The 115,556-nt window shown below is 41.2% G+C and overlaps 1 protein-coding gene and 1 pseudogene across 1 annotated transcript; both read right to left on the reverse strand.

The window, feature by feature from the left end:
• Window positions 1–24,744: 24,744 nt before the first annotated feature.
• Window positions 24,745–85,699, reverse strand: RTKN2 (rhotekin 2). Its single transcript, XM_034777891.1, has 12 exons — window positions 85,601–85,699; window positions 72,470–72,669; window positions 68,279–68,337; window positions 60,591–60,644; window positions 59,414–59,531; window positions 57,686–57,886; window positions 47,273–47,367; window positions 43,587–43,693; window positions 41,633–41,764; window positions 31,518–31,683; window positions 28,915–29,022; window positions 24,745–25,966 (listed from the first exon to the last, which is right to left on the reverse strand). The coding sequence occupies exons 1-12, from the start codon at window positions 85,649–85,651 to the stop codon at window positions 25,401–25,403; spliced, it is 1,857 nt and encodes a 618-aa protein (XP_034633782.1). The 5' UTR covers window positions 85,652–85,699; the 3' UTR covers window positions 24,745–25,400.
• Window positions 85,700–92,667: 6,968 nt separating this feature from the next.
• Window positions 92,668–93,501, reverse strand: LOC117880567 (annotated as a pseudogene).
• Window positions 93,502–115,556: the final 22,055 nt, after the last annotated feature.

A 115,556-nucleotide genomic window follows, 5' to 3' on the forward strand; every position in this document is an offset into this window, starting at 1 on the left:
AGAAACCATCTCAGACAGAAATTAACTACCCTGCAAGATTTTGTGGTCCATAATGTTCTTCCCCAGGCTCCAAGACTTTAAAGTAAGATGAAAGTAATACTTTCCATAAAAAGTAGTTAAAGTAGCATACAAATTTTTCTAGTTGTAATTTTGAGTGTTGTACCAAAACAGAGTAGTTATATAAGCATTAAATTATACATTAAAGAAGGCTGATAGACACCAAATTACAGAGCTACAATATAAGAGTTCAGTTACATAGATAACAACAGCTATTAACATTTTTTGTTAAAGATTACCTGCAAAGCAGGAAAAATTCTGTGTGCCGTTTTTTCATTCCATCTGATGTATAGAGAGAACCTGAAATAAGTTAAACCTTCTCTTCCTTTCATCCCTTCGCCCCCTCCCCCCAAAAAAGCTATATATACATATATATATATATATATATATATATATATGGAGAACAGCTGGAGATGCGGCTTGGTTTTTACTTTAACTGCAAGTATCAAATCTTGTCTTCTCTGTTTTTGCTGCAGACCTTAGAAGGTCTTTCCTTAGAAGACCAGAAAAGTGGAGTGGAAGTTGTCAGTCCTCAGCTAAAAGGGTGGGGAGTTGAATCTTTCACTAGAAACGTTTTTCTCTCAACAGTTTGTTAGGTGTTTGAGTTAAGCCAGTAAAAAAAACCTAAACAAATACTAAGCATCCTGCATAAATATTGTTTCTCTTCTCAATTGCTCAGGTTTTATTCCCTTGTTGATTTCATAATCTTACTTATTTTCCAGACATCTACAGTCTTGGAGGAAAAGCAGCCTAGACAAGATTTGAATTTCTAATGTAAAAAACAATCACTACCGAGTGGCAAATGTTGATATTTTTAAATGGCACCTATGGTAGGTTTCCAAGAGTATATATTGCCAGTAGTTGCACAACTACCTTTAGGGATACATTACAAGCAAGGAAGTGAGAACAATACTATACAGCATGGCAGAATGTGAGTCATTTTAATCCTTAGAGCAATGAGAACAGCTATAGATGTCCCCATATTCTAGTCCTTCTGCTGCCCAGCAAGAGGGCGTCCTCTATGCCCACTCCTGCTCCCTCTCTCAGATCAGTGGAGATCTCCATCTAGAGAGTTTAAACCATTTCAGCTTCCAGCAGCAAAGGCATTGGAAAAGCTTTGGCGAGTCAGTCATGAATCCTTAGTTGGCTGCACTCTACTATCTCCTGCTTAGTTTTCATTCCCAGCAGTAGCCAGGAAAGTAACAGACTCTGATCCAGAGCCCACTGAAAGCAATGGGAGTCTCTCCACTGACTCTGATAGGCTTTGGATCAGACCTGCGATGAGGCTGTGCTGTCCACCCATAGTTGCAGAGTAGTTTGAAGAAGAAGAGATAGCACACGCCCATCCCAGCATGGGATGGAACAGGTGAAAGAAATCCTGAAAGATCTGCCGGAATTGAATGTTGAAGACTGGGGAATCACACCTTTGACTGACAGTTGTCAGTCAATGACACTCATGCTGTAGATCTGCAGCAGGCCCGTATGACTTAACACACACATTTAAAAAACACAACATTTTAAAAGCTGTACTGTAATATGTAAGAAGCTTCTGTTCTTTTTTTAGCTAAGTCAGTACGAACCCAATGCCACTGACTTCAATGGGTGCTACAGAAGGTCAGCACCTTGTGCTGGTGCTCATCACCAATAGGTTTTTAAAATGTGCTGCACAGATTTCTTGGGAAGCAAAGTGTATTTTGGTTTTAAATGCAGAATAGTAATTCCCAGAGATTCCAGATCTAAAACTGTATTTTGTTTTGGGGTTTTTTGTGTGTGTGTGTGTTTTTTTTTTTTTTTTGCTTCTCTAAGCATCTGTTCCACAGCAGTGTTACTTTTCACAGACTGAGATGTCATTAGTGCATGTTCGTCTGTACTGAAGTGTTTAGCCACAAGAGATGGCAGTAGAAATGCAGCGATGTGTTTTCTAACCCTTCTCAAACGTTTATATGACTTGCCAAGCGTCTGGTTGTTCTCCAATGTATAAAGCATGTCACTCTTTCAGCAATTATTTTCTTAAAAAGACATATTAACATTCCCAAATTTCAAGTGAAGAGATATGACCATATGTCTCAGCTCAGCTGATGGTGGACATGCACAGTTTCATTCCATCATCTGCACAGTAAAATGAACATGGCCAAAAGTTTCAGGTGCGCATCTCAACTTCTCCAAAATCCAGGGATAGCCGGATGCAGGATTTTTGTTTAGAGCACTACAGAGATGATTGCTTAGAATTAATTTGGTATCAAAACCTGAACTGGATTTAGAGGTTTTGTTCTAGCTGATCTCCACAGGCCTTTTGAGGTCTCATTTGTAGATTGGAGGCATCAATTTTTAAAAGTGGTTAATGATTTTGGATGCCTCTGTTTTTGGGAGCCCAATCTAAGACAGCTGAGAGGTTTCTGTTTTTCCACGAGTGGGTACACAGCAACTTCTGAAAATCAGGCTGCTTTAAGATACCTTAATGTTGGACGTTGCAAAAATGACGCAAGCGAGCATGGTTTGCATTTGTATTTCCCCCTTAATCTAGTCCTAAACTCACATCACTTTAAATTCTGAGAAATTAATCTAGAGGCTAGATAAAGCTACAGAAATGGCAGGGCTTTTGATTTTCAGGGGGTGGGGGAGGGGAGCTCATTCTGGTTTTGGATTTTCAAAGTCAATAGCTGGGGAGGTTTGTGCCTGAGATCTACAGTTCCAAATAGCCAAAGTTGAGGCCTGTTAATGGTGATAAAAGGTTCTAGGTTTGTCTAATTTTTGCATAATGATGAACATGAAATCTGTCCTCTTATGTACAGCGCTTCAAATATAAAGACTATAAACATTTGTTTCTAATCTTGTCTGGCACGCACTCACATTGTGCAGCGTTAAAGTATACATACTCCACTTCCATGGGAACAGCCTGAAATGTTTTCGCTCCCTTTCTGAACAGCAGACACACAGAACCATTTGGCCACAAGATGGCATTGTGTACATCGGCCTTCCTTGAACAAACAAAAAGCCTTTGGAAAAATATTTCATGAAGTGTTTTCTAAAACACTTCATATTTTAACTCTTTCAAGAAAGCATCACACAATAGCCAAATTTAAAGAGCAGGCACTGTTGAGTTCCACTATAACTAAGGGTCAGTCTGCTTTTCCATTATAAACCCTTGGTTGAAGGATTTTATAACTTGATTATAAAAATATGCTCTCAGTTGAATAATAAGTGGGGAGGAAAAAATTAGTGAATGCAGATCAGCCAATTTGCTTCAATTTACTTTTTAAGAAAGCAAGAAGTCAACAATATTAGATAGAGCAATGGATAGAAAGTTTTCCCACACAGTCCGGTATAGTGACTCAGTCAAGTGCTATCCCACAGGTGGGTCTCCCCAAAATAAGTTTTACCAATTATAAATTGTGAGATGTTTTTTCTTTAGCAAACACATTGAGATCAGCCAAATCCATTTAACTTGTCGACAAAATCAGACCAGATCTGATCTGCAAAGCCAGTCTAAAACGGCCACCACAACCACCCTCTTCACGTGTGGCTGTCTAAAAGTCCAAAGTCCCATCCACTTCAGTGGTAAAGGAATGGACCTCTAAGGTACGAGTGTGGGATCAGGGTGTTGTACAAACCTACTCAATAAAAGGATATTAAATGTTTCTCAGCAGTGGGCTTTGTTTTTGGAAACTAAGAATGATGGAGTGAGATGCACACAGATGATCACTTTTCATTTTACTACACCCACATATGCAAAAGCAGTTCAAGTTCTATATAGCATTCCTAGCACTTACTTGCACCCTATGGCCCCCATGTGCACCACCATAAAATGAATCTCAAAGTCACTGGACTGGCAATTCTTGCATTTTCCTCTGAAACTTCGGCTTCTGTTCACTGTAGGAGACAGAAGTTATTCAGATAAAACTGAACTATAGGTCCTACTTTCTGTGGCTTCATCTTGAGGTTTTGTTCTGTTTTGTTTTCTATTTATTGACGGTTGATAGTTCTACTCTGAAACAGCATCTGTTTTTCATTTAGAGCCAGCTTTTAACTACTTTTACAACTGGATTGGTTGAGATGTAATTTGAGGTCAAATAATTTTGAGTCCATACATTGTTTCCCTAAATAGCACTTACTGATTAAGACTGAGCTTACCCACAAATTCTATCACGTGCTCTGAAGCACTGAAATGCATGCACCCTGGGGAAAGTGAAGAGTACTCTTCCATAGGGTTTGGGGAGATGATCTTTAAGATATCTGTAAGAGTTTTGCCTAGAGACTGCAAGATTTGGTTCTACAAGTGGAAGTGGCTGAATAGATTTTGAACCTAAATCTCTATGTTTTATGTGTGTACGGCGTTCCACGATGCCAGTCACCATAGTATCAAAGCCTAAGTTTTATTTTCAGAAGTGATTTAAGCACCTACGTCACCTAGGCCTTGCAACACTCAGCAGAATGATGCCTAGATATCTTTAAAAATTTCGGCCCTATTTCCTGTTAAACTTTACTTTTTAATCTCATCTTATTTTGGAGCCTAATGCTAACTAAATGAGGCTACACAGAAAAAAGAATGAAGCAGCTTAGAATACTTCTAGATGCAGCCAAGTAATGTCCTGGATTTACATAAACGAAAATGTGTTTAAGTCATGGTAATTCTTTATGACTGTGTGGCAGCCAATAACCCTTTTTAAAGTTTTTTCCCCCCCTGTAACTCCCAAATGGAGAATTAAACTTCTATAGTTGGGGCAGCTAAAAAGTGTGGAGTTTCTTGAGAAATTATTCCTTGCCAGAAACGATACATTCTGATGTAAGTTTCCCTGCAATATTTTATAAGACTTCTCTCTGCAGGGATTTCAACTTTCAGCAGATGCCACTGCAGGATTGCTTGAGGTTTCTCAGAAACCACAAGGCCTGGTTGTACTATGAGGAAGATATGTTTATTATTTGATAAAAGAAACAAGCTAATTAACTCTTTGAACTATAATAAACATTCACACTAATTACATTTAGGCCTTGTTAGTATTTACTGGCCAAAAAAATTAGGCTTTTGGCAAATAAATATTTAACTGAAGAGCCCTATTTCTGTCCCTCAGCCCTGTCCTGTTTCTTAATATGAAATTGACTAAGAATGATATGGAGAATTACAAAGCTGATGGCTAGAAATATGGAGATAAAATTTCAGGCTTTTGGAGCTTAATACTTGCCAGTAAATCTTGACCTTAATTTTGACAGGCTTTTACCACTAAATATCAGTTTACATGGGAAGCCCTACTTATGGTTAAGGAACCGTGTGTTAACCTGATGCCCAGACGGATCTAAGTGTATCATATTAATAATCAATGCATCTTTAATTTAAAAAGCATGATTATTAATTGTGTTTTCTTTTAATTCATGATCTACAGCTAATCATACAAATTGTAAATAGCCCGTTTTCAGCATTAGTGAGATCTCTCCTGCCATGGGAATTTTTAAAGTGACATTTCAATTCCTCCCTTCCCTATGGCTTTTATTTAAATATATATTTTTCACTTAGTATTTACCAATTCCTTACCTTTATACTATTACATGATTATAGTCCATTAACTAATCACATTTGACAACTTGTTTATTGAGTAGAATTACTATTTTACATCTCTTGCATGGAAAAAAATATTGCAACAAACTCTGATGACATTCTAAGTTGTCGTTGTCTAATCACTCCCAGTTTGAGCAGACCCAAGCAATAGGACTTAACTGTGCCCTGATTTTTAAAAGCAGTCTCTGCTTCCAAAGACAAAATTTTGCACCCACTGTTCATAGTACATGCAACTGCCAGTACTTAAAAATCGAAATGCTAGAGGTCTGTGGTATCACTTGTGCCCACAATTAATTGTGAGAGCAAAATTAGACCTGTAAAAAGGGGACAATGAGGCCATTTTGAGAATTAGGGTCCATACCATTATTATCCATTAACCTCCAGTATAGGGGTGGGCAAATTTTTTAGCCAGAGGGCAACATCTGGGTATAGAAAGTGTATGGCGGGCCACGAATGCTCACAAAATTGGGGTTGGGGGGTGGGAGGGGGTGAGAGCTCTGGTTGGAGGTGCGGGCTCCGGGGCGGGGTCAGAACTGAGGAGTTCAGGGTGCGGGAGGGGGCTCTGGGCTGGGGCGAGGGAGTGGGGTGTGGTGGGGTGAGGGCTCCGGCTGGGAGTGCGGGCTATGGCATGGGGCTGAGGATGAGGTGTTTGCAGGGCCGGTGCAACCATTTAGGCAAACTAGGCAGCTGCCTAGTGGTTGGGGGCGCCTAAAAGCCCGCTCAGGCGAGGAGGTGGAGTGGAGGTGAGCTGAGCTGGGCCGGAGGGGGGGGTGGGGGGTGGAAGGGCCACCTGCAGTAAGGGGGGGTGCACAGGGGAACTGCTCCCCGCCCCAGATCACCTCCACTCTGCCTCCTCCGCTGAGCACACAGCCCCCGCTCTAGAGCGACGCTGGCATGCTCAGCGGAGCAGGCGGAGCAGAGGTGAGCTGGGGCGGGCTCCCCAGGCGGGGTGAGTCTCCCCAGGCGGGGTTAGCTGCCTCGGCGGGGGTCTCCCCAGGTGGGGTTAGCTGCTGCAGAGGGGGGGTAGCTGCTGCAGGGGGGGCGGGGGGTTGGGTTAGCTGCCGCTGGGGGGGCGCAAGGTGGAAGTTTTGCCTAGGGCGTGAAACTTCCTTGCACCAGCCTGGGTGTTTGGGGTGCAGGAGGGTGCTCTGGGCTGGGATCAAGGGGTTTGGAGGGCAGGAGGGGGATCAGGGCTGGGGCAGGGGGAGAGGCTCAGGAGTGCAGGCTCCGGGGGACACTTACTTAAAACGTCTCCTGGAAGCAGCGGCATGTCCCTTCTCCGGCTCCTACATGGAGGTGAGGCCAAGCGGCTTTGCACGCTGCCCTGTCCGCAGAAACCGCCCCTGCAGCTCCCATTGGCTGAAGTTGCCGGCCAATGGGGGCTGTAGGGGTGGCACTTGGGGTGGGGACAGCATGCAGAGCAGAGCCCCCGGCTGCCCCAACATGTAGGAACTGGAGGGGGGTCATGCCACTGCTTCCGGGAGCCGTGGGGAGTGGCCCCTGACCCTGCTCCCTGGCTGGAGCGCCGGAGCGGGGCAAGCCCCAGGCCCCACTCCCCAGTGGGAGCTCAAGGGCCAGATTAAAATGGCTGGCATGCTGGATCTGGCCCACAGGCCTGTTTGCCCACCCCTGTTCCAGCATGACGTGCACTCAGTCATGTTTCTCTTAAAGGTAAATGTTGTTGTCAGACAAATTGTGTGGCCTTTCAGAGACGGATGACTAGCACTGTCGGCTACAATGGGCCAAGTTAGACTTAACAGTAATGGCCAAAGTGTAAAGGGAATGGATCAAGGATAGATATGCTTGTCACAGAAGAGGGTGGTGAGGTTGATCGACAGTTATCTTCAGACTTTTGCCTCCACTTACTGTGTCCTACAGAGAAATAAGAGTTATTTCAAGTCCTCCTACCTACTAGAATTTTCAGCTTTCCAGAATTAAATTAGACATGCTGTCACTCAGTTCTTGGTGCTTAGATTTTGGAAGATCTTAAGTTTGTTAGGCGTTCTTCAATAATCATAATTTGCACTAATTTTACTGCAGAGCTTTTCTTAGGCTTCCTCCCCTCTCAATTGTGATTCTGTGTACTATCTTCTTTCCTGCTCACCATCACCTAACATCCTTGTGGCAACTCAACCAGTTATGGAAAAGTAATACCAATATATTTACCGCATTTTTAGTTGTCTTTTAAAGCACTTTAGCAGCTGGAAGTAAGGAGCAAATACCCTATGACTAGCTAGCTCTCTGCAGACCATCACAACACCAAGGATCAGAGTTTGGAAACCCCTTGTTATGGGACATTAATATGGCTTTTATTATGCTGATGAAGGAGCAATACCTGATCTAATGGCTAACCCACTTTATGTTATAAGAGATAAGGGAGTAGTGTGCATATATTTTAAATCCCTTCCTAATTTAGTTCATTATAGTAGATGGATCAAAATACTCGGTTGTCCAGTATTTTCACACCTTTTTATTCCCATTCTAATTAATCCTTATGCCACAGACTAGATTTGAATAGTTTTTAGGACCGACTTGTGGTGGATGCACAGAACTGTCATTACTGGTGCACAGGCAAATTTTGCAGCCATCAGGAACTCATGTTTTAATCCTGTACACCAATCCTACTTTAAATTAATTTGAGACCTGACTCCTGTGGTCAGGTTCCAGAACTAGGGGTCTTCAATTGCATGAAGTAATGCAAAGGTAAAGTGCCACAACACTGAGTCCAATATAGCAAGATGGGCAATGAGCTAGTTTCAAGACTGAAAGCAGATTCTGTGTTAAGTTTTTCAAGGCAGGGACTGTCTCTTGCTATGCATTTGTACAGCACGTACCACAATGATGCCCCGCTACAAAAAATAATCCTTGATGAGCTACTGGTTCAGACTTTATTTCCCCTCCCCCCCACACAAAGAGTTTGATCCTGTTACAAGAATCTAGAAGTCCTTCATGAATATTGTGTACAGTAGAACCTCAGAGTTACAAACACCTCGAGAATGGAGGTTATTCGGAACTCTGAACAAAAAGTTATGGTTGTTCTTTCAGAAGTTTACAACTGAATATTGACTTAATACAGCTTTGAAATTTATTATGCAGAAGAAAAATGCTGCTTTTAAACATCTTAATTTAAATGAAACAAGTACAGAAACAGTTTCCTTACCTTGTCAAATCTTTTTTTTTTTAACCTTCCCTGTATATTTTTTAGTAGTTTACGTTTAACCCAGTACTGTACTGAATTTGCTTTTTTTGCTGCCTGATTGCATGCTTCCAGTTCCAAATGAGGTGTGTGGTTGACCAGTCAGTTCGTGACTCTGGTGTTTAACTCTGAGGTTCTACTGTATTGCTTTTGCTTGATCATGAGAAGCTGGCTCTTCACTCATGCCCCAGATGAACTACACAGAGGAACAGATGCCCTATAACTCCAATTGGCTACTGTTGCCTTATGACTATCAAAGCACCAGTTGTTTACAGAGCCTACTGAGGCTAGTTCAAAGCTAAGAGTACTGATTTCCTCATCTTACTGGTTCTTCTCCACAGCTCCAAGACATTCCATGCCAATGAATCATACTTAATGGAAACCTCAAGTAAGGCCAGAAAAACAATTTCCCATGCTCACCAGGGACATAACTCCTTGTAGCAATATCTTAAAGCTAGCAGTCAGCAACAATTTAACCCTCTGAAGCAGCACACAAAAAAAATATAGTTTGCACAGAACTGATACTTTGCAATTTAAAAAGGAAACTCCTACAACGGCAGTGTTTAGCATCTCCAGATAAACAGAATTAACAAGCAAAGGAAAAGAAGATACCAGACCTCCACAAATAAGGGGGGGAAAAACAAACAGTTACTAATCTTTCCATTAGTTGTTGTTTTTCAAGATGTATTGCTCATGTCCATTCTGCATTAGGTGTGCACGCACTGCATGATCTGTTGCCCAGAATTTTTCCCTCACTGGTATCTGTCGGGCTGCTCTAGCACCCTCTGGTGCTGTGTGCTTATGTGCCGGTATAAGGGGCTCAGAGTTCATGGACACATGGTTTGCAACCCAGCTGTCTTAAAGCGGACATCATATCAAGCCTATTCAAAAATTCATGGCCTCGTGACCTGTCCATGACATACTCCTGACTAAATCTTGGGTGCTCTGGAGGGGGGCGGCCCAGAGGTGCCACGGGTGCTCAAGGGGGTGGGGTGGATGGTGGCACACAGCCCAGGACTCCCGCTGCTGCTTGGGGGGAGGGTTGGTGGGGCTGGCAGGCTCCCTACCTTGCTCCGCGTGGCTCCCTGGAAGTGGTAACATGTCCATCGCCTCCTAGGTGGAGGCACGTCCAGGAAGGCTCTGCACGCTGCCTCCGCCCTGAGTGCTGGCTCCACAGCTCCCATTGGCCACGAACCATGGCCAATGAGAGCTGCGGGGGTGGCGCCTGTAGGTGGAGGCAGTGTACAGGGCTACCTGGCCACACCTTCACCTAGGAGCCAAGGGAGGGACATGTCACCGCTCAGATCCCTCACCCCCTCCCGCACCCCAACCCCCTACCCCAGCCCTGAGCCCCCTCCCACACCCAAACTCTTGCTGCTGCTGGGGGTGGGAGGGTGGCAAGGTCGCCTGACACTGCCTCAGCAGTGGCCAGTGCAGCTGGCCCACGGGCTGCCCAAGCTGCTCAGGTGGCCCCTGGTCCAGCTCCACTGGTCACTGCAGAAGTCACGGAGGTCCCAGAAAGTCGCAGAATACGTGACCTCTGTGACAGACTCGTAGCCTTAGTGAAGGCATAGTGAGAGGAGAAGGAATGTACTGACGACCAGGTTGCGGCCCTGCAGATGTCTTGGATCCGGACCTGGGCCAGAAACGCTGCTGAAGAGAGACCTGGGCTCTTGTGGAATGAGTGGTCAAGATGGCCAGAGGTGGAATGTTTGCCTGCGCATAGCATGCCTGAATGCAGGAGATTATCCAGGATGAGCTTCTCTGGGCTGAAACCAGGAGGCCTTTCATCTTCTCTGCTATTGCCACAAAGAGTTGAGTGGACCTGCAGAACGGTTTAGTCCTCTCAATGTAGAAGGTGAGTGTGTGCCTAACATCCAATGAGTCAAACCACCGCTCTTCTGAATTCTTGTGTGGCTTCGGGAAGAAAACTGGCAGGAAAATGGCTTGGTTGCTATGGAACTGCAAGACCACCTTTGGCAGGAAGGCCAGATGGGGGCGCAGGTGAACCTTGTCATTGAAGAACACCGTGTACTGTGTTCTGACTTAAGGATGCTGATTTCAGAGACCCTTCTAGCTGAGGTAATCACTATCAGGAAGACGACCTTCCAGAAGAGAAGCAACAGAGGGCACAAAGCTAGCATCTCAAAGGGAGCGCTTGTGAGTTTCAGTAGGACTGAGTTTAAATCCCACGGTGGAATCAGTTTGCGAACCTGATGGTAAAGCCTCTCTAACCCTTTAAGAAAGCGAATTGTCATCTCATGAGAGAAAACTGACCTACAGCCCACTGTGGGGATGGAACGATGAAATTGCTGCTTCCCCACCTTTGAGATCCTATATTTAGAGGCCTGCATGGATTCAAAATGGTCTGCAAAAATGGTCCATGGATATCCATGGATTTGCAGGGCTCTACCTATATGACCCCAGCAGGGAGGCTGAGGTGAATGTAAGCAGTTGATGGTGTTTATAACCTCTGTTCCTTCTCTTGAATAGGTCCTCCTTGGTGGTGGAGCCAAGCAGCAGGCCAGCTGTTGAGGCCTGAAATGCTTCCTCAAAGGGACTGGAGGGTAGCCCTTGAGTCCTTCAGGCCATGAAGCTGTGTGTCCATTTTCTCCAAAAACAATGAGGAACCTTCAAAGGGGATGTCCTGAATCGACTGCTGGATCTCCTGAGGTAGTCCAGAGGACTGCAGCCAAGAGCATCGCCTCATGGCCAATGCAGAGGCCATCGTTCAGGCTCTGGCAATATTCTTTCCCTCCTCTAAAAGGGCAGAGAAGTCCTGAGGCAACAAGTCTTTAAATTTTGACAGGGAGTCCTACAAGTTGTAATCGTATCTCCCCAGAAGGGCTTGCTGGTTTGAGATATGCAGCTGTAGTCTACCCGTTGAATAATTTTTTCTCCCAAACAGATCAAGTTTATGTGTCCTTTTGTTTTGGGGTAGCACTTGCTTGGCCCTGGCTATCCCACTCACTGGCTGTCAATACAACTAGGGACCCAAGAGCAGGATGAGAGGATAGGTACCCTTTGGCTGGTACATAATATTTCTTTTCACCCCTCTTCAAAGTGGGAGGGAGAGAAGATGGGGTCTGCCACAGGGCTCTGACTGGACCCATTACAGCTTCATTAATGGGTAGGCCTACCTTAGATAGTGCTCCTGCAGCAAGAATGTCAATGATTCCTTGAGCTCCTCAACTTCTAGACCCAGGTTAGTTGCAATTCTCTTTAGAAGCGCTTGGTGGGATTTCCCACTAAGGGAAAAATCTTCGGCAATGGTGCATGCACATACTCACACCCAGCATAGAATGGACATGAGTAAGCACTTGAAGAACTTATGGGACAGATTCTCAACTAACAAAAATCAGTTTAGTTCTATTAATTTTGGTGGAGCTACACACTTTATACTAGCTGAGGGACTGGCCTTACAATTTTTTTTTTAAAGAGGGAAAGGAAAGAAATTGGTCTTACAGGGAAAAATGTCCAATGTCTTCATTGTTCAGTAAGAAAAAGAAACTGGCATTTGAGTACATTGGCAATCAAATCTCAAAGTTGATGGATTTGCATTATGCACATCTGGCAATTAAATTGCTTTCAAGTTTGTATTAATAAACTCCAAACTTAGGGCTTGTCTTCACTACCGGGGTAAGTCAACCTAAGTTACGCTACTCCAGCTATGTGAACAACGTAGCTGGAATTGACATAGCTTAGGCCGACTTATGACGGCATCTTCACTGTGCTGCGTCGACGGGAGACGCTCTCCTGTCAATTTACCTTACTCTTCTCGTGAAGCTGGAGTACTGGAGTCAATCAGAGAGTGCTCTGCCATCAATTTAGTGGGTCTTCACTAGACCCACTAAGTCGAAACCTGCTGCTTCTCTCTCACCAATAGAAGTTGGTCCAATAAAAGATATTTTCTCACCCACCTTGTCTCTCTAATATCCTCTAATACCAACACAGCTACAACTACACTGCATTTACAGTATAAAAGACATTTCACAAGTTACTATGGTGGTGTCTTCGGGATGTACATAAAGAACATGTAGAAAACTATCTATACATAAAAATATTGAAAGATGTTTTCTCCTTGAGAAGCAATTTATTTTGATGTCTTGCAGGCAGATTATGTGACTATATAATACACAGATGGGAGAACTCAATATAACAATTTTGGTAATGGTTATAGTAAGTGATCATCTTATTTTGATATGTTCCCTTAAGCAAACTGCAGCAACTTTAGTTGCAACATGATTCATTAAATCACTCAATTGTATTGCCTTACTTTGCAATTATTAATAATATTCTAGAGCAGAAGTTTGCATATGTAGAGGATTTGGCACTGGCAACTCAGGCCCATAGCTTTAAAGAACTTGAAGTGACCCTTACATCTGATCTTAAAATCATGGAGGAGTGCCTTCCAAAAGAGGCAGCTGAGACCAAATCTGAGCAAATAGGTAGTCTTCACTTTCTGCCTTGACAACAGAAATGATACAAAACACGCCGTCAAGTTTTGTGGTGAAACTGTGCATTATGACCCAAAGACAACATATCTCGGTCTCATTCTTGAAGGCACACTAATCTTTCATGACCGCCTCCAAAAAGTAGCCTCTAAAGCAGTGGTGGGCAACCTGCGGCCCATCAGGGTAATCTGATTGCGGGCCGCAAGAGGGAGGTGCAGGGCCACCTGGCGATGGGGCAGGAGTGCAGGACCACATAAGAACAGGGTGTGGCTGAGTGGGGGCACAGAGACATATGGATACAGTGGGAGGGGATGCAGGGCCACATGGGGATGGGGGAGTGGATGTCTGAGTGGGTGTAGAGGGACACATGTGGACTGGGGGTGCAAAGACACATGGTGACGGGGCAGATGTGCCTCACTGAATGAGAGAGGCTAGGGGCCAGCCAGGGTCTGCACGGGGAAAGCTCCCTATCAATCCCTCCCCACCCCTCAAAAAACATGTTCCATACTGTTCACACCCAGGCTTCTTCCCAGCAATTACTTCCCACTCCCTCAACTCCTCCATTACCCCTGACTCTCCTAAGCCTTTGCACTACTTCTGAGGGGTGCGGGAAATACGGTTCTTTAGTGTAGTTTAAATGAATTATTACTCAGAGTTATGTATTAATATGCCTAGTAAGGGATCTATTTGTAAAAAAAAATTCCGGAATCTTTTTTGTCGTCTGTATTGTTACAGACATATTTGCTGACAAGTACAGTAACTCCTCACTTAACGTTGTAGTTGTGTTCCTGAAAAATGCGACTAAGTGAAACGATGTAAGCGAATCCAATTTCCCTATAAGAATGAATGTAAATGGGGGGTGGGGGGAAGTTAGGTTCCAGGGACATTTTTTTTTGCCATACAGTACAGTACTATAGTTGGGAGGTGCCCCCGCCTTACCCCACACAGGCACAGCCCACTGGCACTGGAGACAATGAGGCAGGCAAGGAGGCTGAAGGTGCTATAGGCTAGGAAACGCACATTGTGCTGCAGCAGCGGCAGCTTCCCCTACGCTGTAAGCACCAGGCCTCAGCCCGCCAATCCTCAGCCCGCCCACTCCACCCCTTCCCCCAAACCCCCACCCTTAACCCGCCTCTTCTTCCTCCCCTCCTCATGCCATGTCCTCGCTCCTCCCCCCTCCCTGTGGCAATCAGCTGGCTTGCAGCATTCAGGAGGGGAGGGGGGGAAGACATGGTGCGCAGGCTCCCCCTGCCTCCTGAACACTGCAAGCCAGCTGATTGCCCCAGGCAGGAGGCAGGGGAGGGAGGGGGGAGGCATGCCAAGTCCTCCTTCCTCCCCCCTGAATGCCACAAGCCAACTGATTGCCGTGGGTCGAAGGTGCTGATCTGTGGGGTCTGCCGGCAGGCGGGAGCACTGTGTGTGTGTGTGGGGGGGGGCATAGGGGAGCTGATAGGGGGGGGGCTGCCAGCTGTGGACAAAGCAGGAAGCCAAATGTTATAATGAAGCATTGCACAACTTTAAATGGAGCATGTTCTGTAATTGAGCAGGGACATGAGATCGAAACAATGTTAAGTGAGAGGACGTTAAGGGGGGAGTTACTGTATTGTGAAATAAATGACCAATAATAATTGAAACTGCTGTGATTATATTGTATTATTTTGACAAATAAAATATGCAGAATTTGATAATATCGTGTGGAGAATATTCAATTTTTTGTTGCAGAATTTTTGATTTTTTTGGCGCAGAATTCCCCCAGGAGTACAACATTATTCAAAACTGAGCAGGAACAAGCTAGGGATCAACTGCTTTGGTGCTATGAACATCAGCCTTGGCCCTGGTGTATTCGGTACAGTGCACCAGTGTGGAGAAGAAGCTGCCGTACTCAACTGTGGATAGGCAGCTGCATCAGACCATATAAATCATCATGGGAACTTTAAAAATCAATACCTGTCCCATGGCTTTCTGGATTAGCAAACATCCAACCTCCAGCTACCCATCGAGATATAGCCATAGCATGAACTTAAACACGCTGAAGACTACTCAGAGCTTCTCAGCAGGTTATGGATAACATACCCCAATGCCACCTGAAATCACAAAAACCACTATGGACCACATGGGACCTCGTCATGTGTCTGGATCAGGCCAGGGAAACGCAAAGTGTCTGGACCACATCTACTATTCCAAATAAGCACATTGTTACTGACCCAGCAAGCCATCCATCCAGTTTTAGCCACTCAGACTTTGGACCACATTGAACTGCATCTGAACAAACCACGGAAGATGCAGCTACTTGCTGCGTAAATGGAAAATCAAAGACTCCCCTTTGTGCAACTGTGGTAAGAACGTCCAAACCATCAAAATGCAGAGCCCCAGCTCAACTAGATGATATCCACATCACAGAGGAGGCCTTGAAATGGCTTATGGACCTACAACTGCATCCATAGAATATGATGCCGATGCCATATGAATAGGGCCAGTGTTTTCCAGCAATGGAAACAGAGTAAAAAACGGTTATGCACCTTCTCATAACTGTTGTTCTTCGAGATGTGTTGTTCATGTCCATTCCGAGAAGGTGACTCCCAAGACGGAGTTCAGGCGGTGGGGTCAGAGTCCACTACAGATTGAAGCACTGCATGACCGAAGGCTGCGTCAACTCTGGCCTGGTGCGTGATGGCATAGTGCGACGTGAACGTATGAATTAAGCAGGACCGGTTCTAGGGTTTTTGCCACCCCAAGGGTGCAAAAAAAGCCGCAATCGCGATCTGCAGCGGCAATTGGATGGGAGGTCCTTCACTCCGAGCAGGACCGTCCGCTGAATTGCCGCCGAATAGTTGGACGTGCCGCCCTTCGCCGGAGAGGCTGCCCCAGGCACCTGCTTGGCAAGCTGGTGCCTGGAGCTGGCCCTGGAATTGAGGACCACCTGGCCGCCCTGCATATCTCTTGGGTCGGGATCTGAGCCAGGAATGCCATAGAAGAGGTCTGCGCCCTGGTGGAGTGGGCTGTAATCGGCAGGGCGGGCACCCTCGCCCGATCGTAGCACTCACGGATGTGATCCATGAGAAGATACGCTGAGACGAGACAGGGAGTCCCTTCATCCTGTCAGCCACAGCCACAAAGAATTGGACTGATTTCATTGGTCTACAATTTTTGAGAAGTCGTCTGCTTCAGAGATAAAATGTGCTATTTATTATGTATTTTGATGTGCTGAATTCAAATATGACAATTAAAACAACTGATTGGCTACTGTTTCTAAGATATTTAAGTTTTTACATTTTATGTCTATGTATATTGTGTAGATAGTAGAGTTTTAATCATAAATTGTAAACCTAGGTCTTTTCATGTGTTTATGGTTGCTTTACATGATAATATTTCACCTGTCCTGTTTATGTAACACTTGAAAAATCAGCAAAAGGGTTATATAAATCAAATTTATTATGAAACAAAAGGCAAAAAACTATTATGTACATAGTTTAGTCCTATTCAGTGTCTACTCGGCGCTTCTTGGCTTGTCTCTTGTATTCAATAAATGGAGCATCTCTTGTCACTGTCCAGCAATAGTCTGCAAGCATTGATGGGCTCCATTTGCCCTGATAGCGTTTCTCCATTGTTGCAATGTCCTGGTGAAATCGCTCGCCGTGCTCGTCGCTCACTGCTCCGCAGTTCGATGGAAAAAAAAATCTAGATGAGAGTGCAAAAAATGTATCTTTAGTGACATGTTGAAACCAAGGCTTTTGTATGCCTTGAGGAGGTTTTCCACTAACAACCTGTAGTTGTCTGCCTTGTTGTTTCCGAGACAATTTATTGCCACTAACTGGAAGGCTTTCCATGCCGTCTTTTTCTTGCCACACAGTGCATGGTCAAATGCATCATCTCGAAGAAGTTCACGAATCTGAGGAGCAACAAAGACACCTTCCTTTATCTTAGCTTCACTTAACCTTGGAAATTTTCCATGGAGGTACTTGAAAGCTGCTTGTGTTTTGTCAATGGCCTTGACAAAGTTCTTCATCAGACCCAGCTTGATGTGTAAGGGTGGTAACAAAATCTTCCTTGATTCAACAAGTGGTGGATGCTCAACACTTTTCCTCCCAAACTCCAATGACTGTTGGAGTGGCCAATCTTTCTTGATGTAGTGGGAATCTCTCGCACGACTATCCCATTCGCAGAGAAAACAGCAGTACTTTGTGTATCCAGTCTGCAGACCAAGCAAGAGAGCAACAACCTTCAAATCGCCACAAAGCTGCCACTGATGTTGGTCATAGTTTATGCACCTCAAAAGTTGTTTCATGTTGTCATAGGTTTCCTTCATATGGACTGCATGACCAACTGAAATTGATGGCAAAACATTGCCATTATGCAGTAAAACAGCTTTAAGACTCGTCTTGGATGAATCAACGAACAGTCTCCACTCATCTGGATCGTGAACGATGTTGAGGGCTGCCATCACACTGTCGATGTTGTTGCAGGCTACAAGATCACCTTCCATGAAGAAGAATGGGACAAGATCCTTTTGACGGTCACGGAACATGGAAACGCTAACATCACCTGCTAGGAGATTCCACTGCTGTAGTCTGGAGCCCAACAGCTCTGCCTTACTCTTGGGTAGTTCCAAATCCCTGACAAGGTCATTCAGTTCACCTTGTGTTATGAGGTGTGGTTCAGAGGAGGAGGATGGGAGAAAATGTGGGTCCTGTGACATCTGCGTGGCCAGTGCACATGGAAGGGGTGGCACCACGACCAGTACCGGGGTCGACGCCGAATGAGGCGTGCGGGGCGGTGCCTGCGGCATCGAAGACGTGGCCCCCATTGGTGCTGGCACCTGACGAGGCAGTGCCAGATCCTGTTGAATAGGTGGCACACCCCTCTCGGATGGCGGTGCCGCTGGTAGAGGCTATTGCGCCGGAGATACCGACGCGGACCTGGAGCGTGGACCGTGCACTTACTCTTGGGTCTCATGATATGCCCTGGGAGTCCAGAAAGACCACTGGGAAGGCGGCTGCCACTACTGCTGCTATGGTGCCGGGTAAGGTTGTTGACTTCTCTGTGAAGCTGACCGCCAGCTCCTTGATTTACTGGAGCGATAGGATTCCCCTTCCGACTCCAAGGTCTCTGAGTATGAAGACCAAGGGGGGGCAGTACCCATGGTCACCGGCGAGTGGTACCACGAGGCCGGGGAGGCACTTCCTTCTGCGCCAGCAGTGCTGGAACGGTGCGAGGCGGGGTCTGTGGTGCCATCATGGTCGGCTTGCCCCTTGATTGGATCGGGGGTCGGGAAGTTACTGGCGGCTCTTCCCTCCTACCCAGGGAGGCCGGCACCGGCAGGCTCATCAGGTCTGAAGCTGCCTCGAATGCCTCCAACGTCGATGGGAGGCGCACATCCTTGCAATGGTCCGGGGACCTGGATCGGTCCGGACTTGACTGGACCCCAACGGGGCAGGAGTCAGCGTGACCTTGGGAGGAGGTGCCAGTGGCACAACTTGTCCAACCACACTTGTGGACACCGCCAGCCTTTTAAGGTCCTGGCGGGGTGACCGGCCCCTTATCAGCCTCCTCTTTTTTGTGGGCACCGGGGATGGTGAGCGGTGCTGCATGGAGGCCGACTTCCTATGTCCCGAGTCTCTCCGATGCTGGGGCATGGAATCCTTAGATTGGGCCTTCTCTCTTACTAGCGGTGCTGGAGCACTGAGCACCAAAGATGAGGTGCTCAGTGCCGAGTCGGTGGGTTCAGGGTTCACGTGCGGCCGCAGGGCCACCTCCATCAAGAGAACTCTAAGTCTCTGCTCTCTATCTTTGAGAGTCCTGGGATGGAATCCCTTACAGATATGGCACCGGTCTCTCTGGTGGCTCTCTCTGAGGCACCTCAAGCAGGAAGAGTGTGGGTCACTCTTCGGCATAAACTTCCCGCAGACCGCACAGAGTTTAAACCCTGGGGACCCGGGCATGCCCTAGGAGGGGACAGGGATTGAGTTTGGAGGGGGAAGCCCCCCAACTGCTAACTAACTAACACTAACTATAAAACTGAGAATCAGAACTATATACACGAACTGAGACACGGCTAGGCTTGCTGCAAGAGCGCAGCAAAGTTCCAGCCAGCCATCACTGGCGGTAAGAAGGAACTGAGGGGTTGTGGGGTCGCCAGGCCCCTATATTGGGCGCCGAGGCGTCACTCTAGGGGGCGCCCAGGCCGACCCTACGGACGCTGCTAAGGGAAAATCTTCTGGCTGGCGTGTGCGCGGTGTGCACACATCTGCTTGGAATGGACATGAACAATCACTTGAAGAATTTTGGATTTTCAAAGCTGTATATTTTGGGTATTTCGGATATGTATTACATTAATACAAAAAATTCATGTATTGACAAACATGAGCAATATGAATCCTTTACAGCACGAAAATGCAGTAGCCTACATTACAATGTTTATAGACACTTAACATTTTCTTTTTACAATGGAAATTGTCAGTTTTAGAGCCAGCTGTGTGCAGGGGATGGGGGACAGATGCTAGGCCCTGAGGGCTAGAACCAGGACAGCTGTGTGCTGGGGGAGGGGGCAGGAGCCAGCTGTGCAGGGGAGGTGGAGGACAGATGCTGGGCACTGAGAGCCTAGAGCCAGCTGTGTGCTGGGGGAGGGGGCAGGAGGCAGCTGTGAGTAGGGGAGGTGAGCAGTGGAGAAGTGCTATGGATGCTGCGAGAACAGGCGTGAGTGTTGTCTGCTCTGCAGCGTGGCGAGGGAGCCTGGTGCCCCTCTGCCAAGTGCCCTATCTGCCCAAGGGAAGCTTGGTGGTGGTTTTGCTGAGCCAAGGTCTGTGTGAGGAGGGGAGAAGCTGGTGGCAAGTCTCAACAGCAGCGAGCCTCTGCCTTGCACCCTGGGGAGGAGTCAGGTGTCTCCAGACAGAGATCTGGGAGGTCATATAACCCTGCATGCCCCACCCATGCATCACCTCTGCCCTATGCTATGGGGAGTAGTCAGGTGTCTACAAGAGGAAATCTTAGAGGTGTGACCCTGTATGCCCCACCCACCCTCTGATCAGTGATTCTGGAAATGAAGTCATTTCGGGAAAAAATATTGCAATTTCTGGAAAACACTGCTTCTTCATATGAGAGAGAGAGAGAGAGAGAGAATGATGGGCTTTTTTCTCCATTAACTCAAATCACTCAGACATTTTAATTTTAAAATATTTAACTCCTTGTAACAGTTTTACATTTCTTTTATAATAGGAAAAAAGTACACCCTATTTGCATAGTGCACTTTGCTTTAAATTAGCAGAGCTACATGAAGGGTTTCATTTAGTGAACAGAACTGTAATTTTTTACTTTCCATCCAAGAAAACAATGTAACAGTTTTAATAAAGACAGTGGTTCACTAATAAAGTCAAACAAGTCTCGAAGGCCAGGTTCAGAAGCATACTTATTTTAAATCTTTGTTTGCTCAGTGTTATTTACAGGATACCCTCAGAATAAAGAAAGCAGTAGGACATCATGGGAAATATAGCACTAGCACATGCCTGTACAAACAAGATGAATGTCAGGTTATGATGTCCAACTTAGTTTATAAGTATCTACATAATGGATATACCAGGGTATTAGTACTGCAATTAACATTAGCTAGTGGATATTTTTATCATCTCTTCTGATTACTAGATTGAGGTCAAGATGTTTACTATTGTTAGTGCTAGCCTAGGTGGATGCACTCAGACTATACATTCTGTTCTGTCTAATAAGAGGTAGTTAAACATAAATTAGTTCTTTGATTTTACAGAAGCCATGAGCCACATTCTTTATAATCCTAAAACTACATATTATAGTCCAGTTTAAAGAAAATTAGAATACAGAATCCTTTTATTGCAGATGTGTTTTTATCTTTGATGTACAGTTCTAGTTGCAAACAATCCACATTTTAGCAGCAAACAATTAAGATCCTTCTCTAACATTTCACAATACATTAATTTTCAAATCTGTATTTTTCTATTAAAGCAGTTTACATTAGATTATAAATCAACTGAACACTAAAGCAGTAATTTTAAATATGTTCAATCAAAATAAAATACCTATTCAGTATTAAAACAATTAGTATAGATGAAATTAAATCACAATACATGTAAACATGTTAAGCTAACATCTAAGATACAATTGCAAAAATTAGCTCCACCTACATACAAAAACCACATAAAATAGTTAGGACATTCTGTACAGTACAAGAGATTACTACCGTATTAATCTTCTCATAGCCAGTGGTTCAAGCATCACAATAAAGAAACACTTTTACTAAATTTCTACAAAATGAAAGGTTGTGCCATCATTGACATCTAAATTGTAGATCACAGTATATAGGGCTTGTGGACTATTTCCAGCATCCGTCCTCAAGGTCTCAACCACACAATTTTTAAAAATTGCATTAACATAAAACTGTACCAGGTTGTTCTTTAACTCTAGATTGGGATGAAACTGATTAATTTTTAAGGCCTGGTCTACACCTTGCTATGTCACACAGGGCTATGAAAAATCTTAAGCCCTGAGCACCGTAATTAGGTTGAGCTAATCCCCTGGTGTAGACATGGCTAGGTGGATGGATGAATTCTTCTGTTGACCTAGGGTACTGCCTCTCGGAGAGGTGGATTACCTACAATGATGGAAAACCCCCTTCTGTTGATGTAGGAAATGTCTACTCTATCGTGCTGCAGCTGTGTCATAGCGTAGACATAGCCTAAGCATGAAGCTAAAGGTCCTGAAAAAAAATACTTAGTGCTGAGAATACAAATATGATTAAGTGACAAATGAGATGCATAAAACTCACCCATTTCTCTTTTCATTGCGCTACATTCAAAATGTTTTGGCAATACGTTAAAACACAAAGGTTCAAGTGTTTTCAAATGAGTTGTAACAGGCGCCCTGATAGATGGCACCCCTGCTCGACTGCCCAAAAATAAAGGATAATGAATTTCAATGACTGCGGATAAGCTGCATGCCTGGTGCTGTCTAGTAAACCTAGTCACAGAAATAAATGTGTGAATTTGTATTCGCTAAAAAATTTCCTCTTTTGTGGACCTTTATTTATTTTATGTTGCTTTACTGTTCAGTTATGGATGGGTTTTTTTAATGCTTTCTATACTGCTTATCTTTAGTTCAAGTCATGAAATAAAAGCAAATATCATTACAATGTATTATGAGTCTCATAACTGACAAGATAAATGAACTGGCGTAGTCTTCTGAGTACCAGGAAGTGCCAATTAAGAGAATTCCATTATATTCATTCAGGTATCAGACAACTTAAGTAATACTATCCCTCTGCTACATGCTTTACTCCTCAACAAACAACTTGGAAGATAGAGGTAAACAAGAAAGCAGATTACAATTTTTCCAACCCAGAATACTACTGTTATAAAAGCTTCAGCATGGATTTTGTACCATATATTCACATCTTGGGAAATAAACTGACGAAAAATCTTAAAAAGTACCTTACCAAACTTCAGTAAAATGCTGAAATTAAAAATACAATATAATTGCATTTTTAAAGGACCATTGGAGCGTTTGAGGTGTTGAACAACATATTAAAACCAAAAAGCAATAAAAGTAAACAAACATTCATGTTACAATTCTAACCAATCAAGACATTTAAAAGTGAAACTCAGAAAAAGCAAGGGGGGGAAGAAAGAGGAAGGTCAGATTTCTAGCAAGTGTATGTATGATAAAGAGAAATTTGCAGCTTTTTCGGTATTGGTAACCAAGTATGTAACCATGCATAATGTAGAACAGGGGTCAGCAACCTTTCAGAAGTGGTGTGCCGAGTCTTCATTTATTCACTCTAATTTAAGGTTTCGCATGCCAGTAATACCTTCTAAAAATGTTAAAATGTCTCTTTCTATAAGTCTATAATATATAACTAAACTATTGTTGTATGTAAAGTAAATAAGGTTTTTAAAATGTTTAAGAAGCTTCATTTAAAATTAAATTAAAATGCAGAGCCCCCCGGACCAGTGGCCAGGACCTGGGCAGTGAGAGTGCCACTGAAAATTAGTTCACGTGCCACCTTTGGCACACATGCCAGAGGTTGCCTACCCCTGATGTAGAAGAACAAATAAACATTTCCTTTCCTTATCTAGATTTTTAACTATAGTAATGTTGCAAAAACTTTGTTTCAGGTGTATTACTGAAATGTTTATTCTCTTTTATGGACAAAACTTAATAAGTAAGCCCCCGAAAACATTGTTTAAAGTTATTTTCCATCCCCTCCCCTCTGTTCTCCTGCACCAAAAAATTTTGTTTACAACTTTATTCCCTGGAAATAGCTTTATTTCTAAGGTCAAAGTGTGCCATCAAAATGAAGAAAAAAAAGCACCTGGAATGAAGCTACTGGATTTGGGACATTGGGCACACATGCCAGGACTTGACTCTTTAAAGAGACTATAAATTCCTCATATGGGGAAGAGGGAGAAACAACTTTGGGCATGCTTGGGGCACAGTCAAAGACCTGAAAACTTATGAGGAAAATGTGACTAAAGCCAACTGATGGTGAAATAAATACCTATGCATTTTTTTAAGAATCTCTCCATCTGTCTTCCTTTTTCCACCCCACTTCTATGATAAGCAGGTCATTCTGACCCACCATTGAGTCCTTGATAACAAGGAGATTCTGCCTCTCTAAGAATGAGGAAAAATCTTTGTTTGGTAAAAATAGTCTGAATAGGAGTAATGAGATTGCATAGTTGTTATTACTGAAACCTGATGGGAGGATTCACAGATTGGAAAGTTAGGGCAGGTCTATGCTACAGAGTGAAGTTGACTTAAGTTACGCAACTCCAGCTACATGAATAACGTAGCTGGAGTCGACGTAGCTTAGGTTGACTTATTGAGCTCTCTACACTAGACCTGCGAAATCGACCCCCGGTGGATCAATTGCCACAGCGTCAATCCACGGTAAGTGTAGACATACCCTTAGTCACTGGCTAAATCTATATTGGAAAGATGATGAGGGTTGGTGCTATACACCAAAGACAACATTCCCTGTTTTAGAATTGACAACATGGAAGCAGAGGCTCTTGAATGTTTATGCATCAATGTTTTCATTCATAAAGCACAAGATTAGCTTCCCTCATGATTATTTACAGGCCAAATCAGACTAGAAAACAGGATGTAAGCATTTACAACCTGAAGAGAAAAAAAATGACCTTACCATGGGGGATTACAGCCTGGGGGAATAAATCCTGGAGGACTCATCCTGCCAGTACTAAAGTGACCTTGGAGTTTACCAATTAGATGCAAATTTCTTTTAAAAAAATATTGGACCTTATTCTGACAGATAAAGATTGATCACTGAAATAAAAAGCAGTGTTTGCCTAAGTGCAAATGAACAAAATTGATTAAGAAGAATGTCAAAAGTAATGTGAAAAAAATACTAAATAGTTTACAAACACTTTACTAGATGCCCAAATTGCTACAATTCCTGTCTCTCTCTCTCTCACACACACACACACACACACACACACACACACACACACAGAGTTTACTTAATTAAAAAAACTGATTAAAAGGGGGATGTGAAAGCAGCAATAAAAAAGTCAATATATAATAGAAAGGAAATAGAAGTTGATGGCTATAAATATAAGTTAAATTGCAGGCAATTTACAAGACAAGCTAAAAGTATGAATAAAAAAAAAATCTAGGGCAATAGACTTAAGGGCAATGAAAATAATTAAAAAAAAAAAATTCTGACAGTACGAGCCAGAAAAAAATCTCGTAGATCTCCGACTGAGCTGGCAGAGTTGTTCAAAAACTTCTTAATTTATAAATTGAGCACATCTGATATGGAGACACTGAAACAAACCTTGGAATTACTTTTTAGAGCATGACCATGCTTTAAGGGTAGCACAGAAATTTCAGATATTGCATGTAGTGTGGAAAAGGACAAAGGTTTAAACATCTTGGAGATGTTCCCTTCTACCACCCACCCACCCACAGTACCCTTTATACTTCACTAGAGAAATTCTTTAGATCTTGACAGTGACAAGCTGGGCTGAGATTGCAATACAAAGTATGGGCTTAGAATTATATATATTAAAAATAGTTGTAATGGCCCAGTTCTTATCAAAGACTCAGGTCACTGTCAAATACTAGTAAACTTTATATGTTGGTCACTTTCATAAACTAAATGTTACACTTGTGACTGCAACCATGATCTAGGGTCTAGTATTTCTTTGATGGATTTCTGTCTAGGAGCTGGCACTGGTTTGGTTTCAGACTCTGTCTCAGTAACTGAAGAGAGGGGATTTTCACTGTCAATTGAGCTGCTTTTCCTGCAAGGAACCAGTTTGCGAGGAGCAGCAATGGGCCTCTGCAACTGATGCATCATGGAAGATAACTTGGCATCAAAAGAAGAAGAGGTCCTACGTGCAATGGCAGGCTTCTTCCACAAGTTTTCCTTGTCCAACTGATCTGTGTTCATCTGAGTTTTTGAGCTGTATGGTAGCTTATCAGACGGTGGAAGTGGAGCTCTTCTTTTCTTTCCTTTGCCATCATTAGGACTTACTATCTCACTATTTGCATCTGGAAACACAATATTTTTCTGGACAAGCATCTGGTGAGTACCATCAAATAATGGGGCCCATACAGAAGGTACAGACTCCTTCTGCTGGCCAATCAGGAACTCTCCATCAGTCTCCTCAATTTTCCTTTGTATGATATCTGTTAAACCTTCATGTTTCACTGGAGAATCAATACCTACAATTTTAGAAGAAATTAGATGAACTCTGATTAAAATGGTTCCTAAATATTTTACTCACCCTGAGTGTGGTTATTAATTGATTGAATACAAAACTGCAAAGTATGTGCCCCAAATCATAGACTAGCATTAAGACCTACAACAGTCTAGAAATGGAAAAGATCATATTTACAGAAAAAGGTCTAGAAGCTTTTCATGGTTTCTAGGACTCATGCGCTTAGTAGCTGGGTCACAGTTTAATTTTTATTTATTCTTGTGGAAAAATAAAAAATGCAATGCATTACTAGAAATAGATCTAGCTATAATAATGTTGTTGTACACTACTTGAAACATTTCATTTCAGCAAAGGTGTACAGAATCTATGCACAAAGATCAATGCAAAAAACCCTAAATCTCACATATTTAAGTGTGCAAAAGTCAAAACTATTAAATATTCTTGTCCCCCCCCCCCCCCCCTTTACCTCCAAAGGACACTTTTACACTCAAGGTTTTTTCTTCAGTAAATTCTTGAAGATAGCTCAGTCCAATTCCTCCTCCCCCCATAATGTAATTTACAGTGCATCAGCCAGAATATATGCATAGTTTGTTGATTTCCCTGTTTGTAGATCAGTATCACTTGTGCTACCTCTGTCTCTAAAACATCAATAAGAGCATAAAGATATCACAGTGTGACACTGCACCCTATATTTTTCATAGTGATATTATTATGATATGATTATGGCATAATTATGATGCATTTTGTACAAGACGGGACATGTAAGGTGTCATTGGAAAAGTTATGATTTGCTGAATAGGATTATCCTATTTGTATGCATGTATCTTTTTTTATCTGAAGTTATGAATATTGATTATGTATCTGTATGTCACATGTAGTCCCACCTGGGTGACACTCAATAGGCAAGATGCTTCCATCTAAATACCTGGTTGTGAAAAGCCCATTCAGGGTAATGGGCAATTAGGAAGAACAATAGCCCTTAGGAGAAACTTATCCCTCACCCAGTGAGCCTTCCTGTGAACGTTTCGGCCAATATGTAAGTAATGGCTGCTATGACTCTGCAAGGGCATGTGACCAGCTCACAAGACTCTGGACTCCATTTTGGGGGCCTGTATTTTTCCCACAAACTGGGCTGGGAACTCTTTTTGAACCAAAGGGTTCCAGCCATATGCTAAAGCTATGTAAGTCAGGGAGCGACATCATCTGTTGTTCTTCACTCCCCCACAACTCAACATCTGAGAGAAGCTCCTGAAGAAAAGGACTTGGAATGGGGCCGGAGATCCCAAGCTGTAAAGCAAATGCAGCTTGTTCCTTAAGAATCTGCAAGCCTGCTTATATCATCAGCCAGTCAGCCAGGGTGAGAATTTGCTAATTCATATCCTATCTTTCTAATATCTTAGGCTTAGTTTGCAGCTTTGTTTATTTATTAGGTAATCTGCTTTGATCTGTTTGCTATCACTTATAATCACATAAAATCTATCTTTTTGTAGTTAATAAACGCGCTTCTATTTTAATCTAAACCAGTGTGCTTTTTGTGTGAAGTGTCTGGGGAAAAATCTCAGCTTGGTTACCACCAGTGTGCATATTCCTCTCCACATTGAGGGAGGGGCAGACATATTAATGAGTTTACACTGTACAGATCCCTGTGCAGTGCAAGGCGATATAATTTTGGGTTTATACTCCCGGGGTGGGGGAGGGGAGCACGGTGTGTGCCTGGGGAGGTGGCTGGAGTCTGCTGTTTGTACTTGGGTGGCTTAGGTAAAGCACTCTCAGGTAGCTCAGTTTGGGTGTGTAACACCACCTGCTGTTGTGTTGGGTAATAACAGGGCCTGGGTGAGGCTGGCTGTGTCCCCAATCCGGGAAGCAATGTGGGCAGAGCCAGTACAACTGAACGGTCAGAGGGGTGCAAAGGTTTCTCACGGCTCCCAGACTGCACCCCAGGGTGACAACCCATCACACATAGATCCTACATAAATAACTTTAACAAATTCTTAGCATCTAGATTATGGATTTGTATTTATTTATGAATGCCATAATTGGTCAGGAAACACTTAAAATTCCTCAGTGATGTCTCTAAATATCTGCAGCACCATGCTACAAAACTTAATATATACCCTCATATGTCTTATGTGATTTAGTGTTTTTCTGCTCTGCATTCATAGTTCAAATATGACTCTTTAGACTGTTAAATTAATGCACGGATGCATTATTACTCAATGACCCACATGTCAATTTGAGCATTTTTGCAATTCAGACAGGAGATCAAGCAGCAGGCAATCAGACATTTAAACTTATCCCTATAAAATGTTTTTCAGCCAATACCACATCAGATCCATTAAAATAGAGTGACCTACTTCTAGTCTATAAAAAACTATTTATATAACATATTTTATTAAAATAATCCCTCTGCATTGTATTTCACTATGCAAAAATTGATGTCTGAACATTGGTACAGGTCAAATACATTTTAGAGAGATTTTTTACAAGTCTATTTTTCAAGGTTGTTGCCAGCAACCACACAATAAGTTCTAAGTAGATCTTACATAACTTGGAAAAAACAGGTAATTGAATGCAACTAGTTAAAGGCATGATTGGTCTATAGTCTGGACTATTTAAAACCATTACATTTTAATCCTCTGGATTTTGAACTATTTCTATGGTGAGTGTTTATTTCTAGCGACAGCTTTTTTGTCTAAATGTTTTCAGGGCTCCTTAATTACAGCTCATATTGAATTTTTTTGTTCAAGGTATGAAAATGTGTTCAATATTTTTGTCCTCTTATTAAGAAAAATATTTAATATGAACTCCTTGGTGTGCAATTATGGTGCTCCATTATATTATCTGAATTGCCTTTGAAAAATTCAGCATTTTAACACCAACAGCAGAAGCTATTTGAATAGAGACAACATTGTTTCTGTTACCCTGCAGCTTGAAAAGACAAATCCCACTTACTCATATCATGGTAGACGGAGGTTGCCTCTTTTGTCAAGAACAAAGGTGGTTTCCGTGGTGACATAATCTCAATTTTCATAAATTCTTCACAACAATGTTTCCACTGGCCTGAGAGGGAAGAGAACAATGATTAGAACTTAAACACTCCACCTTTTAAAGAGTTTGAAGTCATTAAGTTGCATTTGTGAACTACCTATAACAGGCAAATCTGGACAGTATCTATATTTAATGTTGCAACAGTCCTCACTAGATACTGTATTTTCAACTGAAATTTCATCCTAACCCTTAACACAAAGATTATAAACAGATATTAAGCTAAGAGCTCCAATTTAATCAACCCAGCAGTACTATCAGACAGCAAGGCTAAAACCCCATAATTCACACAAAAATCCTCAAAAACAAGCCTACAAGTGTTTACATGTCTTCAAATATAAGATAAAAGGGAAGAGTTTAAAGCAAGGAAGCTTCATGCAAGTTATTCATCTGAAAGTATAAGAATCCAGTATACAGCAAACCTACTGTTATACCATGGTTATTCTTGGTAGTTTTGACTTTAATAATTTTCTTGGCTATCAGAGCACGAAAAGCCTCTTAGCAGTTAACCAAAGCCAAGGAAACCTCTGTTTCTATTAATAGATTTTGACCTTAAGGAAAATAGGCCCTGCAAGTAAAATTGCTTTTTACAAACTAATCTCTCACTCCCATTTCTTTTCTGACCACGTTAGTTTTAAGAGAATTTTAGAACCACCAAGGAACAACAGGCATTTGAATGCCAAGTGACCTAGTTTTTCCCATACTACAAGAAATTGTCTCAGAAAATCCACTGGTATTCTAATGTTATCTATAATGGGGGGGAGGGGGGGCAAGGGAGAAATAGTCCTTTCACCCCTCCCATCTAACATAAGGAGGATATTCTAGTTTTTACATTGTGTTTTTTCTAATTGATAGAATATCTTATTGTAATCAAGACAGAGCTATAAAAGAAGAAATACAAACTACAGAACAATACCCAGTTTCTAAAACCCCAGTTCTTTGATTTTATTGATGTGGTTCCCAATTCAATACTGATACTCTGTATCTACCTGGCTCAGTTTCCCCATGATCTGATGAAGAATATGATTTTCAGACTCCAGCTAATTTTTTTTATTTAGTCCATCAAATGGTATCTATTCTTTATATACTTAGGCATTTAACTTGCTATATTTAAAGGTATAGCAGTGGGAAGACTATGGGCAGTTTTATACTAGAAGCACTACAGCATCAGTGCAGCTGCGCCACTGTAGCACGTCTGGTGAAGACGCTCTATGCTGATGGGAGAACGCTATTCCATCAGCATAATTACTCCACCTCCACGAGAGGCGGAAACTACATCAGCAGGAGATCGTCTCCCACCAACATAGCACCTGTGTGGGGCGCTTAGGTCGCTGTAACTTGCATCGCTCCGGGGAGGTGTCTTGACTTATGCGTAGACCTACCTTAAGATTAACCAATCCCTCTGCACTCTTCATCTTGTTAATATTTGGAGTTAAGTTTAAACAAGCAACACAATATATTACTTAAAGAGACTAAAAAGGCAAGTGAGATTTCACTGTCCTACACCTAGAGAGCATATATTTTATCTAGAGTAAGAACAGTGAAGTCACACTGTTTAGCCAATGTCAGTAAGTGATCTTCCTCTAGAAATCTAAAAGTGAACACACTGAAACATTTCACCACTGGAAAAACAAGACTAGGGAACAAGGCGGCAATTATCTCATTTGTCTCTTGAGCAGTAAGGCCCCACCTACTTTTTTATTAGCCCTAAGCAAACAGTCATGTGCCAGGTGGGAGTGGGAAATGCCAGGTATAAAACCTTATGGTCAGGAGGGGGTATCAAAACGGAGGAGGTACCACTGGAGTCAAATCATCCCTGACTGCTTAGTTCTGTAAGACTGACAACTCCTTCACCCAGAGTGCTATCTGAGCAAAAGCTGAATCATGGGTGCCATAATCCTACATAGTTGGGCCTAAGTCATTATGTACCTTTTCTCTTTGCAATAGTTAATCCAATTTTGATCCAAAACAAGTTTTCAATAAATTTCAAAGGTCAACCATCAGCTCAGCATCCTCAGGTTCCCTCTAATGTTTCATACCCAAAGGTTTCTATTTTTCTCAAATGATGTCAGGATTCTATAAAATAAGTAACTATATTTTACTACTACAGATGAGGGAAGAATGGTGAGACTCCAGCAGGCCTTTGAAAGATAACCTAGTTAAATTGCTAAACAGACCAATCGCTTCTGAAACATACACACAGAAAACACAAGAAGTCTACGTCTATTTTGATTTCCTGAGAAAATTCAGACTGTATGTTTCTGGGCTTATTGGCATTTATAGGATGATTTAAAAATCATAGAGCCCTGAGGAATTGACTATGGTTCAGTAAAATACCTCTATTTTTCAGTGGCAGAGAACACACTACCTACTGTGTTCATGGAGAACATTTTTGTTCTCATTACAGGTGACAGATTATTATGTAATTTCAGTTCACATTGTTCAACATTTCTTTTGATGTTACATAGCTACACCACTAAAAGGACATGCTGCCAAAACTGCATACTTACTAAGATCGTAGAAATGCTGCCAGAAAGCTTCCATCCACTTATGAAGTTCTTCCCTGCTGTCAGCTGCAAAAAGTTGAGTCACAGCCTCTCCATCCACAGGGTTGATAACAGTAAAGTTATTAATTCTTTTCTCGGTGCCCTTATCCACAGCACGGATTCTGGTTTCCTATGAGTCACAATATTGAGACTCTGGTAATCAGTTATTGCTCCACCCAATCATAAATCTTCAGTTCATCACAGGCAGATACAAATTAGGGTATTTATCCAGTGTAGGTTTAGTTTGTTTGGTGGTGGGGGTTTTTTTTTTTTTTTGGTTTTGTTTTTTTTTGGGGGTGGAGGGAGGACTTATGAAAAGGTAAACAGAATAACTGACAATACAAATTAATTTCTTACATAATTATTAAAAGAAAAGGTAACCAATATAAAAGATAAGACAATAAAGCTGAGTTGATGCAGTATATGTTAAGAGATACACCACAGAAACATATTATAAGTTATTTGTTCCTTAAACAGTTCATCCTGCTGTGGCTCACCCTTCCTCAGTACATTTCAGTTGATAACTTAATAGAGACAGTAAGTTATCGTGTTTCTCAATTATTATTCTGGTCATATTTCTATAGATGGTATTTAGTTTTCAGACAACAACAATGGAAGATGTTTCTTTTGGCTGCAGTTGTGCATTCTCAACTGGAACTATTTTAGTTTAGTTTCAGAAAATCAAGGCATTTGTCAAATACCATAGTTATAGGAATTTGGAAAAGGAAACTATCCAGTCCAAGTTGAAAGGGACATTTATAGAAAGTTACCCACACAGATCTAATGGAACAAATTTCCAATATTCAAAAATTCAAACTTCTGAGTACTATAAGTCTTACATTTTACCCTCATGCCAAAAATCCATCTGCTCCTTTAAATGAAATATTTGAGTATGTAACAGCCGTATTTAGTGAGTTCTGGCTAGATCCAATTAAAATATTATTGTCCCATAGCATAAACTAAAACAAGGGTCTAGCCAACAGTATGGAAAGAACTTTGCTGTTTTAATAGTGTTCTTGAACTATGCTGCAGCACTACTCAGCCCAAGGTTTTGCACTGTTCAGGACATGGTTAAAACAGTTTCAAAATATATACTGGACCTAATGGTATTTTAATCATATGTGGGTTCCCTGATATGATGTTACTACAGTGCAAAATAGCACTTGTTGCAATCTGATTAAAAATAGAGGTTAGGTCATCATAAGTATTTTTTCTAATGTAAGATACCAAAATATTTTAAGAGACTAAAAAACTTGTAAGGTACAGAGTAAAATATTCTAACACACACTTTGACAATAATGATGCTTTGCAGTACCCACACTCATTCCATGAAATAAAATATAGCCATTAACCATACTTCATTTACAAGCAAAAATCTAGATTACACTGAAATGAGACATTACTTTCTCCTTTAAACTTCTTTCACTTCAAACTGATTGAACTCCCCTCCCTGCAACACATTTCAAACTAATGCTAAACACCAGTTACAGATTTCAAATGTAGAACTATAGAAATTAAGTTATATATTTTGTCCTATAGGAATAATCCTAGTGCTGATAGTCTGAAAAACAAAGATTGTTCTGTAGAACATTCCCCAGATTTTTAAATGCATTACTGAGGTAACCATTTGAAATACTAACACAGCTGTTTGCAGCATATCTGATGGATTTGCTCATTTAAATTCTTCTGTCTAAAAATAGGAGATGAAGTAATTCATCCATAAGTGCTGAACATCCCATTAACTCAGGTAACCATAGATACTGGCAAAAAATTAAATAAAACAGATTAACATTTGACAGGCAAAAACTTCAAGCATACCCTATATAAGTTTATTATATGATGTTTGCTGCAAGGTTTATTCCACAAATATGTTGTTATTCTAAGGAGATAAATTCTCAAGCAACAATCTATACCTCACACTTGAGTATTTAAGTAGTGATACAAGATGCCACTAGAGTAATGAGCTGATCAGTTTACCTACCAGTGCTGCATTACACTACATGCACATCTTCACCAAAAACAAATACAAAAATGTACCATAAGGCACCATGTTATAATACAACAGTGTTCCTACCTTCCACAATGTTAAAATTATTGAACAAATTATGCTACAGCCCTTGTAAAGGCCAGGACCATCATGCTGGTTGAGTTCAGTGTTTCTCGTGTAGGCAGTCCTGAGGAGTTGGTATTGCTCCTGTTGGGGACAGTTTTGTGCTCCAAGTATGCATGATGCATTCTTGAAGGGGTGGAGAAATGTAAGGAAGAGAAACGGAAATTCCATGACATTGTATGATAAAGCTTAGAACTTCCCTTTCTCACTGTCCCAAAACCAAAGTTCCTTTGCCCGGCAGTACCCCTCTCCCAGGAAATTTCCATATGTGAAGGGTTGTTATAAAAGGGAGGGCTTTCCATTAAAGAAGCAGTGCCACTCCTCTCCAAAGTCAATAGTGAAAAAACTGAAGGACAATGAAGGTTAGCTCAGAAGGTTCATTTCAAAACACAAGAACTAATTAAGTTTCTGAAGTCAAGACAAATGCTAAATAGTTTAGAAACTTTGTATACTCTAAGATTAAACACAATTTATCATTTATGACACAGTTCATTTTTATTCAAGTTTTAATCCAGAAACAGATAAAGATAGCTTTAAAATCAAAAGAGTCTGTTTGTGCACTGTTTTTATCTGTCATGTCAAAAATAATCTACAATTTCCCCTAGTTTTGATTCAGGTTGGCAGAGAATTAGGATTAGCCTTAGAACAATGCTCTCAAACTTGTTAATAGTGAAGATCACATTTTACAGATTAGCTCATGGATATCTCCCCTCCCTTTCATCATTCTGAACCACCTCCCTCCCATTTGTAATTACATAATATCCATGTGACAACTACAGCAAATGCCTATGCAGAATAGTAACTTTAGGAAAGCACATGATGTATTTTTAGCAATGTAGCAGCCAGAAACAAGGAGAAGGAATCAGCACCACATGACAAGCCAGCCCTCAGTGGAGTACCAATTGGCCCTGAAACATAGTTGCAAAACCACACAATTTGAACATTTATGTTGCAAGATCCATCATGTGGGATCTGGATATGAGATCTGCTTCCCATGGTCAAATCCACAAATTCTTTCAAACAACCGTAAAACTGAATTGATTGATACCACTTGGATTATCATAAAGATCAGAGATTTGGAAGGATTTTACTAATGTTTGCATTCCCACTGTATCTTCATTTTTTTTTTTTTTTTTTTTTGCTGCTTACCCAAGGCTGTTAGCCAGGTAGCAAGACTGTAGATCTAACCACAGGGGAGATTGCCACAATCAGGACTGTGGAAGAGGAATCAGTCCCACAAAGGTGATTTAAGCTTCTTACTTCCAAGATCCCAAACTGTGGCGACGTCTGCCATAGAGACTTTATTGATCAGGTAGGAGATATTAGTCCACTTTAGGGGTCAAGAAATGTCAAGAGGTTGTGTCCTTTTCAACACACACTATTTTTGTGACAACATATTGGTACCCCTCACACAATCAATTTGGGTAGGGAGTCTGGCTTGAATAATCTACCCTGCCATCAACATAACCCTTTCTCTGATAACTGAAGAAAATGAACTTTGCCAGGAGGGTTTTGCACTCTTCTTCCACAAACCTTTCCCTCCTCTCCCCCCGCCCCCCAACTCTTGCTTTCTCAGTGAGGACTAGTTCAGAGTAAATGAAGGGGGAACAGACTGGAGGAATAAAAGATAGACAAAAAAGAAGGGTCCCCACCAGGACTAGCCATGACACAGGAGACAGAGTTAGGTGGTACAAAATGATGGCCTTGGGCTAAAAGCATCACTGAGATACATGACAACCCCAGGTCATAGGAAATACCTTTAGGTAAGAGGAAAATAGGAATGTGTTCAAGGCTGTGCCGATGGGCTGGAGGCACGTCACTAAAAATGTGAGGACAGGTGTGGGGAACCAGCAGGAGAGCAGTCATAGGATGCACTGGGGAAGAGGGTCCAGCAGGAGAAACAGGGTTAGTTGATGCCATTAGTCCGGCTTTTACATTTTAGAAGTCTCAGTTGAGCTGGGCCTGCAGAGCCTGAACAATCAGTAGTGCGGAAGGAAGCAGAGCTGGTGTGCATGAGATGAGGGAGTGAACTGGGGAAATCTGCTTTCATCAGGCCAGTGGTAGGGTCCCCCTCATGTGCATGTTGAGCTGAAAGTGGGGGGGGAAGCCACAGAGAAGAAAGTATGGATCAGATTCCTAGTAAGACCTAGAAGAGAAAGGGCCTGCCAACTGGCTGGAAGGACAGAGATGCTGCTGTGAAGTTGTGGAGCTATTGTACTGGAAGGTGCTCCTATGCCTATAGCTCCCAGGAATTAGGCTCCAACAAAATTAATTTTCCAGAGATTTTCCTTTGTGACAACAGTCCTGGGTAGAACTCCCCAGCAGACCTGGTACTGGACACAGTATGAAAATCTGGGCACCTTTGAGCATGAGCAACTCATGACGAACATGTCCAAGTTAGCACAACTGAAAAGCCTAGCCCCAAGCAAATGTTAGTTATCATGTCAAGTCAAAAGGAGACACTATCATATTTTCAAGTTATATTTTTAAAGGGTAAATTCAAAGGTCTTTACTCAGATTTGACTCCGGCAAACTTCCTTGGTTACAAGGAAAGATTGCTTCTTGCTCTAGTTGCTTATGCAACATAAAGTGCTTCAGTGGCATTTATTTGGCAACATAGTAGGTTCTATGACGCCTCTTTTGCAAGTGTTGAGACATTCCTGCTCAACAATGTTTGCACTGAAGTCATTTGAAGTTGAAGTGATGACTTTCAAGTTAAGGGCTACTTCAAGTTTGGATTCAGAGGGGGAAGGGAATAGTTCTGTTGATGTGAATATTTCTATGGCTGGTTTCTTGTAAGGCTATGTCAAGTTCATTCATTTTAAAGATAAACCATCTTTGAAAGAATAAGGGTAAGAGATCACATCCAGCACTAAGAATAAAAAACGCTATGTATCTTAGCAACTAGAGGAGATTTTAGCTTGAATGTCAACTTTAGAAGTTCTCTAAATCTTATTTTTTAAATTGCTATTTCCATACAACAGGGAGGGGAGGTAAAAATGAGTATTGTTAGATTAATTTTTGCGCATTTAAGGATCTGATATCCAGACATTTCTAGACAAAACTCAGTATACATCTATTGGCATTAAAAAAATATTTTCAGTAGACAGTTTAAGTAGAAAGGTACTCGTATGTGTTTTGAACTGTGAATTTATTTGGTTTTAATTTAACTGAAGATAGATTCCTTTTCTTCATTCTCTCTAGCAGCTTATATACAGCAGCCATAAATGTCTGGCATTTTCATAAAAAAGGCCATGGATTCATGTATCGCATACATATTATCTTCGACGAGAATCTGCATCAAACATGTGGACCAATTCCTGGCAAAACCATGAAAATGGATTTTAGGTTGTAAGTGTATTTATAACTTCAGGGGGAACAATCACCTTAATAGAATGCTGTAATTTTAAATGACAAAAAAATCTCTGACTTGCAAAAAATACAAAACTAGGCTATAGACTAAAATGGTGATCTACAAAGAAAAGCTACAAGGGTGGTCTGAAAAAGTCTAAAATATTTTTGCTGCTTTTTTAATGTTATTAATTCTATTAATATATTTTCCCCTGAATGGCATTATGAACAACTGGAGGGTGGTAGAACTACGACATTAGAGAAGCCATGCAATTAAATCTGATTGAAAGAGTAAGTGACTTTTAGTCAGGTTGTTTAAATCTGTATCACGTTTTAAAAAAAAAAAAAAAACCACCTATTTAACTCAAATACTCAAAACAGCTTTGTTAAAAATTCAACACTATTAGAAAGGGTGCCCTTTCTGTTAAGGATTCACCTCAACAAGTTAAAACAAAATCTTACAGCTTGCCCTGGCTACAGTAATGTGCTGGTGCTGGTTAAAGTTAACATTTTAAAAACATGTTTTATGCTAGACTGGACAAGGATTCAGAGTCAAGACCAACTTGTGTTGTAATACCATCTCCCAACACATTCAATTTGCTTACATAGACGTGCTCAGAATCTGCAACTAGGTCAAAAGGAAAAAATGTTAACTCGTTCTATTCATCTCTATGAGGTGTTAACTGCAATCTTTCAGCACTTATGAGTATTGTACCACAAACATCCTGTGAAAGCACAGATTCACTGTAGCATTCACTGGAAAGGCCTTCTGTGGAAATAACACGGCAAATATACTATACCTTTGATTACACCACTACCCCGATATAACGCGACCCTATACATCACTAATTCGGATATAACGCGGTAAAGCAGTGCTCCAGGGGAGTGGGGCTGCGCACTCTGGTAGATCAAAGCAAGTTCGATATAACGCGGTTTCACCTATAATGCGGTAAGATTTTTTGGCTCCTGAGGACAGCGTTATATCGAGGTAGAGGTGTATTCGGATAGAGCTATTTGTTAATTTTAAATATGATATCTTTAAATGATGGTAGAAATGGTGCCATCTTTAAAGTATTGAAGTCCTTTTGCATAGTTTGTAAGTTAAGACAGGTTTTATATAAAATTTTGGATCATTATTAGCAAAAGGAGTTTATTTTAAAAAGCTAAAATATTTCTGATTAATGCTCATTATGATTAAGAGTAAGGCCAAGTAACATAATGAACAATTAAAATAAAATTGCAGAAATTCCACAGATTTGGGGACAAAAGTCTAAGAGAACATTGCCTACATACCGTGCAGATCTGCATGATGCCTCACGTGTAACTTAAAAACTGTCATAATGTATCAGTTTTTCTAAAGGAAAAAGGCTTTTTTTTCCTCCTTGAGGATTTGTGTTGGTTTGACCCATCTCTAGTACAGCAGAAGGAGCCTATGTCCATTGCTAAGAACTTACATGCCACTCCTGAATCAGCTACAAGGGGTTGTTTAGGCCTGGTCTACACTACCAAGCTAGGTTGACGCAAGGCAGCGTACATCAACTTAACTCTGTAAGTGTCCACACTAAAATTTTGCTCCCACCAATGTAACTCACTGATTACGCTGACTTAAGTCCACCTCTGCAAGAGGCATAGCACTTAGGTCAATGGAGTGTCAGTGTAGACACTGAGTTACTTACATCTTTAGTGGCGTCCAGGAGCTATCCCACAATGCCCCACCATGACCACTCTGGTCACCATGTTGAACTCTGCTGCCCAGTGGCCAGGTACACGCCCCTCCCCTTTTAAAGCCCCACAAATATTTGAAATTCCGTTTCCAGTTTGCTCGAGATGGAGAGCCCACCTAGCAACTGCCCAGTTCACCATGCCGGCTCCATGTTGCAGAGGCACTGCTGCATGGAGTACACAGGAGATGTTGGATCTCCTGGTTCTGTGGGGAGAAGAGGCTTTGCAGGCACAGCTCTGATCCAGCAGTAGAAACATCAATATGTATGAGCAGATCGCTCCAGGTGCGGGGGAGAAGGGCTATAACAGGGATCTGCAGCTCTGTCACATGAAAGCCAAGGAGCTGTGGCAGGTGTACCAAAAGGCCAGGGAAGCTAACAGTCACTCTGGTGTGGAGCTGAACACATGCCACTTTTACAAAGAGCTGCATGCCAACCTCGGTGGAAACCCCACCACCACGATACTTTGGGGGAGCTGCAGTCACAGGCCCCAGAGTGAACAGTGGGGAGGTGGTGTTGCATGAGGAAGGAGGAGGAGGAGGCAGAGCATGGGGGACAGGCGATTGGGGGATCTAGTGGCATGAGGCAGGACGTGTTTTTGACTCCAGAGCAGTAAAGCCAGCCCCTATAGTCCAGCCTGGTGAGCCTGATGGAGGGGAAGTATGCAGTTTGTTTTGATATTGCAGGAACATATCTGTTCATTTACTTTTTTAATCATGCTAGAAGAGGTAGTGAAATAACCAATAGACTTAGATTCGCTTTCTGCTTTTCGCTCCCCTGTGCAGTTAAGGCAGAAGGGGCCCTGAAGAATAGTTTGTTTATGTGCACTGGGATAGAGATCTCGAGGAAACTTTCCTGGGGATAGTTTGCAATCCTCTTCTGAAGGTTTCTGGGGAGAGCTGCATTATTTCTTCCGCCGCAGTAAGACACTTTCCCACACCACTTAGTAATTACTTCACCAGGCACTATTGCAGCACACAGGCTAGCAGAATATGAACCCAGTCTGCAAGAGCTGTTCCCTTTCAGTTTCTGTTACCCTCAGGAGTGAGAGATCGGCTAAAATGATCTCCACCTGTGGAAAACTGTGCCTGTATTCAGTTCAATTGCCCTATCTGCATATATACATGCCCGTGAGCTACTCCTCCCCCCCTTATTGTCCCAACTCACCCCCTCCCTCCCAAGCCATACTCACCATGGCTGGGACTACTGCGGTGCTCTATGAATCCCAAGGAGAAATGAGAATGTAGTGCTTGTAACTTGCATGGATCAAGGGGAGTGAGTTCAGTGTACCAAGTTTCCATTTATCTTGTGAATACACTCACAGTAGTACTTCTGTGCATTGTCTCTCTCCATCCACACTAGTGGAGCGGCTCAGCCAGAGAAGGCTAAGGAAGAAGCATGATGACATGTTCCAATGGCCTTTCAAATGGCCAAAGATACATTCAACTGTCATTCTGCACATGCTGAGCCTGTAGTTGAAGCGCTTCTTGCTGCTGTCGAGGTGTGGCTTCATAAACCATGAGAGTAAGGGGTAGGCTGGGTCTCCCAGAATCACTATTGGCATTTCAACACCCCCCCAATGGTAAACTTCTCATCTGGAAAGAAAGTCCCTGCTTGCAGCATTCTGAACAGGCTTGTGTTCTTAAAGATGTGCACGTAATGCACCTTCCCTGACCATCCCGTGTTAATGTTGGTAAAACATCCCTGGTAATCCACCAGTGATTGCAATACTATAGAAAAGTAGCCCTTTTTGTTGATGTACTTGGTGGCAAGGTGGTCTGGTGCCAAAATAGGGATATGCGTGCCAGCTATTGTAGCCCACCGCAGTATGTACATCCCTTTGCTGCAAAACCATCCACTATGTCCTGCACATTGCCCAGAGTCACAGTACTTTGTAACAAGATGCGATTAATGGCCCTGCACACTTGCATCACAGCAACCCCTACAGTGGATTTCCCAACTCCAAATTGATTCCTGACTGATCAGTAGCAATCTGGCATTGCAAACTTCCACACAGCAATTGCCACTCATTTCTCCACTAGCAATGCAGCTCTCATTTTGGTGTCGCTGTGCTGGAGAGCTGGGATGAGCTCTGCACACAATTCCAAGAATGTGACCTTGCGCATCCGAAAGTTCTGCAGCCACTACTCATCATCCCATACCTGCATAAAGATGCGATCCCACCAGTCAGTGCTTGTTTCTCCGAACCAGAACTAGTGCTCCATGGTCTGCAACTACTCTGTGAATGCCAACAATAATCTTGAATTGTTTCTATGTCCCACAGCAAGCTAGCCTCTAAGGAATTGCATGTTCCCCGCAGCTCCTCTGGAGGCTTTGCAAATACTGCAGGATCAGGCGTGTTGTGCTCGTAATGCTCGTCACAATAATGCAGAGCTGTGCAGGATTCATGCTTCTCACATAGATGTCGGACACGCAGGTTTGGGGGGCTTTTGAAAAGAGGTGTGAAACATTATGGGATGCTGACAGAATTATGGGATGGAGAAAACTCCATCATGCGGTGTTGAAACCATGTTCCCAGTTACCCCTGCACAACTCGTTTGTCCCCATAAGGCATTGAAACCCTTCGCAAAACACCCTGCGCTATATGGTGGCAAGTTGCACAGCGGGATAGCTACCCACAGTGCACTGTTCTCTGCATCGATGCAAGCACTACTAGTGAGGATGCACACTGCCGAACCAAGGAGCGTAGTGTGGACATGCAAAAGTGATTTAATTACTGCGACAGCTGTAAATTGACATAACTTAGGTTGACTTAATTTTGTAGTGCCCTTAATAGTGAAACAAGGCATACCCCTCACACATGCTTCTTGCAGAGCACTTTGCAGCTTGTCAGCTTGGGACCCAAATTAGACTATGTGAAAAACTGTTAAATTTACCTTGTTGATGGAAACTGTCAAAGCTGGCTCCACGTTAGCTTCAATTTCTTCGGGTGTATAATAACAAAAGAGTTTACCACCTCTTAGTACACAGTACAGCCTCCTCCAGTTAGTCAGGCTTCCTACCATTTGCTAAAAGGGAGAAACATTCAGTAAGTTGCTAGTCATACATTAGCTTAACAACAACCTAATTTATGGATTACTCAAAGTTCTATTGAATTTCCATGGGTTACATCTAATGGAGTCCATCTTGTGAACTATTCAGACATCAGACTGTAAGATCAGAGCTGCTCACAACACATTGTCAGAAAGGAATGGCTCCTGCAGAATATTTTACTGTGTCACTCAAGGACTTAATTATTAGTAACATTCAGCCAAGCCAGATGTTTGTTTAACTGAATATCCTTCAGTGTTTTACAGTTTTGCCAATAATAGTGTCTCGTGGTACTCTTGGAATATGGAATGTGCTGGTTGGCCGATAAGGAAAAAAAGAGTAATTTTATTTCTAATGGAATCTACCATTAGAAGAAAACTTTAATGGCTACACTAACTTAGCTAGTTACAGGAAGGGAGCAAAGGAATGTCCTCTCATTTTAAAAATTATGACTTTAAAAATTAGACATGCAGCTATACATACCAATTTTCATACCAGCTAGACACTTACAATTAATTGGTCTTTATGCAGCAATCTAGGCTGTTTTACTAATAATCCCACTGAGGAAACATTTGATTATCTTACTCTTAGCCACACAGTGATTGCCATTAAAAGATCAGTGTTTAATAGCAGCCACCACAAGATAACAGCTTCCTGCATACTTAGAGTAAGAGATACCAGTCCTCAAGATACCACCAGAGGAAACTACTCACTTTTTAATACCACTGAAAGTCAATTGTTAATATGAGCAACATTCCCTGTAAATTGCACGCATGCATGGCTGCACAGCTGTCTTGAATATACAATACAGGTACACAAACTGAGCCACTCAGCTGCCCACAGCAAATGTGATGGCAGGTGGGCCAGACCAGGTGACTGCTGGGCTGTGGCAAGATAAGAGGCTGTGAGGTTTTGCTCCACTGGTGGCTGCAACGTGTCACTAGCTCCTTCCTCCGCTCTGCAGGTGGGTGGTGAGTTCCTCCTACCTCCCCTCCCCCCAAGCCCGTAGAATTGGTCATCTCCCTCCAGGTCCCAGAGACCCACACTCCTCTGGGAGCACATCCCTTCTGGGTATCCCATCACCTTCCCCAACCCCAAGGAACCCCCCACCCTCCAACTTACCAAATTGACTCTCCCCGATCTCCCCAAAATCCCCCGTCACAAATATTCCCAAGGCATTCCACTCCCTCCTTCCCCTGTCAAGAAACTCCAGGAAATAAGGGGGTGCAACCTCTCTAGTCCTGGTGGTGGGATTGATGTTGCCTCCAGGAGCCCTCTGACTCCATGGGGCTGAACAAGAAGGACTCGCCATCTCCACTTGTGAGCTCACCCTTCCCACCCCTGCCCCAGCAGTTTCTGCAACCTCCAGTGTCCCCCACAGGTATTCAGGCTCCTGTAGTCTGCATCATGAGATGCCAAAAATTCCTGATTTCCAAGATGGGCAAGGACTGGTTCTTCCTGATCCTGCTGGAGCTGCTAATAGCACTAGTGAGTTGGGACAGTGTCAGCCAAATAAACAGGCATCAGGGTATGTGTGGCTGGGTATGCTGTCAATCAGGGGAGCAGGACCCAGGGGGGCGGAGGGAGGTAGCTGCATTTGGAGTCAGCCAAAAAAAAAAAAGAGCAACTTAAAACATGGCACATATATAGTAGTAGCAGCAACACAGTGATTCACTAGTTCAGTGTAAGCAAAAGTGTAAACTTCTCCAACGACAAAAATGTACTGCTCAGTGGAGTTTGCAGAAAATTTAGAGGGAACTTTGGAGATTAGAGGATATAAATCAAGTAAACTCTTTTTACCTGCTGATTAAGAAATCCTGTCATCACATCCTTGGCCATGCAGAATGGCTGAGCAACTAAACGACAACACATGCTTCCATATAAGGGTAACCAGAACGACGACTCCTCTAAAAGAAAAAGTATAAAGTTATGACCATTGACCATAAACTCACAGATTAGGGATCTGCATACATTTTAACTTAAGAACATATTAAAGAAGTAAATCTTTTTATATAAGCAAAGACTGAAAATAGGAGTTTGTCCTATCTCTCTTTTCTATGACTGACAGGTCTACAAAAAGCAGTAGATCGGAGAGGCACCATTCTTGACAGTAGTCATGCTGGTTTGTTCTTATGTTCGGAAGTATTTTATGGGTATCTTTAATTATCTTTTCAAACAATTTAGCCAATATTTAAGTTAGGCTCACTGCACTAATTCTCCGGATCACCACTAGCACCTTCTTTGAAAATAAATACATTTGCTAGCCTCCACTCATTCAATATAGCAGCTGATTTTAACAAGAGATTGCATATTTTTTCTAGCAATTCAGGCACTTCATCCTTAAGTACTATCAGAACTCTTGGATGAATGCTGTCTCGTCCTGGTGACTAGTTGTGTTTAATGATTTGTTCCAGCACCTTTTCCTAACACCTTAATGGCTGACAGTGCATCACCTTTACTATCCAAGAGAAGTATCTCCCCAGTAGCCTCTGGGATGAAGAGTGATACAAAAATCATCTCCCTGTTCTCACTCCTTGGTAGCCACATGCAGCCAGACACAGACTCCCTCCTGATATACTGAAAAATTTTTCAGGGTGTATATTTGGCTATTTCATCATCAAATTCTCTTAATCTTTCTAATATTCACCTCACCTTTTATCTGACATGTGGATGCTCCTTTCTCTAGGCTTCACTTGGGTTGGATTTCCATTTTTTGAAGAAGATGCATATGACTTGATTAATCTTTTGAACATTACAATTTAATTATAATAGTTTTTCTTACCTTTCTGGTTCATTTTTTGTTAAGAAGTACACATGCCTTTTATGTCTATTATGGTATGTTTAAAATTCTTAGATCATTTAGACCTACTTCATTTCCTCACTTTTAACTCACTTTTTTAAAAAAATGCAAATTCCTAAAATATACTATAATAGGGCTAGCTATTGGTACAGCCCCTCTTGGAAGAATGAGGAGCTTAATTAAATTGTGGTCATTATTCTTTAGGGGCTCAGGTATAATTATTTCTTAAACGAACTCCTATGTTATTTTGGACTAAGTTTACAGTAATTTCTCATCTTGTGCTTTCCACAACAGGTTCCAAGAAGAAACCACTTAAGGTACCAAGAAACTGCTTTTCTATGCCTTTCTCATCATGTCATATGACCAATTTATGTATGGCTAGCTAGCCTCTCATTACTGTTGTACTGGATTTAGTTGCCTCTTCCTCAGTGCTGTGCACTTAACATCCTATTCCTGATTACAAGGGCAGAAGTATAATCATAGCTAACATTTGTATTCCTACAGTTTGTGATTTGTAATCCTATCAATTTCTACTGTATAGTCTTCTATAGTCAGAAATTTCATCGGATATTCTAAGGCATTTTTCAGGTATAGTAGTATTCCCCTCATCTCTGCAACATAATTGGTCCTTTCTTATTTAGTTTAGACCCAGATATTCTAGTGTTCCATTGACTGGCCATTCAGCACCATTTCAGAAATGCTTATTATAGATCAAAGAAATCCCTATTATGTCAAGTTGCAGTTCTTGACTCATGGACCAAGGTAGGTTGTGATACTAAGTTATGGTCAACATAAAATTGAATCTAAGGAAAGAAGAATCTAAAATATTGATCTTTGTTGGGCTGCAACTGCATGGTACAAGTGTGAAAAGACTCTCAGAGGACATGATATATATCTAGAGAAAATTTTGAATTATTAAATGTAATAAGCCTGGAAATACAAGATATCATCTTACCTCTTTTCAATAAAAAAGCTAAAAGAATGAAGTTTTCTTTGGGGGAAAAGCTGTAAACTTGTATCAGATAAAGATACTATGAGCTAAAACAAAATAAAGTAACAAGTCCAGGGTTTTATATATTACCTGCTGCCATGTTTGCAGCAGCCCCAGGTTAGCACGCTAGATCTGAGGCTGCTAGTAGTTACTTGTGCTGTCTCAATGCTGGGATCTACCTAGGGGCAAGAACTCTTGCTGAAAATAACTTTTAATTAGGACCCCCAGTACAATAAAGCACTTATGCATGTGCTTAACGGAGGTGTTGAATCGGTGCCTAAAAGACCTAATGGCGTTTGAGCCTCTACTCTGTTTACCGCCTCTCCTTCTGCCTACAGAGGAAGAAACAGCTCTCTTTCCTGTGACACTGTTCCTTTCTTGTGAGGAAAGGGGAGAATTTCTATACAGCTATAGGAATTGGAATGAAAATGGCAGAGAAAACTCTCAGCAGCTGTGCGAGACTTTTGTGAGGGGAGAGGGAGATGCAGCTCCTGGAACCAGTTCCTGGATACTCTATTCCCAGCCACTGCAAGACTGTATACTGGGGGAGATGATGCAGGAGTCATTGCAGTGAGGTAGCATTGTGGACAGAACAATTGCACTTGGGGCTGAGTGACTGGACAGTCAGTTAAGTGGATTTTGGGGTGGAGAGATATAGAGATTCTGACGAGATTCTGGAGACCGGGGACAGCAAGGGAAATCAAACTAAAGCTAAAAATCAAACTAAAGTGAGATTGAAGGGAAGAAGAAAGAAAACAAACCATAGAGTGGGTTTAAAAAGGAAGGAACAATCAGGTTTAGAAGAGCTCAAAACAACATGTGGAAATAAGCAAAAAGAAAAATATAACAAGATAAAAAGTTAAATGAAGGGTAGGAAATAGGAAAAATATGAATTATAACAAGTTAATTTTTTAAAGAGTTAAATGTTAAAATATTGTAATGAAGTAGACATGAGTAGCGTGTATGTATACACACTGAAGGCCAGGGTGCAGAAGTAGGGGATGCCCATCTCTGGTGCAGTTCATCTCCCTTCTCTGGATACTGTTTAACCATCTGCAATAGGAATTCTCTTTTGAGTTCGAATATACTTCTGAAGCACATCACTTGTTTTGGAATAAGCATTTCATCCAATAGCCAGACATTTTCCCATATACCCAGGCTTCCTCAGACCCCTAACATGGAAATTACTTGTATCTATTTAGGGGAAACACTCTTGCTACAGTCTGCCTGTATACACAGAGCATTTCTCCCTTGCATCCCTTCCACAACTGCTTTATTCACAGCAATACATGTTCCTACCTACCATTTATGACACTAAAAGCATTTCCACACCGACAGAATAAAGAGTATAGTATTCAGACCACAAAATCCACACGAGTATTGAATCTTTCCTTATAAGTGATCAGAAGATATTAATGTGGGTAAAAATGTTATCCATACATGTGATGCACTAAATTTGGATCTGAACTTTAAAAGAGAAGTTTTACAAGTCTTTTTTCAATTTAGTAAGTTACACGTAGATGTTTATTTTTAAACAGTTGAAAATATTTTATTTAAAGTTGCCACACATTAAGTATGAATAAAAATAATCTAAATCTTATAAGCCTTTTAGTTTACTAAAAATGGAAATACATGATTTTACTAGCTTTTTTTTTTTTAAACACACTTCCTTAAATCGGGACCCTGTGTACTTACCATTTCCTGTAATGGTAAGGTTGTGGGTCCTGAAATTGTCCTCAGCACTCTCCAACCCCAAAGTGGTATGTGCCAGCAAATTGTATTTTGCACCACTGATTGTGAAAAATAAGGCAAGGTTTAAATATTTCTACATGACTTTTCTCAGGCAGTTATTAAAAGGAGTCTAGACAGTCCTAGAGATAACCATCCCACCGTATCTAAATATGTTAACTGCCAGGCAGCACTTGTTAATAACCACAAAGTTTAGCTAATCACCAAGAGTCTGCATATGCCTGTTTTAGCTCTTTGTCCCCACAAAATAGTTTGTGTACCTTTTTGAGAATATTTCTGTTTATCATGTATTCACATTGCTTGGAAATAGCCACTCTGAATCACTGAGTGAAGGATTTTAATTGTATCACCCGTTGCCATTAAAGGAATATTTTGTGAGAGAGGCAGGGGTTTTATGACTGACATGTTCTGTTCTCCATTTACACTAAAACTAACTTGGGTATTCTCTTTTATTTCACATTTATTCCTTGGAACAAACATCTTGTTTGAAAAACTATTTTGTTGACTTTGTGACCCATATGCCATTATGTTTCATAATATATTTAGTACTTAGCCTGGTCGGTTTTCTTATGTTATTCTAATTGCATATCTCTTTAAAAAAAAAAAGTTGTATAGAGCTCTGTGTTCTATGCTTTGGTTTGCCTTTATAGCAGGGACCAAATCACACGTTCTAGCAGGACTGTAATATGGTTTTGTAATATTAGTATAACAGTTTGATTCTTTCTATATAGAAAGACCAGGCTATGCGGTAATGAAATAATTGACAGTAAGTTTTATAGCGTAGATGGATCATTTGACAAATTGCACTTACAAACCTCAGAACATTAAGTTTTTGTTCTGGCTTTTATCTAGTGGGGGGGAAAAATCATAATTAGAATTCAGCATAGTGCATGTGGAATGCTGCTCTTGAAATGACCTAGTACAAATTTTGTTCATGTTTAATCTTTTTTCAAATACACTTCAGACAGATTAACAGATTTATAGCCCAGCAATGTAATACTTATTCCCTTTGGCTAATGAGTTTAAACTAAGTGAAGTTCACAAGAAAACTGCTCAATATCACTCACTATTCACACTAATAGCTTTAGCATCATACCCTTAAAATATCTTCAGTACAAAGTAAGACTATTGAGTAATAGGGGAAAAGGACAGAAAGCAAAATTAGATTAAAAGATACTTAAAGTTTTGCTCTCCCATCACCTTATACTCTTACTAAAGTATATTAATATGTTTTTAATAATGTTTTTCCTAATGGCATTGCAGAAACAGGCGCCAAAGAGGAAGCACGAGCTGCCCTGCCCTATTCCTACCTGTAGGAGAGGAAGCCAAAAAAGGAAACATAGCTGGCAAAGAGGTAGTGCCTCCATTTTAATACTCAACTACCTCATGGCAGTGTTGAGAGGCTTGTGATACTGGCATTGTGTGTGTCAAGTATTATTGTTGTATAACCTATTAAGAGGTGGGGTGGGAGGGGGGGAATCCTTACATGCCTGAACACAAAAGTGTCAGCATACATGTATGCATCGTGATAAACTGTCCCCAAGCAAAAGATTCTCCATAACTAGGTACCAATATGGTATAAATATAATGTATAAATCAATCATCTGTGACTGTGCTATTTAAACTGTACACAGTTTAGTTTCTTCTCATAAATTTTTGTACTGATTTTCAAGTTACATCAAGCATGACTAATTATAGCAGTAACTTTGCCAAAGAAAACGACTTCATTTTTAAAATATGTTTTACAGTAATGTTTTCTAAAATTTAACAGTCATTCCTTTCAGCCAACTTCAATATCATTTCCAAAAGTTTTAATTTAAAAAATAAGTACTGATAATGGGCTAATCAGCATTGCTGACAGTGTTTTGACTATACATTTGAGATAATTAGCTGACTGTCTTGTATTTCAGTTTCTTTGTGGTCACATCTAACCATTCTTGGTCAAATGTCACTTATGGAATAGTATTCTGCAGTTGTATAGCAACCTTCCATCTAACAACCTCAAAAGTGCTTTATCAAGTCATATTCACAACATTTGTGAGGTAGAGGAACATACCTATATACTCATAAGGGAATAGAGACACAGAGGTTAGTATCCAGATGCTCTGACTCTTAGTCCTGTTCCTTAACCACATGACCACCTTTCCTATCAATGGACATTTGTTCATTTCAGATGCCTAAACTCTAAATAAATATCAAGCAAAGATTCTCTAAGTTATCCACAACCAGATGCTATAACACAGTTGTTCCCCAGAACCTCACAGGTAGCCACCTTGAAAAAAATATATTGACGGCTTTTCTATCAGGCCTGTTAAAGATGCAAGAGTCACTATTAAATGATATAGGTTGGAAGTGGCATCTCTCAAGGAAAGATGGGAAGCAAAATTTGATAAATTACCATTAGATAAAGAAGCTGTTAACTAAAATATTTAAGTGATAGTGTGTGCAACTGAAATTAAAACTGTTTTTTTGGGATGAATGGCTGTGATTTGTCAGTCCCCAAATGTTACTGTTAATAGCACGTAACACTTCAAATTGAGTTTTGCTAGTACCAACCGAGCTACAGTGACACTAATTTGGTCACATCTCATTTATAGCATAAGAAAAAAGTTAATAGTGGAAACAGTAATCCATATATGTGTATAATGTCAGTGTTACCTAAGAAGAAACTCTCATTTCATTATTTGAATATTTACATTTTTAACGTTAACATTCCATTTACTCCTCTCCTACCCCCACCCCCAATCCCCTTCCATTAACATGTTGAAGGGCATCTCTCCTCCCAAAAGAAAGATAGGAGAATCTATCTCAGGAGGCTCTTAGTCACCAGGAGTCAAGACAGAGAGCTCAGGAGAGAAGAGGGCTACTTTTAGATGGTTTGCTGTTACTTTTCTCTTTGAAAGCTGTAAACCATATGCAGGTAAATATGGCTAACAACTAATTTATCTGCTACACCTAAAAACAAAATAAAGCCATTGAAGGGATGTCTCTGCTTAACTTGGATACATGGCAAATGCATCTAGCTGAGCTAATCACCAGACCCTCTGCAACATATTTCTTTCTAAATTAACCCATTACTCCAACACAGGCCTACTCAAAACCATTGACTACAATAAAGTTGAAGCAACTAAATGAACATGCCTAAATCCTCTCATTGCCTTAGCCACTAGAGTTCTTTTTAAAACAAAAGTGTTGGATAAATGTTTGGTTGGTGTTTAGGGGTTTCAGATACTCAAGTAATTATTTAAATAAATTTGTGTCCCATTTCTGAGAACAATAGTTCAGGACCTGGAACAGAAGATAGGCTAGAACTAATGTGATTAAAATTGTTACCAACCAGATTTTTGTATTTGCTATCGATGTTGCCTCTTCAGACTTCTAATAACACTTTAAGAGGCTAGCCAATTCCTATGAAAAATGAGGGAGACTGGAGACTAGGTGAGGCCTCACTGGTGCACAGTATTACTCTTTAAAATTCAGATACTTTTAGGACTATTGCTTATTGATACATGGACCAAATTGTATACATTGTACTGAGTTGGAGCATGTTGGAATGAGCTTTCCAAGATTTTGTTTCGTCCTACTGGGTAAGATTTCTTGGAACAGGCCTGTTTTTGAGCTAAAGCCAATAAACAGTCTTGCTAGTTTGACAAAGAAAACTGGAATTTTTTTAACGTTTCCCTTTACAAAGCAGTAGAACAGATTTATGAACCATGACTCTGGCTTCACTTAATGTCTAACCTAGAATATGACACTAAAGAGTACCACTATTCTGTCTTACCTTTTTATCCACAGAAACAACATCCATTGAATAGTTTTTTAAAAGTTCCTAATAATTACCATTGAGGCACTTTGTTTAAATCACAGGCAAACTAAAAGTGTTGGAAAATGTTACTGGGCAAACTACAAAAGTTTAAAGATTATTTTAAAAATGACTATTTATTATGGGAACAGCACTTACAGATTATGTGACTGTGGAAAAACATGGAATCAAAAAGGGGAGATTACTTACCTGTAATTGGAGGTTCCTCGAGATGTGTGGTCCCTATCTGTATTCCACTGAGGGTTATGTGCAAGTGCCATGCACCCGGAGCTTTTGAAAATAGTATTGTTCAGTGGTCCGCACATGTGCCCCTGTATTGCTTTGTGGTTTCCCCCAAGACAATAAAGGGCCAGACGGACTGCCACCATCTCCAGTTCCTTCTCCACCACAGATTTATCAGATTCACAGTAGAGGGGAAGGAGGGTGGGATTGGAATACAGATAGGGACCGCACACCTCAAATAACCTCCAGATACAGGCAAGTAACCTCCCCTTCTTCTTCGAGTGATGGTCCTATGGTATTCCACTGAGGGTGATTGACAAGCAGCGTCTAGATAGGAGGAGAATGTGAGGAAGATGACGGAACTGTAGAACGGAGGCTCACTGTACCGAATGAGGCGTCTGTCGTGGAATCACATACTAGAGCGTAGTGGAGGAAAAGGTGTGTACCAAACTCCACGTGGCTACATTACATATATCTGCAAGGGGCATGTCGTGGAGTGCAGCTGCGGTTGATACTTGCGCTCTCATTGAATGGGCCTGTATCCAACCTGGAAGGAAGCATCCCAACAATTGACAGCAGTGCATAATACACCCGGAGACCCATTTAGAGATTCTCTGGATGGAAATGACCTGCTCTTTAATTCTCTCTGCTATGGTGACAAATAGCCTTGGAGACTTCTGGAATGGCTTGTCCTCTGGAGGCAAAAGACCAAAGCTTTACACACATCAAGGGAATGAAGTCGTCATTCCTCATTAGAGGCATGTGGTTTGGGGAAGACGACAGGTAGATATATGTGTTGGTTGAGGTGGAATCAGGAAACCACCTTTGGTAGGAACTTGGGATGCAATCAGAGTTAGACCTTGTCTTTATGGAATGTAGCGAAAGGGGGGTCTGCTATCAAGGCTCCCAGTTCAACCACCCCTCCCCCCGCTGAGGTAATGGCAACAAGGAAAGGGAAAAAAAAGAGCAGAAGGCCAATGGTTCAACTGGGGGCTCATTAATGAGGTAAGGACTAGGTTGAGGTCCCATTGGGCAGTGATAGGTTGAACAGGCAGGTATTTATATAAAATGCCCTTCCAGAATCGGGCAGTCAAGGGGTGGGTAAAAATCAAATGCCCATCCACTGGAGAGTGGAAGGCGCTAATGGGAGCTTCATGAACTTTGATAGTGCTGAGAGTGAGACCTGAGGTTTTCAGATAGAGGAAATAATCTAAGAGCTTTGGGATGCCCACAGCCTTGCCGGTGGGCCCAGGAAGTGAAACGGCCATTTGGCCTGATAGGAGCATCTCATGGAGTCCTTTCGGCCACTGGAGAGGACTTCTTGCACTGCTAATGAGCAGTCTCACGCTAATGGAGGTGTCCATCCAAAAACCAAGCTTTCAGGTGTAGCATCCGTGGATTTGAGTGCTTGAGTCTGCTATTGTGTTGTGTCAGCTTGGCGAAGAAGGGCATCCCAGTGGTAAGGAGATGACTTCCAGTGGGATGCCGAGTATAGTGTCCAAAGATTGGTGTATAGAAGAGTAGACCCTTTGCAGCCATAGCTGTAGTCCAGCCGAGGAGAAGACCTTTCGACCCATAAAGGTCTTACTTTCCCTGTCTGCCGGGATGGAGCATGGGTGCTGCTGTTTGGTTTGCTCCCACACAGCCTATATCACCAAGGAGTTTGGCGGAGGATGTGAAAATAGAAATTCTGACACCTTAGTGGGGACATAGTAACCTTTCTTAGCCACCTTGGTGGTGCACACGTGGCCAGGGTATGCCACATGGTGCGTGCTGGTTGAAGAATGGCCTCGTTGATTGCCAGAGCCACCCTTGCTGGTACCGATGCATGCAGAATGTCTAGTAACTGATGTTGACTGTTCTACAGCTCTCTTAGTGGGATCTCAAAACCATTGGCTATCCTCTGTAGCAGCTCTTGAAACTGTCGGCAGTCCTCTGGTGGGGAGGAAGTTGTCGATGACTGGCAGCATCTGGAGACGACAAAGGGAGTCTCTCCATATTCACCAGTACCATCTGAACCGGGCAAATCAGTGTGTCATCTAACCCCATTACTGAACGTCTGCCGGAAGAAGGTTGTGGGGATGAGATGGGGGAGTCCTTTTGAGGCAAACAGGACCGCTCTGAAGGCAAATACTGAGGCCGTGAGCTCCAATATGGCCAACGTGGTTGATCTTGCTGCTGATGAGCTCGTGCACAAGGAGCAGGGTATCAGCTCCATGGGTAAGGCAAACTGCCACGGTGCCGTCAGAACCCTTCCGTAGTTGTGCTCCGAGAGTGGGAGTGGCGGGCTGTGTCGAATGTTCATATCCTCCGAATTGGAGACCTCCACAAATGGCGTTGCCGATAGAACCATTGGAATGGGGTGTGTCAGAGTAGCATGTGGCAGAAGTAGTGGGGGAGGAAGGGGCCCTCTCAGAAGGTGAGCACGTCAGAGCACGGGGAGACCTCAGTCCCTCCAAGGCGAATAGCTCATGGTGGCCCCAGGAACACTTCTGAGTCTCCCAGGCATCAGTGGTATCCGGTCTGTTGATGGGACCAGAACTGGTAAGGGCATCTGTCTCAGAACCGACGGTTCACGAGAAGCTGGGACTCATGACTGGGCCTCAGCACGGGGTCCGCAGCACTGATACCAGCAGAGCCGAATGGAGGTTCCGCGGTACAGGGAGGGCTTTTAGGTTGCTCAGGCTGATGTACAGGGGGGTTCGCTGGCTAGGATCCAATTTCGGCCCCATGGCAGCCTCCATTAAGTGCTTTTTGAGTCAAAGAACTTGGCTTTTCCACATATGGGCAAGGAAGGAGAGGCAGATACTACACCTGGACACAATGTGGGACTCCTCCAAACAGCACTGATGTTCATCACTGATGGAAAATGAGAGAGGGCAGAAAGCGTATGTTTTGAATCCTGGCATCTTTGGTCTAATCCAGTACCCAGGCATGGATGGGTGGGGAGGAGGGATTGTTTCGCAGGAAAACCGCTGAAGCTGCATTCCAAGTCCTTAATCCTATCAGCTACTATGAAACTAGAAAGTACTTATAAAAAAAAAAAATCCTAAAACAATAAAACCATAACTATGAATGAGGCCAAAATCATTTTTTCTAAAATCTGTTGACAATGTGTCACTAAGGACAAGAAAGCAACAAAAGCTCTGACTTGGACCATGCAGCAGTGAGAAGGAACTGGAGTCGCTGGTGGTCCATCCCACCCTTTATCACCTCAGGCAAAACCATGAGGCAATAGAAGGGCACATGCTGAACAACACTACTTTCAAAAGTTCTGGCTCCGGGCACATGTGCATAACCTTCAGTGGAATACAATAGAGACCATCGCTTGAAGAAAATACTGTTCTGTGTCAAATTCAATTAAGTAAGCTCCTGCCAAGTGGCTAGTAAGCATTTAATGCCTTAGATATTGCACACACTTGTGTTTTACAGCAAGTGGGCAGAAAAGCTGCTATAAGCATATACTATGGAAACAACAACAAATGAGAAACTTTGGACACTGGTGCATGAATGCAGAGTGGAGATAATAATGCAGAGAGGATAAAAGAGCAATCTTTCTAATAAAAAAATCTAGTACATTTTACTTTGTTTCTTCCAACATACAACAGAGTAGAACAGAACGTTGGGAAAATAGGGAGGTAATATTCCCTAAGTCACTGTAGCATAAACATATATGATAGTGAACTGTGTACAGTGCTGGCTGCCTCAGTATAAAATATTAAAGATATGAAATATTTAGAGTACAGCTATCAAGGTGTTAAAATGCTTGAGGAGTTCTGTATAAGAAAAAAAACAGAGCTGCAGGTGTATGGCTTAGGGGAAAAGGAGCTTACATAATTAGAGTTTACACATCTGAAAGAACAAGTACTGTGATACAGAGAACGATAATTAGGAGTACCAGAAAAAAGGGTTTTAAAAAGTATAAAGGTATTTCTATTAGAAAGAATAGTTCAAATATGGAACAGGAACCAAGGTAAGATGCAGAAGCTCCATCACTGAATACACTATTCACAATTAGGGCTTTCAAGTGATTAAAAAAATTAATAGAAAACTATTTAAATATTTTTGGATGTTTTCTACATTTTCAAATATTTTGCTTCAATTACACAGAATATGAAGTGTACCATGCTCATTTTATATTTATTTTTATTACAAATATTTGCATGGTAAAAAAACAAAAGCAATAGTATTTTTCAATTCACCTAATACAAGGACTGTAGAGCAATCTCTTTATCATGAAAGATGAACTTACAAATGTAAAATTAGTTACAAAAAATAACTGCTTTCAAAAATAAAAACAAACAATGTAAAACTTTAGAGCCTAGAAAGTCCACCCAGTGTTTCTTCTTGTACAGCCAATTGCTCAGACAAACAAGTTTGTTTGCATTTGCAGGAGATAATGCTGCCTACTTCTTGTTTACAATGTCATCTGAAAGTGAGAACAGGTGTTCGTATGGCACTGTTATAGCTGCTGTCACGAGATATTTACATTCCAGATATGCTAAAGATTCTTATGTCCCATTATGTTTCAACCACCGTTCCAGAGGACATGCATCCATGCTGACAACAGGATCTGTTAGATAATGATCCAAAGCAGTGCAGAACTGCGCATGTTCATCATCTGAATCAGATGCCACCAGCAGAAGGCTGATTTTCCTTTTTGGTGATTCGGGTTCTGTAGTTTCCACGAGAGACTTCTGAAAGCATGCTCCACACTTCGTCCCTCTCAGATTTTGGAAGGCACTTCAGATTCTTAAACTTTGGGTAAAGTGCTCTATCTATCTTTAGAAATTTCACATTGGTACCTTTTTGCATTTTGTCAAATCTGCAGTGAAAGTGTTCTTAAAATGAACATGTGCTGGGTCATCATCTGAGACTGCTATAACAGGAAATATATGGCAGAATGTGGGTAAAACAGAGCCGGAGACATACAATTCTCCCTCAAGGAGTTCAGTCATAAATTTAATTAAATGCATTATTTTTTTAACGAGCGTCATCAGCATGTCCTCTGATATGGTGGCTGAAGAATGAAGAGGCATACGAATGTTTAGCATATATGTCACGTAAATACCTTGCAATGCCAGCTACAAAAGTGCCATACAAATGCCTGTTCTCACTTTCACATGACATTGTAAATAAGAAGCGGACAGCATTATCTCTCGTAAATGTAAACAAACTTATTTGTCTTGGCGATTGGCTGAACAAGAAGTACGACTGAGTGGACTTATAGGCTCTAAAGTTTTACATTGTTTTGTTTTTGAATACAGTTATATAACAAACAAAAAAATCTATGTTTGTAAGTTGCACTTTCACGATAAAGAGATTGCACTACAGTACTTGTATGAGGTGAATTGAAAAATATTTCTTCTGTTCATCATTTTTACAGTGCAAATATTAGTAATCAAAAATAATAATATAAAGTGAGCACTATACACTTTGTATTCTGTGTTGTAATGAAAATAAATACATTTGAAAATGTAGAAAAACATCCAAAAATATTTAATACATTTCAATTGGTATTCTATTGTTTAACAGTATGATTAAAACTGCTATTGACCACGATTAATTTTTTTAATCGCCATTAATTTTTTTTAGTTAATCACATGAGTTAACTGTGATTAATAGGCAGCCCTATTCACAATATGTTAGATATGGTATAGTCAGTAGGGACAGTACTGAGTACTGCACAAAACGTGGACTAGAGGGCCTCATAGATTTTTCCCACCTTAAAAAGTCTAATCATTACATTAACAGTTTTTTTCCATTTAATATTAAAGAATTAAGATTTCAAACAGCAGTATTAAAGGGTATCAAGTGTGCTTGGCACCCACAAATCCCACTACAGTCAAAGAGAGCAGAAGATACTGTGTACCTTTGAAAATCAGGCCACTTCTATTTATATAGATTAATGAGGCCTAACTTTAAGCACCCCAATTTGAAAACCTCAGTCAAAATATTTGTCAACTATTCCACACTGCACAGTGTGCAGTTGTGGTGTTCCACCTGCTGATTACTACCATGTATGTTTTCTCACGTCTGTTTAAAAAAGAAATTGATTATGTAGCTTGTAAACAATAGTAGATTTTTGTAGCAGTGTGGTGATGAGGTAATACCTGTTCATGTATTTAAGGTCAGAATCAGGACCCAAGGCTGATGTACATGATGTGAATTCACTCCTGCATTCTGATTTTCACTTGAAATGAAAATTGTGTTCCACATGGACATATATTGAAATACTCGTATCTTAGCAATTTCCTAAAGTTCTACAAGATATTTTAGCCTACAAGAAGAAACAATTAAAAAAAATAGCTTACGGTATGATTGGATCAGTGAATGAAAAGGATTCAGGGTTGTCTTCTTCTAGCAAAGAGTTGATTTTCTTTCCAGTAGCTTTACCAATGGATGTCTTAAGCTTCTTGGCTAGCTTCTTAGGAGTGTTTGTTATAGTTGGAGATTGGTCTGTACAGCAACTATACACTTCAAACTTTACTTGGAAGTCTGCCCCCACTTCATCACTGAAAACAATTTTTTTGGATAGTTTGTGAATTAACTGAGTACAAATTGAAGGTACAATAACATATACTGTTCATTAAGGTAAAGAATTCCATTAGATTGCCAGAACAAATTGTATGTTAAAATGGAATTAAGGACAAGAGTACGTATCAGCAATTTAAGGATAAAAATCATTATAGTGATGTTATAATTATCCCATAAACTAACATTATAAATACAGATTTCTAAGTGATGGTTATGAAAAGTCTAGATTTGTAGAAAATGAACTGCATAAATAGTAAAAAAAAGTGTATAATAAAAAAATAAATATTCTTAACACACTGAAATTGTTTGGTTTAAACTATGCCTTTGGATTAGTTTCTCCAAGAGCCCTGCATTCTCTAATGTGCCTTTGCTATATGTATCAACAACAGCTGCGTGGATTGAAACGTTCTCTCAAGTTGTTAGACAGAAACCTGGGCAATTAAGGGGTTGACTTAAGAAGATCTACAAATATTTTTTAAATAGTTTGTTGCCCTTTCTACTTTTTTATGCTTTAGAAAGAAAGATTTTATAAAAATTCTTTAAACTTAGAAACATCAGGAATATCAAAATAGTCTTCTGTGGTTTGCTGCGAGACTTACTGCGGGTCTATTGTTAGCTCTCCTACCCTTTAAGGGGTGGAGTTAAATCTTTGCCTTAAATATTCATTTGAATAGGGGTTAACAAAAAACATTCTTAAAGTCTGTTTAAAAATCCCTTTCCTTCTCAACGTCTCAGTTTTTAGTCTATCAACTTTTGTTTTAACTAGTTCTTGAGTTACCAGAGAGCTTCCAGGGTAGATATGACTCAAATTTCTAATTAAAAACGAGGAAAAAAAAACCTAAGTGCCTCACAACCTTTCTTTGTACTTTAAAAACACACAAAGGAATACAAGCCCAATTCCTCCTCCACCTTCAATGGGGAATTAATAACTTCCTGTCCAGTTTTCACAAGGAGAAGGATGGTGGATATGGCACAGGCTCATGAAGGTGCAGTGGACGATCAAGCAGGGAGTTTGTTTGTTTTTCAATACCTAGTGTCAATAAGGAGGTGAACTATGGGATCCTTAACATAAAAAAAAACAAAACACAAAAAACAAACAAACAAAAAAAAAACATAGCAGCCGTATGTGGTGTTTGCATCCAACATTTTAAATATTAATGTTTCTTGTTTACGTGAAGCTCTGTATACTTTCAGTTTCAATGCATTAATTTAATTTCTCACACACACACACACACACCAGCCCCACTCATTTAAATCACAATAAGACATTTCTGAATATGACACAATGGAAACAGCATATAGTGATGCAGCTAAATATAGCATCACTATACAGGAGCCCAAATTCCTTGGGTAAAGAGATGGATTCAACACCCATCCAAGTCATCAGAAGAACTTCCATTTATTTCAGTAGCTGTTGGATCAAGACCATATCACATCATGTCTTTTTTCATAAGAAAACACAAAAGTTAACACGTTTACTTCGTTCAACAAAAATTGATACTCACAATATGGTTACATTTTCAAAACAGATATCAGTTATTGCTTTATCCACAATAACCATGTCTGTATCAAAAACCTCAGCTCCCATTTTGAATAAGCAAAAAATTGCATAGCGCTGTGATCCTGGGAAGAACCAAAGAAACGTTTTAGCAGAGATGTTATGTAACACAACGTTAAAGGTTTCCTGTAAATGAAGACACTGAAATGAGTTTCAAATGAAATTTAACTTGAATCTATGATGCGTTATCAAAGAATTCTTGTAATAATAAATTATACATTCTAGAGTGTTATGCATTTTGTAGTTGAACCATCAAACCTGCTGCATCTGTAGAGCAACATTTCTAGAAAAAAAATTAATTTCAACCTCTACTCAAGCATCCCTTTCTACAGGCATTTATAATATTTGCTAATAATTTCAGAAACTTTAATAAAAAGTATTTGTGCTCAATAGGATTGATTTAAAACAAAACAAAAACAGCTGAACACCAGAGTGCATACTGTATTATGAATGCACTCATGGATTAGAGTATTTTGCCATACTAAGCCCCTTTGACCCTATTGAAAAATCAAAGTGAAATCAATGCCTGGTGACAGCTGGAACAGATTTAGGGTTAATCTCCATTACATAGCAAAGTATGTGTATTTGTGAAGACTACCAAATAATCCACTCAATGTCAACAGACAGAACTTTCATTTAAATTCTTCTCTGGCAAAGGCATCTCCCACCAAATACTCCTTCAAACTCAGGCAAAAAGATACAAGAAGTTTATTCTGAATTTTTTTAGCTATTAGTCAACTTAGTGGTGCCACTTTTCTATTTCTTCCTCTCAAGTTTCAATCTTTCTCTCTCAAAAGCATCTCCAATACCCACCTAACATACAGTATTAGAGTTTCATTCAGCTCATATATGCCCAAGCTTCTCCACAGCACCACTTTCTCAGTAGTAGCAATTTAAATGAATAGAAACTGCATCATTCTAACCTATTTAAAACGGCTACCACCACTACCTTCAGGGTAAGGGCTACTGTGCAGTAGTGCAGAGAGTACATAGCCCGGCAAAACTCTCTCTCAAAAAAAAAAAAAAAAAAAAAAAGGTGAAAAGGAGGGTCTCAACTCCATGTCCAGTTTAAACTTTGATTAACATTACCTGTTTATATAACAGTTCAATAAAATCTAACATACTTTCTTTGTTGTTGAAGTGATCAGAGCCTTTCCACATTAATGGTATGCGAATATCTAAAGAAGAAAAGGAAAAATTAAGTTATAAGCAACAGTGTAGACCTGCAGTCCAAATAAAACACAGAATATTTCTGGTCTGTTTTTCTACCGTTCTATTTCTGGCCATAGTAGGGCCTACTCTTTCTATCCAACAAATAGCATAACTAATTCTATCGCTACCACTAGTGCCAAAAGAAACTTCATAATTTAACTAGTTCAATATGAAGTGTCATTCTCCTTTAGAAATGTTCTTTATCCCAGCATAATTTATAAACTTATTTAAGAATCTGAAATAACATCTCCGGGTGGCTGCTGGAACGTGGCTCTGAGTGATATTTAAGTCCATTTTACAGTGAAGACATGTTAAGTGAAATACTCTTGCTATGTTTGTGCTCGGAACCACTCATTTTGCTACAAGAAAGAAAACCCCTCTATATTTAAGGCAAACTTGGAGAAGTTTGTGCGGCAAGTGCTTTTTCTTGCCTTCCCAGTCATTGAGCAAATACCACTTGCAATTACGTACCAAGTTTGGATCACCTTAGCTGACACAAAAATTTTAAAAAGCTTTTTAGAAGGGCTGTCAATTAATCGCAGTTAACTCACGCGATTAACTCAAAAAAATTAAGCATAATTTAAAAAATTATGCATGATTAGTCGCAGTTTTAATTGCGCTGTTAAATAATAGAATACCAATTGAAATTTATTAAATATTTTGGATGTTTTTCTACATTTTCATATATATTGTATTCTGTGTTGTAATTGAAATTAACGTGTATATTATTTTTGCTTACAAATGTTTGCACTGTAAAAATGATAAACAAAAGAAATAGTCTTTAAATTCACCTCATACAAGCACTTTCTTACAATCTCTTTGTTGTAAAAGTGAAACTTACAAATGTAGATTTTTTTTTTACATAACTGCACTCAAAAACAAAACAATGTAAAACTTCAGAGCCTACAAGTCCACTCAGTCCTACTTCTCATTCAGCCAATCGCTAAGACAAACAAGTTTGTTTACATTTAAGGGAGATATTGCTGCCCTCTTCTTTACAATGTCACCAGAAAGTGAGAACTGGCATTTGCATGGCACTTTTGTAGCTGGCATTGCAAGGTATTTACGTGGCAGATATGCTAAACAGTCGGATGCCCCTTCATGCTTCTGCCACCATTCCAGAGGAGCTCATGATGCTCACTAAAAAAAATAATGTGTTAATTAAATTTCTGACTGAACACCTTGGGGGAGAATTGTATGTCCCCTGTTCTGTTTTACCCACATTCTGCCACATATTGCCTGTTATAGCAGTCTCGGATGATGACCCAGCACATGTTCATTTTAAGAACACTTTCACCACAGATTACACAAAACGCAAAGAAGGTACCAATGTGAGATTTCTAAAGATAGCTACAGCATTTTACCCAAGGTTTAAGAATCTGAAGTGCCTTCCAAAATCTGAGAGGGATGAGGAATGGAGCATGCTTTCAGAAGTCTTAAAAGAGCAACACTCCGATGTGGAAACTACAGAACCTGAACTACCAAAAAATAAAATCCACCTTCTGCTGGTGGCATCTGACTCAGATAATGAAAATGAACATGCGTCGGTCCGCACTGCTTTGGATCGTTATCGAGCAGAATCCGTCATCAGCATGGACCCATGTCTTCTGGAATGGTGGTTGAAGTATGAAGGGACATGTGAATCTTTAGCGCATCTGGCACATAAATATCTAGCGATGCGGTTTACAACAGTGCCATGAGAACACCTGTTCTCACTTTCAGGTGACATTGTAAACAAGAAGTGGGTAGCATAATCTGCTGCTAATTTAAACAAACTTGTTTGTCTGAGCAATTGGCTGAACAAGAAGTAGGGCTGAGTGGACTTGTAGGCTCTAAAATTTTACATTGTTTTATTTTTGAATGCTAGTATTTTTGTACATAATTCCACATTTGTAAGTTCAACTTTCATGATAAAGAGATTGCACTACAGTTCTTCTATTAGGTGAATTGAAAAATACTATTTCTTTTGTTTTTTTACACTGCAAATACTTGTAATCAAACAAATATTAAGTGAGCACTGTACACTTTGTATTCTGTGTTGTAATTGAAATCAGTATATTTGAAAATGTAGAAAACACCCAAAAATATTTAAAGAAATGGTGCGATTAATCACGATTAATTTTTTTAATCACTTGATGACCCTACTTTTTAGTTAAAAGAAAAGGTTACCTTTTACTTTATAACCATATTAAAGGGCTAAAGGCAGAGCAGCTTAATTCTTCTAAGTCACTTGCTGTCAGTAACTAATAATGGAGTTGGTATTTCTTTAAACAAACATATTAGTTCATCTATCCTGTTAAGTTCAATTATATCTGACACTGGCAGACAGCAGTGCCTATTATTTATAGATTTATTCCTCAAATACATGTCACATGAAGCAAACTCCATAAAACAAAGTTGGCTCCAAAAGTACAATACAGCAACTGTATAAAGAGTATGCAATATATTAGGTGACTTGGGACTGTGAACGGCATTAGTGCAAATATGCTGGTTTTCATTAAAAATCTTTAACACATTTTTATATAGGAACTTTACTGGTTGTGGAATTGGTCTGTACAGAAAGTACACAGAAAAAATACACAGATACTTCTTCAGCAAATTCCATTAGTCAGTTATTCCCAGAGGATTTTTCATCCAAGGTTTCTTGTTGTTTTAATTGTAACAACCTTACTGCTGGTCCAAAGTGTTTGTTCAGTACGCAAGTTATCTAGACCAGCAGCTTTGCCATTCTTGAGGGCATTATTCTGGAGGTTAATTCGGTTATTTTCCATTGTGCCTCAAAATTATAAATTTCCTGCTCTTCTTGCTACTCAAGCCGCAATTTGGGTTGTCTGTTTGGTGCCCTGCTATTTTCGAAGAGTTGGTGTTTGACCTGGTCTGCAAGAATGTGGTAGTGTTGCTCTGCCTTTCTTGGGTCATTGTTAAGCTTCCAAATGGTAATCCATGCTCTCTTACTGCTATGGGTCATATCCGTACTTGCAATAAGATTCTGCCATGGCTTCCATTTTTCCTCCATTAGTGCAGAGACCAGTTCTTCACAATTGTAGTCTGTGCACATTTTGGCTACCAGGTTGTGTTTGGCACACCAGAGCTCTTTGACATTTGCTGATATTATTGTCAGTGCTGTCTTGATGAGGACCATTTTGAATGACATTGACGACTGCTTTGATGTTCAGGTACAGTCAGTCGGTTATGCTGACGACTTAGTTGGTCAGCAAGCACAGAAATTCTTTGGTTATATTGTAGTCACAGGTGTTCAGCAGGATTTACAGCTTTAGAGAATCTAGTCACCAGATTAGCTGACATTCGGACTGACCAAATCAAACACTTTGAAGCAGCAACAAAGAACCGGTTACTTACGTTGTTTAAAGTGCTCAGCTACACACAAAACAATGAGCATGTGTTGCGGCACTCCTGAAGCCACAGAAGGATGCAGTGGAGCCGAAGAAATTCAGGCTTATATCACTATTATCACCTCTGCAAACTGTACAAGCATCACATCTCAAATCATCTACCACCACATGTTGAAAAGCAACTAATTCCAGAGTAAGGTGGATTCTACCCAGGAAAATTATGCACCGGAAAAGTACTAAACATCAGTCAATACTACAAAGATGGCCTTGAAAAGGATATGGTAACAGGCACTATGTTTGTTGTCCTATCATCAGGATATGACATAATAAATTACTGAAGGCTCCTCTCTAAAAAATACAACACTTTGAATAACTGATACAATCTCTACTAGAGCACTGATGTTCTTACATTGAACGACACAGAAAGCAGAGCTTATGGCAGCAAAAGAAAATGGCCTAGCACAAGTGAGCATACTCTTGCAGATACTCTTCAACATCTACACGAATGATCAACTGTTCCATCTCGGCACAAGAAGTTTTATCTATGCCGACGATTTATGTGTTGCTGCTCCAGCCAAGGATCTCACCCTGATGTAAGCTACATTAATATCGGCACCGTCTGGTCTATTACACTAAGAACCAGTTGCATGCCAACACAGCCAAAACACAAGTGAGTCTCTTCCATCCTCAGCATCTGAGGCCAATATACAGCACATCATCATCTGGAATGGGGTATCGGTTACTCAGCACTGAAATCCTGTCTACCTTCGAGTGACACTATACGGCACTCTCTCCTCCAAGGCACACATGAAAAAGACAACAGGCAAAGTTAGCACCTGGAACAACATACTCAGGAAACTTGCAAATTCTAAATGGGGAACCAACCCAGCAACACCAACAGCCACTGCACTTGCACTTTGCTATTCGACAGCTGAATATGCACGTCAACTGTGGGAAAGATCAGCTCACACAAAGAACCTGGACCATGTGCTGAATTAACAGCTACTGCTACATCATATGATGCCTAAAATCAAACAGTGAGCAGCCTTCTTGTGCTTGCTGGAACTGCTTCTGTGGCTATTAGGAGAGCAATTACAAGCAAAATAGAATGATTGCAACAGGTTGAAGATACCAGACATCTGCTTCATGGTCACAGCAGTTAGTTGCCTGAAATCTTGGAAAAAGCTTCCTAACTGCAACAGAACCACTTAAAAAGTCACTGACAGCTACACAAGTGGAAATGTGGCTCACGTGGCTCAAAATACTCAATGAGGATGTCAAATGCATAACGACATTGCCAAACACCTTCCCCTAGGTGCAGAAAAGGATTGGTTAACCTGGAGATGTTTAAATCACCTCCGAACAAGAGCTGGCAGGTCAAGAGTCAATATGCAGAAGTGGAGCTATTCCAACTACCCAGACACATATGACTGAGGAGAACTGCAAACCACAGAAAATCTATTTTCCTCCTGGAGGAACTGTGCACCAGGAAAGATCTCACCAGGATTACGGATCAGGCCATATCACGTGCCCAACACTGGAAAAATCTATGGTTGTGGTAGAGGGACACAAGAACATGAACCAGAATAACTGTAGAAACAGTTTCAGGAGTTACATTAAATACAAATATTTACATTTAGGCAAGATTCACTATATTAAGTGTCACAATGGTGGAGCTTACAGGCTCATCTATTTTTAAGCGTGTACAGGAGACCTGATGAATTTTCTTTTAGTCTTTAAGGTGCCACCAGACTTCTTCTTGTTTTTGTGGATACAGACTAACACGGCTACACCTGATACAGTGGATGGTGAGTATACAATTTTAGATGATCCTAACTTAAAAATCAATGCCAAATAGTCAAACTAAGCCAAGACACATTCTGAAATTTCCTTTCAGTTTCAAAATTTCAGTCATTCTAGAGGTCTAAAAGTAACGGTTTTTAAAATAAGAAAAGTATTTTTGTCCATTTTCCTTTTATTAATTCAAAAAGCTACAGGAATCTCTCAAATTTAAAAACAAAAAAAAAAAAAAAACACGAGCATGGAAAATTTCAACCTTAAAAGACAAAGGTCTGAAAGTTATAAAATATATGGAAACGGAGTTACAGTAGAAAAGTTTTTGAAACTTTAACCATGGAAAGTCATGAATGACTGCTTTAATGCTCTAAAAAACTACGTTGGCTAACAATTAAAAGTACTTTTGTATGCCTCCTTCTACATCATGAAAGATGAAAAATTTACGCCTTAATCAGAAAAAGTCATCAGGATATAGACACTCAATTACTTGAACAAGTTTAACATGATACTTACAAACCATTTATCAAAAATTCGGATCAATTTTCACACATTTTAATTTCAGTTACAATTAGCTGTAAAACCATATGGATTTAAATTAGATACATTCATGTAGTACAATTAATCAGTTTTAAATCCAATGATTCCTTTTGACATTTTATTTATAGATCATTATAAAAACAGACCTTTAAATTACAGTTATGCTTTTTGATCAACATTTAATTTATTGTCTGCTGACAAAGTAATTGGTAAAACAGATAAATTACATAGTTTATTCATGCAAGGGGGATTTAAATGCGTGAAAACAATATAAGAGCAAGAAAAATTATGGATAATGAATGTATTCCCCACTCCATGCTGAGATAAAGCTGCCAACCTTCTGAGTCTATTCTATGTGCCCTCGCATCCAACAAAATGATTACAAGATTCCATTAAGCCTTGGTGACAGAACAGCATATTTCACACACCCCAAAAAAGAAAAGACAAATTTAACTTACTTTAAAACTTTCTCTACTGTAATAAAAAATAGAGTCATTTTAATTTGTGTTTTTTGGTGTTTATTGCTCATTTAAGCAGTGAATTAAAAAAAAGCATTGTCAATGTCTACCAGATTTTTGCGGGCACCATCAGCAACTACACTATGAACCAACCTCAGTCGTGGTTAAGGCTACAAGTCAGTCACGGATTCCGTGATTTTATGAGACCTCTCTGACTTCCTGAAAATGTCAATGATTCAGCCCTGCAACACTTGGGCTCCAGCTTCAGGGCTCCGGCTTCAGCCCCATGGCAGTGGCTTCAATAAATCTGTAATTTATTGTTCATTGCCCATGTCCTGTTCGTGACTTAATAAAAATACCTGTGCCAAAATCATAGCCTTAGTCATGGTATAAGGTCAACAGAGTAGCACATGTTTACATTAAGGCTAAAGCTGGCCCAACATGTACACGTGCTTGTTTAGGTGCAGAATCTATAGTATAACCTTTTTAAAAATGTATTCAGGAAGTGAACACTTGATTCATCAAGTTGGAAGAACCTCAATTCCTATCATAAAATTTTGAAAGATACATTTGGAATCTAACATTTCAGTTTCCCTGTAGTTTCCTTACTTATCTTGTGTCAAATCATGTCAAAAATCAGTGGCGTATCTGTAAATTGAGGATAATACTACTTCCCTACCCCATAGGGGTGCTGTGAGAATAAATAAAGGATTGTGAAGCACTTTGAGATGTACTGATGAAGTGCTAAATAAAAGTTAATTATTATTACAGTAAACGCTCATTAGTAGCAACATATTGGTGCCCTTTTGCTATGTTGCTCCTAAGTGGCTGTTGCTGTTATGGGGAGTGTTGACAATTCACAACAGGGAAAGTGTTCCCAGGGGAAATGGTGCTCGTAAGCAGCGGTTGCTCTTACACGGTGTTGCTGCAAACAAATGTCTACTATATTATATTATAAGATCCTACAGATTTCATGATAGGATCATGTAGAAGTTGGGCTATGAGGGATCACAGAAAACATTTTTAAAAGCACCTAACACAAATCCTATTCACTTTCAAAAAGATTTGGGCACTTTTCACATTTTTATCCCAAGACTTTAACACATTTATTTTCAAGTAAATGAATATATTTACCTTTCAAATGTGTTTAAGCGTTTAGGCAGATACAAAAGCATTCCATAATATGAAAGTCCTTCAAAGTAGTAGGAAGATCTTGGATGGGGTTTTCAAAAGCCCCCAAATTACTAAAGAGCACAAGTTCCACTGAAAGGCAATGGCTTATGCTCCTAAATCAATTAGGCATTTTTTAAAATCCCACCTTGTTTGTATATTTGGCCAAATGAAAAAAACTGTCCAATCATATATACTTTGTAATGCTTGAGAACTGCTAATATATATAATTTATTAGATTTTTCTACATTTACTACAAAATGAAACGGTCACCCAGTTGTGTACCTGATATGGCAACCTTTCCTCTACATGCTGCACGCTCTTTAGTCCGAACATCTGAACACCTGCCAAAAGAAACAGAAGGCTTGGAATAATGTACTTTTACCTCTAAAAGCAAGCTTTTGAATAACATTAGCAGTTTTTAAAACTTCCACAGCTGAATAGGTTTAAGATTAAAGTTTCACACATGCTCAGTCCAGATGCTTTTCTTTAAAGAAGAATTTGGCTACCTTTGGATGCAGAGGCGCCCACGCTTAAGTTGTTGGGCTCTGCGTATTCTTGACGGAAGATATTGTAAATTTACCTAATTTCACAGAGGATTGGATCCTTAAACCGTATAAACTGGACATTAAAGGGTAAGTGAGCAAATTTGTCTTCCCTGCATTTTCCAACTCCAAGAGAATCTAGTAATGCCTATTGCTTCTCCCTTTCCCACACACACATGAAGAGACTATAATTTACTTTCTCCATTTGTTGTATTAAAAGTTGGAGAGATAAACATTTCCTCCTCAACTAACAGAAGTTCTTATTGCCAAGTGTTGTGTTTTCAGGGTGATAATTAAAATGCAGATTACCTGAGATTTTGATAAGAGAAAAACTCTAATCAATACACCTTGAAATGAACCTAGAAACAAATCCAATAAAGCCAATACAATCTCCGAAGCACTGGTGGGGAGTATTCCCTGAGAGAACCACCACCACTAAATATGTGGCCAGCTATATTCTGTACTAACTAAAGTTTCCAAGATGTCTTCAAAGTAGTCCCATGTAAATCATATTGGAATGGACCAATCCGGAGGTAACAAAGGAATGAACAGTAGTGAGCCCCATATCCATTTGCAACCTTTCCTATCTCCTGGGCAAGTTAAATTAACAGTTCCTAGTCACTACTGATATCTGGGCATCCAGAAGCAGCTAGAACACCAGACTGTAAATCTAAGTAAGAAGAGGTGAGCACACCACTCATTTGCGAGGGCAGAAGTCACTTCCACAATTACAACCAATTGCCTCCCATATCCCTCAGACACCAGTGTTATCTGGATTAAATCTCAACCAAATGTCAGACACTGGAACAGATGATCCACTACATTATGACCATTCAACAAAGCAGGGACAAAATCCAAGGCCTGGCCTATACTACATTGGTATACTTATATCACTCGGGTGTGAAAAATCCACTCGCCTGAGCGACGTAGTTATGCCGACCTAACCCCCTGTGTAGACAGCGTTATGTCGATGGGAGAGCGTCTACTGACTCTTGCGAAGGTGGATTAACTATGCTGATGACAAATGCTCTCCTGTCGGTGCAGTAATGTCTTCACTAATGCACGACAGCTGCACCAGTGCAGCTGCGACATTGCAACTCTAAGTGTAGACCTGCCCCCAATGTTGTCAGAATACTGATGGCACTGCAACACAAAGCTAATGGTTTCAGGTGCCCGCTGAACGGGGATGAGACAGAACTCTATACAGTCCCTGTCAAAGAGAGCTTTTTGGGTAGACAAGCAGCCATCCAGTACTGTTCTCTAAATCACTGAGGGGAAAAAAGAAAAAAAAAAAAAAAAGAAGGTGGATTGGTTTAAATCACCTAATGGAAAGAATCAAGTTAAATAATGTATTTTAATCAACTTTTCCATCTGTATGTCAGTTATTGTCTAAAGAATGGTGCATTCTCATTGGTTGATATAGCCATTATGACATGTTGATTTACAAGTAAATAAAGCCTTTACACTAGATTTGGTACATCTTTTTGCTACCTAGGAGGATACACTATAACTATATACATTTATTTAAGCAATTATATAGTTTAATATTTTCAGATTCTCATTACTTGTACATTTCAGTATGTCAGAAAATGGTGAACAACATATTGATTATTTACTAAATAATTAATGTTTTGCTCAAGATTTGTGTCAAGCTGCATTAGGATAGTAACTTGAATTTAATTAAACATAAAAAACAGCATATAAAATGTATTTTTATTAAACAACACAATCTTAAATGTTTTGGATCCATAAATTTCTCTTATCAAACCAGATTTCGCATTTACAACAAAATGATTTATTAAACCGTAGGATTAACTATACTCAGCTAATTTAACCGATTATTTCAGGTCAGTTGGGGAAAATTTTAAAATATTCCTAAATGAAAGTGATCGAAGCTTAATTTCCTACTTGCCTAAGTCTCTTGACAATAAGACAGTCTCTTAAGTTAGTTAGACTGACCTACTGTGCCATATTTATAAAGCTTGACCTCAAAATCTAGAATTAGGGGGGGAAATATCTTTCTTTATATAGAAAAGCAGCCTTTAACTCAAAGTTTTTGATAGAGGCTCATGGAGTCAGCATATTTTAAGAGATTGTAATAAGTTTAGACTTTACAATATTTTGTATTAAATTCAAATTTCATTTTAAACATTCTTTAAAAAAAACTATTTAAATATCAAAAATATCTGATTTAAATACGAAAGTCCATTTTTTTTATTTAATTTTGTTAACATCATAGGTATTTAGCCACCCTAACCACTACCTTGTAGTCAATGATATCAAAGGCCTACAGATCTAAGAGTCAGCATAAATATTTGGTCTTTCTGCTTTTGGTGATGGAGAAAGAAAAGAATGTCATATAAGTCTTTAACTTATTATGGAAAAGCAATATAACTGGTAAAAGTTTGATGATGCCATAAAATGTACTGTGGTTATATGCATATGCAATAATTTTAAAAATTAGCTTTAATCATCAGGGTTAATCTGGCCACAAAATAAAATTCTCTAGCTTTCTCCCCAAAAGGCAACATTTCTAGATGCAAAATGTTAGAAGTTTGTTGCTATGGATACATTGGGACTAAGCCCATAGTTGCTTGAAGAGATTCTGCACTGAATTGCTACATAATACTTCATTAAAATGATAATCTGAAAGAAATGGTAGCTCTATTCTAAATATTGCATACAAGTTCTATTCCCTTTTGCAGAGCAACATTTTATAAGTAAGCTGGTTATGCTTTAACTCACCCAGCAATTATATTTCGGGCATATTTTCAACCAAGCATTTGTCTTCATGTTTGTGAAGAATTGTGTATTTTGATTACTATGATGTAGTTAACTAAAATGGCCAGCAGAGGGTACCAATTAACCATTGTGTACAGTCTATCATTAAAGTACATTTAGAACAGGGGTTCTCAAACTGTGGGTCAAGACCCCTCAAGGGGTTGCAAAGTTATTACATGGGGGGGTCGCGAGCTGTCAGCTTCCAACCCAAACCATGCTTTGCCTCTAGCATTTATAAAGGTGTTAAATAATTTATAACGGGGGGTCGCACTCAGAGGCTTGCTGTATGAAAAGGGTCACTAGTACAAAAGTTTGAGAACCGCTGATTTAGAAAGAGTAAAAGATTGAAAACTAGAAATAAAGGTATGCTGGTTTGGAGATATTCCCATAAGTAAAGCCCTACTTAGCTTGCAATATTGAGGATTCCACAATATTAGTCTTCCACTGTGTGTGGAGCTGACAGTGGGAGCCCCAGTCACCCCGGGACGGAGAGCAGGAGCCCCTGCCGTCAGCCCTGTATTCCCGCTGTCAGCCCCGGGCCCTCACTCTCAGCCCCAGGTGGCCGACAGCGGAAAAGTAATAAGGTCCATTATTACTTTTCTGCAATTTTACATGGTTTGTCCACAACTCAGCTGCAATTTTTTGACAATCATCCTGCAATTCAAGTAGGGGCTTACCCATAAGGTTTTCCATGCTTTGTTCCTTCACACACCTAACCTGATATCTCTGCACATGCTCAATGTAAACTTCTCTTGTACAAAACATGCTCATCAGGGTATCCCATACTTACATCTTGAACACTAATGGATAATGCCCATAAAATGTTTTAGTAGAGAACAAATTACCTCAATTTACATTTTCTAAAATACCAAACCCAGTAGCTTGAAATGAGGTTATGAAATGCAGATTTAATGCTCCAGTACAATGCAAAGATCAAGTTGCTGTAGGTTTGTGTTTTGGGTTTTGTTTGGGGGGGGAGGGAGGGAGGAGAGAGGAGGACAAGCCAGTACTAGATCCAATTTTCTGGGTAAGCCTCCTGATGCAACACTAACAATTACCTAAACTGTTTTATTTTATTTTTTTAAATCACAACCTAGAGTTTGCCATTGAATTCTCAATTTGTAACGAAACACTCAAGATTGTTACTCACCTTCCTCCTATTCCGTACGTGACTGGTTCCTCTTTTTGTTTCTGTAGTTCTGTCTTGTAGGCAAGAACGCGAGCATTGCAAACCATCAGGTTTTTAACTGCATGCAGCACTTGATCTTTTTGGGTGCTCACTGCAAGCAGTTTACAGATTCCCTCTCGCATGCGGATTTCAAAGTCAATCTTTTCTTGAATGCTGCATTCCTAGATATCAAGATACATACAAGATTGTCAAGAGACCAAACATTGTAGAACTACAATAAAATCCAATTAATAACAGTACAGAAATTCAGAGTGGTAGCCGTGTTAGTCTGTATCAGCAAAAACAACACGAAAGCTTATGCCCAAATAAATTTGTTAGTCTCTAAGGTGCCACAAGTACTCCTCATTGTTACTACAGAAATTGCATTAAGTATTTTTTAGAAGAACTAAGTATTTACTATATCATCGAAAGGGTATAGTACCCTAGGTCTTTAATCACTACACAGTCAGTAAGACTATTTCAGTATTTGAAATGAGTATATTTTTTCATATATAAAAGAGAATACTGGATTATGCATTCAACCAGAAAATTAGGGTGAGCTCTAATTCAGGTACTGACATTGACTCACTGTATGATCTGAAAGTTACTTAACATATATGCTTCAGTCACCCCATTTGTAAAATAATGATGTTTCTCTACATCATATAGGTCAGAGGTGGGCAAACTACGGCCCACGGGACGGTCCTGCCCATCCCCTGAGCTCCTGGCCCAGAAGGCTAGCCCTGGGCCCCTCCCCCACTGTTCTCGCTCCCCCGCAGCCACAATGTTGGAAAAGGGGCAGGGGGTTCTGGGGGGCAGTCAGGGGACAGGGAGCAGGAGGCGGTTGGATGGGACAGACGTTCTTCAGGCAGCGGTCAGGGGATGGGGAACAGGGGGCCGGTTGGATAGGGCAGAGGTTCGGGGGGGGGGGACAGGGGATGGGGAACAGGGGGTTAGATAGCAGGTAGGGTCCCGGGGGGGGGCGGTTAGGGGCGGGGGTCCTGGGAGGGGGCAGTCAGGTGACAAGGAGCAGGGTGGGGGGAGAAGGTTGGATGGGTGGGGGTCTCTGAGGGAGGCAGTCAGGGGGCGGGAGGTGGGAAGGGCCAGATATGGGGTGGGGGCCAGGCTGTTTGTGGCGGCACAGCCTTCCCTACTGGCCCTCCATACAGTTTCGCACCCCAATGTGGCCCTCAGGCCAAAAAGTTTGCCCACCCTTGATATAGGTGTTGTGAGCCCTAATTAAACAATACTTACAGAGTATAAAACTTTTAAACATTCCACTTAAAAAATGTTTTTCAGTGGAGCATCTGTGTATTAAGGGGAACACAGTACAACTAAAGGAGATGGGAAAGATTTGAAATTAACTAAAATATTTTTTTTCCTCTTCTTTGGTCATCTTGAAGGGGATATAATCAATAGTGACATTCACTTTTTGGTAAATGTAACTAAAGAGTTCAAATACACCTGAATATGTAAAAATGTAGACTGCAGGATGCTACTGTCCTTTGTTTAAATAGGATATGAATTTAATGCTTATTAAAGTGAACTAAAAATCAGACTTCAATTAGCTTGTAATAGTTTAAAGATTAACCTACAAAAAGTGCATTCTCTCTGACAGATGAATTAATATTTATAAAGCACTTTTCCTCCAGAAGGAAGCTACGTATATATAAAATATTATCTCACCTACCACTGAAATACAGCATGAAATATATTACCTTGCTATTTTGGGAGGTGGGGAAATATTCTCTGTGCATTATACTTAAGATCTTGTGGGAAATATGAATTTTAGTTAACTTTCCATATTACCTTCCAAAAAATTGAAAATCTGCAAGGGTTACTTGCACTATATCTTCTTGATTTGCAAATTAAAATCAGTCAACTATTCATATTAATATAGAGGAGAATTAATGTTAAAGGAAGCCAGGTCTCACAGCTAGCACAATGTTGGGGAGCAAGGAAACAGGAGGGTGTATAACACACAGATTGCCATTGGCAGTTGGCCCCTCTCAGCCAGTTCTCTCATTAAATGGGCTAGCACTAGAACTAGTCAGAAGATGGCAGTTTGTAAAAGGTAGCACTGATCAGAATCAGGTCTCTTTCTTCACTCCAACTGCTACAGACCATCACAGTAACTTTTTCTTTCGGTTACTGGTTGTATAGGCTATCAATTTGCTATTGTAGTGAAGGAGGTTGGATCGTGCATCAGGTTAGAGCAGTGATACTCAGACTGAGGCTTGCGAGCTACAAGCAGCTCTTTAATGTGTCTCCTGCAGCTCTTTGCAGCATATGATATTGAAACTCTGATTTAATTATTATCCAGTCAGGATGTTTTTACTATGTTATTAATCAATTGTCGTTGATAAAATAATAATACTTGGTCAGCCATTTTTCTGTGAGAAAAAAACATATGTATGTATGTAAAAATAGTAAATGAAACAATCAATTCAACATTACTGTGGCTCTTTTGGGTAATGTTGATTGCTAATTTGGCTCCTGAACCACTGAGGTCTGAGTATCACTGGGATACAGCAATGTGTCTTGATCTCAATTGATGGTGGGGGCATAAATTACTTCTGGACTATGAAGCAATGGGGCAGGTTTGTATTGAATGGGTGTGTTTATTCCACAGGGCAACTGCCCAGTGCCCTGTGGAATAAACAAACGACACCTCTACCTCGATATAACGCTGTCCTCGGGAGCCAAAAAATCTTACCACGTTATATGTGAAACCGTGTTATATTGAACTTGCTTTGATCCACCGGAATGTGCAGCCCTGCCCCCTGGAGCACTGCTTTACTGCGTTATATGCGAATTCGTGTTATATCAGGTTGCGTTATATCGGGGTAGAGGTGTATGTTAGCAAATAATTGAGGTTTTGTGGTACAATTAATTTGTCTTGTTTAAAAGACTGAAAACCTTAAGATGCCTGCTCCTGGCAGCAAGCAATGGATTCCTCTCAAAAAGGGTAGAATTAAAAGGTGCACCAGCTGCTTCTCACAACCCTGCAGAGGTTGGAAGTTTGGAGAAATTTCCTTTTTCAGTAAATTTGACAACAGCCCACCTTCAATGCAGGGGCGGGGGGGGGGGAAGCAGGTTTCTTCCATTCCCTTCTCCTTACTCTATCCCCTCCATCATTTATTATCCTCCCTCCCCGATTCATTCCATATCCCACATTCATTATCTCCTCCTCCTCCTCCCACTCATGATCTCCCTCTGTCCTGCTCTCTCTCTCACATGGGAGAGAAAGAGAAGTAGGGAGCCCCAGAGCCTACTGCCCTCCAGCTAGCGGGAGTAAAAATGGCAAGGAGAGAGGATGGCGAGCCCTTACTTCTGGCAAAGAACATCAGCTGAAATGGAGAAGGGCCTCCTCCCAGATGTCTCCTAATTCAGGAAGCAAACATGCAGTTTAGGGTAAACTTGCTTGACAACCACTACCACGACTCACCTTTTTTTTGCAGAGCTCTTTGGTTGCTTCTGGCCAGGCTTTTCTCCTGCTGTACAGAAGGCCCTCAATCTTCCAGCTGGCACTCCTCTCTCACCGCTACACTCCAGAAGCCCCACTTTCCCTATTTTTAAAGGGATCAGCATCTCAGAGTCTCTGTCTCCCGCCTCCCAGCTTTAAAAAAGGGAGCAGCTCCCATTACTCCTTTCCTCTGTCTTCAATCCTGTTAACAGAGCAGTGGTTCACAGACCACTATACTCCTTTCCTGTCCCATTCTAAAGAGTCAGTAGCTTCCTAACCACAGTCAGTCCATTTGCTAAGGCAAAATTTCTCCTTCTCTCAGTAAGTGGGTTTTCCAAGCCCTGCTGTAGAACGCCCTGAACTTGTGTCTGCTTGGGCAAGTCGGTTAAGATGGGCAGAGGGAAAGACAGAAATTAACAAGATATCTTGAGGCAAATTCTGTTAAAAAAAATCTTTGTGATAGGGTATTTAGGACTCAGAACAGTTGTGGTGATTGCTTATGCTATGCAGTTCTTCAGCATGCTGGTTGGAAGTGCTCATGTTCAGTTGAACTTGGGACCTTCCCCAGGAGTGGAATAGCCATACATTACTTACATCCATCCCCACACTATTGTGTTTCCTATCATTGCCAGCTTCAGTATAACTGCAGAACAGGCAAAGTGCAAACACTCACCAGTTTTTTCAGAGTAGCCCTAGATGACTAAAGAGAGGCAACTAATTGATTAGAGGAGTGATTTAGTTGCCTAATTTGGGAATCACTTGGGTTCCTTTTATCGGCAAAGGATTGCTTGATCTTTTCTAAATCTTACCGAGCTTCCCTCTGAAAGTAATAGCATGCCATTGAGAGGACTGGCAGACCATAATTTAATCAAAGGATGAGTTTACAAGTACATTAGTCTTTTTATGCCAACAAGTTTCTCCCATTGTTAATTTCATCAATTCGGTTCCATCACTGGTAGCAATAGCATGGACAGGGATCCAGACAGGCACAGCCATTTTAAGCACTCTATTCTAAAGGATTGTCTATAGGGGGAAATAGCCCACAATGGGTAGTCTGCAATAGCTTCCCTGTGGACACTTATTTCACACTAAGAGTGCTTGTGTGAGGTTTAGCTTAATCTACTTTACAAGTGAATTAAACTAAAGTGTACACAGTCATTTAGTGCAGAAATATCCATGTGGGAAGCTATTACAGCATAACTACTGCCCTTTAAATTCACACCCTTGCTTACTTCACAATAGCGTCTCCCCGTAGACGAGACCTAACTCTTCTCAAAGCAGGTTTCCCTTTGCAGGTTACACTTAACAGGACCTGCTCCAGGGTTTTTGCCACCCCAAGTGGCGGGGGGAAAAAGAAAAAAAAAAAAAAAGCTGCGATCGCAATTGCGATCAGCGGCACTCCGGCGGCAGCTCCACCGCGCCACTTTCTTCTTCGGCGGGAATTCAGCGGCAGGTGCTTCCCTCCGAGAGGGACCCACCGCCGAATTGCCGCTGAACAGCCCGACGTGCCGCCCCTTCCCCTTGGCCGCCCCAAGCACCTGCTTGCTGGGCTGGTGCCTGGAGCCAGCCCTGACACTTAAGCTGCCACAAGTTCCCAGGGCCTTATCCTCGTTAGTGGTTTCTTAGCATTCCTACTTTTGGTGCAAAATTCTAGAAAGTTTCCCAGTGTTGATAGGGCCAGGGAGTCTCACCAAAATAAAAGCAGCTATGGATTATAAAATATAAATTGACTATATTTATAAAGAATGCCCAAATCACTCTTACCTACAGAACTGCTATCACAACATTCTTGGAGCATTTCAGGGCTAAAGTAATGGGCTTTTTTCCCTTCATTGAAAGACTTTTAAACGTTACATTTATAATCATTCCTGGAAAAAAAGCCATAGAAATCAGTTGGAATGGAGAAGTTAATTTACTAAGCTTTTAGTGGACAAAAAATCATCTATGCCACAATAGCTACTATATATCATATACTGTAAATAGATGGGTTCTCGGTATCTCAACTTTTGGTCTAAGCAAGAGTACAAGTGCTGTTTACATCAGTAAATCATTTATTAACAATTCATATGTTCCACAATTTGGAAGCAAATAATTTTCAAAAATGCATGCAGTTCTTTGCAATGGCTTTTCATACACTTTGAGCAGGGGTCTCAAACACACGGCACGCGGGCCATTTCTTGTGGCCCGCTGAGCGGCCCACGCCCACCACCCCGGCCTACCTCCAGGCCAGGGGTGGGCAAACTACACCCGGGGGATTGCCCCCCTCGAGCCCTGCGCCGGTTGGCATCACGTCCCTGTGGCCGGAGATAGGGGGGCCGGGAGGGGAGAGAAGCAGAAGGCTCCGTCCATGTGTTGCCCTAGCTCCCATTGGCCAGGAACGGGGAACTGCGGCCAATGGGAGTTTCAGGGGAAGTACCTGGAGGAGCGGCAAGCAGCATGCGGAGCCCTGCGTCCCCCTCCCCCAGGGGCCGCAGGGACATGGTTCCAGCTACTTCGCGGAGCGCAGCGGGAGTGGGGCTGGGGCCAGGAGCCAGCACCCTGCCCTGGCCCTGGCCCCGGTGTGTGCCGCTGCCACCCCGGAGCCCGAAGCCCTCCTGCATCCCGCCCCCCAACTTCCTGCCCTGAGCCGCCTGCCTGCACCTCAACCCCCTGCCTGCACCCCAACCCCCTGCCCTGAGCCCCCTACCACATCCCATACCCCTCCTGCACCCCAACTTCCTGCCCTGGGCCCCCTGCTGCATTCCACACCCCTTCTGCACCCTGAGCCCCCTGCCTGCACCCCAACCCCCTGCTGCACCTCAACTCCCTGCCCTGAGCCCCCGCCACACCCCTCATGCACCCTCTGGGGGCAGGGAGGGGGCAGAGTTGGAATGGGGACTTCAGGGCAGGGGTTGGAATGGAGGCAGGGAAGGGGTGGGAAGAGGCGGGGCCTCATGGAAGGGGTGGAGTGGGGGCAGGGCCGGGGGCAGTAAGGGGGGTGTGTGTGTCAGTGATGAGGCCCTCGGGTCAATGAACTAGCCCTTATGTGGCCCTCGTGATCATTTGAGTTTGAGACTCCTGCTCTAGAGTATCTCTTCTACAGAATTTTGCAATAAAATAATAAAACATGTTTAATCTAGATGATAGCACTGCAATAATTTATTTCCGACAACTAGTTTCTTGCTGTGAAGCTTTTGTACTGAAGTGCTAACTGTTTTTATCATGACAAAATGCATTACCATGTTCTGATTACCCTTTTGCTTCCTCCACTCATAGAATCTTAGTGGTCCAATAATAGTACCTTGCACCTACATAATGTTTTTCATCTGTATCTCACAAAGCACTTTAGAAGTGAGTACAAGTATGGGCCCCATATTACAGATGGGGAAAACGAGAGAGAGTAAATGCAAATCAAATCAAGGGCACAACTGACAATAAAACCCAAGCCTCTTGATGCCAAGTCCTGTGACCTAACCATTAGATCAGACTGCCTCCCTATCTGGGAGAATTCTTCAAGTACATAGTATTAGAAAAATGGGATTCCTCCCTGTTTGCAACTCATAAAAGTACTGGTGTTTGGCTCCAACAGCAATTGATCTTTACTGTATTTAGATGTATGTTAAAAAATAAGGGACACCTATCCAACACTCTATACACACATCCTGCCGTAATTTACAAAAATAAAATTAAACTCCTCTCCATCTCCACATGCTCAACCCTTATCAAAATTCACCTGCAGTGGCAACCCACAGAAATAGCGGGCATCTTTCAGTGTGCTCTGAAATTCAAAGTATATCCATTTACAGAGTTATAAAACTGATACTGCTCTAGCCAATGCAATAGAATTTTTGTTATTGTGGTAATATTGCTGTAGTGCCCCCTCAGGACTTGATTCTGCTAGGTATTAGGTGTGTGTGTTTAATAAAAAGGGGGTCCCAGCCCCAACTAGTGTGTAATCCAAGGCCCCGATTCTGCAAACACTTACACACTTGCTTAATATTAATAGCATGAGTAATCCCATTGATTTCATTGGGATAGTACTTAACAATGTCATCAGTTGCTGAGCCTTATATCCACTAATGTCCCCAGGGTTGCCCCTGCTGATTTCAGTGACATTGATCACGTGAATAAGTGTTGAATTCTGAATCCTGATGAGAATGATTTTAAGATTATGAATTAATACATAGGACAACAAATAGGAACACCTGCACCCTCCTATCCAAGTAAATATTAAGCAACTGAATTTGACTTCAGGCAATTCAAATATGGCTGAATAGATTAAGTAAATTGTCATGAATAAGTTATTTTTTGTCATAAGTATCAATTAATTCCTTTTAAAACATTGCTAATTTGAAGTTATCTTGATTTTAAGTGGATTTAAATTTTAGCATGGCAGACCGACAGCATGGGAAACCAAAGTCATATACGCATCCATCAATACAGGTAAAGCACAAAAGGCCCTACATGAGAAAGGGGTCCCGCATCATTCCATCAGTATGTTTCATCCTTGTCATGGAATGAAAATGTCTGAGAATTAAGGCGTTTGTTACTACTATTATTATTTAAGAGCCCTAGTCATGGACCAGGATCCCAATGTACTAACTGCTGAACAGGATTCCACACAAAGGAATCCTCTGCCCCAAAGAGCTTACAATCTAAATGAGAGAGACAAGGTGGTTGAGGTAATATTTTCTATTAAGACCAACGTCTGTTGGACGAAGAGACAAGCTGTTGAGCTTCAGAAATCTCTTCTTGAGGTCTGGGAAAGGTAACCAGAGCACCACAGCTAAATACAAAGTAGGACAAATTGTTAAGCATAAGGGATTAACACATGTTGCAAGAAACCTTTTCAAATGAAGTGGGTAATCCTGGGACCAATGCATCTACAAAACTGCAAACTACAAGCTAAGTATAATACTATAGACAACAGATGGATACAGATAGTTTAAGAGGGGCCACAAGGAACAATGAGACAACATTGGTCAACATGATAGGCTGTGGTCTTAGCACACAAGTGGCCTAACCGCTGTCCTGCCTCAATGCACAAACATTAGTCTCACTATGGAGACTGTCAACAAGGGCAACTATCATAGCTTGGTATGGGGCTAGATGGCTCAGGGGACAGTAAGCTGGCTAACGTCATTTACTCATGTTTGGTTAACAGTATGTTGTAGATCGTTGGGGATAAGGTCCATGTTACAAGACCCACCCATTTTATTTTTAATGAGACAGGGCCATAGTTGTCAGATGGAAAGAGTTAAGCCAGTGACACAGTTCTTTCTCCTATTATTAATCATAGAATATCAGGGTTGGAAGGGACCTCAGGAGGTCATCTAGTACAACCCCCTGCTCAAAGCAGGACCAATTCCCAACTAAATCATCCCAGCCAGGGCTTTGTCAAGCCTGAACTTAAAAACCTCTAAGGAAGGAGATTCCACCACCTCCTTAGGTAACCCATTCCAGTGCTTCATCACCCGCTTAGTTAAAAAGTTTTTCCTAATATCCAACCTAAACCTCCCCAACTGCAACTTGAGACCATTACTCCTTCTTCTGTCATCAGGTACCACTGAGAACAGTCTAGATCCATCCTCTTTGGAATCTCCTTTCAGGTAGTTGAAAGCAGCTATCAAATCCCCCCTCATTCTTCTCTTCTGTAGAAGAAACTATCCCAGTTCCCTCAGCCTCTCCTCATAAGTTATGTGCTCCAGCCCCCTAATCAGTTTTGTTGCCCTCTGCTGGACTCTTTCCAATTTTTCCACATCCTTCTTTTAGTGTGGGGCCCAAAACTGGATACACCAATGTCGAATAGAGGGGAACGATCACGTTCCTCGATGTGCTGGCAATGCCTCTACTTATACAGCCCAAAATTCCGTTAGCCTTCTTGGCAACAAGGGCACACTGTTGACTCATATCCAGCTTCTCGTCCACTGTAACCCCTATGTCCTTTTCTGCAGAACTGCTTCCTAGCCATTTGGTCCCTAGTCTGTAACCGTGAATGGAATTCTTCCGTCCCAAGTGCAGGACTCTGCACTTGTCCTTGTTGAACCTCATCAGGTTTCTTTTGGCCCAATCCTCTAATTTGTCTAGGTCTCTCTGTATCCTGTCCCTACCCTCCAGCGTATCTACTACTCCTCCCAGTTTAATGTCATCTGCAAACTTGCTGAGAGTGCAGTCCACGCCATCCTCCACATAATTAATGAAGATATTGAACAAAACCGGCCCCAGGACCGACCCCTGGGGCACTCTGCTTGAAACCGGCTGCCAACTAGACATCATGTTTATTTCAGTATTACCTAGGATCCACCCACGGTCAGGGCCTCATTATGCTAGGTGCTGTACAGAGCAGCACAGTCCCTGTCTTGAAGATCTGGGGAGAATTACTCCTAGTTTGGAAATTCTGGCAGTTGCAGTATTTTAAAGCGGCCACCTTTGTAGGGCTAGGAAGGCCAAGGTGCCCAGCTGGGCACTGAGAAAACACCTGCTAGAGGAGGTGGCCAGACCCAGCCTGTGACCACAATGAGGGTATTAACAGCCCAGCACTGCAGAGTGGCTTGCTTGGGTTGAACAGGGGAAAAAGCCGGAAACCATCCCCCAATCCATCCTGCCGAGGACTGAATGACCCCAGCCACCTCCCAGGTGGCACAGACTGAGTGCAAGACAATCACAGGACTGTGGCCTCCCGCCAAACAGGCAAGTTACGTGGGCAGAAAGGGGACAGGACCAGGGCAGGACCCTATGATCAGGCCAACTCCGTTCAGCAGGCTGCACAGGGGTTGTTACAAACTGCTACCATCACAATTTGCTACCAGCAGCAGTTACTGACATTGATTGGTGTTCTTTTTTGCAGCCTCATCACAATGTGCTACCTCTCACCTTTCCTGTCCTCTGGTCCTGGCAGGGCTGGATTATGACATTCTGAGGCCTAAGCTATGTCAAGTGTAAGAGGCCCCATACCATTAAAAAAAAATTAATTTATTATTTTCACAGAAAGGAAATTGAATATATAAACACGAAAGCTTTATATTTGCATATATACAACAGCAAAGTTGCAAAAATAGAATAAAAATCTAAAACACGTCTTGCAATATGCCTGTTTGCATTATAAAATTGTTTCAAATTAACACATTTTTGTCTATGATTTCTTAATTAGTAGATATGAAAACTTTATATCTACAGCAACACAAAAGCAGTTACAGTTACACAGACGAGCTTACTTAATGGAATCAGTACAACCTGCAGTATGTCTGTCTGCACATCACATTAATTTTAACACTGAAATTTAAAACATTTTCTTTCATGATTTTTAGAGAGTAAAGTCACTGATGATGTCCTCAAATGATAACCTATGGAGTTTCAATGCACAGAATGCTTAGGGCAGATAGATTTTCTTGCAGCATTTTCTAAGCAGACATCTCTCTTCGCGTTCGCTTTTCTATCCTCAGTCTCCCCCAGGACCACTTATTAATCTCGAGTAAACACCTCAGACACAGAATGACAACAAGCTATATGCGCGAAAGAGAAAAAGAATTTATCAGAAAAAAAAAGACTGGTAATCTCTAGAAATTGCATAAAGAAAGTGAAAAAAACTAGCCTATATTCAAGCAAATATAATGAATATTATAGGCTTTAATAGCCTATAAATCATATATGCACATAGTTTGAAATAACTTGCTCACCAAGTACTCAGAATATTTTGATATATATGCACATCTTCCTTCACTTCTCTCAAAACCCTCTATTTATCTTTTCATCAGCACTCTCTGATATTTACTGCTAAGGTTCCCGAAACTGATGGAGGGAAGCCAACACAAATGTATCCTCCTCAAGATCCACTCGACCCAAGTCCATAAGACAATCACCTGCAAACTCAATCATGCGAAGCATGGATAGTGCATGAAGCAGAAAGCGGCGTGTGCACTAAAATACACAATGGTATATATGTACAGATCAAAAGAAGAAAGAACACACTAACACTTAAGAAAATGAAGAAAAACAGGAGCGAAGGCACTATACAACTGAGCAGGCTGGACCGTAAACAAAATAGCCCCCTTCCGGCTATTACCAGGCAAGGGGGACGCTATACATGACAGGTTTCAGAGCGGTAGCCATGTTAGTCAGCAAAAACAACGAGGAGTCCTTGTGGCACCTTAGAGACTAACAAATTTATTTGAGCATAAGCTTTCGTGGCCTAGAACCCGCTCCTAGGACGAGTCCCATACAAGTATGAGCTTGGCAGGATTGCTTCACGACACTACCGTTTCCGACCTCACATTTTCCCCCGATTCTATCAGCAGTGAGATTATTTATTTAAATAAGTTATGAAAGCACGGTCAGAATTTTACCAGTATCAGCTGGCCAACAAAATGCTGCCTTAAGAGACTGATAGCAGACTTACTTGTAGGAATACTAATTTTACAAGTGCAATTATGTTTTTTTCTCAGCCCTGGCCTCCCATCTGTCAATAATGAACAATTAGTGAAGGGTAAGGTAAGAGTATTTGTTTAGCCAGATATGTATATTTTTATCATATTTGAACAAAAGTGTCTATCTTTAGAGAGACTCTTTTTCCCCCCGTATCTCCTTTATTTATCATCCGATTTTGATAAAATTTAAAATGGAGTCAGTTTTTTCTTTTTTAGAGGCCCCTCGTATTGCGAAGCCCTAAACTGTAGTTTAGTTAGCTTATGCTTTAATGCGGCTGAGGGGTTATAAATTGTGAGGGTTGGGTGTACATTTGTCAGAATGTTGCTATCATTCTAAGTGCTAAGAGTAAGCAAGATAGTATTTTTAGAAGTAAATAATTTAAAGGAGCAAAACTAGATTTACAGTGGATTACAAGAAAAAGGTAGTCCCATTCAGGCAGTGAAAGGAGCAGCTGAGACAGATTTGTAAACAGCTATAAAGCTTTATGCAGACATGTAAGTGGCTAAGGAATTATTTTAAAACATTAAAATAAGTAAAATAATTATAAGTTTGGAAGGGGGTGGCATGTGAAATATTTCACTGAATCAAGTCTGCTTTTGCAGCTCAATGTATCATACCAGAATGGAAGCGCTGCTGTGTATAAAGCAACAAAGAATCCTGTGGCACCTTATAGACTAAGAGACGTAGTGGAGCATAAGCTTTCCTGGGTGAATACGCACTTCGTCAGACGCATGCTGTGTCTAGGCCCTGGGAGGCATTACGCCTCTACGAACACAGACCTGGGAAGTGGGAGCTGAGCGGCACCGTCCTGCCGGGGGGAGAAGCCCCGCTGCCCCCCACACCCTATTTTTGTAGCCCCTGCAGAAGTCTCAGCCCGGCCGGGTAACTCCCCCGGGACCCTCCCTAGCCCGGCGGGGGCTCCCCTCGGACTCCATCTGGCAGCGCCCCTCAGCCCCCCTCGCAGCCAGGCTGCCCCGCGCAGGCTGCTCCCCTCTGAGCAGCAGGAAACAACTGTAATCCCCAGCGAGGGCAGTGGCTCAGCGGACGTTACTGAGCATGCTCAGTTCGTAAGCGCACGCTGGACACCAGCTGCGGTCCTGCCTCACGCCCCCCGGGTGCTGGCCTGGGGGTGCCGGCTGGGCTCGCTCCTCACGCACTTGCCGGAGGGAAGCGGCCCGGGATCCGGCTCGGCAGGCTCCAAGCACGGGGCAGCCTCACGGAACAACGCGCGGGGAGCTGCTCACCGGCTCCTCCTGCTCCGGGCAGGTGGCCCAGGGTCCCCGGCAGCGCTCCATCTCGAGCCGCCCGCACCAGCGTTCAAAACTCCCGCTCCCAGCCTCCCGTCCGGCCCAACGGCAGCCGCGGTCCCGCCCACAAAGGGAGAGCTCGGCCCCAGCCCCGCCCCCACGCAGGGCTCTTCAGCGGGCCCCGCCCCCACGGCGACTTCCCATCCTAGCCCGTCCGGCGAGCAGCGCTCAGTGGTACCCGCCGCAGGCCCGTGTCTGTTGCTGCCGTGCCCGTCAGAAGTTGCTGCTTGGCTGGAACTGAGCATGCTCAGTAATATCCAGTGAAGCCTCTGCCCTGGCGAGGGCTAGGGACTCGGGTGACAGTTACCCGGCCAGGGCGGGGTGAGCTGTCTGCAAAGGGGCTGCAGCAAAATTGGGGTGGTGGGCAGCGGGGTCCCCCCCCCGGCAGGACTGTGCCGCTCAGCGCTCGGTTCCCAGGGCTGTGTTCTTAGAGGCGTGGTGCCTCCCAGTGCCTAGACCCAGCAGCGCTTCCCCATCTGGGCTGAGGTATGGCGCTGCTAAAGGAGACTTGGAAGTGTCCCCCACCCATCTGTCGCAACTTGCTACCCCTGCTGGACTAGAGGATGGTGAAAGGCAGAGATAAATTAGTTTATCTGCTAATTGTGGCAGAGGCAGTAAAACAGCACACCCATCCTTGTCGGTAACTGCAATTTGTGATGGTGGCAGTTTGCAAATTACAGTGGCTCTTGCTCCCACTGAAGTTAATGGGAGTTTTGACAGTGATTTCCGTGCAAGCAGGATTGGTGCATAAACTCACCAAAGCAAGGACTTTGGCTTTTATTCCTTTGGTTATGGTTATGGCTCATAAACAACAAGGATTTTAAAAAAGCGGTGATGGAACAGTGTAAACATGATTTGGGGCTAGAAGAAAAAGTTAAAGATCTTTTTGTTTCTCAATGCTGGTCTACATGTCCTAAGGTCCTTTATAAATGTGTGCCTGGATTCTGCTAAAACACTGTCAGGAAAACTAAAATAATACAAATTCTTCTTGAGGTTTTTTTAAGTTATCTGTTCTAGGCACCTCTTGAAAAATGGAGAGTGCAGAATCCAGTGGTTGTTGAGGGTTCAGTCTCTTCTGAACAGCAACAGTGAATCTGAAGCTTCACTTCAGAATGAATATTTGTAGGTGAATTACAAATCCTTGGACACTGAGCCTTAAATGAAATGCTAATAAAGTTATGTGAAGGGATGGAGGTATAGAAATTGAAAGGATGCCAATATTTATAAATGATAACAAAATGTATACCTTACTAAAGTTAATATTTGTGGTGTTTGCAATGAAGTTCTGCATTTTCAGAGTATTAGCAAGTATATTCATCAAGAATATAATCATGCATCATTAAAATACATTATTTTGAATACTTGGATAACATTATTAAAACATTTAATAATTTCATAATGTCTAACCAGGAAAATAAATCAAAGTTGAATAATGACCTGTTTCAAGAGATTAATTTTCTTGACATTCATTTTCTTTACTATTCATTATCTTATTTTTTTCTAAAATAGGTCAATACCAGTTCTTTCAGATTTATATTCGTTAAACAGACTGAAAACAGACAACTGTTCCTGAGCTTTTAACAGTAGGAGTGCCATATGTATTCAGAGTTCAAAATGAAGTAATACATCAATTTTTAACTGTATTTTTGGGATGTCAATTTTCCTTTTAATTATGCAATATTAATGTGATGATACTTCAGTAATTGTGTTAGTTCTGCTAGTTATGTGTATTGTGAAAAATTAAACATGTAATTATTCATCACATTTAACATCATAAGAATGGAAACCATCTCTGTCTTCTGCAGTTTTGCAGAGGCGGGTTTCCTTTACCAACTCTAACCTTGCTCAAAAGCGTGTTTGGTTGGGCTTCTAAGTACTACCTCTTCCTCTCATTTGTTAGACCTTGGCTTTTCCCTTTAAGCCTTTCCTTAGATAATAATTCCCATTTACTCTCATGAAACCACATTTCTTCAGAAAATATAAGTTAGCATTTGTGACACAACTGAATGCTGGAGAGGGATAAATACTTGTTGTTAGTAGCAAAAGGCATGGCTTTATGGAGAAGACAGAATGGATGGGACAATATGTTAATATAAAGTACAAAAATGTGATTTAGAGAATCTAAAACCCCATTGCTTCATCAGGGTTACACAGGCATGTTTAAGATTTTATGTAGTGCAAAGGGCCTTATGCTGGATTGAATTTCATCCACTGTGAGAGGCCACCTCTTCCCAAAATTTAAAATCATCTTTACTGCAATGTGTCAGGGCTCTACTGGCCTAGGCAAAAACAATCCATGTACTAAACTTGCATCCCCTACATATTTTAATACTAAACCACAGACTTAGCAGAATATTTTGGGGGACATTTCCATAAGTATGAATGATTTCTAAGAATTGCTTTGAAAATTGATTCAGAAGGCTAGCGGTTCTTAGTTCCATCCCAAACTGTTAAACAGAGCATGTTATGATACTGCATAACCCGTAACATGATTCCAATGAATAGAACATGCTAATTATTACTTATTTGTCTTTTGGTAGCACCTAGAGGCCATGACTCCATTGTGCTAGTGTAACCCACACACCTTCTGGGTGTGGTGTTCTGTCCCATCTAGAGGCATCAAGACCAATTAGAGAGAGAGATTGAGTCTACTCTACAGCCTTAGCTAACAACCAATTGGCTTTTGGCGCATGCTTTAAGCTCCAGAGGCCCCAGGTTCGATCCGGGTCTGTTGGCTTTACACTAGGTACTTGCAATGCAGATACAACACCATGCATCTGCAACCCAATAGTTGCTCCCGGTGTTTTACAACTTAGCCAGTTCTTCCAATCGATCACCCCAGAACAAATCAAGTTATATTTAAGTTTCCCAGAAGCACTTGCTTCCAGAAATACTACAGAGTTTAACAGGATACATGTCTCAAGAGCACAGAGAATGGTTCTGCCAAAAACAATGTGGGTGTGTGGCTGTGATAAATCATTGCAAGGACAAGTGAGGCCAGTCTCCATTAACTACTCTTTTAACATCTCTTAAAGAGGGTTTTTTTTCCCCTGTAGTGAAGACAACCAATGGGATTCTGTGGAAGTCTTGCTAGAATTTTACATTGCTAATTAGAAAGCTTGTGAGGCACACTTTGTCAAATCCGCCTTAATGGACCCTACAATGTGATTCTATTAATAGCATAAAGGGGGTCATGCCTGCAGTCCTTACACATTTAGCAGACATTGACTTGAATTGGAACCAAGAAGAAATCAATGAAAGTTGTGTGTGTATAATCACAGTGTGGCTGGGTCCCAATGAATGTGAATATTTATTACTCTCCTTGAGTCAATTTTTTTTCCTACCTGGTTCAAACATCATTTTATTTTATACTAGAAACATTTTAAATTCAAAATGTAATCTTTCATTCAGTTCCATTTCTATTTGCTTTGGTTGTAATTTGTTTTTATTTACTAAGCCCCTAGTTTTGCTATAAAATCAGGGTTTATTATTCATTTGAGCTGAAAGATGTTTAAGTTAAAAAATAAAACATGTCAAAAGAGGGTTCCCAACAAAAGTGTTATTCCTTTTCTCTTAAATAAATGTGGGATTGATATTTTTACAAAGAGTGAGTTGTTTTTGTTTTTGCAGGCCAGGCTTGATTAACTCTCTGACTAGGTTGACCTGCTGTGGAGATACTGGCAGATATTCTGAACTGGGGATGAAGGGGGCTTTATGCCACCTTTGCAGTCGAGTGGCATAAAGCTGCTGTGCTGGCCCTTTGCCACAAGTGGAGTTTCTAGATAGTCAGTAAAACCAGCCTCTGGCTCCTTTATTCTGCTGGAGATGGAGCAGCACAAAACAGCAGGAGGAGGCCAGAATTAGGCCCAGGGTCCATATCCTGGCTTTGGCGATGCACAGGCAGAAGACTTTTTCAGAAGAATCAGCACCTCAAACCATCCTTTTATTTACCACCTGTTTGTACATCACAGCAGTTAAATGGTTAAAAGGTTTAGCTTTCTTTTAGCAGAAGAGAAGTTGGGTAGTAGAGGAAACATCACTATCTATCTAAATTACTGCTCTGTTTGAGTGTTGCATCAGCAAATTATTCTAAATGTAAGGCCTTTCCTTTTAGTTTAGCGCGTATAAAATGTCTACACTTAGTCTTGAAAGCATTGCAATATTTTTCTTAGTTCCCACAGCTTGTTACACCTACTCTTTGAATATCAAAGCTTTCTGGCAGAAATGTGTTCAACGCATACTGTACCTATTTAGATATTCTCCTAAGTGGAAATACGTCAGATATAAATCTTTGTATAGGCAAGTATTTGCAAGGCTTTATAGCATTTGATTTCTCAGAGTTTAATTTTAAACTGAAAAAGGAAGCGTTACTATGGATTACCATCACATGCCACCATTTCAGATACAGCTAATGGCACAAATTTATCACCGAAGGAATTTAGTTCAACTTTGATCTTCTTCTGCTTCTTATTAAAGTAAAGTTAGTGCTAATTTAAAGAGGCAGATGTTAGCCCTAGCAACAAACATCTTTTATTTGAGCCTGGTCCAACAACAGTTGAAGTCAATGAGAGTCCTTCCATTGACCTAAATAGTCAGTGGATCAAGCTTTTTGTCCATAAAACATGCTGACTACAAAAACGGGGAAGGGATAGCTCAGTGGTTTGGGCATTGGCCTGCTAAACCCAGAGTTGTGAGTTCAATCCTTAAGGGGACCACTTAGGGATCTGGGGCAAAAATTAGAACTTGGTCCTGCTAGTGAAGGCAGGGGGCTGGAATTGATGACCTTTCAGGGTCCCTTCCAGCTCTATGAGATAGGTATATCTCCATTTTAAAATTCTTTCCGTGTGTGTCTCAGTCTTGACCTGGATAAATGTCCTTTATGAGGGTGAATGTCATCCTTTGGATGAGAGACAGCTGGCTAAAACCTAATTCAAACAAGATGGAAATGATGGATGAAGAAAGGACATTGAGGGTTTGATGGGTAATAGTTTGCCCATCTTTTGTTCAAGAGTTTTATAATTTTGGAGTCCTCTGCTAGTTGCTTCTGCAATTCCAGATGGCAATGGAAATTAAATTAGATTAAGAAAGTGCTTTTCTACAGTATTCACGGCAACATCAGAGATTTACCAGATCAATAAAATATGTTGGTAGTATCTATAGTTTGTAATATTTCTAGCAGAAATATTAAAAGACTAAAACAGTATAAGGCTAATAATTATTAGCATGTGCTTTTCTCCTATCATACAGAATCCAGAAATTGGGACTACTCTAGGACTAGATAGCTCAGCTTCTTGCAAATGGCTTTATTTTGGATAAATGCAGTCAGAATATATTTTGTAATAGAAATATACAGTTACAAAAAATCTTCCGAAGTAAATTTGGAAAGCAGTTTTGAGTTGGTCAAACAATTATATTCATAATTAAGGCAACTACATCTCTAGTCCTGAACTTCAATTTGACATTGCTTTAGATACTAAAATTGCTCATACAAAGTTTCTTACCCCATTGTCACTGTGTTGGATTTTTTTGAGAAGTGTTGTGCACAGATTCCACTTCTGTTGCACACACGCCCATGCACATAAGATCAAATTATTTTGGCCAGCAGTGTCTACTAGATGCTCCCATGCCCTGCCTCCCTGCCCCCATCTGAGGGCATAAAGGGCAAAGCAGCTCCAACTGTCCCTCAGTTCCTTTGCCAATACAGAATCTATGTGTATATGACTCTGTAGTAGTCAGAAGGAAGGAGGTCATGAAATTCATGTGGATAACACATCTCAAATAACCAGTTACCGTGAGGTACATAACATTTTTCTCTTTTTCGAGTGATTGACAATATGTATTCCACATCTAGTGATTCAGAAGCAGTGACCTCATAGACAGTGGATGTTCAGAGTCTATTTACAAAATACTTCCAGGGCCTCAAAGGGAGGACCCATTAACCCAGATCAAACTATATTAAGATCCCATGTAGGAGGGAGCTCCCAGCCTGGGGAGGACACGTGAATGAGGCCCTTTAAGAATTTAGCTATCTGACAGATTCCCCTGGGCTCAGATCACTATCTTTTCCCCTACCCCCAGGACAGGAGTCTGGCAAATTTTGTTTTTATCTATGGTAAACAGATCTATTATCTGGCATGCCTACTTGTAGAAGATATACTGTAGGACAGAGCCCTTCACAACCCATTCTAGTGAATTGCCTGCTTCACTGGTTTGCTTGGATATTGTAAAAGCCTGGAAGGGGCAGAGTTACTGATGTGGTTTTGTGATGAATACACCAGAAGTATTCAAACCCAACTGAAGGTACTCTATAGTGCTTGTCTACCTTTTTGGAGGTTGGCACCACAGATGCTAGGATCTGCCGAAGATGTTTTTCTGGCTCTAACAGCCGCTCATTAACTGGCAGGGCCAATCTTCCACGCATTGACATGTGCACTGTGTCAAGCAGCTTGTGAGATTTTTTTCTACAGGGATTTCAATAGTAACTGTCATTCGGAGCTGAAGTTCTTGAAATGTCTAATAATCATCTGGTTGAATAAAAGTAGTGGGCACAACTGCATCACCTGGGGAGGACGAGGAGATAGCTGCTGGAATCAGTGGTTCCTTAGTTTGCAGGTGTTCATCTTCACTACCTTGTTCTTGCTGAAAAGTGTGAGGAGTGAGCGCCACCTGTGCCTCTTGAATAAACCTGTGGGACTTTCCAGGGAATGGAGATCTAGCTTTAGAGGAGGAAGTAGAGCTCGGTTTCCTTGCTGGCTGCATGTCACAGGCCCTCAGTAGGGCCAGGATCTAACACAGGGATCTCAAACTCAAATCACCACAAGGGCCACATGAGGACTAGTACATTGGCCCAAGAGCCGCATCACTGAAACCTTTTCATACAACGATACAAAAGTATAGTCAAAAGTGAAAAAAATGAAGAGTAATATAGTATGCTATTAAAAGTCAGTGTATTAACTTTTTTAAAACTGTAATGTGAAAAGTCAGTGCTAATTTTGATAGTCATTTCATTTTTGGCCACTTAGCTGGCAGCATTTTGCATCAACCAGAGCATCAATATTAGGTTTGATATCCTGAGACGAAACCAATCTCAGTGTTGCTTGCAAATGTTCATCAGTGAGCCTTGTCCTTAACACAAATTTGTTAATCTTCATGGAAAAGAAAAACTGTTCACATATCTAAGTATTTCCAAACATTGCCATTATCTTTGCGGATGCAGAGAATAACATGGGAAATCTTTCTTGTGAAAGAAACCGATAGAATTCTGGAATTCCAACATCTGTATACTTCTGTTTCAAAATGGTATCATACTGAAGCTCCACTAACTCCATCTGCATTTCCTCTGCAACATTGTCAATTTCCACAGCAAATGGTATGGAAAAAAGTTGAAAATGTGGTTCAAGTGCCTTGAAATCTTTAAACCGCACATCAAACTTTTTGTGTAAGTTAGAAATGATATCTGCATATTCTTTCAAGGATTTGGGTTCAACTTTTCCTAAGGAATTCAGAGTCGAGAAATGAACGAAATTGCCAGCAGTCAGCTGTTTCTCCCACAAAGTAAGCTTGACTTTGAATGATTTAACACTGTCATACATCTGTGTTATCACCTGTTTTCTACCCTGAAGCTTCAAGTTCAGTGCATTCAGGTGATCAGTTCAATCTGTAAGAAAAGCAAGGTTGCAGATAAAAGTGGAATCAGCAAGCTGTGGAACCTCCTTGTTTTTCATTTTCATGAAGGACTCAATCTCCTCTCTAAGTGCAAAAAAACGCTTCAAAACATTTCCACGACTCAGCCATCTAACTTCACTGTAATACAGAAGTTCCCCATATTCGCTGTCCATATATTGACTTCAGTGGAGCCAGAATTTCACTCTAAATAATTAGGGACAAATATGGCAAACTCCTGTTGAGACAGATCCTTTGAGGAGCTGAGTATGCCCAACTGGAATTTAGGATGAAGTGAAGTGAAGTGAAGTTTTTCCAGAGTAAAAATCCTGAATCTCAGGATTTGATACATGGTCAGTATTTTTAAAAAAAACATAATAGAACAACAAAATAATAAAAAAAACTGGAAGACCTTTATAGCCTATAGGATTTCTATTGAAGTATGTACAATAGAGTACCTGAATTTGACCATATCTTATTTAAGACGCTGAAGTTACGCCAATGCATAAATTTAAGTTCAAATAATAAAAATCTTAGTATGTTTGCAGACAATTAACAAACAGGAAGAAGGCTATAATAACTGAATAGTTCACCCAACTCTGCTGTCAAACAAGCACCTTCTCCTGTTATAATGAGAGCATAAATGTCCCCCCCTCTGCCCCTGCCCCCACTCCACCCCTTCCCCACCCCCATTCCAACCCCTTCCCCGAAGTCCCTGCCCCAACTCCTCCCCCTCCCTGCCCCTATTCCAACCCCTTCCCCAAATCCCCGCCCCGACCCTGCCTCTTCTCTGCCTCCGCCCCTGAACGCGCTGCATCCCCACTCCTCCTCCTTCCCTCCTGGAAAGTCCTAAGCGGGAAGCGCTGGGAGGTAGGCAGAGGAGCGGGAACGCAGCGTGCTGGGGGGGGGGGGGAAAGAGGGATAGAGGGTGAGGGGAGCTTGGTTGCTGGTGGGTGCAGAGAACCGACTAATTTTTTCCCATGGGTGCTCCAGCCCCGGAGCTACATGTTTGAGACCCCTAATCTAACATTATAGGGGTCAGGGTCTAGTTGCAATGCCGATGGATACTGTTGTGAGTGCGCTTTCCTAGAGCCCTAATGGTTATAGTAATGGTACTAGACTCGCTGTCTGACCAGTAGGGGTCAAGTGAATGGGGCTGACATGAGTGGGTAGTGGATGCTCTAAAGTGGAGGAAGAACAGGCATACTCCTCCTCTAGCAGTGGGGCTACCCTCACAGGGGTTCCAGGGTGAGCTAAGTCTGCCTTTTGTTGGCACTGAAGAAGTGTTTAGCGCCATCATGGTGTCATTGGTCAGTACTGTACAAGGCACTCTCAGAGTCACAGACAGTAATGGTGACTTAGGCTGTGCAGTCCCTTTTGGTACAGAGCGATCTGAGAAATACTTTGGTGCTCTCAGTGGTGAGAGCAACTGTTTTGTGATGGCTTGCACCTTGGTTGTGGGTACCAGGGCTGTCGACACTAGGTGTGCTGATGTAGGTTCCAAGCAATTGGTACCAGGTGAAGTACGGAGATCCACTCAAGATGGTATTGTTGTTTGGAGATTGGGCTCTGTCCGGGTGTCAGAGGAACCCAATTTTCGCAGTGAACCCTTCGAGCAGCCTGAAGTGATGTATGCCTTTTATTTTTTACTAGGTCCTGGAGAGGGTGACAAATCAGTTTTCCTTTCTACCCCCTTTCATATGACAGCTGAAGGAGGACTTAGCTGCTATACCAGTCTCAATAGATGATGCCTTCTTTGGTGAATGAGCCCAGGAGCTCGGAGTTAAACCACAGCTCACACTCACAGGAGCGCTCAGGGATGAAACCTGTTCAGGTCTGTTAGAGCTGTGGTTGCCAAACTTTTCACTAAGGTGACCCACCAACTTCATTTTCTCCTTTTTTCTACCCACAATTAAATATCTACCCTGGCACTGCAACCCTAATCGTGGCCCACTGTGGAGGGAAGCACTAGGGAGGGGGGTGGAGACAGAGCCTGACCCACACTCATGACTCCCCTACAGCAGCAGTTCCTGTCCCACTGGGCTGTGCCCGGCTTTCTGCTCTAGATGTTGCAACCTGGCCCATGTAGGATCACAGCACCACTCAGGTTTGGCCCAGTAGGCCTAGCCTCACATGACAGGAGCTGCCAGTGCAGGGTGAGTGCAGGTCAGGCTTGCTCTCCATACCCAGCCCCCGCTTTCTAGGCCTCTCTTCCTCACAATGGTAAGAGAAACATATGTTTGCTTTGGGTGCCACAACCCATCTAGAACTTTCCCGAGACTCACTAGTGGGTCAGGACATAAGAACGGCCATACTGGGTCAGACCAAAGGTCCATCTAGCCCAGTATCCTGTCTTCAGATAGTGGCCAATGCCAAGTGCCCCAGAGGGAATGAACAGACCAGGTAATCATCAAGTGATCCATCCCCTGTTGCCCATTCCCAGCTTCTGGAAAACAGAGGCTAGGGACACCATCCCTGTCCATCCTGGCTAATAGCCATTGATGGACCTATCCTTCATGGACTTATCTATTTCTTTTTTGAAGGACCCACCACTTAGGAAACATTGTGTTACAGCCTTTTTCCTCTAGATCTGAGGAGGCTCTCATGAAGCACTCCAGGAGAAATAGTTTAAGGTGGGACTCTCTCACTGTTTGTGTCCTCTTCGAAAAAGAAAGACAAACTGAATACATATTGAGCATATGTCTGTCCCCAGGGCAAAAGTCATTTTGAGTGCCCATTTTTCAGTGGAATAGTCGCATTCACAAGAGGGAAAAGTATTGAAGGATGAGGACTTTGCTTCAGTCATGAAGGCTAAATCCCAGTGTTGGGGTAGTTCCTAACACTAACAAAGTTGTTCTTTTTTTTACAGCCAACAGAGAGAAAAAAATAATCAAACCAACTACACAAACTAACAACTGTATTCTCTATGCTAATAAACACCTCTACCTCGATATAACGCTGTCCTCGGGAGCCAAAAAATCTTACCGCATTATAGGTGAAACCGCGTTATATCGAACTTGCTTTGATCCACCGGAATGCGCAGCTCCGCCCCCCGGAGCACTGCTTTACCACGTTATTTCCGAATTCGTGTTATATCAGGTCGCGTTATATCGAGGTAGCGGTGTACTAATTAACTATATAAACAAAAAGGATTTGAGTTGCACAATGTGCACAAGAAGTGGACATTGCCAAGGATTCTCTCTTACAAACACAGCAGTAAGAAGGAATCAAGGGATGGTTAGGCCTACTCCACCCTTTATGATCTTGGATAGAGGTGTGTGTGTGTGAGAGCATGGTCCCACGAAACATTGCTGGCCAAAAAAAACAATGTCGTGTGCATGGGGCGCATGCACACTAGAAGTGGAATCCATGTGGGCAATCACTTGAAGAAGAATATATATGGTAATAGCTCTAGGACTGGTTGGAAAAAAAAAAAAAAGAATGCCCCTGAGAAAAGCACTTTCTTAGTTAACAGTTCAATTATTAATTCAGATAACAGATGGAAGAAACAGCACCTGTTTGGTATGTGTAGTGAAAAAATGAACAGGAGCAAATACTATTTGTTCACCTCATCATTTAAAGTCTTCAAGATTGTTGTGATATAGTTTGTGAATGAGTGGCAGGATATTAGAGGGCCACTGGTGTAGGAATATTTAATCGTGTGCAAAAGCATCACTCTGCCTGCAGAAATGTTGTTTCTACTCAGTAAGCAATTAGTTTGCCTCATTAGCTATCTTAGTTATACTTAGGGGTCTAAGATATCTATATTTTAGTAAATTTGTTTGATCTGCATATAAAAAATTTATAAATATGCTGTCTAGTCATAAGACTATTATTTTTGTTAGCTTCTTCTAAGTCACGAATTGGCTGTGAACTGCATAGGTAGGTGAGTTTCTGTCATTTTGGCGGGACAAAAGGAAAGAGAGGAGATATAGAAAGGATTAAGGTAAAAGGTTACATTGGGGTATGTAAGTAAATTCCCAATGAGAAATAATAAATCATTACTAAATAATGTTTTTTTAAAAATCAGCATGGTAATCATTTGTGGTTGGAGATTTATTTATGGGTCTTACTCCTGCAGGCCTTACTCAGGTAAAACTTCCAAACTATCAGTTCTGTGCTTTCCCAAGGGTGCATATATCAAGATATTACAGAGTAGTTCAGAGTTTTTATTTCTAAAGACATAACACCAGTGAGGAAAAATAGTTTTTAAAATTTGGGGCTGACTGTTAGTTTTCCATTTGGAAGGTTTCCATCTTCTACTTTTCTACTATTTGTTCCTGCTAAGTCAGAACTCTACTATCCTTCTCTCTATCCTACATTATTAGAGGTAAATCTGTACTCTTTGAATGATTGTGTTCATTGCAGCATTATGAAGCCATATGAAATCGGAGGATGGGATGTGTGTTGTTTATGAGGTTTTTGCTTTGTTGTCTGTATGAGAGTTTAGAGATATTTACTTACCGTATAGACACGATCATAAGCCGGTTCGTTTATAAGCCGATCCCCCCAGGATGGATAAGTAAAAATGGAACATTTTTATAACCCGTTCATAAGCCGACCCTATAATTCAAGGGTCAGCAAACTTTGGCTCCCGGGCCATCAGGATAAGCCACTGGTGAGCCGAGATGGTTTGTTTACCTCAAGCGCCCGCAGGCATGGAGGTAAACCAAAGTAAACAAAGTGTTCTGGTGCACCAGCTGCTTACCGACGGGCCAGGACAGCAACTGGTGGGGAAATTTTTGAGGGGAGAGAAGCTGGGAGTCAGGGGAGTAACCCTGGTGACCACCCCCCACATGACCTCACCATTAGCCCGGGACCCCCACACTCTCCCCATCCCTTATCTGGGGAGGATATCTGTGGCCTGGATGGAGCTGCTCCGGCAGGCTGGGCAGCACGGCCATAGCCTGCTCCGACGGGCCGGACCGGGTGGCACGGCCACAGCATGTTCCAGCAGGCTGGGCCAGGTGGCACAGCCGCAGCGTGCTACAGCGGGCCGGGCGCCGCGGCCACAGCCTGCTCTGGGGGACGGGGCTGAGCAGCACGGCTGCAGCCTGCCAGCCCCAGAACTGTAGCTGCTTTGGAGGCTGGGGGGAGAGCAACGTGGCCAGAAGCAGAGACACTCTGGTCCCGCCTCTTCCCTTCTGGCTCTGCTGGCTGTGCTGCCTCTCCTTGCTCCCTCTGTTGGGGGGAGGAACTGTGTCCCACCTCTCCTTCTCTATACCCGTTCATAAGCCGGCCCCCTTCTCTGGTGCTTCCCTTTTTTACTAAAAAAATTCGGCTTATGAACGTGTATATATGGTATTTATTTAGAATGAAAGATACATGTGAAAAAGTTTGTCCCTATGAAATATTCCCACAAGGAATCTAATCTGAAATCTGGTGAGTCATCCTTAGGTTTGGAAGGATTCGATTTTTATGGACAAATGTCAGTAATTGTAGATTTCACTGCACACACATACACACACACACACATAAAAATATATTTCCTTTGATAATAAGCAATAATAATAATAAGCAATGCTAGATAACTTATTAGGGTTTGATTTAAGAATATTGACTTTGTATATTTTTACATATGTTGTTAACTTGCAGCTAACGGCAATAAAGTTTTAATTTTTCGAATCTCAACGTCTACTGTCATTAAATAATTGTCTGCCCCACCCCCACATTTCTCCCAACTTTGAAATTTAAATAGATAAAAATAAATGCTTAAAAATAAACAGATATCTGTTGAAAATATAAAAAAAACCAAAAATTGCATTCTGCCAAGCCTAGTCATATTAATATCAAATGCTTGAGCATGCTATAGAGATGAAGTAGTATTTTTGCTGAGTCAGTCTGAGGTTAGCTCAATTTTGGCTGGTCTGGTAGAAGAGGGGTTAGACTGTATCTCTCTCAGGCAGATGGATATAAGGGAAGAGAGAAGCCAAGAAAATTCTATGATGAAATCCTGGCTCTACAACAGTTAGACCTCTGCCTATCATGCTGACCACAATTGTCTCATTGTTTTCTTGTAGTCTCCCATATGTCTGTATCCACCTTGTTTTACAGAGATTGTAAGCTCCTTGGGGCAGGACCCATCTTTTTTGTTCTATGTTTGTACAGCACCTAGAACAGTGGGGTCCTGATCCATGATCAGGGCTCCTAAGTACTACTGTAATACAAATAATAAAATAATAATAATAATATGTCAATAAAGCCAGGATTTCACGCTAGGCACAACCAAGCTATTTTTGCTGTTGTTTAATTTAACATTAAGGTCAAACCCCAGGAAGAGGATAAGTTTCCATTCTATCCAAGATGTATATATGCTCTTAGTGCAAGGTGCTAATTATGCTATTTTTGCCTCTGAGGAAGAACTGTTTTATTCAGAGTTATTATAAAGCTCAGATTTAATAGTGAGTACATTTTATCTATGGTTGGGTTGTCAGATATTTCTATGGTCCTTCTAACTGTTTCATGATCTGCTATATGAGCAGAGACAACATCCTATTTCATTTTTATTGTTTTCAGTTATAAATAATAGCAATAATAAATAGTATCTTACATTTTTATAGCCCATTTCATCCTGAAGAATAAAAAAGAACCTGTGTGTGTGTGTGTGTGTGTGTGTGTGTGTGAGAGAGAGAGAGAGAGAGAGAGAAAAGAGATACACACAAGTCTACCCATATTTGGTTGCACAGATTTTCTAGAATTTGTGTATAGTCATCATAATTATGTAAATAAAGTTATTTTAAAAACAAACTAGAATTCTAGAGCACTGTCTCTATTCTTCCCAGACACTATTTCAACCTGGAAAAAAAAGCCATTTAACAAATTAAGAAATGTTTTAGGTTCGTTTTCGTCCTCTCTTAAATAACTACACCTCTACCCCGATATAACGTGACCTGATATAACACGAATTCAGATATAACATGGTAAAGCAGCGCTCCCGGGAGGGGGGGGGCAGGGCTGCGCACTCCGGCGGATCAAAGCAAGTTCGATATAACGCGATTTCACCTATAACGCAGTAAGATTTTTTGGCTCCCGAGGACAGCGTTATATCGGGGTAGTGGTGTATATAATATTTTTTAAATTTAAAAAATAGGGGAATATTTCACACTCCTAATTACTTTTTTCCAAAACAGGTAATATATGTTGAACAAAAGAATTAGTCACTTAATTTGGGGATGGATATGGGAGCAAAGCATATTTTGATGTGGGCAATTTGTTCTTGTTCTGTAGATCCAAATTATATTGAGCTAACAGGCATCTGCCTGCAACAAAATATGAAAGAAAGGCATCAGCGTTTTCCTTTGGGTTAGTCACATTCTTCCAATTTTCAATCTCAAATTTAGCCAGATGTGGTTAATCACACATGCCTTCAAGACTGTATCCAGCATATTGCATGGAAAAAAGGAATTTGACCTGAAAATGTTTATTTTGCATGTGAAGAATCTTGCTGCACATAGGCTTGATTTTTCAAGATGATGAACACCCTCAGCTTTCGTTGCACATCAGACCACATGTTTGTTTAGTAATGTCCAGTGATTGACGTCTTTTATAACTGTCTGCAATAGTGCTTAGCACACAGTTGTTTGAAAAGGTCTTGGATGTTATCTGTTATTTGAAGTCTTCAGCATTTCATTTTAGTCCATCTAAATGAGAACATCTCCAATTCCTGAAACTTCTTTGTGCACAAAATCACTTGCCCATGTCAGTGACTTAAATTACGGACATTTTTCTGGTACAAGTCTTAAAAATAGTAAGTATGAAATAAGATAATACCACCAGCTTGTTTCAACCAAAACAAATCTAAGAATTCTAATGGGTAAAATTAATCAAAACCAATACATTAAAATGCATTTAAATTGCAATGTTAACCTCATCACTCTTGTGTGTAACGTTGTACTATTTGGGCATTATTTTGAGGCAAAAGGCAAAGGTAACCAAAGACCCAGTCCTGCAATAAATTCTGTGCGGACATACCATGTCACTCAGATAGGTCTCACTGCAGGATTGGGGCCAATCCAGCAGACCTTACTCATGCAAGAAGTTCCACTGAATTTAGTGGGATTGTTTCCCTAAGAATTGTTTGCATGGGAAAAGGTTACAGGGACAAGCCCTAGAAACAGCAATGTTTTAAATAGATAACTGGCTGAAATTTACTCCAGTGCAGAAGGTCAACACAAGCCCTATGCAGTACTAAGATCAAAATAGGGCTTAAATGATGTATAGTCCTCATGCTGGCCCTCTGCACCAAGGTGAATTTCACCCTAAGTGCCTATCAAATTGTTCTTCGCATCATGATGTCTCCATCATTAATATAAGCAACCTTTTATGGAAGAGGAAAAGAACTTCTAATTGGCTGTATTGCTGTGCTTTTTTCTTTCTTGACTTGACTTGTTACTTGGTTACTGCATGAATATTGAACACTAATGTCAGTCCAGGCTCTAATACCTGAGAGCACCAAGCACTTTCATCTCATGGATGTTTAGGAACTAATAAGCACTCTATACTTTCCTTTTAAATCCACCCTTTTATTGCCTTCCTTTTCTTCATCCTATAGGAAGCCCATTGGTTTGACTGAGCCTTTTTGAAGATGTTATTGTAAAGAAATATCTTCCTCTAGTTAACTTGTAGTTTAAAAGGTTCATTAATGCCATTCATTTAGTGCACCTTTCAGGTGCAGGGACTTTCATCCTGCAAACCTTTCTTCCAGTGGACCAATGATTGGGCCCACAGTCATTCACACCAAATGCAAAATAGAAACTATAAATACCAGCAACACAGAAGAGAAGGAAGCAAGGAAGGAAAGGTGGGGAGAGAGGGTCTGAAGGCGGGGAGGTTTGGAAACATCTTACTGCTCATTTCCCCCAGGCATCCAGTAAAATCACTATTATTTTAGATGGGTTTGAAGACACAGGGATTGATTGTCTCCAGTGCCAGACCTCTGGTTGGCACAGGTAGTGGGCGGGGGCAGTGCCGTATAGCTCCCTGAGTCCAAGGGCCATTCCTACTCAGAGCTACTTCCAGGCAGCTCTGATGTGCATCACTCATGCAGGATCCTTAATGGACCTTATGTCAGTACAGCAGTGCTCTCTTGTACCCTATCCCTGACATGCCCTCTCTCTTCCTCAACATGCCCCTGAAACCAGGAAGATAAGGAAGAGGAGCAGGGACTGGCTTTGGTGCAGATGTGCCAGTAGGGAATTCCCTTCCAACAGTGGCTGCTGAGTGCCATATAAACCTGGTTGAGACTCTGGCCCTTTTTGTTGTCAAGAAGAGGCTTCTCCATGCTCCCTTATATCCTGTCAAATACTCCCATCTTCTGCAGCGATTTCTCCGAGAGCCATGAATTTCTGTTGGTGGGGGGTACAAAGTGTGTTCATCTAGGGTGACCAGACAGCAAATGTGAAAAATTGGGACGGGGTGGGGAGTAATAGGAGCCTATATAAGACAAAGCCCCAAATATCGGGACTGGCCCTATAAAATTGGGACATATGGTCACCCTATGTTCACCCCAGATCATACCCATTACTTACCCCCTCTTCCTTCCTGTCTGGACCTACAGACAGACACGTACAACATCCAGAGAAGGGAGCAATGATGCTGTGGAGGCATCTGGCTCCCACTTCCCTCTAAGAAGAGATTAACATAAAGAGGAGGGTCTCCTCTGCATACAAATCAGATCTCAGGGAGGTGGGATGCGTGTGGGGGGGGGGAGAATAGGGGAAACAGACTCATACAGTTTACATTATGCTTGGTGGAGACGGCACACCACATTCCCTGATATAGAGGTAGACAGTCACCACAGGTTTGGGTGGGGGGAGGGTTGGGGGGTAGACTTGCTCTTTTTACATTATTCTATTGCATTTCTAATTTTAGAAACTTGGCTTCTGTGATTTAGATACTAGTACAAACTAATTAGTTGCAGATGGTAACTCTCAGTTCCTTTTATACAGCCTTCTTCAAAATAAGAAAGCCAGATTTCTTTCACTAGGGAAATCAGTGTGATTTATTTAACATTTAGTTCCTGCATATGCAGAAGACATTTGGTATGAAACCTTTAAAGGGATGTGTTCCTCACCATGCAATCTCAATTAGAGAGGAGCACTATCAGAATGAAACTGCTCAAGATTCTGCTTTGATGGTGTGCTTTTTTCATTTCTTTTTCTTTCGCAGAAAATGTCTATATTTTAATAAGTCCCAATGAGGAAAACGCTTTGCTGTAGGGAGAAATCTTTCTTTAAAGTTATTGTGACATGCCTTCTTGCTTTCTTTCATTCTCTTTTTTCCTTTGCTGTGTGGGGCAGCTTTTTTTTTTCCTATTCTGTTAAGCAGATCTCATCTCATTTTGAAAGAACTCTGGCAGCAATGGCCATTCTTTATGGTGAATTATACTCCTCTGCTTTGCTCTTTTATCTGTTGGGGCACATACCTTTAGCTAGTTGTACAATAGGTAACTGAACTGTTTGTAATTCAACTTGCAGGTCTGATTTAAGGAAAAACTTTTCATTGCATCCAGTCTAGCCATACTGCTTAGTTTAAGGACAATTACAGGTTTGTCCTACATCCATACTACAGCTATTCTAAACCTTTTCAAGTTACAATGCCCTCTAGGTATGTGTCTGTTACATACCAGGGTACAATTCAGACCAGTGGGGGGCTGCGTCATCTCTGCCCTGCAACCTTGGGTGCCTTACAATGCCTTGCTGAAGTAGCTCCCTCCTGGGCCACTCACAAACAGCCTTCCAGCATGCAAATCACACCCTGAGTGTGTGTAACTGCAGCCTGCCAGTTACACCCTGGCCTCACCAGCCTTGGTTATACTGCAGGGTGACCCCAACACACCTCCACTCCCGGATTTAACCCCAGAAATGTATGTTCTGTACTGCCCTCTCCTGGACCGTAGAAATATTTTAAGTCCATTATTCCTTTAAGGGAATAATACACCATCTTATTATCTTAAATAGAGTTACCCAGACACTTCAACTTGAACACATTGGATTAGATAAAACAGTAAAGCAAGTTTATTAACTACAAAGAGAAATTTTAAGTGACTACAAGTAATGAGGCATAAAAGTCAGAAATGGTTACAAGAAAAATAAAGACACAATGCTTACTAGTGCCTAACTTAACAAACTATATTAGATTAAAGCAAAATTCCTCACCATATGCTTCCAGCAAGGTTACTGACCTAACTCTTCAGGTCCGGACCCCTCCCCCAAACTCCAATAGCTTTTTCCTTTTGGGGTGTTTGTTCCTTTTTATAGTCTCCTCTTCCTCTTTGAAAAGTATTTCCAGCTGGGAACTAGGAGACAAAGAGTCTATGTGGAAGGATGTTCCCTGCTGGCTTTTTTCACCTGTTTTGAGCATTCTTTGTTTTCCCTTCCTGCTTGATGACTCTGTTTACTGCATAAATGCAAATTAAGGTAAGCACACATTCCTTCCTTTGTTTAGGACAGACCTGACTTCTGTTAATATCATACAGAAAAATCGTATAACTTCACAAGCAATGTTGCCACATATATTTTATCAGGACAATACTGACTAGCAAATTATACATTTTAAAATGATATCTTGCAAGGCATTTCTTGTGCAAAGATTATTACAATAGTGTGTAGGGCGTGAATACAGGAGTGTATTCTGTCACAATGTCCTACAGTTCCCAAACACAGTGTGTTCTGGGAGATTTCAAAAGGCCATCAGGCCACTGGAGGACAACAGTGGGAGGACAAGGTGAACTGTTTTGGCTTTTTCATGTCCACACTGACACTGAAATGGTTTAGATTGAACCAGTTCCAGGCCTGTTAAATGCACTATCTATTCCAAACAGTTCTCTAACTGGTTTAGTTCTACACACTTTTGTATGTGGATGAGAAGCCCTTCGGAGAGTATGCTAAAGCAGTGGCTCCCAGCCAGGGATCTGGGGCCACCTGGAGGGCCACGAGCAAGTTTCAGGGGGTCCTCCTAGCAGGGCCAGTGTTAGACTCACTGGGGCCCAGGGCAGAAAGCCAAAGCCCCACCACATGGGGCTGAAGCCTGGGGCCCTGAGCCCTGCCACCCGGGGCTGAAACCAAAGCCTGAGCAACTTAGCTTTTCAATTCCCCTTGTGGCATGGGGCCCTAGGCAATTGCCCTGCTTGTACCCCCTAATGCTGGCCCTGGCTTTTATATGCAGAAAATGAGTTGTTGTGGCACAGCTGGGCCGTGGAGTTTTTATAGCATGTTGGGGGAGGGGAGAGGCTGAGAGAAAAAGGTTGAGAACCCCTGCCCTAAAGTACTTCAAATAGTAGTTTATATAAAGCTACTGTAGCTTAGTAGATACATCACTAGACAAGATGTTAGAGAACCTGGGTTCAAGTCCTGGTTCTTCCATTAGCCTGCTAGGTGAGCTTGGGCATGTCATTTTCTTCCCCATGCCTCAGTTTCCCCATCTGTAAAATGAGAAGAATGCTACTAATCACCTTTGTAAAGCACTTTAAGCTCTAATGATGAAAAGAGCTAGGTTTTATCATCCCCATTTTACAGGGGAAACTGAGGCACAAAGAATTTAAATAACTTGCTCAAGGTCAGGCAGGGAATCAGTCAAATAGTCTGGAATGGAATCCTGGTCTCCTAGTACTGTACTCAGTCCACTAGGCTATAGGTGTTTGCACCATGCTTGCATGCTTAAGGCACTTGCACACACTTTTCCCCTTAGATTGAGCACAGTGTAAAATAACCAAATTGCACCCTTCCTACTTTTACTTTTAATTCCTGAGCAAGATATAGGGAAGTATCTCTCTGGCTCTTCTTGAGAAGGTTCTCTTCCAGGGATTTTCGGTGTCCTAGATGAAAGGTGTTCAGTGGGAGGGATTTTTCCCCCCTGCCATATTTGACTATTTTGCTGCAGCACTAGCTCATTTGAGAAAAATCAAGAACCTCAAAATGCAAAGCCCAGTCATTACTGACACCTCTTTTCTCCTTTTTGTTCCTATTTCATCTCTTGTATGTAATTCCACAGCCTTCTCTCCACATTAGAACCACTAACATTGAGACTTCTTGAAAATCATCCATTATGGGACACACTGCTCATAACATCTAGTAAGAAAATGGCTCATTCCTTTTCTTATTCAGAAAAGCATGAAACAATAATTGCTCAGAAGAGGAAAGCTAGTCACAGTCACCTCCACAGAGGGACTACCTATGAGAGTAGTAATCACTTCTCAGAATCCACAGAAGGGCTGGACGCTGCTGACGTACTTGGCCTGACAAAATGCTACAGGATTCATAGAATTCTTGCTATCTGCAGTCCTTTTGTTGCCTTGACAACAAATCTCATTTGAAATAGAAAGATTTCTTTTATTTTTAGTAAATTGGCTTTAAATGACCAAAACTCAGCTTTTTAATAATTAACTTAAATGCACAACTTATACCTCCCCTAAAAAACAGCGTGCACTTGGCTAAACAGTAACATGGAGCCAGTACGTACAATAATATTTTCTCATCTTCAATTCTCCAGATACAAGGCAACCTTTTCCTCAACTATTGTGGCAGAAAGACACTGGAAAAATTCTTTATCTTTTCAAGTCGGTATATTTCATGTAACAAAATGTACAACAGTTCATTTTATTTATGTATAATACAGTGTATATGCACACAAAGCTAGCACGGGGAACTGATCCTAGGTGCTACTGTAATACAAGTAATTAATAATTGCTAAAAATTTCATGGGCAAAACCCTTAAGTCTTCACTTGGATTTTAGTTCATCAGGACTCTGACAAATGCCCATTCCACACACTAAGGATGGACTCAGTAATGAACTCAGGATTTGGCCCAGTATCAGTAACAGATAGGGATCAGTATTACAAATTATCATGTGTATTTGTGACAGGGACTACTTCCCATTAATACTACAAAGAAAAATGCTGCACTTTCCTGTTCATGCTACAGTTGAAAAAAATACACCATTGCTGACCAATACATGCATACACCTATATGTAAATGATATGCAGTAAATACTGGGCCAGATTCTTAGTTCACTTACCTTGGTATTAATCAGGAATAACTACTGAATTCAGTGTAGCTACACTAGTATAAAACTGGCATGAGATCAGTGTTGGGTCCATTGACCAGTATTTGAGTTTACAGTGAAAATCTATTTCTCAGTTTAAAAAAAAAATCAATACTGCAGCATAATATTTTAAAAATCACAGCAAACTCAAGTCTACCTGACTATACCTAGAAAATAACTGGGGCCCTGAGTAGCACAGTGAAGACCTTGGTAAAAATCTGAAAATTCTGTCACTCAGCCTCATCTTCTGACCTCTTTAACAAAAACAAAACAAAACCGGAAGGGCGATGTCAGTGAATGGAAGCCAAAGAGACCATACTGAATCTGAATCTACCACTAGAAAAATTAGAACAAAAAACAAAAAACCAACAACAAAATTTCACCTTACAGTTCAAACACTGCAGCACTGTGAACCTGAAAGCAGAAGAGACTATAAACAAAAGTGAAACTGACATGTCCAGACTGAAAGAAATTTAAAAAGGAAACAAACAGCATAAACAGAGAAATAATTTTACAGATCTACTGTACCTGTTTCAATAATCTGCAGTAAATGCTGAGCACCCTTAACTTCTATTTCTCCCCCTCACATGCATCTCCCCATATGTTGGCACTCTACACCATTGTGTGACTTCCACTTTTTTGGAAATCTTGAAGTGCTTAGAAAGATCTTGACTAAAAGCTGTGCATACAAATAACCTGAAAAATACCCTCCCATCTCTTGGCAAGATTTCAAACATGAGTCATATGCTGTAGCTGTGTGAATTTGGGCTTTGGGTAATTTAGGTGATAGTGCTAGATTCTGCCAATTTCAGATTTAAATTATAGATTAAACTCAGATGAAGAGAATGAAGTATATTCTCTCTGCAAAAATGCACACAACTCCTATTGGCATATGAAGGGGACGCTACTCGCCAATATTGTTAACTTTAGGTATAGAAAACATGCATACTAAGGACCTGATCCATCAAAACACTTTTGCACATACTTCACTCTAAGCATGTCAGTAGCTCCTGTGAAGTCAGGGAAGAGGAAAGGAGTAGGAGGAGTTGGAGAGCTACAGGAGCCTAGATCCAACCTTGCTGTTTCAGGTAAACCGGCAAGTGGCTCCTTGTAAGCCATTTATTTTCCCTTCCTAATTCCATGGTGGTCCCTGTTGTAGCCAACTAAAGCTCCTGAGTACACAGATGGAGGCTCATGTAGCACCCTGACAGCCCAAGTTAAAGCCTGGCACACCTGTGACACTCAGTCCAGCCTCTGAGTGGCACCACTGAATGCTCCTGCCTCCCAATGTGGAGCAACATATGTGTGTGTGGGCGGGAAGGGGGGGACAAGTAACAGCAGTAAAGGGGAACATGAGAGAGTAGGGACAGTATCAGGTCAGTAATACTTCCAAAGTTAGCCTCCCACAAACCCCAAAAAGGTGAAGGTTGTAATGCATGGCTTTGGAGCTTTTCATGGTTTAGCATTCTCTTGTCCCCTTCCTTTTGTTGGTAATGCTTGGTCAGAGCAGAAGGTCAGATTGTCACTTTTTTGACAAACATAATGGAGCACAAATAGCTCCTACAAAAAGTTTCATCCTGGCTAGTACACACACTTTAGGGATTAGAAGATGATGCTCTGAGTTTCAACAGGAATCACTTCCTCTGAGGTACTGTTCTGGTGAACCATTTAGCCTTAATCACATCAAAAGCACTGATCAGAGTGCCCCTATTTTCGAATGTCTAGAGCTATGTCAATACTTCGCTTATTAAATAAATGTACTATACCAATGCTGAACATTTCTCTCTCCCACATTAAAAAAACCAACCCATAACACGTGACACGGGGTATCATTAAACAACTAAAACGCATACTCATCCTGAAAGAAATCTTTCCCGAATCCCCTCTTCTGGCCTTCAAACAAACCCCCAACCTCACCAAGCTCATCATCAGAAGCAAGCTCCCCACAGACCAGGACCCACCAACTCAAAGAAGCACCAGACTCTGCAATAACAACAGATGTAAAACCAGCAGACATATCTCCACTGCTACCAGGATTAGTACCCCCACAATACACCATTCAAGATCCATGGGTCTTACACATGCCTATCACAACATGTGGATTTATGATTTACTACAACCATCTGTAAATCACTAACCCCCATTTTTTGTCCTCTGACTGCAGAGTTGCTAATGGGCCACTTCACCTTGACCAGTCTCTAAGGTTACATCTACACTATCTGCCAAATCGGCAGGTAGTGATCCATTCCCGATCGCTCTGCCATTGACTCCTGTACTCCACCGCAACGAGAGGCGGAAGCGGAGTCGACGGGGGAGCAGCGGCAATCGACCCCGCACCGTGAGGACGCGAGGTAAGTCAACCTAAAATACGTCAACTTCAGCTATGCTATTCTCGTAGCTGAAGTTGCATATCTTAGGTCGATTTGCCCCCCCACCGCCTTGTAGATCAGGCCTTAGAATATGTGTTAACTTCTTATGCTAAACAATCTGTTCCATCTCGTATTCAGCTTTGACAACGAGCTCTGTGTAAGCTCAAAATCTTGTTACTTTCACTAACAGAAGTTGGTCCAATAAAAGATATTCTCACCAACCCATAACATTTGACAATAATGGTCTCAAACCAGGGTGGCCCATCCATATAGGCAAACTAGGCAGTCGCCTAGGGTGCCAAGTTAAATGGGTCACCAAATTTGAGGGGGAAAAATCTAATTTAAAAAAAAAATGAAAAAATGAAAAAAAATACAAATAAAATAATGAAGATGTCATTATTTCAATTCCCATGCGCGTATGGAGGGAATATGAATTATAATTCATTTCTCTACATTTCTGAGAATTTATTAATGTCAAATCTTTTATTTACTGCAAAAATAAATAATATTTTAGCTAATTTTTTTCAATTTGCACTCTGCAATTTTGATAAGCAATAACTCAGCCACAATGAAACACATCCGCCAGCAGCAAGACCTGCAATGCTAGTGACACCTAACTCGAATATACATCAAGGTCGCATAGCCGGAAATTCATGTAGAGCAGAGATATCGCGAGTTGATACATGTCAAACGATCATTTTAACACACGTCACAGGTAGATGGTTAAGAATCGAGTGAATACTGTGGAAAATTGTGTTTCTTGGTGCCAAAGAATAAAGAATAACATCTTTCAGCATTATAAATCCAAAATGTGAGTATCTTTAAGTGTTATTAAACCTTAGCGTTATATTATACAGCGGGCTGTATAATTATGAATTTTTCTTTATTATGACTGGTTCACATGTAATAAATAAGGTCCATAAAAGAAAAGAAAAGTAACAGCGTTAATGCTTAATTGACTAGGAAAGTGATGACGTCACACTCCAAGCGGATAACCGTGAGGAAGGGGATTACTTTCCAAACAACTGGTGTCAGGTTATAACGTCAAAAAAGGTCATTTTGTTTCCATGTAAATGCTATAACTAACTATTTTAATAGGTAAGTGAGTGTATGTTACTAATCATTGAACCTTTAAACAGTGAAAAGATGTGTTGGGATGGCTGCAATGTGGTTTAAATTGCCAACCATGTGGTGTGTCAGCCATCCTTAACACTATAATGCTTGCAGTTGGGAGCACAGTACATAGCAATTTTCAAATGCCCCAGGCAGAAAGAGGAAAGAGAAAACCCTCAGGAGCTGAGTATCGTAAATGAAAGGCTGAGAAGGAAAAGGACCAAGCAAAACAGCAGGGATCCTTCCTGAAATATCTTCTCTTTAATCCAAATAAAGAAGCAGTTCACAGCATCCAGATGAAGGAATTTTACTTGGAGAGGAGGTTAGCTCACATCCGCTTGGAAGCAGTTTGGAACATCAAGATGATGGAAACTTACTTCTAGATGAAGGCAGCTCACAGCATCAGACTGATATGGAATATTTTCACCTTCAGAGACCCATGCAGAAATTGAAGTAAATGAAGTAGAAGGAAGAAAGGATAAGGAAATCACAAACAAGTTACAATATGGGGACCCAGCTTCATGGCCCAGATGTGATGACTGTGTGCAGCAAATTCTCATGGAACATGGACCCGAACAAGTTCATGAATTTCCCTTCCCTAAAGATGGAAATGAAAGAAAATTCTCTCCTCAGCATTACAAGAGGAAACTCATTAATGGGGAAGAAATTCATCGAAACTGGTTACAATATTCAGTGTCGAAGGGCTCTGTGTTTTGCTTTTGCTACAAGTTGTTTAGAAATCAAACAATTGGTACATTACTTACTGAAAATGGTTCAAAGGACTGGAAAAACGTATCTTCAATTCTCTCTTCACATGAAAGAAGTACAGAACATTTGGAATGTTTTCAAAATTGGAAAGAACTTGCATTACGATTGAAAAAAGGAAAAACTAAACAAAGAAAATTTACATGTGATCAAGGAAAAAGAAGAATATTGGCAACAAATATTAGAGCGCCTGATTGCTTTAGTGAGAGTTCTCGGTGGGCAAAATTTAGCATTCCGTGGCCGTGGTAGAAATAAAAAATTATACACTCCAGGTAATGGAAACTTTTTAAAATTTGTTGAATACTTAGCTTTGTTTGATCCAGTCATAAAGGAGCATCTACGTAAAATAACTGATCATAAAACACAGGTTCATGACTTAGGAAAAAAATATGCAGAATGAACTGATTCAAATCCTAGCAAATGCCATTAAAAAGAAAATTGTAGAAGCTGCCCATTCTGCAAAATACTTTTCAATAATACTGGACTCTAAGCCAGATGTGAGTCATGTTGAACAAATGACGATCATTTGTTTTGTGGATACGGAAAAGTCTGCAGAAAGATAATATTGAAGTGCTCATAAAGGAACATTTTTTGGGTTTCATACCACTGAAGGAGACAACTTGAGCATTTATGACCGAAGCTATTCTTCAAGAGCTTGAAACAATGTCATTATCTGTTGAAAACTTACATGGCCAAGGCTATGATAATGGGAGTAATATGAAGGATAAAGACAATGGTGTGCAAAGGAAAAGGATGGAAATCAATCCTAGGGCCTTTTTGTTCCTTGCAGTGCGCATTCTCTGAATTTTGTTGTCAATGCTGCTGCTAAATGCTGTTTGGAGGCAAGCAGTTTCTTTGACCTGGTGCAAAGTGTTTGTGTTTTTCTCAGGCTCAACACACACGTTGGGAGATTCTGACTCGCCATGTGAATTCTCTAACTGTTAAACGACTTAGTCAGACAAGATCGGAGAGTCACATTGATGCTTTGAAGCCTCTTTGCTATGAACTTGGAAACATTTTGATACCCTAATTGAAATTTCTGATACTACCTTTACTGGATCATCTGGCAATACGGCACGTTCAGATGCAGAAGCTCTTGCAAATGGCCTTTCCAAGTTCAAATTTGTGACATCACTCATTTTGTGGTATAATATCCTTTTCGAGATTAACCTCACTAGTAAGCAGCTTCAGGAAAAGAACTTGAACATACATTCTGCTATTCAAAAACTGCAGCAAACTAAAAATATTCTGGAGGAATTCAGAAGTGATGAAGAGTTCCAAAGAACACTGGTAGATTCTCTCAAGCTTGCTGAAGAAATAGACTTTCCGACAGAATTTGAACCAGAGCCAGTTTGCATTCGGCAAAAGAAACAGCAGTTTTCATATGAAAGACAAGACACACCCATTCAGAACCCAAAACAAAGGTTCAAAGTGAATTTCTACTCTGCAGTCCTTGATACTGCTATTCACTCAGTTGACGAAAGATTTCAACAGATGCAGCAGCTAGAGTCAGTATTTGGCTTTCTATATGATATCCACAGCTTGCAAAAGAAAACAGCAAAACAGATAAGAGAATTTTGTATAAAACTGGAGTCGGCATTGACTCATGAAAATTCAAAAGACATTGATGTTACAGATTTGTGTAGTGAGCTTCAGGCTTTTTCAAGACGACTTAAGAAACATTCCACTCCCGAAGAAGTACTGAAGTTTGTTTGTGAAAATAAACACAGACAGTTTTCCAAACATTTTTATAGCTCTACACGTTCTTTTAACTTTGCCAGTTTCTGTAGCTAGTGTGGAATGTAGCTTCTCAAAGTTAAAATTGATAAAAACATATCTGCGTTCAATAACGGTGCAAGAGAGACTTGTTGGACTTGCCACAATGTCAATAGAGCATGAAATAGCTGGAAAACTGGATCTAAAAGAACTAGTGACTGAATTTTCAAAATTTAAAGCAAGAAAAGTCATGTTTTAAGAGCACAGAGTGTTTTTTATTCGGAGTGTTTTGTAAATACAGGTTAAAGTTCATTGAAGAGTTTTCTTATTTCTTTCTTTATTGGATGTGGTGGTAATGGCAGTTAAAGCAGGATAGCATAATGGATGATTTTGGATTTGTAATAATAAAAATTATAATTCACATTTTTAATGCATTTTTATTTGAAATCGGACTGAAATATCATCTAGCTGTCATGTACAAATCTATTCCGAAAATTTTGTGTCTCTGTTTTATCTGATCTCAGAAACATTGGTTGGAGAGACACATGGACAGACAAACCGAATAATTAAGCCTCTGTTTAAAGCTTAAAAAAAATTAAAAGGAAAAAAGGGGCAAAATGTTTCCCATTTGCTAAAAACCTCAGCCTAGATCTGCCCTTGGGGTTTGGGGGCGCTGATTGCATGGTTCGCCTAGGGCACCAGTTGCTGGCAACTAGTCTAGGGCGCCCCTGTCTCAAACACTACATTTTAGAACAGAGATACTTCACTATCATTCCAAGAAACTTACACTTCATATTCAGCCTTAATATAGTCTCCCAAAATTTGCAAAAATATGTTCAATGGTCAAGATTATAAAATGATTACAAATCTCATTTTCTAGTCAAGGGATCAATGTCTAATCTATTATTATACTGGAGGCCTGGCCTGACATGAGTAATTAACACTTGGAGGGAGGCCTCATTTTTTGGGAGATAAAATTAGGGATATAAATGAATCATCGGGTTGAAAACAGAATGTTTGTGCTAAATAAGATAAGTAAATATGTCAGTAGGCTAAAAAGACAGAATGTCTGAGCCAACTAAGAGAAGAAGGGAGAACACCCAGGGAACTATTTACTATGAGCTAGATAACGAGGGACATAATAAGTTAGGAATGTGGACATCAGGTAAAGAGGAAGTTGAAATATGGGCAGTACATGGACAGCACATGCTGCACAGGGATTGATTCCTGCGAAGTAACCAATCCAATCCAATCCAATCCAAAAAGTATGCAATGTATAGTGAATGCAATGAGATATGTAATGTATATAAGGGGAGAGGTTACTGTGTAACTACTTTGGAGATGCGATGTACCCTGCATTCATCTCCCCCTCCCCCGTCCCGCACTCCGCACATTTGAATCTAATCAGCAGATCACTGCTGTATAATGAATAAAGATACCTGAGTGATGAAAGCTGGAACTGAGTTATTGGGAAGCCGAGTGGAAAGTGGTCTCAGAAGTCATCCCTCCATTAGTGGTGCTGTGATTCAACCAGGATCCATTCATCTGGAACAGGTAACGTGTAGTTTATTATATGTGCAGCTTTTCTGTCAAGGTTCACAACCCAGCAGCTGATATGATGGGAGAAAGCTCTCCTCTTAGAGCAGGTACATTAGAGAGCTTACAATGGCGCACTAAACTCTCTAGTGTAGCCATACCCCATTCCTGCAAATGGCACCAAACAAACAGGTGTCTACCAGCATGGACTGGAGCATTAGTCACTATAAAAGCCCCTACCTCTATCACGTCCTGTGCCTCTGTCACGTCCTGTGCAACATAGTGAGGTCAGCCTACCCTCCCTCCCACTGGAGATGTAGCTAGGTCAATGGGAGAATTCTTCCCTCAAGTGAGCTACCACTTCTTGAGAAGGTGGATTTACTGTAGCAGGGGGAAAACCCCTTCTGTAGCAAGTGGCCGCTGTGCTGCTAGAGTGCTTGTAGCACAGACATATCCTTACTATAATTCAAAATACAAACGTGCAAACCCTACTACACTTACATCAGCTTACGCTGCCATATGAGCAACACGTCAGTGACAGTAAGATGTGTCTACAATGGCAAAAGTCCCATCAACTGCAGCAGGACCAGGATTTTATCCAATATGTCCTAATGGCTTACTCTTAGGTATTGTTCTTGCCTTGCAAAATGCTTCGGTCCCTCCTCCCTATCATTACTTGTCATTAAATTGT

This window comes from Trachemys scripta, chromosome 7 (assembly GCF_013100865.1).
Source record: "Trachemys scripta elegans isolate TJP31775 chromosome 7, CAS_Tse_1.0, whole genome shotgun sequence".
In the NCBI taxonomy this organism is placed as follows: Eukaryota; Metazoa; Chordata; order Testudines; family Emydidae; genus Trachemys; species Trachemys scripta.

Excerpts from the sequence above, each read along its gene's own strand:
- RTKN2 (XM_034777891.1), bottom strand. The coding sequence starts at position 85,651 with ATGGAGCGCTGCCGGGGACCCTGGGCCACCTGCCCGGAGCAGGAGGAG. Across the intron at positions 68,338-72,469 it reads ACGTACGGAATAGGAGGAAG|GTGTTCAGATGTTCGGACTA; the intron begins GTGAGTAACAAT and ends TTCTTTTGGCAG. Across the intron at positions 43,694-47,272 it reads CCTTACCATTACAGGAAATG|AGGAGTCGTCGTTCTGGTTA; the intron begins GTAAGTACACAG and ends TTTTTCTTTTAG.